The sequence below is a fragment of the Fringilla coelebs genome (genome assembly GCF_963513975.1).
Source record: "Fringilla coelebs genome assembly, chromosome: 12".
Classification (NCBI taxonomy): domain Eukaryota; kingdom Metazoa; phylum Chordata; class Aves; order Passeriformes; family Fringillidae; genus Fringilla; species Fringilla coelebs.
Genome location: NC_140038.1, coordinates 22055227 through 22170795, shown reverse-complemented (window position 1 = coordinate 22170795; position 115569 = coordinate 22055227). Strand labels below are relative to the sequence as shown.

Genomic DNA, 115569 nt, shown 5'->3' with positions numbered 1-115569 from the left:
CAGCTCCCTGGGCACCAAAGGACCTGCTGGTACTAGCCAGTGTGGAGGAGAGGGGATGGACTGGAGAGACTCCAGGGAAAGGGACTGCAGCCTTAGCTTTGGGAGAGTGTGAGGATATGTGCAGGGAGAAGGCTGGACAGCACAGCAGAGGGACTGTGTGGGCTCACCTCTGCTGGCATAGGGAGCAGAGCAGGCTGCTCTGTGCTGGATAAACCTTCTGGTGTTGATTTGGTACATCCAGAAGTTTCTGGCTGCCGTTGCTGCCTGTTACTTGGTTTTCTCTGTGTGGGCTCTGCCCTTTTCCTGCTATTGCGCGCTCACTACCTGCTTTCACCTGCAATCCTGCAGGTCCCCGAGGCTGGGGTGCCTGCAGGCAGGGGTGCAGCCCCATGCTGCTCTGTTTCCCAGGGAGCTTGGGCAGATGAGCATTTGTATTCTGCAACCTGAAAGCTAAAAATGAACCTGATTTTTCCATGAAAGTGGGTTTCTGTTGATTGTGTGTGCAGCCAAGCCACACCGCATTGTGCTCAGTGGAGTGTGGGGGACTCTGTCCCACCCCCAGTGAGCAGTTTGGCCCCTGTGGCCATAGTGAGAACCCCAGTGGATGCTGGCAGGACAAACCTCGCAGGACGGGACAGTATGACTGGCTAGCAGTAGTGCTGCCAGTTCGCTGGGCACTGCCGCATGGAGCAGCTGCTCCTGCTGCCTCCTGGGCTGCGCTGGTGCCTCTGAGCCATGATCCCCAAGCCTGAGAAGAGGGTCCATGATCCTGGCAGATATGTGGCAGTCGCTGTTTCACCCCCTGGCTGCATCGTGGCTGGGGCAGAGAGGGGTGCCCGGCAGCCCTGTGAGGCAGTGGGGCACAGCAGCTGCTCAGGTCCATGCTGGGGGGCCCTCTCTGCCCCTTCTGCAGCTAGGCCCGCGGCTGCTGGGGCAGCGGGTCTCCTCCCCGTCCGTGGCATTGTGCCACCTGCAGCCAGGTGCCTCCCGACCCCAGGCGTTTTCTTTGGCAGGGCTGTGGGGTCAGCGCGGGTCCCAGGCCCGTGGTTTGTGTAAGAGCGCGATGCTTCCTGCCTTCCTGCCCCGCAGCACCGCGATAAGCCCGTGCTGACAAGGGCCCTTTGTCAGCTCCTCTCAGCCCCGCATGTCACAGGGCTGCGCAGCAGCTCCTCACCTGCCTAGGCACGGCTGCCAGCGCCCAAAGGAGGCATCCAGAGACAAGGTTCATGGGTGGGGCAGGAGTCCCGCGTCCTATCCTCCCTCCCACCACCACTCCAGACTCCAGCTCTGGACCTGCCCCTGTCCATGCATCCTCTATATAACCCCAGGGGCACAGCTGGTTCCCTGTGCCCCCAGGGGTGGGCCTGGGCTTGCCAGCTACAGGGACGACTCCTGAGCAGGCTGCAGTGACACTGGGGTGAGTGCTGCCTGTCTGGTGGGTGCCTTCTCCCCATGGCAGGACCGTGGCGCTGAAGGTGGGCCTGGGGCACCCCAGCCCCTGCGGCTGGTGGTCTCTGGTGCAGCACTTGGGGCTGGTTGCAGGGTCGGCCCAGCCTGAATACCTGCAGCCAGGGTGCTGCCCTGCAGAACTAACCCAGTTCAGCACAGCAGCCTGCCCTGTGCTAGATTTTCTGGGCTGTTCTCAGCATCTCGGTTACCAAGGTGACTGTTTCCTGTGCGATTGCTTATGCTTCACAATCTCGATTATGGTATCTGAGTGACTTCCTTTTCTCTGTAAAGAGCACTAGGACCTGCCCCTGTCCCGGGCTGCCAGACTCATCGCAGGTGTGGAGGATTCAGGTCAGTTTGGGTTCAGGTCACTTTGGGTTCTGCTGCATTTGTGTTGCTAATGACATGGTCCCGTGCCCACTGTGGGTTGTTCTTTACAAATGACTGAAGCTGTGTTTCACTTCTCACCTTTTCTCCTTGGTGGAAGTCTCTCTCTTGAAACGGGGCTGATAGATTTTCCTTGTGTTGTTCCTTACCAGACAGTTTCTCTGCCAGGCTGCTGCACACCGACCTGGGGTGGCAGCCCCACGATATGGACCTCATGGGAAGTGCAATTCCCGCAGCCTGGTTGGGGAGCTCTCTACTCTGGGGTCTGCCAGGGCTGGAACAGGCTAATCCGGCGGCGCTCATGTCCTGCCAGACCCATGTCACAGCATAACACACCACTTGCTGCACCAGGTGGGAGACTGGGCATCTTCTGCTCTTCACTGTAGGCATCCTTACACCCCCGGTCACTGCCGCGGGCCCGTGGCGGGGGCTCACGGCTCTCACAGCGCAGATCCGGGTTTCCTGCCTGGGCTGGCATAAGGTACCCCCCGGGTGGCAAGGACAGCCCCATGCTCGGCTGCGAGAGGCCGCGCAGAGCCCTGGGCCATGCCCGGTACTGGCGACGGGGAACGGCCCCGATGCTGGCGGTGCCCCTGGCGGGCGGCGCGGAGGGGTTGCCGGGGGTCCGTGCCGGACCCGGCGATGCAGCACGGGACGGAGGGGCGGGCGGCGGTGACGGCATCCGGCGGCGCCCGGCAGAGCGGCGGCCGGGCCGGGCCGGGCCGGGCCGTGCCGAGCCGAGGGAGCTGCGCGGGGCCGGTGGCTCGGCCGTCGGGGCGGGGCCGGGCGGCGCTGACAGCTGCGCGGCGTAAACAAGCGGCCCCGCCGGCCGCCCCGGCCGCCCCTGCCTGGGCCGGGCCCGGCTCCGGGGCGGGCGCTCCGGGCGCCCCGCGGCGTGACGCGGCGCCGCCGACAGACGGGCCCGGCTGCCGACGGGACGGAGCGGAGCGGGCAGGCCGCGCGGTAAGGACGCGGGACCGGCATCGGCCTGGGGTGGCTCGACCGGGTGGCGACCGCGGTTTGACAGCTGGGGCGGCCCTGCCGGACGGGACGCGGGCGGCGGACGGGCTGGGGCCGGGGCGACCGGCGTAGCTGCAGCCGCTGGGCAGCCCCAGGCTTAGGGCGCTGCCGGCGGGGATGTGCGGGCCCGGCGGTCCCCGGGAGCGAGCGGGCGGCCGGGAGGCCGCTCTCGGAGCTGCGGCGGGGGCAGCCGGAACCGCCGCTGCGGGAAAGCGAGGGGTAGCCAGGCCGCGTCCCGCCCCGGCCGCAGCCCGGCTGCCGCCGTCCGGAGATCCGCCGCTGGAGCCGCCCCGTGCCTGCAGGCCCGGGCCCGCCGCTCAGCCCGGGGCCGCTGGGTTGCTCCTGTGCGGGGCTGGGTCCTTGGGCAGCGAGAAAGGCCCGGGCCGCGGTGCGGAGCCGGGAGCGCGGCTCCGGGCTGGGTGCGGCGGCCGGGCCGTCCCAGCACGCGGTGCTTCGCTGGCGACGGGTCCGGCGGGAAGGCGCCGCGGGATCCGGGCTCTCCCCCGGCGGCCAGACTGTCCCCACGTGCAGCGGTCACCGCCGGAGTGGGACGGCTGCTGGCGCCGGGACCAACGAGCTGGGGAAATAGCCCGGCGTGGGGGCCAGGTGTTGGCACGTACGCTGGTAGACCACGGCAGATAGTTTTCCATTGTGCCCTACTGTGCTGAGGGCCTTGACAGTCTGGCACCCGGGGCTGCCGTGCAGCCTCCGGCGGGTGCTCGGCCGCTCTGGGCGCTTTGTTGGCGCGGTCCGGCCCGGGGCTGGCCGAGGTGCGGTCGCTGATGGGGAAACCCTGCTGTGCCAGAGTGGCTGCCCTGTCTGTGCCCTAACCTCTGGCGGAGTCTCCGGCGGCTGCTCGGAGCTCTCTCCTCTGGCATTGCCGCAGGCTGCTAGCTCGCTGTAGCCACTTTTGGACGGGGGGGGGGGGATGTGGCTCCTCTGGGCACTGCCGGCTCTCACTTTTCCAGCTGTCTCTGAAGCACGATCAGATATTCCAGGGTCCCTCTGGAGCTCCGGGTATGCAGCTCACCCTGGTACAATCATGTCATGGGCTCCCTTACACTGGGTGGGTCATTCTTTGCTCTTTCCCTACAAGTTCTTGCGTTTGCCGTCCCACAAAGTGTGAGCTGTTCCTGGGCATCCCTGGGTTCGTGCTGGAGGTGACGGTGCGCCCCTTTTCCTGGTCCTGGTTCCACCGGGTTGCGGGGATGAGTCACACCGGTGTCACCATGTTGTGCTCCAGAGGAAGGGCAGAGCTGAGCTGCTGCTGGTGACAGGCAGCACAGCGCTTGCCATGGCTGCCAGGCACTGCCTGGTCAATGGCTGTGGAGATGAGAGCCTGCAGGTTTGCTAGAGACCAGGAGCTGCCTTTGACTTTTCTCCTTCCATTCTCTCATTTTGCTGGGATTCCTCGCACAGCACCTGAGGACATCTCCTTTGGTCTCCCCTTGGGACTGGAGAGGCAGGCCTTCCATCTCAGTTGCTCCCACCTCTGTACCCAGATAGTGCCATCCCAGTTGGAGCAGGGGTAGTGGCAGCAGGAGGCACAGCAGCCTCTCTTGCTTTGCCTCTCCCCTCCTTTGGTGCCCTCCTCTCCTCCTGGTAAATTCTCTCTGTTTATAAGCAAACATTGGGTAATAGGCAAGGTAAACAGCACCTCCAGGCAGGAGCAGACATGTGGGCACACGGCCAAGCCAGGCGGCTCCTCGGCTGTCAGTGTGCCATGGGGGGCCGCAGGTGCTGTGCGCCAGGCCCCCTTGCCCAGGGGCTGACCTGCGTCCCAGCGTGGTGCAGCCTGCCCTCCTGAGGTCTGAGGAAGGGTGCCCTGGGCATGACCTCTGTCCTGTCTCTGCAGATCGTGCTTCTGTCCTGGATGGTTTGTTCCTGTGCTTCTGTGGGCTTGGCCCCATGTGGGCTTGGACTGAGCTGGGACCAGTAGGGCAGAGAGGCCGGTGTGCCTCGGAGTGCTGACGCTGGGAGGCTGCTGGACCTGCTTCTGCCAGGACCCTCCTGCTCCTGGGACCCTCCTGCTCCCCAGCTCGAGGAACCCCGATACTCTGATGGATCTGAGGCCCTACTCGCTGCTGTTGCTCTGGACTCTGGTGGTTGCCCTCACTCTCCTGGACCAGGAGGTGCTGGCCCAGCATATTTACACCAACACCTGGGCTGTGCTCGTCCCTGCGGGACCCCAGGAGGCTGACAGGCTGGCCAGGAAGCATGGATTCCTCAACCTAGGCCCGGTAAGTCTCCTGCTTCCCTCTTCTCACTGAACTAGTGTTCCCTGACATGGTCTGGGCAGGTACTGAGCTTAGTCCCAGAGCTGGCTTGGGGCCTGCTCTTTTTGGCAGCAGAGCAGCAGGGCCACTGTGTTTGTGCCTGTTTATTGTGGCCTTCCAGCATCTGCTGCCTTGACTCCATGGTGGCAATTACCTGTATGGAGCCAGGGTCTCCCCCTGTCACTGGGACCGCCTGGTGACCTGGTGTGGCACGCTGCCTGCTGGATGGGGAAGGAGGAAAAGCCCATCCTAGCGTGAGGAGCTGGACTGGAGGTGCTGTGTGATGATGGGTGGGGAAGGCTTCCAGATTCCACTGTTGCTCCCCACAGCAAGCTGCCCAGTGCAGCATGGCCTTGGTTCTGTGGGGCAGCAGCAGTGCCTGTGAGCTATCCCCAGAGGGGGTGGGACAGCAGCTGTGTATTCTTACCCCTGAACTGTCCTTGGCAGAAGGTGTGTCAGCAGGTTCCCCAACTCTCAGCTTTCCCTGATGTCAGCCAGCGACCAGGCTGTGTGCGTGGCTGTGCTGGGAGTGAGCTGTTTCTCCAGGAAGGAAGTGCAGGGTGAAATCCCAGAGGAAATTGCACAACTGGTGGCTGTGGTGTCAGGACCTCGCTGTGAGCAGCTGCTGGGAGCAGTGGGAAGGTGGCTGCTGCAGGAGCCAGTGGGACCTTGTCCTGCCACCCAAAAGGAGCCCTGCATGGGCACTGGGTACTCTGGGCCCTCTGGGACTTGTGTCATAGAACTGTAGAACTGTGGGGGTTGTGGCTAGACCCCAGTGAGGCTGTCCCTGCTGGATGAGCCATGGCATTGCCTTAGGCAGCTGCTGCCAGTGTGGAAGTGGCTCAGAGGGAAAGAACTTGTCAGGCCAAGGCAGCTGCACAGGGGACTGGGAAAGTGGCATGTCCCACCAGCCTGGATCTCTGATGAGACTCCTTGGAGTTGGGATGGGAGTGAGGTACCATTAGCCTGCTCCTGTCAGTGCTCCCCATCATGCTGTGATGCCTGGCTGCGAGGGCCAAGGGGCACTGGTTCTGTGGCTTCATCTCCACAATGCAAGGCCTTGTAGTTTAGTTGAGAGCCCAGGCCTGTCATGAGTTCCATCCCTGTGAGCCACAGAGGCTCTGTGCCAGCTCTGCCCTTGTCTTCTCCCCGCACCGTGGTTCTGTGCCTGGAGGCTGGCACCTCTTCCTTCTTCCTGGCTCCCCATCTCCTCACAGCAGTGAGCCTGCCCTTGCAAGCAGAGCCCCACATGCTGCAGCAGCCCAGGCTGTAGCAGGAGCTTCTGGTCTGGGCATGTTTTCTCCCGTTCTGGAGCCTGTCCCACTGTCTGCGTTGTGGGACGAGGTTTGCTGGCCAGGGCTTTGCAAACGGGTCGTGGTGGTCCAGTGGGAAGAGCGTGGCTGGAAAGAGCCTGAGGCTCTCCCTTACAGGTTTCTGGACTGCTGCTCCTGGGGCTGTGTGCCCCTGGGACAGGATAGGCAGCCAGGCTGGGAGTGGGGGGACTGGGTGCATCTGGCAGTGCCCTAGTAAGAGGGCCCCAGTGTCCTTATCTGAGAGGATCCTGGCCTCAGCCTGGGGTCTGGACACTGTTCCCAAAGCTGTGCTGTCCTGTCATACCTGTGGCCATGCTGCTGCCTATGGAATGGGAGCTAGTAGCACCTTGGGCAGAAGACCCATGACTGGCTCTAGTGGCCTTGGGGAGGACTTGAGGAGGACACAGGGGACAGGGGGGGGTTGTGGGTCAGAGGTGGGGGCTGGATGTGGCAGTGAGGTGGGTGTGTAGGGGTTTGCACTGCTGGGATTGTGCAGAGAAGGGGGCACAGGCATTGCCCCCCACTGCTGGGATTGGGGTCACTGGGGAATGACGCTGATGGTGCCATCCCTGGGCTGTGCTGACAGGACAGTGCCATCCTGGGAGGGGGTGGTCCTGTCTCCCACACCACTGGGCTGCAGGTCCAGCATGTTGCTCCACTCCAGGGGCTGTGGTCACGCATACAGGCAGCCTTCTAGCCCTGTGGCTGGCTAGGGTAGTTGTGAGCTGTGGCCAGGGGTCAGGCAGCAGCACTGAACTGGCACCAGGGACACATGGTACTGGGGGGTGGCTTTGTCCTTGCTGAGGACAGGGACAGTGGAGATTAGGGTGGAAGTGTGTGGGCTGGCGAGCTCCTTGCTGCCACCACAGTGTCAGTGCAGACCTAATCCAGGTGGATGACCAGTCAGAGCTGCTATCTGTGTGCAGGAACACTCTGGAGGGGTGAGGGATGCTGAGGGAGGGCAACCAGCCTGCAGCTTGCATTCCCCCATCAGCCCTATGCAGAGGCTTTGTACCTTGACACCTCCTCAAGGGCTCTGAACTGACAGTCATCCTGGGGAACATGGTGTGCCAGAGGAACGATCCAGGCTTTGGGATCAAGTGTGTACCTGGGAGAGTTGACTGCTGCCCTGGGCCTGAGTGTGCTCACCGGGGTGCACCTTGCTTGGCCCAGTCTGTCCAAATTGGCAGCACATCTGCAGAGCTCTAGTAAGCTGGGGAGGTTTGTTAGCCCCAAACAGACTGTTTTGGGGCAACGTGAGATGAGATGGAGGAGGGTGAGATGTCTTCATGTTCCTACAGCCCTTGCAGACCAGCCCCTCCAGCTCTGGCACAGCCTGGGCAGCTGGATCCTGCCTGTGGCTGCTGCCTGGGCTTTGTGACTCACAGGGGGCTGTGTGCATGCTTGTCCCCTTCTCCCCAGTTAGGGCAGGCTGCTGGGCTGGGAGGCCCTGGGCGGCCGGGGTGGGGCCACTGTGTCTGTCAGCCCCAGGATGTGCGAGAGGGGACACGGAAATGACAGCACTGGAGAGGGTTTGGGGTTTAAAAATAACCATCTGGGCGGCAGAATGGCCTCCTGGCCCCACCAGCTGTCCTGGATTCCCGTCCTGCCCCAGCTGGGCTCTGCTGGAGTGTCAGTCTGGCTGTCCCCACATGGGAGTGGAGCTGGGGTGAGGACAGCACGGCTGCTTGGCAATGGGAGTTGGACCCTGCTGGGGTTGGGTGCCTGCATGCCCCCTGCTCTGCCCCACTGAAACTGGCAGTGCCTCAGGTACAGGCTGGCACTGGGTGGATGTTCCAGTGGGGCACCTGGGGAGAAGCCAGCAGCCTGTCCAGAGGTGCAGAGGCTGGTGCAGACCCTGCCCTGGCTAGGATCACCTGGAGTGTGGGGCCTGGAGCCACTAGGACCTTCTTCCAGGAGGAGCTGGGTAGCACTGGGAGAGAAACAGTGGGTTTGTCTTCTGAGTCTGGTGTCTCTACAGGCTGACTTTGAAAGGCCTGTCCCTCTCTGCCACTGCTTGCCTGGGGCCTTCCTGCTGGGACAGCAGGTTTTTTTGGACAATGTTAGACTTGCTGCCATGTGGTAACCTGCAGGAGGGTGAGGTGCACACACAGCAACAGCATTTCTGCTACTCCAGGGTCTTCCCAGCTGCCTTGTCACCAGCTGCCACAGCTTCTCACAGGCGGTCCCGCCCAGAGTACCAGACATAATACAAGGCAGTCTGGAGTGGGGGCCCAGCCTGTGCATGGCAGCCCTGGAGGTCAGGATTGCAGACATGGGATGTAGACAGTCAGGGAGACCAGGCTGTCAGGGCTGTCCCACGAGCAGCATTTCTGTGTTGCAGATCTTTGGTGACTATTACCACTTTCGGCACCGCGGCGTGGCGAAGCGTTCCCTGTCACCCCACCAGCCCTGGCACAGCCGCCTGGCCAGGGAACCCCAGGTACGAGCGAGGAGGGCCTGACTTTGGTCCCCACACTCCACAAAGGCATGTGAGCCAGTGCTGGGCACAAGACAGGGCTGAGCTGCCTTCACTATTCCTTGGCAGAGGTGGGTGGGAGCCCACCGCACGTCTAGCAAGGGCAGGGGGTTGGTGGAGCTTCAGTGGCCTGTGGGTTGTGGCAATCCCAGGGCCCAGGAGAGCCTCTGTCCCCAGGAGAGCTCTGTGTACTTTTATGCAGGACAAGGTGTGTGGGGCAATAAACAGATCCCAGAGCAGTGGTGTGTGGGGGCTGCTGTTTTCCCCACCCTCTGGCTTCAGCCCAGGCCCTGGAAGGCGTGTGGTGTGGCGTGGCAGCTCTTGGCAGCCCGTGTCTCAGCAGAGCTTGGCGCTCTGACCGTCCTGCTCCACTGGAGCACAGCCTTTGCAGGGCACAGCCAGGAGGGGGGCCTGGAGGGGCGGACTCGGGGTGGCAGTAGCTCTGACAGGTCCAATACTCTGCCGGGCCAGAGCTGACTGTGAGCTTCCTGGGGAGAGCCCCTCCAGGCAGGCTGAGGGCTGGGGTCATGAGGAGCTTGTGGCATGAGGGGTTGGCAGGGACCCCACACCTTCTCTGCCCTCAGGTGCAGTGGCTGGAGCAGCAGGTGGCAAAGCGCAGGACCAAGCGAGACGTGTTCATGGAGCCCACGGACCCCAAGTTCCCGCAGCAGTGGTACCTGGTGAGTGTCGGGTGAGAAGGGGGCCTGTGCTCATGATTGTGGCTGCGAGCTTGGGGACACAGGTATGGCAGCCTAGGAACTGCTGTCCGGCAGGAAGGAGGGGGAGGAGCAGGGGCAAAGCCTGGGGCAGCCGCCCAGTGCTGTGTTATGGGAACACCCCAGGGAGGAGGCTCTGCTCCCAGAGCTCTGGCTCCTGGCTGGAGTGCTGGGAGGGCGGGTGGGGGGCCCAGGGCTGGACTAGGAGGTACAGCCTTTTGCCCAGCCCAGGAGTGGGTCCCTGCATCTGCCTGCTTCCTGGAGCTTGGGCGCAATCCTGATCTCTGCAAAGGGTGGGACTTAAGCACATGCTGGGGCTCAGTCTTGCTTTCAGAGCAGCCCTTCTCATCTAGTTGTGCCCAACCTGTGCCCAGGTCCCTGGGGTTCCTTGTCACAACTCACAGAAGAGCAGGGTGAGAGCTGGGTGGGTTTTGGGCACATCACAGTGGCTATGGCGGGGTGCATCTCCTAGTGCCAAGGCTTCTCTTGGCAGTACAACACAAACCAGCGGGACCTGAATGTGCGTCAGGCCTGGGAACAGGGATACACGGGCAAGGGCATCGTGGTGTCCATCCTGGATGATGGCATTGAGAAGAACCACCCTGACCTGGAGGCCAACTATGTGAGTTTGGGTGATGATGTGGGGTGGACTGCCGTGGGGGCTGGTCTGGGAAGCTGTGTCCATGCAGGGCAGCCCCAGAGCTGTGAGGTACAGGGCTGGTGCCTACCATGGTGGGACATGGAGATGGGATTGGAGCCTGCCCACCCTGCTCAGCTCAGCGCTATGCCATGGAGTAAGGGCATTGGGGCTTGGTGGCTGAGGTAGACTGTCTCCAAGTGTCCAATTTGTCTTCCAGGACCCAGGGGCAAGTTTTGATGTCAATGACCAGGACCCAGACCCGCAGCCCCGCTACACGCAGATGAATGACAACAGGTGAGGCAGGAGGGAGGGGTGAAGACACAGAGCCCAAGTGTGGCAGGTACTTGGTGCAGTGCCACCCCACATGGGCGGCTGGAAGCTGTGAGGCTGGTGGCATACTTCTGCCCCATGGGGAACCCTTCACCTCCCTTAGTGACGTGAGCAGCATCCTTTTTCTGTCCAGAGCCAGTGTGGGCTGTTCAGTGCCTTGGCTCTGGAGCAGGAGCGCAGGTGGAGGAGCCTTCCTTCACTGGCTACCTGGTTCGAGGGGGCAGGAGGCAGCCTGGGCAGGGGTTGCAGCCCGCACTGACTCCTGCGCTCCTCACACCCTGTGTGAGCATGCTTCGTCCTGCTTCGGTTGCAGACATGGCACGCGTTGTGCTGGGGAAGTGGCTGCCGTGGCAAACAACGGGATCTGTGGAGTTGGTGTGGCATACAACGCCAGGATCGGAGGTGGGTCACCCTGCGCCGAGAATCCCCTGTTGGGGATTCTCAGCAGCTTTGGGGGCTCTCTGCCCTGGCCGGTCACTGCTGACCTTTGCTTCCTGGCCCTAGGAGTGCGCATGCTGGATGGGGAGGTGACCGATGCTGTGGAGGCCCATTCCCTGGGTCTCAACCCCAACCACATCCACATCTACAGTGCCAGCTGGGGCCCTGAGGACGACGGCAAGACTGTGGATGGCCCGGCCCGTCTGGCAGAGGAGGCTTTCTTCCGTGGGGTCAGCCAGGTGAGAAGGAGGGTTTGCTGGAGGAGCACGGCCTTATGCCTGCCCTCCTCCCTTCCCTTTGCCTGCCCTGGATGTTGCCCTGGCCCTCCCGGGATGAGCCATCTTCCAGCCCATGTCTAGGATCAGGCTCTGTTAGTTTTTCTTGTTCTTCCTGTGTGATGGCTCTGAGTCAGGACTCCTCCCATGTGGTGTTATCTCATGGCTGTGAGGGCTCCTGTGTGGGATGCTCTCGCCCTGCTCTCCCAAGCCCTCTCCTGGTTCTTTTGTGGTTTTCTGCCAGCTGCTCACCCTCACTTCCTCCACCTGTCGTCCCCCACTGTCCCTTTGTGCTGTCAGTGTTGCCCCCCCTGGGGAGCTGTCATGTTCTGCCCAGGATTCTTTACAGAGAGATGCATGTGGTGCCATGCTCACTCTGTCACGTCCTCTGTGAGGGTAGCTGCCACATTTGGGTGCCAAGACATGACCAGGACTGTGCTGTGGGGTCCCGCAGCTCTGCCAGGCACTGCAATCCCATGCAGACAGAGTCAGGCCAGGTGACTTCTGAGCAGAAAAAGACTTGGACTCCCGGAAGTCTCACATTGTCTGGGCCTCGGGCTGCCTGGTGTGTCACACATGGGACAGCCTGGAGTCTCTGCCAAGGTGCTGGGCACCCTCCATAGGCACAGTGGTGGTGAGGGCACCCAGGTTGGTGGGCTGTGACTGGGCTGTCATGCTGTCCCCGTGTCCCAGCTGCATTTGCTCTGTCTGTTCGACTCAGGCTGGCGCCACCCACTTGTCCCCAGCACCAGCCTGGGGTTTCCTGTGTGTGGCAGTGTTGGTGCTTGCCCTCACCCTGCCTCTGTTGCTAGGGCCGAGGCGGGCTGGGCTCCATCTTCGTCTGGGCGTCTGGGAATGGGGGCCGTGAGCATGACAGCTGCAACTGTGACGGTTACACCAACAGCATCTACACGCTGTCCATCAGCAGCACCACCCAGTACGGCAACGTGCCCTGGTACAGCGAGGCCTGCTCCTCCACCCTCGCCACCACCTACAGCAGTGGCAACCAGAATGAGAAGCAGATTGTGAGTAGGGGCTGCTGCTGTCCGCAGGCCAGGGGCTCGGGGGGTGGGATGTGCCTGCAGCATTTCCTGCCCTGGCCCTCCTCCTCGCAGGTGACGACTGACCTCAGACAGAAGTGCACCGAGCTGCACACTGGGACGTCGGCCTCAGCACCCCTGGCCGCCGGCATCATCGCCCTCGCCCTGGAAGCCAAGTAAGGGATGGCCGGGGGTGGCTGTGCCAGCTCCATGCAGCAGTGGCACCTGGATGTGGGCCTGCCTGGGGCCAGCAGGAGCTAGCACTGACCCGAGCTCCATGTCTCCCTGTAGCAAGAACCTGACGTGGAGGGACATGCAGCACCTGGTGGTGCAGACCTCGAAGCCAGCTCACCTGAATGCCAATGACTGGGTCACCAACGGCGTTGGCCGCAAAGGTACCGGGGTGCTGAGATGGGAGTAGGGTCTCCCAGTCCCACATGTACCACTGGCCTTGGGGTGCTGAGGCACAGTGCCCTGGCAGCCCTGTGGAATGAAGGAGGCAGGAGGGCCCAGTGAGCATGCAGCATGGCCAGGCAAACATCCCTCACTGGGTACCCCCAGGAGCAGTGCTGACCCCCTCTTTGTCCACAGTCAGCCACTCGTATGGCTACGGCCTACTGGATGCCGGGGCCATGGTGAGCCTGGCCAAGAACTGGACTACGGTGGGACCTCAGAGGAAGTGTGTCATTGACATCCTTGCAGAGCCCAGGTATGGGCTGGTGAGCCCAGGAGAGGATCACTCAGCTTCTGTTCTGCCCAGGAGCTTGAAGCCTCTGGGCCCAGAGCAGGGAGTGGGGAGAATCTCAGAGACTGAACTGCTGCTGAGACCCTTGGAGCATCCTCCTGCAAGAGCCTGGGAAGAGCTGGGAAAGGCACCTCCAGCCATCCAGCTCTGACGTCGCTGATGAGCCTCCCCGCTGTGGGGCTGGGCCAGTCAGTGTGGGCAGGCTGGGGCGCTGCGGTTGGGGTGCAGCCAGCACGAGTCATCCTGGACAGAGGGGCTTTTCAGGGGGCAGACAGAAGCTCCTTTGACTCCTGCTTGGCTGCTGCTGCCACAGTGCAGCATGTGCAGTCTTGCCTGTGGACAGGGCATTCCCTAGGGGCTCCTGGGTGGGGGGATCATGTTCCTGTGCGTGAAGGGAGCTAGGGCTGGGCCTGCCCTGGGGAGCCAGCCCTGTGTGGATACAGCAGGCACATCCTGTGCTGGCACCAGGGCCGGCATCGTGGGGGGAGTGGCCAGAGGCCAGCAGCAGGATGGGGACGGCTCTGCCCATCCCATCCCTGGCTGGGCCGTGCAGGGTGTAGCTGGCCTGTGGTGTGTGAATAAAGGGCCTATTCAGGGCTCGTGTGCAGCGCGCCTGGGGAGGCAGCACCCGGCAGCGCAGTTCCCGCCCCTCATGCCCAAGAGCTGGGGCACCCCTTCTCCTGCCTGCACCTGTCTGGGGATGGTACAGTGGTACAGTGGTGGTGCCACTCGACCCACTGCGGATTTGATTCCTGCTCTAGCTGTCCTGGTGCCCAGTCCCCAGGACAGCTGCAGAGCCCCACAGCAAGGAATGGGGGCTTGGGCATGTCCCCCTAGTCTGGGACTGGCCTCACACTTGCCTCTCCTCGGCAGGGACATTGGGAAGCGTCTCGAGGTCCGGCGGAAGGTGGATGCCTGCCTGGGGAAAGCCAACTACATCAGCCGGCTGGAGCACGCGCAGGCCAGGCTGACGCTGTCCTACAACCGCCGGGGGGACCTGGCCATCCACCTGGTCAGCCCCATGGGCACCCGCTCCACCCTGCTGGCTGCCAGGTACGTGCTGGGCTCTGGGGCGCCCCACACTGGCCCCTGGTGAGTCTGGCATGTGTTGACAGCCACATCTTGCCTCCGTTGCTCAGGCCCCACGACTTCTCAGCCGATGGCTTCAATGACTGGGCCTTCATGACAACGCACTCGTGGGATGAGGACCCCTCCGGGGAGTGGGTGCTGGAGATTGAGAACACCAGTGATGCCAAGAACTATGGTAGGAGAGAGCTTCCCCATCCACTGCCTCCCTCCAAGTCTGGGATGTGAGTGTGTAGTCACCGAGCTTCCCCCCATGCCCCTGCTCCTCAGCTGTGGGGCCAGTGACATCTTGGATGTTTTGGGTGATGTGGCTGGGGAGGGGCTGGACTTGGGCATGTGGGATGGTGCTGCAGCCCCTCTGGCACAGTCCAGGCAGAAGCAGACCCCATACCAGCTCACCTGACCCCCTGCCCCTTGGGAGTCCTGTGCAGGGTTACGGCCCCACAAGAGACACTCTCCCAGGTGGTGGGCACAACCCTGCTGTGCCCTGGCAGCCAGGATGGGGGACCAGTGTGAACCCCCTCCCGGTGCCTGTCATGGGCACAAGCAGTCTTGTGGGCACCTCTGTGGTCCTCACCCTGCGTTGTTGCAGGCACGCTTACCAAGTTCACACTTGTGCTGTATGGGACGGCCACCGACTCCCCCAGCCTCTCCAACCAGCTGGAGAGCAGTGGCTGCAAGACCCTGACCCCCAGCCAGACCTGTGTGGGTGAGTATGGGGACAGCAGTGAGGGAATGCGGGTTCAGGCAGCCCCCAGCCCAGCTGACCCTGCCTGTCCCACAGTCTGCGAGGAGGGGTACTACCTGCACCAGAAGAGCTGCCTGAAGCGCTGCCCTCCCGGCTTTGCACCCGGAGTCCAGAGCACACACTACAACCTGGAGAACAGCGTGGAGCCCATTGCACCCCACCTCTGCCTGCCCTGCCACCCCTCCTGTGCCACCTGTGCGGGACCTGGCCCCAACCAGTGCCTCACCTGTCCTGCGCACTCCCACTTCAGCAGCCTGGACCTCTCCTGCTCCCACCAGACACAGAGCAGTCGTGCGTCCCCTGCCCTGGCAGACGGTGAAGGACCAGCTGAGGCCCCCCCTCCGGTCAACTTACCTGTCCTCATTGCCAGCCTCAGCTGCATCCTCATTGTCATCATCTTTGTCACCATCTTCTTGGTGCTGCAAGCACGCTCAGGCTTCAGCCTGCGGGGTGTGAAGGTGTATGCCCTGGACAGCGGGATCATCTCCTACAGGGGCCTTCCCTCCGACATCTGGCAGGAGGAGGGTCCCTCTGAGTCGGACGGTGAGGATTATGAGGCCCACAGCGAGAGGACTGCCTTCATCAGAGACCAAAGTGCCCTTTGATGAGCCCTCCTGCCCCTCCCTCCTCCCTGCCCAGCACCGCAGGCCTGGGGCAGGTGAGGCTGAGGGGCCCTGGACTCTGCCCCGTCCCCTTCCTGCACTGCAGCAGCCCGGGGCTCCCACCCACCGGCACCATCCCCAGTCTGGGTGGCCAGGCATGGTCCTGCAGGCACCATCCCCAGCACAGCACCGTCCCAGTCTTGCACCATCTCTCCTGGCCCTGCGTCCATCCTGTGCCCCATGCCGGGGTGTTTGGTGGCAGTGGGGCCCGATGCTTCCTGGCCCTGCCCTGGCAGCAGTGTCTCCCATGCTGGGTGTATGGCTGCTACTTGGAGTCTGGTGAGTTCTCCAGGATGGGCAGCGTGTGAAATCCCTGGATTGCCATGGCTCAAGGTGGGCTGGCTGTGGCAGGGCTAAGCCCAGGCTGTGTCACGGCATCCCCCTGCCCCTCCCACCCTCAGCCTGTGCAGAGCTGTGTCCCAGGCTCAGTTCATTGTGTCCCAGCTCCCTGCCACCTCTCCTGGGCCTGTCTGCTTCCACTCGTGCCCTTCGACAGCAATAATGGCCAGGCCTCAGCTGCTGCTGTCCACTGCCTGCCCATCCCACCGCCGCTGCCTGCAGCGGGTAGGAGCCCTGGCACCGGGGAGCATCAGGCTGGGCACCGCCCGACCCTGTGCCCATGGCACAGCCCACAGCCTGGGCAGGGACCCCTCGCACAGTCCCTGCTTTGGGGGGCTGCCTTGGGCCCCTTGTGTTCTGCCCCTGGGGAGGGCTGTAGGTGCTGCTGGCTGGGACTGTCAGGTAGCGCCAGTGCCAGCACTGCCCCAACTCTGCCTGCGTCCTGCCTGTGCTGGGCAGTGCCCAGCATTCCTGCAGCCCTAGCCCCCCAACGTGCCTTGCCCCCACTTGGTGACAATCTGTTCTGCTCCCCGCTGGAGCCCTTCCCCTTGCTGCCCCTTCCCCGTGGGCTGGGGGCCAGTGCCACGCGCCCCTTTGCCGTCCGCCGCCGCACACCGGGGCCAGCCGTGGATGGAGCCGCTGGCCAGGGGCCACAGGACTATTTTTCTATAACAACTTTTTGGTGCACAGTAATTTTTTCTTGTAATTTAATCAGCCGGGAGCTGCCTCCTGAGCCTGTTTTTAATTTAATGGATGTGGATATAATGCTAGAGAGACTGAGTTATTAAATGTTCAGAACTATGCAAACCAGCTCCGCTGCCTGTGCTCTGTATGCCATGGGTGCCCGGCTGGGGCAGTGGCCTGGCCGTGGAGACTGTGGGCATCAGGGGCACCCAGGTCTGCTCTGCAGGTGCAGGGGGTGGGCTGGGGCCCTGCCCAGACCTTTCCCCAGGGCCAGGGACTGCCCGTCCCTGGCTGTGGGCAGTAGCCAGTGCTGGGCAGGAGCTGCAGTGGGGACAGGTAGGGGATGTTCCTCACCTGAGCGAGGGGAAACAGCTGCTTATGGGGATGTGCACCGAGGGCAGTTACTCAGAAACGGGCTGCATGGGGGCGTGTGTGTGCGTGTGAAAAGCCTGGGGACTTAGCACCCCTTTCCCACTGCACGAGGCTGCGTCCCTTCACTACAGCCTGGGGCCCGGCTGCAGCCCCTGCGACTAGCAACACCCTGGTGCAGGAATACCCTGGCTGGACCTGGGACCCACTCGTGCTGTGGCCAAGCTGCAGACACAGCCCACCCCAGCCTCACCGAGCCCCACAAAAGAGCCTGTTGTGGCTGCGCTCTATCACAGAGGCAGCTCCTCTCTGCGGCGTCCCTCGGCCTCGCTGTGCCTGGGGCCGCAGCGGCTTCCTGTGGTCAGGAGCGAGGTCCCCGCGGATGCACAGACTGCAGCGCGCTCACCCGGCTCTTCCTCTTCTCCTGAGGCGGGGCTGGGGCCGGGCGGCAATCTGCCTTCCGAAGGGAGCTGTTGCCCTTGTGGTCAGACGCAGGGCCGCCCAGCCCAGACCGCCCAGGAGCAGCCTGGCCAGGCGGGGAGGGGAGCCACGCTGCCAGGGGGATGCTGAGGGGATGGTGGTGGTGGGAGAAGCAGTACGGTGGCAGCCCTTCCTTGGAGCTGTTCCAGGATGCGGCCACCTCACATTGCTCCACTATAGGAAGGCGAGTCAGCAAAGCTCCTGACTTCCTCTAAAAGTGGAATCGGCCCGGCAGTGTCCTGCAGGTGACATTGAAACCCCTCTGGCGCCAGAGCCTCCTTGCAAGTCACAGGAGAGAGCTCAGGCCCAAACACCCAGGCGGTCACTAGGCTGAGCTGAGTGGAGCTGACCTGGGCTGTGCCACCGGGCAGTGGCAGTGGTGGAGGCAGCTGCCAGGGCTGAGCAGCACCGCAGTGGCACCAGGGAAGCCGTTTGAAGGGAAGGTGCCCAGTGTGGTCATGACTATGTGGATGCAGGCTGGCAGCAAGGGCTGGGGCATGGCATTCTGTGTGTCCATCAGTGGGTGCTCTGTCCTGCAGCCTTTCACGGTCACAAGGGCCTGGCTTGGGGATGGTGACAGGGTGGCCACAGTTCAGTGGGGCTCCACAGACTCCTCAGGACCACCCAGCTCCTGCAGTCTCTTGGAGACACAGGGACATGGAGTGGGACTGGGAGTCAGGCAGGACCAGGCACGGCTGAGGGGGCTTTGCTGGGTGGACTGGCACTGAGCAAAGGCTCCATAGGAGCAGTGCTCTACAGGAGCACCAGGTTACAGGGCTGGACCTGGTGGTGTCAGGCCCTGGTGGGAGACAGCTGGGAGGTGTGGTGGGGCTGGGAACTGCCTATCTGCAGCAGAACTGTGCTGGCTGCTGGTGCGGGGACTGGCAGGGAGGGGAGGAAGCACAGGAAATCTCGCAATGGCTGTATGGTCAGCGCTGGGTTTCCTGTTCCTCCCCAGGAGCCGGAGCTGCACCGGGTCCAGACCGCGTCAGCCCCGGCCCCAGCAGGACGCCAGCAGCAGCCTCACAACGAAGGCCCAACAACAAATGTAGGTTGGAAGGACGGTGCCCTGGGGAGGTACTAGCAGAGACAGGGGGACTCCTTTGTAGGTCTGGGGGGGGTAGGTCATAGTTAGGTCAAGGGCTGTGCCAGGAGACATGCTGTGCTGCACGGGGAGGTGGCCCAGCACTCTCCTGCCCCTGCTGCACTCTTGCTTCAGGGCAGGGCACCTGGGAACTGCCACTGGGATCAGTTTGACTCCCAATGGCCTTACTGGAGTCCTGTGTGCTGGGACATACCCAGGTTCCGCACCTTTCTCTGGGGCTCAGCACCCTCCTCAGCTTCTGCTGGCTTCCCACGAGTGTCCCGGCCCCAGGGAGCTCCCACACTGTGGGCATAGGGGTGGGAAAGGGCAGGACAGGACCCGAACTGCCTGAGAGGACGCGCTGGTGCCTGCCAGGGGTGGGGGGCACAGCCGTGCCACCCTTGGGGAGCAAGCTGTGCATGGCAGAGGTGACACTGCTGTCTATGGCTCCACACTTCCTCCTTCCCAGCACCATCTCCACAGGCCCCAGCTCTCACAGAGCTTGGAGCACTCATCCTGCTGCTTTGAATAGGCTTTGCAGGGCTGTTTGCAGTGGGTGGGGAGGGCCATCTCTGCTGCACAGACCGGATGATGGGGTAGGAGGGTGTGAAATGCAAAAGGCCCTGGCCACTGGTGCAGGCAGTGCAGAGCAGCAGCTGTGGCTCAGGCTGTCCTGGTGCCCCGCAGACCCCCTGGCTGGACAGTGGTGCCATGGGCTTTGGGCCGGAGCTGTGGTGCCCACAGGGGCACAGTGCCCTGCTGCGGCTGCAGGATGGGGAGCTGCGCCTCCTGGAGCTGATGAAGAAGTGGATATCACAGCGGGCCAAGAGCGACCGGGAGTATGCAGGGATGCTGCACCACATGTTCTCCCAGCTGGAAAAGCATGAGGGCACTTGGCAGCTCCATGGCAGCCATGGTGGTCACATCGAGAAGGTAGGGATGCCTCAGAGTAAGACTGCGCCCTGCAGAGCCTGTGAGGTGCTGGAGGATGCCATCTCCATGCCATCCCTGCTTCCCTTTCCTGCAGTCCTGGTGGGTGCTGGTGAGCCGGACAGAGACGCTGAGCCAGATGCTGCGGCGGCACGCGGAGGAGCTGGCAGCGGGGCCGCTGGCCAAGCTCAGCCTGCTCATCCGCGACAAGCAGCAGCTGCGCAAAGCCTTCAGCGAGCAGTGGCAGCAGCTCAGCCAGGAGTACAGCCGGGTATGTGGGAGCCAGCAGGGGAGCAAGGGAATGTGCTGGACCCGCTCTCTGATCATGTCCCTCTCCAGACGACGCAGCAGGAGATGGAGAAGCTGAAGGCACAGTACCGCAGCCTGGCCCGTGACAGCGCCCAGGCCAAGCGCAAGTACCAGGAGGCCAGCAAAGGTGCCAACCTGGCCCCTGTCCCCTGCGTGACCTCCCAGCTTCCCTTATGGGTCAGGGATGGCTGGAGCACCCTGTACTCTGTTGAAACTACAGTCCAGCCTGGAGCGGGTGGGGGTTCTGGGGTTGGGCAGCATAGAGGAGAACCCAGCCTGGCCCCCAGGAAGCCAGGCAGAAGCCTGGGGGCCTTGGGACACCACGCTGTGGGTCAGGAGCATCTCTGTGTCACAGTGTAACCAACCCAGGCTTGGTCTCCCCTGCCTGCCCTGGGGCCCTCTCCCAGCCCTCACCCTCTGACCCATGCCCCGGTGCTGGGGCAGGTGATGTGCTGGTGGTTGGGGTTTTCCACAGCCTCTCTTCACAGACAAGGAGCGGGACAAGGCGAAGGAGAAGTACGTGCGCAGCCTCTGGAAGCTCCATGCCCTCCACAATCAGTACGTGCTGGCTGTGCAGGCGGCCGCATTGCACCACCAGCACCACTACCAGCGGGTGCTGCCCAGCCTGCATCAGTCCCTCTACGGTCTGCAGCAGGAGATGGTCCTCATCCTGTAAGAGCCCTGCCTGCCCCACTGCCCATCCCGTGCCCTGCTGCCAGCCCTGCACCCCACTCTCTACCCCTGGGCAGGCCCGTGGCCCCCCAGAACCAGCAGTGTTCCCACAGAAAGGAGATCCTCAGCGAGTACTGCAGCATCAGCAGCCTGGTACAGGAGGATCTTTTGGCTGTGCACCAGGAGATTGCCAGTGCCATCCAGGCCATCGACCCTGCCACTGAGTACAGCAGCTTCATCCAGAGCCACCAGTATGGCTCCACGCAGCCACAGCCTCTCTGCTGGGTACGGCCCTGCTGCCGTTGGCTGGCAGCGGCCAGCAAGGGGCAAGTGGAGGCACAGCTGTCCTGGCTGCCCACAGGTACGAATCTGAGATGCCACCAACTGTGTCCTTTGATGAGAGCCTGCTGGAGGACACAGAAAACCTGGTGCCGGGGGAGCTGCAGCTGAATGAACTGACCCTTGAAAGTGTCCAGCACTGGTGAGTAGGACTAGCCATGGGCAGGGGCAAGTGAGGGGCAGGGGCTAAGCCCCCCGGCATCTCTTGCAGCCTGACATCGGTTGAGGAGGAGTTGGTGGCCGCCACAGAGGCCGTGGGAATCAAGGAGCAGCAGATGCAGGAGCTGAAGGCAGAGATCCATGATGAGGAGCAGAGCCGGAGCCCCGGGGAGAGGTGAGGTGCAGCAGGGTGGGGGCGAGGGGCCCGGGCAGCGGGTGCTGAGCACCCTGTCCCCTCCCCTCTCCAGGGTGCACTTGTTGGGCAGGCGGCAGGGGTTGCATGAGGCACGGCAGCAGCTCGAGGGCTGCCTGTGTGCCCAGGCCAAGCTGCAGGTGCAGCGGGACCTGCTGGCCAGCAAGCTGGCAGAGCTGAGCGTCAGGGACACCCTGCCTGCCCTGCCTCTGCCAGAGGATCGGCAGTCTGTCTCCTCCACGGTGAGTCAGTCTCGCCTGCCGTGCTCTGGGAGCTGCAGGGATGGGGTGCACAACTGATGCACAGCCCATGCCTCCTTCCAGGAGCAGGAGCGGAGCGGAGCCAGTGCGCTGGAGACCCTCAAGAATCACATCACGGGGATCTTCAGCCCAAAGTACTCGGTGAGACCCTGGGTGCCTCCTGCCACCCTGCTCTCTGCCCAGCTGCCTTGATGAGCCTGTCCTCTCTTTTCTGGCCACACAGCCCCCCTTGCTTCAGCACCTCCAGATTCTGCTCCCACCTGCCCTGGGCACAGCTTCCAGACACTCCCGCAGCCCCACCTCCAGCACAACTCAGGAGTGTGCATGGCTGGGCTCACCTTGTCTCCTTCCAGCTGCCACCCCCCGTGCCCCTAATCCCAGATGTGCAGAAGCCGCTGTGCCAGCAGGTCTGGTACCACGGGGCCATCCCACGTTCGGAGGTACAGGAGCTGCTGACCTGCAGTGGGGACTTCCTGGTGCGGGAGAGCCAGGGCAAGCAGGAGTACGTGCTCAGCGTGCTGTGGGACGGGCAGCCCCGGCACTTCATCATCCAGGCTGTCAGTGTGAGTGACCACGAGCAGGGGATATGGCGGGGTGGCCTTGCGTGGGCAGCCATGGGTTCCTGCCCATCACAACCTCTTGGCACCCTTCCCTGCAGAACATGTTTCGGCTGGAGGGTGACAGCTTCCCCACCATTCCGCTGCTGATCCAGCACCTCCTGCAGAGCCAGCAGCCCATCACCCGCAAGAGTGGCATTGTCCTGGCCAGGGCTGTGCCCAAGGTGATACAGGCAATGGGGAGGAGGACGGGGGCCCCCGGGCAGGGACAGCTCTGCCTGGCCTTTTCTCCTGTTGATGGCTGGGCTGAGAGCACAGGCATGCTTCTCCAGCTAGACAGGGGAACCTGGACCTGGGCTCTGCCTGAGAGGGGCCTGCATGGGTCTTTGGGCCAGGGGCAGCTCACGGGCATCTGTTTGCTGCAGGACAAATGGGTGCTTAACCACGAGGACGTGCTGCTGGGGGAACGCATTGGTCGGGTGAGATGGGGTGCTGTGGGGTCTGCAGGAGGGCAGGGCTGTCCTCACAAGGTCTGCAGGAGGACAAGGGTTGCCTCGGGCCACAGGGTGAGCTGAGCCTAGTGCACCTGTGTCTCGGAAGGGTAACTTTGGGGAAGTGTTCAGTGGACGCCTGCGTGCTGACAACTCCCCCGTTGCTGTGAAATCCTGCCGGGAAACACTTCCACCTGAGCTCAAGGCCAAGTTCCTGCAGGAAGCGAGGTCCGTGTGGCTGTTGGGCTTCTCCTGTTATATCTGTCTGCTCTTGGAGCTGTTGGACGCTGCTGGGACTACAGCACCCTCGTGCCGAGGGCTGTGTCCCCAGGCTGTCTGGGCAGAGTGCCCTGGGCATGGCAACAGGTGGCTTGTGCCCAGGGCAGCTGGGCCCCCCTACACTCACAGTGTCCCCACAGGATTCTCAAGCAGTACAGGCACCCGAACATCGTGCGTCTCATCGGCGTCTGCACGCAGAAACAGCCCATTTACATTGTCATGGAGCTGGTGCAGGGTGAGCGCCCCATGCCCGTGGCCCACACACACCCACACCTGGGTGAGCTGCCAGCGCTGCCTGGCACCCACCGCCTCTGCAATCTGGGCACAGGGGGGGACTTCCTGACCTTCCTGCGCAGCGAGGGTCCCCACCTCCGCGTGAAGGAGCTGGTCAAGATGACAGAGAATGCTGCCGCTGGCATGGAGTACCTGGAAAGCAAGCACTGCATCCACAGGTGGGCCCTGGCAGGACAGGGGAGCCCTGGGATCCTCACCACCCCATCCCGTGCCAGATGGAGCCCCAGGGACAGCTGGGCACACGGCTGACTGCCTGGGGCTGTCTCAGGGACCTGGCTGCTCGCAACTGCCTGGTGACAGAGAGGAACACCCTGAAGATCAGTGATTTTGGGATGTCACGGGAGGAGGAGGATGGCATCTACGCCTCCACAGGGGGGATGAAGCAAATCCCTGTCAAGTGGACAGCCCCTGAAGCACTCAATTATGGTAAGGGATGGAACCCCGCAGCTTATCTGGGAGCCAGGAGCCAGGAGTCTGGCGCTATCCCACTCCCACACACTGGTCCTGGGGAGGGAGGCAGAGACCTCGAGCACCTCAGCCCTTAGGAGCACAACCACAGCGGGGCAGTGGTGACATGCATTTCTCCTGCCAACAGCATTTGTCCTGCCCCATGTCCCCAGGCCGATACAGCTCAGAGAGTGATGTCTGGAGCTTTGGGATCCTGCTGTGGGAAGCCTTCAGCCTGGGTGCCGTCCCCTATGCCAACCTCAGCAACCAGCAGACACGGGAAGCAGTGGAGCATGGTAGGGGACATGGCTGGGGCTGGCTCCTGAGAGCCACCATGAGCTATGGGTGCAGCACTGTGGAGCTGTGCCTGTGGGATGGGCCAGACACATCCCACAGGGGGATGTGGGGGGTGAGGGGCCAGTGACCCTGGTCCCCATCCCTGCTGCCCAGGTTTGCGGCTGGACCCTCCTGAGCAGTGCCCTGAGGAGGTGTACCAGCTGATGCAGCGCTGCTGGGAGTATGACCCCCACAAGCGGCCCAACTTCTGCACCATCCACCAGGACCTCATTGCCATCCGCAAGAGACAACGGTGACAGGGAGCACCGGGGGCCCTGGATCCATCCCATGGCACTGCTGGGGGGCACAGCAGAGCACTGCGGGGTGGCTGTGTGGTGCTTGAGCCCCAGGGCAGGGGCTCCTGCATACCTCAGGGTGGGACATGGCACCCACAGCTCCTGCCCGGCTTTGTCCTGTACAATAAACACTCGAGCTCTGCAGCTGTGCATCTAGGAGCTGCGAGGGGACACAGACTTGTACTGCCCTGGGACATGGCACTGGGATGAGACCCCGTAATGATGCACCAGGACAGGTCACTGTGACAGGGCACGCGGGGCACCAGCATTGGGTACCAAAAAGAAGTACCAGACTGGGGCACACTTAAACAGGAGCTGGCATGGGGAGTACTGTGACAGGGCACTGGGACAGAGGGCTGGAACGGGACCCTGTGACAGGGCACTGGGACAGGGATCAAAGACAGGGTACCGGGATGGGGCACACCGGGATGGGCCACCCGGATGGGGCACACCGGGATGGGACACCCAGATGGGACAGGGTACCGTGAGGGCACCGTCATCTGGACTCGGCTGCGGGGTTGGTGGTTGCGGGGCTGCTCCCGCGGGCCGGGGCCGTGCGGGGCCCGGCCGGTTCGGTGCCGCCCCCGCGGGCCGGGGCCGTGTGGGACCCGGCCGGTTCGGTGCCGCCCCCGCGGGGCCCGGCCGGTTCGGTGCCGCCCCCGCGGGGCCCGGCCGGTTCGGTGCCGCCCCCGCGGGCCCGGCCGGTTCGGTGCCGCCCCCGCGGGGCCCGGCCGGTTCGGTGCCGCCCCCGCGGGGCCCGGCCGGTTCGGTGCCGCCCCCGCGGGCCGGGGCCGTGTGGGACCCGGCCGGTTCGGTGCCGCCCCCGCGGGGCCCGGCCGGTACCGTGCCGCCCCCGCGGGCCGGGGCCGTGCGGTGCCGCCCCCGCGGGCCCGGCTGGTTCGGTGCCGCCCCCGCGGGCCGGCCCAGCGGGCGGAGCGCGAGGCGGGGCCTGGCCTGGCCTGGCCCATCCCGGCGGCCCCGGCGGGCGATGTGAGGGCCTGGGCCGGGCTGCGGAGCCGCCCGCGGTACGGACGGGGTGGCGGCGGTGGCGCCGCTGGTGCCGGCCCGGCCTCACCCGTCCCTTCCCGGCCCGGGCCGTCGCCGCGGGGCCTCAGCGCGGTGGTCCCGGGCGCTGCCCGGCCCGGCGGGGCCGCGCGGCCTCTCCGGCCCCGGCCCCGGCACCATCGGCGGATATAAATATCCAGCATCGGATTAAGCCAAGTAGGACGCGGTGAGAGCTCTTGGAGGAGGAGGCAGGAGGCCGCGGTGAGGGGCTGCGCTGTCCGACCTGGCTCCTCCCCAGTCCCGGCGCAGGTGAGTCCCTGAATCCCTTCGGGATGAAGCTGAAGAAGCAGGTGACAGTGTGTGGAGCTGCCATCTTCTGCGTGGCCGTCTTCTCCCTCTACTTGATGCTGGACCGGGTACAGCATGACCCCACACGACACCAGAGTGGGGGCAACTTCCCCAGGGTGAGTTTGGAGGGTCTGGAGTGAGTGAGAGGGGTCCTGGGATGGCAAACAGGGACGTTGAGCCAGGGAAATTCATGGGGAGCCAGCCTTGGCCTCTGGGCATTAAGGTGCCAGGGCCAAAACTGGCTCCTCACAGCTGTGGGTGACCTCCTGCCCCTCACTGTGCCCCTCAGAGCCAGATCTCGGTGCTACAGAACCGGATCGAGCAGCTGGAGCAGCTGCTGGAGGAGAACCATGAGATCATCAGCCACATTAAGGACTCGGTGCTGGAGCTGACAGCCCATGCAGAGGGGCAGCCGGCATTGCCCCAGCACCCCCTGAATGGCTCCTGGGTGCTCCCCCCTGAGAGTCGCCCAAGTTTCCTCTCTGTGTCCCCGCAAGACTGCCAGTTTGCTCTAGGGGGCAAAGGACAGAGCCCAGACTTGCAGGTGAGGGTCTCGTGGCTCTGCTAGCATGTGAGGGGTACATTCCTGGGCATCCATGGAGTCCTGGCTCTACTCTTTCAGGGGTCTCAGCACTGTCTCCTACCTACAGATGCTGGCTGTGTACTCTCTGCTGCCGTTTGACAACCAGGATGGTGGTGTCTGGAAGCAGGGCTTCGACATCACCTACGAGCCCAACGAATGGGACACAGAGCCTCTACAGGTGTTTGTGGTGCCGCACTCCCACAATGACCCAGGTGAGAGGCAGGGGCTGGCCCAGCTTCTGCTACAGTGCAGTGCTGGCAGGGAAACCTGGGCCCCCCACAGTGACCCCCGCCTGTGCTGCCAGGCTGGATCAAGACTTTCGACAAGTACTACTACGACCAGACACAGCACATCCTCAACAGCATGGTGCTGAAGATGCAGGAGGATTCACGCCGACGCTTCATCTGGTCTGAGATCTCCTTCTTTTCCAAGTGGTGGGACAACATCAGTGCCCAGAAGCGGGCTGCTGTGCGCAGGTAGGGCTGCCCCCTGGCCCCACTGCCCACCTAGCTCCCAGGCAGGCTGAGAGCATAGGGTGTGTGAGGGAACGGCTCCAGGGACTGGAAGGCTGCCATGGGCCCTGCACTGCTCAGCAGGGAGTGCCCTCAAACTGCCAGCAGCCTCCCAGTGCCATCAGATGTCAGAGCCACTGCCTTGTGGAGAGACAGATCTTGCCCTGGGCCCCTCCCTGTGCTGATTGGGCTGGGGAACTTGTGTGCAAGGGCCAGGGCACTCATGGAAGGGTGGGAGACCTGGAGAGCAGGATTGTGTGGTGAGACAGGGCCCCCTTGTCTGCCCCTTGCCCCAAGAGCATTGGGGATGGAGGACACAGTGGAGGGGGAATGGGCTGTGGTTATCATTGGGCTGTGGAGGGATGACTCTCTACGTGGGGATGGCATGACAAGGGGGGAATGGCAGTGGTGGCTGTGGGGGCTGCACGTTGACTGTAGGTGGCTCAGGGCAGGGGGACTCTGCAATGGACCTATGGCTCATCCAGGGCTCTGGTCACATCTTGGGTGTCCCCCTGACAGGCTGGTGGGCAATGGGCAGCTGGAGATGGTGACGGGCGGCTGGGTGATGCCCGATGAGGCTAATTCCCACTACTTTGCCATGATTGACCAGCTGATTGAGGGGCACCAGTGGCTGGAGAAGAACATTGGTGAGGCAGATGGTGGCTGGGGGCCTGCCTAATGCGCTGTAGGCAGGACCCTCCTCACAGGAGGTGCTGCTGGCCCAGCATGGGGCTGACAGGTCTCTGTGCCCCCAGGTGTGACGCCGCGGTCGGGCTGGGCCGTGGACCCCTTCGGGTACAGCTCCACCATGCCCTACCTGCTGAAGCGCTCCAACCTGACGGCCATGCTCATCCAGCGTGTGCACTATGCCATCAAGAAGCACTTTGCTGCCACCCAGAACCTGGAGTTCATGTGGAGACAGACGTGGGGTGAGGGGCTGCCGGGAGGGGACTGGGGACTGCAGTGGGGGCCCTGTGGGGCAGGTGGCAGCAGAGAATGGCTACCAGCTGCTTTTCGGTGCACATGAGCCAAGCACTGGGAGGTGATGTCTCTGCTCTGTGGGACAGCCTCAGGGCAACTTTTCACCTGCCCCCAAGTCCAGCAACACACTGGGGAAGGCTGCTGTGCCCTCTGAGCTCCGAGGTCTGCTCTGTCAGACCACTGTCTTTGGGCCCCCCTGCTCAGGCGCAGACAAGGGAGAGCCATTGCTGGTGCTCACCTGTCCTTGGTCCCACAGATCCAGACACGAGCACCGACATCCTCTGCCACATGATGCCCTTCTACAGCTATGATGTGCCTCACACCTGCGGACCAGACCCCAAGATCTGCTGCCAGTTTGACTTCAAGCGCTTGCCTGGAGGCCGGATCAACTGTCCCTGGAAGGTGCCTCCCCGTGCCATCACTGATGCCAACGTGGCAGAGCGGTGAGTGCGGCAGGGGCAAGGGCAGGGGCACACCACTCCCAGCCTTGTGGGCCACCAGGGGTCAGCCTCATGCCCTGGCCCCCACACAGAGCCCAGCTGCTGCTGGACCAGTACCGCAAGAAGTCCAAGCTGTACCGCAGCAAGGTGCTGCTGGTGCCCCTGGGAGACGACTTCCGCTACGACAAGCCACAGGAGTGGGATGCCCAGTTCCTCAACTACCAGCGCATCTTTGACTTTCTCAACTCTCGGCCTGACCTCCACGTCCAGGTATGTGTGGAGGGCTCTGTGAGGCTGGGGGCAGCAGGAGGCCATGGCAAAGCACAGTTGGAAGGGTGAACAGTCCTGTGAGGGGGGATAAGAGCCCCCACTGCAGGAGCCCCGGCTCAGGGCTGCACGTGCTGTTTTGCAGGCACAGTTTGGCACACTCTCTGACTACTTTGATGCCCTGTACAAGAAAGCGGGCATTGTGCCGGGGATGAGGCCACCTGGGTTCCCAGTTCTGACTGGGGATTTCTTCTCCTATGCGGACCGGGAGGATCACTACTGGACAGGATACTACACCTCCCGGCCATTCTACAAGAGCCTGGACCGGGTGCTGGAGGCCCACCTCCGGTGAGGGACAGTGGGCTGGTCCATGGGGCACAGGAGGTGTGCGGGGGGCACAGGTGAGGGGTGGCCAGGCAGTATCGAGCTCAACAGTCCCTGGTCTGCGCCAGCTGCCAACACTCTGGGCTGGTGCACAGAACGCCAAACCCTCACCCAGTCCCAGGGCAGTGTGTGCCTTTTCTACCCCCCTCCCAGGCCAGCCCCCACAGCATTGCTGCACCAGGGTAGGGACCCTCAGTGACTCTGTCCCTGCACAGGGGGGCAGAGATCCTGTACAGCCTGGCGCTCGCCCACGCCCGCCGTGCCGGTGCTGATGGCAGGTACCCGCTCGCTGACTACGCCCTGCTGAGCAACGCCCGGCGCAACCTGGGCCTCTTCCAGCACCATGATGCCATCGCCGGCACCGCCAAGGAGGCTGTGGCCGTGGACTACGGAGTCCGGTGTGTGCACCAGGGCGCCCTCAGAGCCTATCTCAGAGTGGGGCTGGTGGGCTCAGGGCTGGGAGAACGGCTAGGTATGGGGATGCTGTGGGGAGGTCCTCCCTCTCTCAGGGAGATGTAGAGGGTGGCTCTCTCTGCCTCTGCCTAGGCTGCTCCAATCCCTCACCAACCTCAAGCGTGTCATCATCAATGCTGCGCACTACCTTGTGCTGGGGGACAAGGACACATACCGCCACGACCCGGCTGCACCATTCCTTGGCATGGTGAGCAGCGCCAGCCCCTGCCTCCCTGCACTCTGGCACACTGTCCCCATGCCCCCAGGAGCAACTCTGTGCTGCAGAGGAAGAGAGCCCCAGATTGTGCCCATGTCCTTGGGCCCAGCTGGCAGGGGCATTGGGCACACCCCAACTCTTTACTACTCCTCCCCAGGATGAGACACGCTCCAGCCAGGACTCTCTCCCAGAGAGGACAGTGGTCAAACTGGGCACCTCACCTCGGTAGGGCCTCCTGCCTTGCTCTGGGGACTTATGGGACTGGGGGGAGGCAGTGAGGGAGTACCTGTGAAGCTGTGGGTAGGTGCAGTGGATCTGTAGCTAGTGTGGGGCATGGGACATGTGGGATGCTGTGAGGCTGGGATGCCAGCCCTGTGTTGCTCCCCACAGGTTCCTGGTGGTGTTCAACCCGCTGGAGCAGGAGCGCCTGAGTGTGGTGCTAGTGCTGGTGGACTCCCCACATGTGCGTGTGCTCTCCGAGGAGGGGCAGCCCCTGCCCTCCCAGCTCAGTGCAGTGTGGAACTCTGCCACTGATGTGGTGCCCAATGTCTACCAGGTATGGGGTGCCCCACACCCACAGACCATCTGTGCCAGCCTCCCGTCCCGCACACTGCCAGGACACACCGGCAGCCGTGCTCTGTCCCTGCCCTGCAACACAAGATCCCACAGCTGCCAAACCCCCAGGTCCCCACGCATTCCCTCCTCAGCAGAGGCCCCGCAGTGCTGAGCAGGGTCTTTGCCCCACTGACCCCCAGTCATTCCCTAGAGGCGGGGACTGGCTCAGGTCCCCATGCTGCCTGCAGGTGTCTGTCCTGGCCCGCCTGCCTGCACTGGGGCTGCGTGTGCTGCAGCTGCACAAGTCCTTGGATGGCCACACCATGCCAAGGTCCTCCACACGCCTGTACCTGCACGGCCGGGACGTGCCCGTGCACAAGCCTGAGGCTATGCCCCTGCACATCTTCCCGGCTGCTGCTGATGACTTCTGCCTGGAGAACCAGCACCTGCAGGCCTGCTTCGTGGGGCGCACGGGCCTGCTGCAGGTGAGTGCAGGGCTCTGACAGGGTGTGGGGTGCAGGAGGGGAGGGGTACATCCCACTGCTTCATGTGCTTACTGCTGTGCTGGCACACACCTGCAGAGCCTGCGCCCAGCTGGGGAGGAGCAGGGGCACAGGGTCAGCAGCGAATTTCTCGTCTATGGCACCAGGACCTCCAAGGACAAAAGTGGGGCCTATCTCTTCCTGCCTGACGGCGAGGCCAAGGTACAGGGTCCACTTGTGGAAGCCAGCTGACAGCTGTGCCTGTAGCACTGTCCTCAGGCAGCGGCGTCAGCGCAGCTATCCTTCTCCCCAGCCCTATGCCCCCAAGGACCCCCCAGTGGTGCGGGTGATGGAGGGACCCCTCTTCTCAGAGGTTGCCAGCTACTACCAGCACGTCCAGACTGTGGTGCGGCTGTACAACGTGCCAGGTAAGGTCTTGAGGGTGTGCCAGGTGTTGCTGGTCCAGGGAACTGGGCCATGCTGCCCTTGGGGCTCAGCCCCTCACTGCCTTCCCACAGGGGTGGAGGGCCTGTCCCTGGATGTGTCCTGCCTGGTGGACATCCGTGACCACATCAACAAGGAGCTGGCCCTGCGCTTTAGCACTGACATTGAGAGTGATGACACCTTCTTCACGGACCTTAATGGTTTCCAGGTATGCAGCAGGCTGGGGAGGGACAGCAGCTGCCACAGGGGGACAGTGTTCTGGCACCGGGCACTGTGGGATCCACCTCTGGCCACTGATCTCTGTTCCGCGGCAGATCCAGCCCCGCAGGTACCAGCGGAAGCTGCCGCTGCAGGCCAACTTCTACCCGATGCCAGCCATGGCCTACATCCAGGACATGCAGAGCCGCCTGACACTGCTCACAGCCCAGGCCCTGGGGGTCTCCAGCCTCCACAGTGGTGAGCTGGGCTCTGTGCCTTGGGGACTGCTGTGGAGCCAGGGCTGTGTCCCCCAAGGGAAGCAGGGGAGGAGGATGCTGCAGGCTGGGCAGGGTGCCCTGGTCCTGCTGTGCTGTGGGGTGTGGCTGGCACCTGGTAAAGCCTGGGCTGCAGGGACTTGCTCTCCACAGGCCAGCTGGAGGTGATCCTGGACCGGCGCCTCATGCAGGATGACAACCGGGGCCTGGGCCAGGGGCTGAAGGACAACAAGCGTACCTGCAACCGGTTCCGGCTCCTCCTGGAGCGCCGCAGCACTGCCAACAAGGTGCTGGCTGTGAGGTGGCAGGGCTGAGAGCCCAACCTGCTTTGGGGTGGAGCAGGGTGGAGGCATTTGCAGAAAGCCACACATGATGGGATGCGGTGTCCTCTCCTGTCTTGTCCCATTGTGCTGGCACTGGGCAGGGATGGGCCTGGAGCAGGGGGCATGGGGAGAGCAGGACGTGCAGTGGGGTCTGTCCCTGTGGAACCACATTGCCCTCATAATCACAGTGTTCTTGTCCAATCCCCTCGCTGCCCTCTATGCGTGTGCTGTGCCACCCATCCAGAGCTCCGGCTTCTTTTCCAAACTGGTCTCCATGTTTAAAGCCTTGAGCTTCCCTGGCACCAGGACTGGCAGCCCTGAGGTAATGGCCAGCCTGGCCCTGCTGTCTCTCCCTGTCTTGTGCACTAGCTGCTAGCCACTAGTGTAGCCAGGCTTGTAGCAGGTCTGTAGCCTGACCATCAGCTAGCCGGGGTCCTGTTTGGTGCTGGGGCGGGGGGACCTGCCTGGGCAGGGGCAGCTCCGTGTGCACTGTGCTGGCTGGTGCCCGGTCTCAAGGCACTGCTGGAATGGAGGTTCTTTGGGCCTTGCCCAGGCTCTGCCTGCCTTCCTGGGCCCACACTTGACCCATGTGCTGCTTGGCAGGTGCAGGATGAGCGCCCCATCAGCTTCCCCTCCCTGCTGAGCCACATCACCTCTGTGCACCAGAATGCTGAGGCCTTGGTGATGCCAGTGGCATTGGAGAAGCCAGGCCTGCCAGCCCTGCGCTCCTTTGTTCCCCTTGCCACCACCCTTCCTTGCGACTTCCACATCCTCAACCTGCGGACGCTGCAGGCAGAGGTGAGCTAGGGCCCAGGGGACTCTGGTGGGGGTCTTGCCCCTGCTGTCCCCAGTGTTGTGCCTCACGCTCCAGCTCCCTGCAGGATGACTCACTACCATCAGCTGAGGCAGCACTGATCCTGCACCGCAAAGGCTTTGACTGCAGCCTGGAGGCCAAGAACCTGGGTTTCAACTGCACCACCAGCCAGGGCAAGGTAGGGCCAGGCTGCCCCCACACCTCCTCTGCTGGGCCAGAACTGGGCTGGGAGCTCAGCATGGCAGTCATGGTACATGTCAGGCTGTCCTGGGCACAGTGCTGCCCTAGGCATCACATCCTCACCTGGGCCTCCCTGCTTCTTCCTCCTCTCTCCCCAGCTAGCTCTGGGAGGCCTGTTCCAGGGCTTGGAGCTGGGCTCCCTGCAGCCCACCTCATTGACACTGATGTACCCGCTGGGCACAGCCTCCAACAGCACCAACATCCACCTGGACCCCATGGAGATCGCCACGTTCCGCATCCGCCTGGGGTAGCGTCAAGCAGGAGAGGAGTGGAGTGGCTGGACGGCACAGGAGCAGCACCAGAGCAGCAGTGGAGTGGAGCCAGCAGTACTGTGGCGGGCATGGGCAGCAGGGGCCAGCCTGGCAGAGGCTGTGCTGCTACTTTCTAATTTATTAGTTCCATGTTCTCAGACTTTGGAATGAACTGCTGTGGCAGGGCTGGAGCAGACATTGCTGGACACGGTGCTGGATAGGCCAAGCATGGCTGGGGAGGGCTGCAGGCTGGGCTCTGCTGCTGCTGGTGGGACAGACACTGCTGCCCTGTCACAGGCAGGCTGCCCAGGAGGGTGGCCACCCTGATGGCTGAGGCAGGGGCCCATGCAGGGCTCCTCCTGACTGGCGGGGCAGCAAGAGAGGCCAGGAGCACCCGTGGTGTTGGGCAGCTGCCTGAGGAAGTGCTGTGGACTTGGGACTGACCTCTCCTGGAGCTCATAGGAAACAGAAGGCTGTTTCCAAGGGCCCTGGTGTATGTGTGGTTTGTGGCTCTCAGGGGAGTGGGAATGGTGTGCTGTGGGGAGACAGGGCAGCACTCCGAGGCAGGCAGGGGCCAGCTTGAAGATCTGGCCAGGAGCCCCTGGCACCTGTGAGAGGCTGGTGGCATGGCCAGGCCCAGCTGTGCTCAGGAGCAGGCAGTGCCTGGTGCTGGGCAGGAGCCAGGGGGCTGGGAGTCAGTTACTTGTGCAGACAGCAATGGCTGGGTGAAGCATGGGAGTGCCTCCCCCAGACCCAGAGCCTTTAGCCCCATTTCACAGTGAGCCTGACGCTCTGCTGTGCTGGAGCTGCAGTGGCTGAGTTGCAGCTAATTACACCGTGTCACCAGAGCATCCTGCTGGTTGCTGTGGGAACCACAGGCCATACTTCCTGGCCTCCTGAGGCTACTTACTGCCGAAGGGTTCCAGCAGGGAAGGCATTGGGAAGGGCAGGCAGGGCTGGGTGGGGAACTGCCTCAGCTCTAGCTTGGTTGGGTTGGACTGGATGAGCTTAGAGGTCTTTTCCAACCTGAATGATTCTAATATTCCACAATTCCTGCACAACCCCCAGCACATCCACCTCCCATGGGTTTGGCCCCTGGCAGCTCAGCACCTCGGAGTGCCCTGTGCCCTGGCCTGGTCCAGTGCCCTTTCAGACACTCCCAGGATGGGCCCAGGGGCCCAACTGGGGCCCTGGAGATGGCAGCTGGTGCCTTGCATCCAGCTGGGAAAGGAGCCTGCCGTCCTAGTCCTGGCCCCAGAAGCTCATTACTGATGCTCCCGCCTCCCGCCGGGTCCCTGTGGACACAGGAGTACAGGAGGCTCTAATGGCTCTGAGCGGCTCTTGGTGGAGGCTCGATGGAGGCGGGAGCAGGAGGGGCTGTGGTTTCTGCCTCCACTGGAGCCAGAACTGCCTCTGCCCAGGTCTGGCCGGGAAGATGCTGGATGGGCCCCTGCTCCAGCTGCTCCTTACCGCGGCTCTGTTCCCCAGCATCCTTGGGACAGGTACAGCCCCATTCCTGCCCCTCCTGTTCCCTGAGCCCATCCCTGATGGGGCCTTGTCCCTTGAAGGTCGCTCCCCGACAGCCTGGAGCGGCGGTGGGGGTCTGTCCTGGGAGGCAGGGCTCTGCACTGAGAGGTGGTGGTCCGGACTGGGGATGGTGTCCCAGGCGTGGTGGTGCTGGGGTTACTCCCACTGCAGCACATCTGTGGGGTCTAAGTGCTGTCCCCACAGGGGACACAGGGTGGGGGTTCAGCACGGGGGCTGGGGGCTGACCTGATGTCCTGGGTGTTTTCCCCTCCTCTCTTGCCACCATCACTGCCCTTGCCCACGTCTGCCCTTGCCGAGGCCTCGGTGAGCACTGGAGGTCACGGCGTACACAGGGCCATGTCACCAGAAGGCAGTGCCAGGGGAGCTCTGCTCAGCCCCTGCTGCCTCGTGGGGTGTAGCCCACTCTGAGCTGGGGCCCCCTGTGCCACGTTAGCCAGGCTCCCTTGGACTGGTGAGCCCAGGCCAGCCCAGCCCTGCTCTGCTGCATCACGGCACAGACCATGGTGTGGAGCTGGCAGCCTGTCCTACAGCCCTGCACAGCTTCCGTGATCCCCGCAGCAGGGCCTTGTTCCCTGCCCTCTGCAATGCCCTGCTCCCTGCTGCAGTCTTGGTGCAGAACCTGCACCTCTGCGAGGGCTACGTGGGCCCTGATGGCCGCTCCCACCCCGGCTTCTACTGCCCGCGGCTGACCGACCCCCCCGCCCACCGCTACTGCTGCCAGCCCAGCCTGGAGGCTCTCAAGTCCTGCTGCTCTCAGCTGGCCCTGGAAGCCCTCACTGGAGTGAACCTCTCGAACCTGGCTAGCCCCGGTCTACTGCGGTGAGCAGGGCTGCAGCTGGCTGTGCTCCTGAGGATGGGGGGCCCCGGGGCTCCTGGCACGCCCCCAGGGGCTTCTCCTGGTTGCTGGGGCAGGGGCTGTGGTGTCCTTTGGAGCCCACAGGGGCCCCAGCTGGCCCTCCCCAGTACCACGGGAGGGTCACGGCTGCCCCCCTGAAGTGCCCCACCCTGCAGGAACCCGCTTGCCCTGCCTTTCGTGGGGCTCTATGGGCTCCTTGTCCTCCTGCTTATGGCCATCGACCTCTGCTACTTCTACTGGACCCGCCGGTGCCGCCTCAGCCGCCTGCTGCCCCGTGCCTGTCGTGTGCCCCGCGGGTCCCCGCGGGGGCGCCGCGCCGGCACCCGGGCTCCCCACGGTGCCCCCAGAGTGACACGGCCCGGCCAGGGCTGCTGAGGGGGGCCACGGCAGGGCAGGGGGTGCACACAGGGGGCTTGCACCCAGGGGTGCCGCGGGACGGGGGGGGGGGGGGGTCACTCACATCCCGGGGTGCAGGACGGGGGGGTGTATGCGGGGAACACTCGCACCTCAGGGTGCAGCACGGGGGGTGATACGGGCGGGGGTGGTAGTACGGGGGGGACCCTCGAACTGCGGGGCGCAGTACCGGGGCTGTACGGGAGGGACACTCGCTCTCCGGGGTTAATACGGGGGCTGTACGGGGGACACTCGCTCTCGGGACTGCGGCGGGGCGGCGGCAGGGTGTGGGGGACACGGGGACGCACCGGTCGGTGCTGGCACCGCCGGGCCGCGGGGCGGCGCTGCAGGCTCGGCCCCGCCCGCCTCCGGGCGCGCCCCGTCACGTGACAAGGGCGGTGGCGTCAGGGTTCCCCGGGCGATCCGCGGTGACGTCACGGGTGCTGCGCGATGGAGGAGCCGGTGAGCGGGGCCGGGCGGGACCGGACCGGCGGGTCCCTGTCCCGGGGGTGTCTGGATCCCTGTTCCTGGATCTCTGTCCCGGGGGGGGAGTCCCTCTCCCTGGATCCCTGTCCCGGGGGTCCCTGGATCCCTGTCCCTGGATCCCTGTCCCTGGATCCCTGTCCCGGACGTCCCGGGGTTTCCTGTCCCGGGGGTCCCTATCCCTGGATCCCTGTCCCGGGAGTCCCTGTCCCAGGGGTCCCTGGATTCCCTGTCCCGAGGGTCCCTGTCCTGGGTCCGTGCGGAGCCCAGGGCTGTGTCCCAGCCGGTGCCCCTCGGCAGGTGACGGCGGAGCAGCTTCGGGCGCGGGGTAACGCGCTGTTCCAGGCGGGGGATCACGCAGCCGCCCTCGCTGCCTACACGGAGGCTTTGAGCCTGAGCGAGGCCCCGTCGGAGCGCGCCGTGCTGCACCGCAACCGGGCCGCGTGTTACCTGAAGCTGGTGAGCGCGGGGTGGGTGCGTCCCCGCGGCCTGCAGGAACCTGCCCGGCTGGCTGGGGCTGTTCCCAAGCAGTCACGGTGTCTCTGATCTCTTGCAGGGAATCTTTGTCTGGGGCAGGGGGTGGACACGAGGAACTCTAGGGGCTCGAGTAGACCAGAAGTGCCTGAAAAGCGCCGGGGGCCGTAGGGCTCTGGCCACCCTCTGAGGGTTGTATTCTGGGAAAGGCAGGGTGTCCCACTGTGCTGGCTCACTGTCTCCACTGATGCTGTTCCCATCCTGTCCCCAGTCCCCAAAGTTAGGGGTGTAGGCTGCGTGGGGCTTGTGCCAGCAGTGCTCAGGCATTTTTCTCTCCTGTCTCCGCACAGGAGGATTACAGCAAGGCAGAGGCTGATGCCACTAAAGGTACTGTCGGTGGGGCTGGGGCCCGGCCTGTGAGCTGCCCGTGGGGCGGTGGGCAGGCGGTGGGCCCCATGAGTGACCGCTGTGCGCAGCCATCGACGCGGACGGGCGGGACGTGAAGGCGCTGTTCCGCCGCAGCCAGGCGCTGCAGCAGCTGGGCCGCCTGGAGCAGGCTGTTAGCGACCTGCAGCGCTGCCTCAGCCTCGAGCCCCGCAACAAGGCCTTCCAGGAGGCCCTGCGTGCCCTGGGCAGCAGCATGCACGAGAAGGTCAGCACGGGGGCACTGGGGGGCTGCCGGCCCACTGTGGCTGTGGCTAGAGGGAGCTGGGGAGGACTGAGCCGCTCGTTCTGCTCTGTTGCAGATGAAGACCATGTCCTGCACGGACTCGAAAGTAGAGCAGATGTTCCAGATCTTGCTGGATCTTGAAGAAAAGGATGCGGACAAGAAGCAGAAAGTCTGAGCTCAGGGAGCGGGGCGCGGTGCTGTGACTGGGAGGAGGGGAGGGGAGGATTGTTGCTCCTGGCCAGCGGTGGCTGAGTGCTGCCTGGGCAGGCTGGGCTTGCCCCCCACAGAATGTACCCCAAGACGGGGTGGAGGGTGCGTGCCTGCAGCTGCTAGCAGTTCCTTGTGCAGGGTGCTGCTGTGACCCAGACAGAACTCTCCTTCCCCAGGCTGCGCAGAACCTGATCGTGCTGGCACGAGAAGAGGCTGGAGCAGAGAAGATCTTCCAGAGCGATGGTGTGCGGCTGCTGATGCAGCTGCTGGACACGGCCAAGGCTGACCTGATGCTGGCAGCCCTGCGCACGCTGGTGGGGCTGTGCTCCGGCCACCGCTCTCGTGTAGGTGCCGCCACACCCCACGGCTGGGCCCAGGGGAAGGCCCAGGCCTGAACTTGTGAGAGGAAACCATCCTGATAAGAGGCTAGGGAAGGGCAGGGCTTCCCCAAGGCTTCTGGAAGACAGGTGTGCTTGTACCTGCAGACCACGGCCATCCTGGCGGAACTGGGGGCTCCCCGTCTCGCGGCGGTGCTGGGTGTGGAGCATGAGCAGGTGTCCCTGGCTGCCTGCAACCTGCTGCACGTGATGTTCGACTCCCTGAAGGAGGGGCTGCAGAAAGACTTCCGTGGGAAGGAGGATGCAGTGGTGCTGGGTGAGTGTGGGCTGCCCTGGCTGGCTGTGGTGTGGGGAGAGCCCCAGGTAGGGCTAAGAGGTGCCATGGGGCTATTTGCTGTTGCCCTGTCACTGCTCCCTGCAGAAAAGCCGGGCTCTGATCCAGGGTTAACAGGAGGCAGAAGCCCCTGATCATGGCAGCATCTCTGCCAGCTGTACCACAGTGGGGGTGAGGCCATGCCCGTGGTGCTGACTGCTGGGCACTGTCTTTTTTGGAAGATTCCTCCAAGGACCTGAAATTGCTGATCAAGCACCTCCTGGAGCTGCTAGTGCTGGAAGGGGCCTCAGCACATGGCCGTGACAATGCCCTCAACCTGCTCATCAAGGTGGTGCCCAGGAAGTCACCGAAGGAGACCAACAACAGCCTGAGCCTCTGGGTGATTGATCAGGGTTAGTGGAATGGCTAGCAATGTCCTGCTCGGGCATCGTGCTCCTCTGCCCCAGGTCTGCACATGCCACTGCACCACTCACTGGGCTGCCTGACCTTTTCCAGGCCTCAAGAAAATCCTGGAGGTGGGCAGCACAGTGTGCGGCAGCTCGGGCAGTCTGCCCGTGACAGAGAACAGCCGGATGAGCACCTCTGTTCTGCTGAGCAAACTGTATGAGGACCTGAAGTGTGATGCCGAGAGGGAAAACTTCCACCGTCTGTGTGAGGACTATGTGAGGTGAGCCAGGGTGTCCTGGGAGTGACAGGGCTTTTGTCATCTGCAGCCCGGCAGCACCTGTCACCCTCAGTCCTGAAGCTGACTGGGGACCTGCTGTGGGGGAGGTTCAGCAGGTGGGGCAGGGAGAAGCAGGTGTATCATCCTGACCCTTTCTGGTGGTCTTTCCCTGAAGGAGCTGGTTCGAGGGGCACGAGCTGCCGGGAAAGCTGCGGGCCATTCAGACAGTGTCGTGCCTGCTGCAGGGTCCCTCAGATGCAGGGAACAGGGTGCTGGAGCTGGAGGGGATCATGGACAGCGTGCTGTCCCTCTGTGCCTCTGTCTGCGAGGCACACCAGCTGGTGGCCGTGGAGGCGCTGATCCACGCGGCCGACAAGGCCAAGCGCGCCTCCTTCATCACGGCCAACGGCGTCAACCTGCTCAAGGAGATCTACAAGCACAGCGAGAGGGACAGCATCCGCATCCGCGCCCTCGTGGTGAGCACGTGGGACAGGCTGTGGCAGGGCTGGGCCCCGGGTGGGCTGTGGCTGCCAGTCACGGCGCTGCTCCCCACTGCTGTGGGTCCAGGACTCGCGTCAGGTCGCCTACATGCATTCCTGCTCCCACACTCTGTTCCTGGCTGCAGGGGCTCTGCAAGCTGGGATCTGCTGGAGGCACGGACTTCAGCATGAAGCAGTTTGCTGAGGGATCCACCATGAAGCTGGCCAAGCAGTGCCGCAAGTGAGCGGGGCGGGGTGTGGGGGGTGGGCAAGGCCCCCCCAGCTGGGCTCCCTGCTCTGGGCTGTGCACAGCCCCCACAGCCAGGCTCAGGGAGCGCTCTCCCAGGTGGCTCTGCAATGAGGCGATCGATGCGGGCACGCGGCGCTGGGCTGTGGAGGGCCTGGCCTACCTCACCTTCGATGCAGATGTCAAGGAGGAGTTTGTGGAGGACAAGGCAGCAATGCAGGCCATGTTCCAGCTGGCCAAGGTGCGTACCAAGAGCTGTGGGATGGGCACCCTGGCACCAGGGAAATGTGCTGGAGCAGGTGTGGGGCTCATGCTCGAGGGGGTGTGTGGGAGAAGCTGGGTGGGCTCTGGTCCTGGCTGCTCCTCTCTGGTGTGAGTGTGACAGGTGCCCACTGTCGCCACAGTCAGAGGACAGGAGTGTGCTCTATGCTGTTGCCTCCACGCTGGTGAACTGTACCAACAGCTATGACCACGAGGAGCCAGACCCACAGATGCTGGAGCTGGCTAAGTATGCCAAGCAGCACATCCCAGAGCAGCACCCCAAGGTGAGCAGGGCTGCTTAGGAGGAGGGTGGGTGGTGGGACACAGCCTGGGGTCCCAGGTGTGGACACGGTGTCCTTGAGGCCCCCAGGGTGGGGTCAGGCACCTGGGCAGGTGCTGGTGCTCCTGAGCCCAGTGTGCCCTGCCCGTGGCACAGGACAAGCCCGAGTTTGTGAAGCGGCGGGTGCGGAAGCTGCTGACGGCCGGCGTGGTGTCGGCTCTGGCCTGCATGGTGAAGAGCGAGAACCCGGCGCTCACCAACTCCTGCCGGGAGCTGATCTCCAGGTGGGACAGGAGGGAGCTGGGTTCCCAGCCCGCCGGCATCCTCTTGGTGAACTTGCGTGCTTGTGCTGAAGGCCAGCTCCTGGACACTAGGGAGGATGCCCAGGGGTCTGGTGCAGCCTGGGCCCACTGTGATAATCCAAGTGCTGCAACTAGTCCCACTTGGTCCCTAGAGTGTTCCTGGCACTGGTGGAGGAGGCAGAAGACCGGGGTGGTGTGGTTGCTCAGGGAGGAGGCAAGGTGAGAGCATGGACCCTGCTGTGCACTGCTCTGGGGGTGCCGGGGCTCTGTGGTTTAGCAGGGCTGCACTGGCTCCCTTGGACATGAGGCTGGGGAAAGCTGCCCTGGAGCTGTGGCCTTGGCTGCAGGACAAGCTGCTGTTTCTGCCCCCAGGCTCTGATCCCACTGTCCCTGGAGGGCACTGAGGTGGGGCAGACCAAGGCAGCGCAGGCCCTAGCAAAGATCACCATCACCTCCAACCCGGAGATGGCATTCCCTGGGGAGCGGGTGAGTGCTGGGGCTGGTTCTGCCAGGCAGGGGCCCAGGTGGGAGCAGCAGTGGGCATTGACTCAGTGCCGTGTGTTTTGTCTCCCCAGATCTATGAGGTGGTGCGGCCGCTGGTCAGCCTCCTGCACCTGCAGCGCACGGGCCTGGAGAACTTTGAGGGGCTGATGGCCTTGACCAACCTGGCTGGCATCAGCGAGAGGCTGCGGTAGGGATGGGCGGAGCGGGGCTGGCTGTCCCCTTGGGCCGGGCGGGCTGCCCTGGGCAGGGAGCGCTCACTGCCCGCCTGCCTCCCAGGCAGAAGATCCTGAAAGAGCGGGCTGTGCCCATGATCGAGGGCTACATGTTTGAGGAGCACGAGCTGATCCGGCTAGCCGCAACAGAGTGCATGTGCAACATGGCCATGAGCAAGGAGGTGAAGGCCGGGACAGGCTGGGGTCTGTGCTGGGCTGCTGGACCACCACACCCCCCTGATCCCTGCTCTTTCCCCTGTGCAGGTGCAGGAGATGTTCCTGGCTGAGGGCAGTGACCGGTTGAAGCTGATGGTCCTGTACAGTGGGGAGGAGGATGAGAAGCTGCGGCGGGCAGCCTCGGGGACCCTGGCCATGCTGACTAGCCTGCATCCCCCCATCTGCAAGCGGATTCCCCAGGTGGTGAGTGCACCCTAACGCAGCGCCCTGTGTCCCGTATTCCCTCCCCACGGTGGCCTGGAGCTCTGGCCCCAGAAGACAGGGCAGCCTGTCGTCACTTGGGCCCGACTCTGAGACGGGGCTGTAGGGAGGTGCTGGAACCCTTCTCCTGGGGTCCGTGATGATGTTGGCCCCCTTCTGCTGCAGACGGTGCACTGGCTGGAGATCCTGCAGGCCCTGCTGCTGAGCCCCAGTGTGGAGCTACAGCACCGAGGCGCCGTGGTGGTGATGAACATGATGGCAGCTGCTCGGGAGGTGGCCGAGCAGCTCATCGCCAGCGAGATGCTGGAGATCCTCTCTGTGCTGGCCAAGGACAAGGACAAGCCGCGGGTGGCCCAGGCGGCCCAGGAGAGCCTGGCACACGCAGTGTCTTACGGCCTCATCAAGCCCAACCCTGGCCTGGCCTGAGGCCCGCGGGCTCGCACGCACGCTGCACACACACGCTGCCGAGCCGGTGCTCACACGCTGTCTCAGGGCGGCCCTGCGGGTCCGGCTGCACGCGGAGCTGGCTCAGCACTGCCCGGGGCGGGGGCCGCGCTGCCCCCGGCGGTGCCCGCCCGGTGCCCCGGGCCGAGGGGGAGGACAGGGCTTGCCGCTGCCTTTGCCACCGTCTGCCTTAGCCGGGAGGGCCGACCCGGGGCGGGCCCGGCGCGGCGGAGCCAGGCCCACCCGGTAACACTAAAGCCACTCTTGGACCACGGCCCGGCCTCCGTCCGTCTGTCCGTCTCTCCGCCCGCCCCTCGCCGTCACGTCCGGCCCTTCCTCTCCCGGTTCCGCCCCAGCCATGGCGGCGCCCGCCTGCGTTTGGCTCGTGTTCGGGTTCAGCCCCGAGGAGGCGGCCGGGGAGCCGGGCCCGGGCCCGGGCCCGTGGAGGCTGGAGGCGGGCCCCGAGGGGATCTCCCGCGTGTGGCCCGCCTGGAGCTACGTGGTCGTGGAGACCGGTGAGCGCCCCCGGCCCGCCCGGAGCCCCGGTGCAGTCCCTCCCGCGGGGCAGCGCGGCCCTTGGCCGGTCGTGCCCGCTTCCCCTTGCCGCTCCCCGGGATGGCGGGTCCCGTCCCCACCGTGCGCTGCCGCGCCGGTCGCCTCGGTTCGTCCTGTCCGCCCCTTCCCCTGACGCCGGTTCCCCCGGGATGGGAGACCCCCAGCCCTCCCGCCGCGCCGGTTCCCCCGGGATGCTCCCCGCCGGTCCCCCGGTGACGTTCCCGTCCCGTCCCCTCAGACCCCCGGGCTGTCCCCGTCCCGTCCCCCGGGCCGTCCCCAGGGTCGGGCGCTGAGATGCCGCCGCGGCAGGCGCGGGGCTGGAGGTGCGGAGCGCGGGGCTACGGCGGCGGCTGCCGGGCTGGGCAGAGGCGCTGCCGTCCGAGACGCACCTGGTGCTTCGGGGCGCCGCGGCGGCCGGCGCCTGGCGGCGGGAGGCGGCGCTGGGGGCCGCGCTGCCCGGCGAGCCCGCCTGGAGCCGGCCGCTGCCCCCGGAGCCCCCCTGGAGCCAGCCGCTGCCGCTCCTGCCCGGCGGCTTCGCCACGCCGCGGCCGCCGTTCTTCACCGCGCTGCCGGCCGGCCTGCGGGCCCGGCGGCTGGTCCTGGGCACGGAGCACGCCGTAGCGCTGGGCGCCGCCGGGGAGGTCTTCACCTGGGGCGGTGGCAGGTGAGCAGGGGCTGTGCGGGCACAGCGGTGCGGGAGAGGCGGCGGGTGGGCCTGCAGGAACTCCAGGACAAGCGCTGTGCTGGTGGGATGCAGAGAGAATGATGATGGGGGATGCAGAAGGGATGTGGGAGATATGGTGGGAGTGTAGGTGAGAGGGTGTCAGAATGGGGGTCACCTCAGGGGCTGAGCCCCCATTAGCCTGTGCACACTGCCTGGGGCCAGGATTTGCCTCCTGACTTTCCCTGGGGGTGGACTTGGGAATGTTACCTTAGAGCTGAGAGAAGTATGGGGGTACAGCTGCAGGTGCTCAGTGCTCACCCACATGCTGATGGGATCTGTCCCTCACCACAGCCAGGTCCCCTGGCACAGGCATCCCAAATTATGGCTTCTCCTGGGGGGTGCTGGCCTCGCCATGCCCCTTTTCCCCCTGAGTCCACCCTCGCTGGCCCCATGGGCAGCCCTTTCTCCTCTCTAGCTGCTGAGTCTCTGGCTACTGACTCTGGCCTCTGCTCTGACTTTTGGCTCCCTCAGGACAGTGTCCGAGGTCCTCCTCTGTATGACCATCAAGGTCCCTGCTCTGTCCCTGCTCCTCTGTAACTTGCCACACAACACCAGCTGGCAGCAAAGCTCTTGTGTTTCTGAACAGGAGATCGATCAGTCTGTGACAGTTCAGTGCCAGGTCCCTCTGGTACAGCTGTGGAAGGGAGTGAAGCCCTTGGGAAAAGCCTCCAACCCCAGCGCCCTGTGTCACCTGCCATCAGCTGAACTCGGGTGCATTTAACACCTGGTGGCACCGCTCCGTTTATTCTCACAAAGGTGTTTCTTCTTATATTTGTTTTGGTTTAGGGTAGATTTTAGGAGGAAATTTCTGAGTAGGGTTCTTTTAGAACGTAAATTCCAGTGGCCCTTCCCCTAAATTGGTTTGGGGAAAGATTTCTTTGGAGAAAAGTGGAAAAAACCTGTTTATTTAATAAGCAAAGAATTCACATGTATAAAAAAATAATATTAAACAAAAAAAATTGCTGTTCTGAAGAGATGGCAAATTTAGAAAGATTTTTTTGTGAGGTGTAGATTGGCTTGCTTAGTCTTTTATTAGATTTTCTGGCTCTGGAATGCAGCATCCTAGGCTTTGGAGGGTTTTAGGTGTGAGCTCTTGGTGTTCTTTTGGGTTTTCAGTTTAGAGTAGGTTTGAACAATTCTAAGAAAAAGACAACTCATAGTCTAGGCAGCTTCACTGCCTCAGCTAGCTAAAAAAAACTAAAAAGCAAAGGAGAGCTTTCTCCTGTCTGTTTGTGCTGTAGACAACACAGTCTAGGAGAAGGATGTGGGGGAGTGAGTGCAATTTTTGAAAACAAATTCTCTGTTTCTCTTTTCCTCCTTTTCTCTGGGAACTAGTCTTAAAAGCGCAGAACTTAATATTCAACATAAAGGGAACAGATGACTGGGGATATAAGCATCATAAAGTCACTCTGGGACAGTTGTTCATTAAGGGGTTGTCTGTGTATTTGCTGCCCCAGTCAGGTTTTCCCAGAAGGTGCTGGAGAGCCCAAGCACAGGTTCCCCTGCCCTGGATCCCTGAGTTCTGCTGGTGCATGATGAGGCTTGGCCACAGGAGCTAGTTGTTCTCAGCTGTAGGGTGGAAGGGTTGCTCTGTTCCTCTTTGCTACTTAAGGACAACAAACCCAGCACTGCTCATTGTCACAGGGCTGGGTGCCCTGGCCCAGTGCCCTCCCTGTTCTCATCGCTCAGGAGCGTTTCACTCCCCAGTCCCTGCTCCTCGCTCGCTGGCTCTGGGCTAGCTGGTGGCAAACATGACACTCAGTTTACACCAGCACTTGTTGCTTTGCCAGCACTACATTATTTGGTCCTTCATGCCTTCCCTCCAGAGGAAAGGTATCTGCATGTGGGGATGTGTACTTGAGGATTAACTCTTTTGTAATTTGGTTATTCAGCACAGCTTAGAGTCCTCTCACGCCTGCCTGTGCCAGTGTGTCCTGCAGTGGGACAGCTGTGCTGTGCGATAGCCAGGTGCTGGCCCAGCTCACCCCTTTGTAGCCCTTCTCTTACTGCTGGCTGTGGTCACCATTTACCCTCTCATGAGGGAGTGCCAGAGCCACTTTCCTCTTGCACCATGTTCTTCCCTGCCCCTCAGCACTCAGTGTCTCTGCCTCAGTCCTCTGCAGATTCCATATGGAATGCAAACAGCCTTTCCAGTGCATCAGCACAGCTGGTGACCTCCTGAGCTGTCACATTGAAGCTCCCCAGACCAAACAGGCACCACTCTGCAGCCGAACTGCTCCTCTCACCCCTACGGCTCCTGCCAGCCTCTCCTGCTTCTGCCTTGTCTTTGACAACTAAAGCCCCTGGTGCTGTGTCCCCCTGCTGCCCACCGACCCCTGGCTGTAGCTGGTGGTCTGGTGCTGGGCATCACTCTCCCCCTGGCGCTTGGCTTTTCCCTGTTCCTGGGGTGGATTCTTCTGCTCAGCTGTGGCTGTTCCCTCAGCTGATCGGGCTCTGCCAGCCTGGAGCCGGGTTGGTGGCAGCAGGAAGGGCCTGGGCAGGAGGCACGGGAGCTGGAGGCAGTGGGCCGTGCGTGTCTGTCTGTCCCTCTCTGTCCCTGCAGGCACGGGCAGCTGGGCCACGGGCTGCTGGAGGTGGAGCTGCAGCCGCGGCTGGTGGAGGCGCTGGCCGGGGTGCCCATGCGGGCGGTGGCGGCCGGCGGGTGGCATTCAGCCAGCGTCAGCGGTGAGGGGCTGGGCTGGGCTGGGTGTGCTGCTGGCAGCACATGGCCCAGGGGGTCCTGGCTGGGCAGTATGGGCTGTCGGTGTCCCCGGAGCGCCCAGAGCTGCCAGCGAGTGCGGCCCAGGGCTGGGCTCCGCCTGATGCGTTTTCCCCCACCGCAGAGGCAGGAGACCTGTACGTGTGGGGCTGGAACGAGTCGGGGCAGCTGGGCCTGCCCTCCAAAGGGCTGGCAGAGGACCGAGCGCGGGATGAGGACACGGGCACAGGTGGGTGCTGCTGGCCAGGCTGAGGGCCGGGGGGCCGGGTTCCTGCACAGCCCCGGCAGCTCAGCCTGCGAGCAGTGCTGCTCTCACCCCTTGTGCAGGGAGCACCCAGCTGATGCCCTGCCAGGAGCAGTTGGCTGCCCAGGATGCTGCATTCATCTCCATCCAGGCGTTCCCAGCACTGTTGGATCTGCCACAGGACCTGGAGGTCAGCACGGTCAGCTGTGGCTCCCGACACACAGCCGTCGTCACACGTGAGTGTCCAGCAGGGCAGGGGGCAGTGCCCCTGGGGGCAGGGGCTCTGAGTGCGGGTGCCAGGGCTCAGCCTCGGGGCAGGGGCTCCGAGGGGTGCCAGGGCACACCAGGACCCATGGGGCAGTGCCCCAGGGGGCAGGGGCTCTGAGAGGTGCCAGGGCTCACCAGGACCCACAGGGCAGTGCCTCCGGGGCAGGGGAGCACTGTGAGGGATGGAGCTTAGCGCGTGCTGCCTGATGGTGCTGTTCCTGTTGCAGGAGGTGGGGAGCTCTACACCTGGGGCTGGGGTAAGTGGCACCTCTGCTTTGGGACTGTATAAAGCTCCCCAGGAGCAGCTTCTGGTTCCTGTTCTCTCGCCCTTGGCTCTTCTGTCACTGTATGAGTTCTGTCTACGCTGGCGGCTCTTGTGTTCCCTCCCTCCCTCCCCACAAACACCAGAAGCAATTGCCCTGTGAGGTCCCAGGGCCACGTTGTGTCACGACTGTGTGTCTGCAGGTAAATATGGACAGCTGGGACACGGGAACAACATCAGCTCTGACCAGGCACGCCGTGTTGAGCACCTGGTGGCCGAGGGGCTGCGGGTGGAGGAGGTGGTGTGTGGGCCCTGGACCACCTATGTGCGTGTGCGGGAGCCGTGAGGGCCCCGAGAGCCGTGGGTGCTGCAGATGGGTGATGAGGGCAGGCTCTGCCCTGCAGGACCAGCTCCAGGACCACTCTGTGCTCAGGGCCAGGCAGCCCCCCTGTGGCACGGGAGGGGGCTGACTTCAGCCCACAGGGGCCTGATTCACACTCTGGAGTGGGACTGCAGCTGCAGCAGGGCCAGGGACATCCTGGGACGGGCTGGATGTGTTCATTAAATTAATTTTCCATAAGAACTGCAGTGTTGGTATGTGCAAGGCATGTTCCAGCATATCGGGCTCCAGTCAAGCTGTCCCGGGGCGGGGACTGCACGGGGCTGTGCCTGGGTTTGTGCGAACCCCGTGCTGGTTCTGGGGAGTGGCAGAGAGAGCAGCGCTGGCACAGAGCTGAGGCTGGTTCTGCTCCTCTGGGGGGGTGCAGAAGATCTCGTGGGGGGCTGGACACACAGCCGGAGCAGGGGACACACACCCCGAGCAGGGGACACACAGCCGGAGCAGGGACACACAGCCGGAGCAGGGGACACAGAGCCGGAGCAGGGACACGCAGCCGGAGCAGGGACACGCAGCCGGAGCAGGGGACACGCAGCCGGAGCAGGGACACACAGCCGGAGCAGGGGACACCGCTGACCCCGCAGCTATCCCAAACCATGCGGCACGGCGCCGAGCGGATCGGCGCTTCAGCCTGTTCGGCCAATCGGGGCACAGCTGGCCGCGCTGCCTTTTTCAGCCAATCAGCATCCGGGTTGGACTGCTTCTTCAGCCAATCCGGATGAGGATTGAAAGTTCAGGGTTTTGGTTATTTTTTCAGCTAATCAGGTAATGACAGGGAACAGCGCCTTGTTTGGCCAATCACCGCATGGATTGAAGCGCCAGCTCTTTCAGCCAATCAGGCCGCGGAATTCAAGTTTTTTTTGGCCAATCAGAGCACAGACTGGGACGGCTGGATTTGGCCAAAAAAAACTTGCAGGCCGGTCTCTGATTGGCCGAGATTCCCCAGGCCACGCCCCTGGTCCGGGTTGCCCCGCCCCTTCCATCACCTCCCTCGCCCCGCGCAGGGACCCCCCAAACGCGCCCGGAGGTTGGGGCTGTACAAGGACTTTATTCACAACGTCTAGACGTTTTTTTTAAATAAAAGCACATTTCTAAATCAGCAACCGAGGGGAGCGTTATCCGGGAGCGGGCCGAGCTGGAGGCCCTGCATTGCTGCTGGGGCAGGGCTGCATCACGCGGCATTGTTGGTGGTGGAGTTGAGAACACGGGAGGAGCTTTCAAAGCTGGAAGCCTTTGAAAGTTGGCGCTGTGGAAACAAGAAGTGGAGAAACAAGAGAGTGATGAGGGAAGGGAGGGGGCTGCTGCCTCACAGCTCAGAGGGGACAGAGAGAGGCAGGCCAGGCTGCCAAAGGGAGATGGAATGCAAATTGTATTATGTAACTTATAGCCAATGAACATTAATGTCTTTCTTTACTAAAATGTATAAAGAGTAAAAAGCTTTTGGTAGTGTCACACACTGGTAAATCTGTCTCAGCCCAGCCTGATGGGAGGACAGAGGCTGTCCAGGGCCCCCAAGGTCCCCCCCTCCCTGAGAGGGAAGCAGCCCCCCTGGAGGGAGCCCCTGCTCACTCCACGCTGAGGGGCTCTGCCTTGGAGCTGTCCCTGCACAGGCCTGTCCCCAGCGCTGCTCAGGGCCCTCTGCCACCAGCTCTGCTAGAAGCTGTCATGAGGAGTCACAGGCAGGGTCAGGAGCAGCCACCACGCGAGAGGACACGGGAACACACGGGGGGACACAGGAGGGAGCAAAGGTGCTGTGCCGTGCAGCGAGGGTGGGGTTAGAAGAGGTGAATTACCGCAAACTCAGAATAGGTGCTGGCAACAGAACTAACGCTGTGGTTACGCTGGGCAGGGGCTCTGGGGGTGCACCCACCGCTCAGGGTGGTTCCGTCCAGCTGCGACACGTTCTCCTTGTTCTGCTCCCTCAGCCTGCGTCGGGGGGGCTTCGCTGCCGGGCGCGTGGGGGTCCGGGCCCGGCTGAACTGTGGGGAGAGGGGACAGTTCAGGGATGCAGGAACTGAGAACACGCAGGAGAGCTGCAGCAGCTTCAGCGCCCTCCGCTCTGAGGAGCCAGAGCAGTGTCAGGCTCCAGGAGCTCTCCAGACTCTAGGGTCCAATTCTGGCCCCTGAAACATACAGCACAGAATCACAGAATCCCGCAGTGATGTGGGTGGGAAGAGACTTAAAAGCCCCCTGCCATAGGCAGGGATGCCACTCACTAGACGAGGATGCTCAGGCCCTGTCTGGCAGCACACACACATTTTGAAGGTCCCTCAAGCAGCAGGCTCAGCACTAACGAACAGGTGTACTATAAATCTGGGCTGGAGGAAGATTTTCTGATACCGTCCTCCCCCTCCTCTCTCAGGTCCCAGAAGCACCCCAGCAGGATGACAGCAGCCTCATAGAGCAAACTGCAGACAAACAGGGCTGCTGTCCCCCATCAGCTCAGCAGGGGAGGCAATGAACCACGGGGTGACAGCAAGAGAGCGGCACCACCTCAGCTCTCCTCGTGCCCAGCCCCGGGCAGGGAGCCCCCCTCACCTTCTTCCCGGAGGGTGGCAGCCGGGAGGTGGGCGAGTGGGAGATGGCTGCCCCGAAGGCTGAGCGAACGGTGGTGTTGGACGTGGTGCTGGCGCTGGAGGTGCCGTGGAGCTGAGGAGAGCAGAGCACAGGTCACACAGGACATCTTCCCTTCCTGTGCGGCTGCAGCACCCCGAGCCCTCCCCACAGGGCTGAGGCCAGCCCAGGGCTGTGCTCCAGGCACACCCAGCCCAGCCCAGCGCTCTGCAGGGACATTTTACCTTGCTTACTTTGGCAGGTGTGTGGGGGCTGAGCATGCGCCGCTTGATGGGGGTGCGTGGGGTGCTGCCGTAGAGCATCTCCGCCTCCATCTCCCGGCTCTTCTTCAGGTGCTGTGGGACACGTCTGCACTCACACACCGAGCACCAGGGGCTGGTGGCACTGAGACACTGCCAGGCTCCCTGCTGACAGCCTGGCATGGCCACGCAGCAGGAACTTCAGCACACGTTCACACGTGTCCAGAGCCAAGTGTCACCTCTGGCACAGCTGGGGCCAGAAAGGGGCTCGGCCCATCCAGAGGTGACAGCAGCGGGCACCAGCCCCAGTGCCTGCTGCTTCCAAGCTGGGAATGAGCCGGCAGAGCCCAGGGCAGTGGCTTGGGCTCAGCAGGGACACCCCTAGGCTGGCATTCTTAGGCAGAGCCAACATGCTCAGCTCTGTACTCACCCGCTGCTGCTTCTCCTTCTCCTTCTCTAGCCGGTACTGCTGCCACTGCTCTGACACATACTCCATGAACTGCTGCCCCTTCACCAGGAAAGCTCCTTTGAACTCCTCCTCCCAGGTCTGGACCTTCCTCTCCAGCTCCTCCTGCAACTGATCAGGATATGAGGGCAGTGTAGGGGCTGCCCTGAACACAGGTGTCCCCACACCCAAGGGTCCCTTTTCCTCTGTCAGTGGGACCACAGGTCCTTCCCCAGGGCTGGACCTACCCTAGACAGCGTCTTCTGCAGCTTTGCTCGCTGCTTCTCCTCCTTCAGAAGGTTTCCTCCTCGATTGGTGAAGCGACTGGGGTCATTTGCTTTACTCTGGTAGAGAAAGGTGGTCAGGAGAGGCACAAACACACCACCCAATCCCCTCAACCTCACATGGTGAGGGCCCCAGAGGAGCCAGCCCAGCACAAACACCCCAGTGCTTGAAACACAGCACCTCATCCCTGCCCTGGCCCACCATGACTCCCCAGTGGCTCCCTGCTCCTTCCCAGAGCGCTATCCCAGGGGAGCAGAGGTACACACTGACCCATGACCTCCTGTCTGGACAATACCTCCAGCTCCAGGAAGAGCTTCCAGTTCTCCTCCCACTTCTGAACAGCCTCAAAGAGATCTTTGTGTGTTTCATAGTAGGTCTTCATCTTGCCCACCTCAGCATCATGCAGCTCGAGCAGGGCCTCTGTGTAATCCTCTGGAGGGGCACAAGAGCCAGGTCAGGGGGCTGCTGGAAGCCCAGGGATCCCTCCCCAAATCTGCCTGGCCAGCCAGCACTCACCATCATAGAAGGGGCTGAACCTTTCCCTCTGCTCCTGGCTGTAGAAGCATTTGTCCCAGTAGTCGGCCAGCTCCGCCCGGATGGCATGGATGACGGATTTCATGTTCTGCAGCTTCAGCTCCTCCAGACGCTCCACCTCCTGCTGCAGCTGCCCCGGGAGCAGAGCACAGGTCAGGGAGGTGAGGGGGAGAACAGGGCTCATCTTCTGCGTGAGCCGTCTCTAGAAGAGGCAGCTGCAGCACCAGCCTCCAGCTCCTCCCTCCACGAGGGCAGAATTTGCCCCGCTCCCCTGCCCCTGACCGAGCAGCCAGGAGCACGAGAGCCCCCCAGCTGCTGCCCCAGCCCTGCCACCATGAGCGCAGCAGGGTCTTACAGCTCTCCTGGTTCGGGCTTTGGAGCCAGCCAGGTGCACGGCCGAGGAGTCTCTGTCCTCCTGGGGGATCTGCAGCCGCTCCCAGAGCGCCAGGATCCGGGCGCGCAGCTCCGCGCACACCGCCTCGTTCAGGGCCCGCCGCGCCTCCAGCTGCACCCAGGGGAGGGGAGGGGAGGGGAGGGGAGGGGAGCGCGGGGTCAGCGCAGCCTCTGGCTCTGCTGCACCCACAGAGCCTCAGCGTGGCACACCAGAGCTCCTCGGTGCCCCTGCGAGGCTGCTCTAGCGCACAGCCTTGCCAGAACCCAGCGGCTGCTCTTACGTGGTGGGGGCAGCCCCAGCACTGGCCCAGGGCACAGCGTACCTGCTGCAGCAGGTTCTGGAGGGCCATGATGTTGTCCTCGGACAGGCAGAACGCCTCCTCGTCCTCACACACCACATCCCGCTCGAAGCTGGTGTCTGGAGTGTGGTCCAGCTCCTCCATGAGCAGAATGATCTGACGCTTGTTGCTGACAAATTCTTCCCGCCTTTGCTCCTGGGGTGAGGGCAGGGTCAGAACCAGGGGCCCCTCGTGGGCGCCCCAGCGACCCCCTCAGCCCCAGGCTCACCTTCAGGCTGTTGAGGGAGGCCACGTGGCGCCGGTAGCAGTCCAGGTCCTCCAGGCTGGGCACGCTGCCGGTGTCGATGGTGAAGAGGGCTGTGCACAGGATGTCACACAGGGCCTGGTCCTGCTCCTGCAGCGCCTTCAGCTCCTGCTTCCGGTCCCGCTTCTGCTTCTGCAGCACCTCCACGCACGTGCGCAGGTTCTTCTCCATCTGCAGGATGGTACTTTCCTCCGTCTGCAAAAGGCCACAAATCAGCTCTGTTCCACACTTCTCCCACACCTGGCTCATGCTTCAGGTTTTTATACAAAGGCTGGGGCCACCAGGCCTGGGTCTGAGTGCGCCGTTCCCCAGGAAGGTGCATGAACACCAGCAACACGCCAAACGAGGTGCTGGAGAACGCCACACAACCACCTACCCTCTGAGGAGCCACAAAGCCCTCAGCTCTAACAAGCACCCAGAAAAGCAGCGCTGAACAGATATTTGCCTTCTAAGCTCTGGGCTCTTGGCACACGCAGGCAGAGGCCAGGCAGCCAGGAGAACCCCAGGATCCCCCGCTCACCTCAAAGGGGCCCATCTGGAGCTCCCTGCAGAGGGTGTCCAGCTCCTTCCGGCACAGGGCGATGCTCTTCAGCAGACGCTCCTTCAGGCTTTCCTCCTCCGCCACCATCATGTCCAGGAGGTCCTGCAGCACGGGTGTGGTTAGAGGCAGGGCGTGGGAACCGAGAGCGGGCGGGGCAGCGGGACCGCCGCGAGTGACCCGTGGCTGGGCCGAGCGAGGTGTGGGCAGTGTGGGGAGCCCGGCAGGACGGGGCTGCGCGGTAACAGCCGGGCAGGGACCCCCGGCGCTCCCAGCAGCCCCGGCCCCGTGCTGGAGCCGCGAGAGCGGGGCTGGGTGGGCTCACTCCGAGCGGCTCGGGTCGCGGGCTGCCGCTGCAGCCGGTGCGCGGCTCAACAGAAGAACCGGTGCCCCTCACCTTGATGTGCTTCCTGACGACGTCCGTGCGCTCCAGGCGCTGCTCCTCGGGAATTCCGATCTCTTCCCAGATGTCCCGCAGCGCCGCCATGGCCCGGTTCAGGCAGGACACGGCCTCGGCCGCCAGGACCTCGCTGGGCACGGCGGGCCGTCAGCGGCACGGGCGGGCTGCGGCCCGATAGCCTCCGCAGCCACGCCCGTCCCGCCGGGATCTCCCGCCGCGGTTCGCAGCGCCTCCGCCCCACCGCGCTCCAGCCCCAGCCCCAGCCCCAGCCCCGAGTTCCTGTTCCCCCCGGTTCCCCCGGTATCCCGGTTATCCCGGCTCCCGGTCCCGCACCTTTTCCTCATCGCTCCGCGCTCCATCGCCGCCGCTCCGCCGATTCGAACTCCCCCCGCCCGCGCTGATTGGCTGTCGCGCCGCCGAGGCCTCGCCCACAACCGCCACCAGGACCACGCCCCCACCCCGCCCCAAGCCGCTCCCAGCCAATGGGGGTGCAGAGCCTTGGGCGCTTCCAGCCAATCCGGAGCGAGACCGCCGCCGCGTCCTGCGCGGGTAACGGCGCCCCCGCGCGCTCGCCCTCGGACAGCGCGCCGTGACCGCGCCCGGGCGGGGCCCGCGCGTCCCCGCCGCTCCCCGCGCGTCCCCGCCGCTCCCCGCGCGTCCCCGCCGCTCCCCGCGCGTCCCCGCCGCTCTCCGCGCGGTCGCGCTCCCACACAGACAGGCGCAGGCCGGGCCGTTGTGAGCAGAATCTTTACTGGCAGGCTGCCCTCGGCCCCCGCGGGGCTCAGGCCTTGGCCTCGATCATGGCCTCCATCATGCGGGCGCTGTTGGTGATGGCCGTGGTCAGGAAGATGAACTTGCACCCTGCAGGAAAGGCCCGTCGGTGCCCCCGCAGGGCAGCACCGGCACTGCCGGCCCCGTCCCCGCGGGCTCAAGCCGGCGCTGAGCACAGGGCACAGAGCGCAGAGCCCGCTCGGCTCCTGCCCAGGCCGCTCCTACCTCTCTCCTTCCCCAGGAAGCGCAGGGCAGCAATCTCAGAGAAGGTGCAGCCGCCCAGGAAGACGGCGAGGATGACGCGCTGGCAGTCCCAGGCGGGGTTGTCCTCCACGGCGCTGTCTGCAGAGGGAAGGGTGCTGTAGGCCATGAGGCAGCCCCCGCGAGGAGGGCCCGCCGCCCCCAGCCCCACTACCTGAGACACAGAACTCGTTGCCATTGAGCAGCCGCACGACCTCCTCCAGGCCCTGCCAGCCCCGGCGCTCCAGCACCTGAGGGACAGCCAGGGCAGGGTGGGGCTGGCTGCTGGGCTCTGCTCAGGGGGCCCGGAGCAGACGGCCACCACCAGCCCCAGCCCTGGGCGGAGGGACCCTGCTGGACTCCCCAGAAGGAGGCAGGGGCTGAGGGGATGTTCCCGGCCCTGTCCTGTGGCAGACGAGCTCACCTGCTCGATGATCTTGCAGCTCAGGGGCACATAGGCCCCGCCAAAGACATAGGCCATGTCCCGAGGCATTTTGAGGTCATACTCGCCATCCAGCCGAGGGATCTGCAGTGACAGGTGACACCAAGGGTGCACACCAGGCTGCTTGGGGCCTCGTTCCCCCTCAGAGGTGCAGGGGTGAGGAGAGACAGACACTTGGAGCATGGCTCTGTCCCCACCTCCTGCCCCACCGTGCCAGAGTCAGCATCACATGGCATGGGTGGGCTGTGCAGCAGGGTCCAGGGACAGAAATGTCCCAGAAATGTCACCCTCCCAGCACCCTAGGACCTCTGCCTCAGGATAGAGGACACAGGGCTGCATGCCCAGTGCCACTGCAGTGTCTGGAGGGGGCAAGGAGAGCCCCAGCACTCGCAGGGCCAGGGCAGAGTGGGAAGCTGGCAGTGACCCTAGCCCCGAGGAGCAGCCTGTAGGCTGCCTGGAGCAGCTGCAGCAGCTCTGGCCCTGAGCAGAGTCCCCCTGGGTGCCAAGCCTGCAGCCTGGGCATGGGCTAAGCAGAGCTCTCTGCTCTGTGGCACCGTGTCCAGCCAGCACCACTTGAGGACATACCAACCCCAGCTTCTTGCTTATGGCTCGGAAATTACTCTTCCTGGCCAAAGAATTGAATGCATCTGTGATCTTTCCTGGAAAACATGACAAGGACAAACATCTTGAGAGGCTCTGTCTGGATGCCAGAGCCAGGCTGGCAGAGGTGTGCAGAGCTATGTGCTCTGGAGAATGGCCGTGGTGGCTGCCAGCCCTGGTGCCCCCAGAGCAGAGCCCCCTGCCCTGCCTGCAGCCCCCATGTGCCTCCAGCCAGACCTGGGCGAGCAGCTCCCCCTCCCAGGCTCTGGGGACATGGGGCAGGGGGCTGCTCACCTGCAGCACGGTCTGTCACCAGCTTGCTGACTTTGCTCTCCACGGCTGTCAGGGTCTCGCCAGCTGCCTGCTCGGTCAGCAGCCCGATGCGCTTGAGGTTGTGGAAGGTCAGCAGGTGCTCGGGGCCGTAGCTCTGTGAGCGGGGAGCACAGCCAGCGTGGGCCCCTCTGTGAGCACGGGCAGCACATGGGCTGGCCCCTCTGCGCAGGGCACAGCCTGCTCAGAGCCCCAGCAGCCACAGGGCAGGGGCAGGCAGGGCCTGTCCTGCAGGGATGGCCTGGCTGTGCTGGGGCTCAGGGAGGGCTGGTGCAGGCAGGGTCTGTCCTGCAGGGATGGCCTGGCTGTGCTAGGGCTCAGGGAGGGCTGGTGCAGACAGGGTCTGTCCTGCAGGGATGGCCTGGCTGTGCTAGGGCTCATCTGGAGGCGGTGCAGGCAGGGTCTGTCCTGCAGGGATGCCCATCCTGCCCAGCCCCAGGATGCTGCTGCCCAGCGCCTCGTGGGCAGGAGCACGGGAGGGGACCTCACCCGGCAGCACAGCCCTCGCCCAGCAGCAGCTCCAGCTCTTACCTGCAGGTACTGGGTTTTCAGGGAGCGGTAGTCCTTGGGGATGAGACCTGCGGGGAGCAGCAGGTGAGCTGTGTGCCTGGGCTGGGGCTAGGTGCCCCTGCTGGCCCGGCAGAGCGGGGCACTCACCGTTTTCTGTGATGGACAGGAGGCACATGAGGCGCAGGCTCTCGACGGGAGACACCTGTGAGAGTGCAGGTAGGGGGGGACACCCGTGGCAGCGGGGTCGGGGGGGACACCCGTGGCAGCGGGGTCGGGGGGGACACCCGTGGCAGCGGGGAGGACACCCGTGGCAGCGGGGTCGGGGAGGGACACCCGTGGCAGCGGGGTCGGGGGCAGCACACCGCGCGCTCCTGCCGCAGCCCCTGCTCTCACCTGCCGGTCGATGTGCTCCTCGATGAAGCTGGTGCTCTCACGGACGTCAAAGCCCTCCAGCAGTGCTGTGGCAGGGCACGGGCAGCATCACCCCACGGCTCCTGCCAGCGCAGGGCTGGGCTCTGCTGCCCCCCAGCACCACAGGGAACGGGGCCCCAGCCCACCACACAGTCCCTCTCAGAGAGTGCAGCCTGACCCTACTTAGGAGCTTGAGACACCCCCAAAAGAAGGGGCTGGGAGGAGGGGGGCCAGACAGGGAACACCCAGGCACGAGGGTGGGCCTGGGGCAAGCGAGGCCATGGCTCAGACTGGACTGGGGAGGGGCAGGCACAGGTGGAGCAGCACTCACAGTGTTCAGCCTTGATGGTCTCTTGGAAGTCCTGCTTGGTTTTCTTCTTCATGATAGACTCACAGGCACCAATATCTACCCAGCCAAGAGACACATTGGCTTTGGAGGGCAGGGGGCTCTGCAGGCACTGTTAGCACAGGCCAGCAGCCCCTGCCCTGTCCCTGCTGGGCACATGCATGGCCCCCAGCCCCAGCAGTACAGCCCAGGGCTCCCCCGCCCCTCAGGCTCCTACGCAGGCTCAGCAGGCGATGCTCCTGCTTCAGTCCCTTCAGCTCCTGGGACACGAAGTCCTTCATCTGCTTGATGTCCATGCCCCGGCGCCGCTGCGGGAGGGAGAGCAGGGGCTGCTGGCCAGGCTGCACTGTGTGCTGGTGGCCAGGCTGCACTGTGTGCTGGTGGCCAGGCTGCACTGGGATGGTGGCCAGGCTGCACTGGGATGGTGGCCAGGCTGCACTGCGTGCTGGTGGCCAGGCTACGAGGGACAGTGCCACACACATCCCAGGGTGACACTCACGTCATACTGTGCCTGCAGGTTCCGTGACTTCTGGCTCAGGAAGCCAAACACGCTGGAGAAGTGCTCATTCCGGATCTGGCTGAACACCTGTGTGAGCAGCACAGCTGCCAGGGCCCGGCCAGCTGCAGCCCTGGGGACACAGAGCCCAGGGCAAACGCTCCCCATGCCCTGCACAGCACGCTGGCCATGTGCCACCTGGGCCCCAGAACCCTGGCTGGCAGCACAGCAGCTGTGTCAGTGTGTCCCTCTGAGCCAGGCCACACCACGGTCTGAGAAATGCTCCTCAGGGGTCAACCCTGGTGAACAGCACCTGGGTCCTCCCCAGCTCAGCAAAAACACTCTCTCTTCCTAGGAACTAGTACTGTCTAACCAGATACTGTTTTTTAATAAACAGCCTGGAAAAATTATTTTTGTAACCTGAAAAAAAGCCCAAGTGGACTGACTTCCAGGTCAAACCATGACAATGGTCAAATTCCATAGTAAAATACCAACCTTGTACCAATTGTGGCCAGGATGAAAAATTACTATGAACCTCGTGACTCAACAGGAGGGTCTTCTGTATTCCTTTCCTATCCTTTTGATTCCCCCCTCATTCCCCACCTCCACCTCCATGGAGATATTTTTGGGTTGATTTTGGTTTGGATTGATTGATGTAAATGTTTTTTTTCTTTTTATCTGTGTGCTTTAACTTTAGAACTTTGCCAATGAATTTTGTCAAGCTGCGGCTTTTATATTAAGCCTGTTTTTGTGGATACTTGTGCTGGGGATTCCCTCAGTGACCTTAAAGCCCTCCTGTGTGACACAGCCCTGCATGCAGGGACTCTGACAGGTTCAGAAGTGGAGCTGCACCAGGTTTCTCTGCTCTCTGTGCCTGAACTCATGCTCCAAGGGCCCAGCAGCCCCCGGCCACTCCTGCTCAAGCTTAGGGGACGGAATGGTCCACTCTGCCTCCTCCCACCAAGGGGACTCCCTGAGGCTTGTGAGGACTCACTTTGTCCTGGGAATTGAGCAGCACTTTAATACTCTTGTCAGAAGAGGTGACATCTGGCCCAAAATCCACACTGCCTGCAGGGAAAAGTGAAGAGCTGCTTTGTCCCAGACATAGCAACGCTCCCACGTGCAGGAGCCTTGCTGCAAGAGGCAGCAGAGACAGGGGACGCCAGCCCAGCCTCTTGGCCAAAGTGAGGACTGTCCCTGTGGATGATCTCCAGCAGCACCCCACACTGGGACTGTCCCTGTGGGAACAGCACTGTGCCTGACAATGCCAGGCACAAACCCGCACAAACCCTGCTGGCCAGGTGAGTGCAGAGCCCCGTTCTGCCCCTCGCCCTTGCCGGGGCACGTACCACACTTGATGCGGAAGGTGTCGTCCACGAGCCCCTCGTAGACCACTTGGGAGCAGAGTGCTGTCACGTAGTCGGTGTCTGCAGGGACACCAGGCTGTCCTCCGCTCCTCCTGCTGCCCCCACGGGCTGTGCCTGCCCCTCTGGGACACGAGCTGCCCAGACCGCCCCCGCCGCTGCCCCAGCCCACCTCTGTCCATGAGGAAGACGTGCCCAATCTCAGGCTTCCTGCCCTGCCCTTCACTGTCACTCTCTTCCTCCAGGTCCCGCCACAGCTCGTAGCTCATCTGTGAGGGGCAGAGGGTGCTCCCACCCGTGGCACACAGCGGGGCTGACAGCCACGGCCAGGCACCAGTGCTCCCCGCTCAGGGCATGGAGGCTCCCCCACGCCCAGCCAGCAGCAGCTGCCCCCGCGCCGCCCCCCTTGGCACACGGGACCCCCCAAACCCGCCCAGGAGGAGGCAGGGCGCGGTGACGCCTCTGTGGTGACGTGCTGTCGTGTGGCTGACGGGGCCACGGCCACGGCCCCGATGGACCCGGGGCCCGGTGCCAGCCCCACCTTGGCACAGCGGCCGATGCCATAGCTCTTCCCAAAGGGGCCATAAAGCGAGTTCAGCAGCTGCAGGGCTCTGGCAACGGGGTTGATCCAGCGGTGATCTCCCTCCTGGGGAGCAGGCAGGGAGTGTGGGCAGCTGGCTGGGAAGGGCTGCAGGGCTGGGCTGGGAGCTTCACCCCGGCACACAGCGGGAACTGAGCAGGCAGGGGCACAGGGGCCAGCTCGGGGCCGAGCCACCACTGCCCAGCAAAAGCTGCCCCTGAAGGCAGACAGGGCCTGTGGTGCACACTGAGGGCTGAGCAGGGTGCCACACAACTCCTGCTGTCCCCAGCCCCGGTGAGGCACAGGGGACAGGAGGAGCTGTCACCCCCCAGTGTCCCACTGACCAGAAAGTAGTCACGGAAGAACTCGGGCAGCTCCATGCTAATGATGTCCTCATCCAGGGGCAGCAGGTAGAAGGACCATTCATCACAGGTGACATCTGTTCAGGACAGGGGACAGTTACGCACCCTGGGCAGGAAGAGCCCCAAGAATCACAGCAGCCCCAAAACTGGGCTGTGGAGCTCCAGACAGGACGGGTGGCAGGACCCTCTCTCCTCTCCCCGGGCAGAAGAGAGGGGCAGATGCTGTGTGGGTACACATCTGCCTGCAGGCTGGCAGCCAGCCTCGAGAGAACCCGTGCTCCCTGCCCACCCTCCTGTCCCTGCCCACACAGGGATCTCAGCACGGGGATGTGACTGGGATGCTCTGGTGTCAGCTCCCCCGAGCCAGCCCTGCAGCCCTACTCACCACCAAAGACCCCCTCTTCCTCCAGCACCATCTCACAGGCATAGAACTGGAAGGGAAGGGGAGACCCTCAGGGCCAGGCCGGCTCTGGGCAGGAAAAGCTCTGCAGGGACCCAGCGCCTTCCCAGGCGTCACAACACTTGGGTTTACTTAAACATTTCTGGGTTAAAAACAAAAAATTTTTGATGCCTGTAGAAGGGGTGGAAGGTGCACAGTGTGACGGGGATTTGGGCAGCACCGCGGGTCCCACTGACCTTCTGGGGGCTGAAGATGATTTTGTACTTCCTGCTCCTCCCCGACATCTTGTCAGCGTTGATGATATCTGTGGGCACCCCGCAGAGCCCCTGCACAGCCGCCCCCCGCCCGGCCCCGCTCCCCCCGGCTGGCAGAGCCCGCTCGCCCCAGGCACCGGCGCGATCCCGGGAGCGGTGCTCGCCCCGAGCCCCTCGGGCGGGGCGCCGGCCCCGGCTGGGGGCCGGCCGCACTCACCGGCGATGAACCTCATGGTCCTGACCCGCGGCCGCACCAGGAAGCAGAACCTGCATCGAGAGGGGCCGGGGCGGCTCGCACCGGGGCGGCTCGCACCGGGACCCCCGCCCGGCCCCGCCCGGCCCGGCCCGGCACTCACTGGTCGCAGGCGCCGGGGGCCGGCCGTGTCTCCACCTTGTACAGCTTGTCCACGTCGTGCTGCTGCGGGGACAGGGCGCGGGGTGAGCGCGGGCGGCGGCGGCGGCGGCGGGCGGGCCGAGCGGCCCCGCGGTACCTTCAGGATGGACACGTTGGCGATGCGGTCCAGGGGGCTCATCAGGTCGGCCTCGATGAACAGGTCCTTCTTGCCGGGGAGCTGCGGGCAGACGGGCATGGGCCGGCACCCGGCGGCTGCCCTGAGCGGCGCCCGCCCCGGCTCCCGACCCCCTCCCAGGGCCGGCGCCGATCCCGCCGACCCCCTGCGCCCGCCCCGGTGCGGGATGCTCCCCGGACCTGCTCCAGCAGGTAGACGAGCTGGTCTCGCGCCAGCCGCTTCAGGATGCCGAAATCCGGCGGCTCGGGCGCGTCGCGCCGCCCGGCGAGGGCCATGGCGGGGGCCGCGGCGGCACCGGAACGCGCGGGCGCGGGCGCGGCGCGGCCGGAACTCGGCGGCGCGGAACCGCGCGACACATGGCAACGCAGGGACGCCGAGCTCTGCGCACGTTTATTGGCCGAGGCGGGCGCGGCCCCGGTCACGTGGGCACGGCGCGCTCCTCGAACAGGCGCTGCAGCGCCCCCTCCAGGGCCGCGCTGGTCCCGCGCAGCCCCGACACCACCTGCGCCGCCCACCGGAAGTACTCCTGCACGCGCTCCTCCGACCAGCCTGCGGGAACACGCGCCGCGTCACTTCCGGCCGCTCCCCTGCGGCGGCCCGCCCCGCCCCGCCCGGTCCCGGTCCCACCGGCACGGACACACTGCCCCGCCTCCCGCCAATGCTGCCCCGCTCCGCCGCGGGGCCCCTCTGTGCCCCGGCACGGCCAGCAGCATGAGCCGCGCTGCGGGCCGGGACGGCGGGGCCCGTGCCCGGTGCCGCCGCGCTGCCGCCGTGCTCCCCGCGCCCCCCGGCCCGGCGCTGCTCGGGGGGCTCGGCGGGCACCTTGCGGGGTGCAGCGGTTCAGGTCCCGCAGGTTGTGCAGCTTGTCCGCCAGTTTGACCAGCTTGGCGCGGCGGCTGCAGGCGGGAGCGCGCTCGATCTGCAGCCGCTTGCGCTCCATCTTGGGCAGGCTCTTGTCGTCCGTCACCTCCTCCACCACGCGCCGCACCTCCGCTCCGAACCGCTCCTCGATCTCCGAGAACGTGGTGTCCGTGTCCTCCACGGTGTCGTGCAGCAGGGCGGCCTGCGGCGAGGAGGGGACGAGGGGGCTGCAGCGCTCGGGGCGAGCCGCCGGGAGCGGGCAGGGCAGGGCAGGGCAGGCGTTACCTGCAGCACCACCATGTCCGTCACGCCGGCCTCATGCGCCAGGATCCTGGCCACGGCTGCAGCGAGAACGGAAAGGTGGGAGGAGGCAGCGGGGAACCGGCAGCTCAGGGCCCGGACACGGGGGCTGCGCCGCACGGTGGGCAGCGAGGCTTCCCCGAGGCCAGCCCGGGGCAGGGAACACCCCGCGGGCACGTCCTGCGCGGTGAATCCTCCGGCCGGGCAGGCAGGAAGGTCCCAGGGGCTGGCACTGCCCCCCAGGTGCGGGCTGTCCCCAGGCCTGGCAGGCGCGACTGCGAGACGGGGGCCCCTCAGCAGCTCCCGCGGGCCCCAGGCGCGGCAGGGCGACAGGCGGCTGGCACCTACACCCGGGCCCGGGGCTGCCGTGCTTCGGTAGCTCTGCCCCCATCGGGCCGAAGGACATGGCACGGGACAAGGGACACGGCTGTCTGCCGGGACCAGGGTGAGGGGCTCCCGGGGGTTGGTAGCGCGCCGGGGCAGGAGGGGTCCCAGGGTGAGCGGTGCGCTGGGAGAGAGGGGCCGCGGGGGTCTCCCGGGAGCGGGACGCGGTGCCGGGGGGGTTCCGCACCGATGGGGTGGTTGATGTAGGGGGTGCCCTCGGGATCCTTCCGCCGCTGCTCCTTGTGTTTCCTGGCTGCAAAGTCCACGGCCTCCAGCAGCCGCGCCACCTCGGAGCCCATCCCCGCGGCCCCGGAGCTCATCCCCGCGGCCTCGGAGCTCATCCCCGCGGCCTCGAAGCCCTCGCCCGGCGCGACGGAAGCGGCACAGGCGGAGGCGGGCCCCAAGTGCATTTATTGCGCGCCGGGCCCCGGCCCGCCCCAGCCCCGCGGCAGCCGGTACAGCAGCGTCCCGTCGGGGGCGCGCACCTCACGCCCGTCCCCCGCTCCCCGTCCCGGTGGCGGTGCCGTGGCGGCGGCGCTCAGCGCCCGCTGGTCCTGCCGCAGGCGGCGGCGCGGAGAGGGACAGCCGCGGCTCCGCAGCACCCGCCGCACCACGTCCGTGCTGACGCCGAAGCCCTGGGCCAGGCGCTCCAACGGCCACTCCTCGGGCAGCTCCCGCCGCAGGAACCTAGGGGCACGGGCACGGTCACCGGGGCGGGCGGCGGGCGCGGCGCGGCGCGGCCCGCCCGGCCCCGCGCTCACCGCAGCTGCTCCATCGCCTGCCAGGTCAGGGCGCGATCGGGGGCTCCGCGCCCCCCGCCCAGCTCCCGCCGCAGCCGCTCCATCCGCGCCGCCGCCCGCCGCCGCCGCGCCCTGCGGGAACACGCGTGAGCGCCCGGGCCCGCGCGGGCCCCGGCCGCGGCCGGCCGCTCCGCACCTTTGCGTCTCCTCCAGCGCCGGGTCCGGCGGCTCCGGGTCCCCGGGCCACGCCGCCGCCGCCCGCCGCGGTGTCCGGGCGAGAAGCGGCACGGTCCGCAGGGCGCGCTGGAGCAGCCCCGCCATGGCCCGGAACAGGCCCGGGGACGGGCGGGGCCGGCGCGGGGGAGCGGGGGAGGCGAGCTTCCGACGGGTCCTGAGCGAGGTGGCCTCCGGAGGGCTTCACCAAGGGCTATGGGTCACGGACAGCAGTGCAGCAGGCAGGGCACAAGCACCAGGCACCGGTCTCCGGCCCTGGCAGAGTTGAAGGTAGCCGGGGCAGGTGGCCGGTGCCGTGCTCGGCCCAGGCTCTGGTCAGGGGTTTCAGCAGCTGTCCTGGTTTCATCCAGCAAGTCCTGGTACTCACGCAAGCACACACGGGAGGAAGGCTGAGCCCTTGGCCACGTTACCTGTGCTTTTCAGGCTGTGAATTTGTAGGGCACTGGCGTGGGGCAAGGTGCTGGCATGGTGTGACACACCGGCACGGCAAGGCTCTGCCATGGTGTGAGGCGTGTGTGTGCTGCACCTGAGTGGCAGTGGCGATGGGAGCCTCCTGGACCACAGCACAGCTGAAGGTGCTGTCACCTGGGGCCTGCTCTGGGCTGGCTGGCGAAGCCGGGGGACAGCTGCCCCCATCGGAGGATGACAGACTACCAGCATCACCTGGAACAGCACAGATAGGTGTAGGGCTGTGCAGAGCCAGCAGCTCTGCAGGTCAACAGCCCCCACTGCCCTTCCTGGTGGGGCTTGGTCCTGCAGCCCCTCCTCTGCCCCTGCTCCCTGGGTCCTAAGGCTGCAAAGTGGATGAGACTGATGCCAGGGAGACGGGCTGGCTGAAAATGGAGGGTGGGCGCATGGGAGGGAGACCTGGGGCTATGCTGTCTCACCATGTCCCCTCTGACCCCCAGGAGCTAATGCACCCCTTTGACTTCCCTGTTTCTCACGCTCCCACATGCCTGCACATCAACCCTTGATCCTGGGAAACCACCCGTGGTTCTTCCCTGTCCCTGCAGATGGGATCTCCAAGCCTCAGAGATTCCCAGTGGTCACCAGTGCCCCAAGCAGAGCACGGCGACCCTTTTGCAGTGTCCCAGCATCCCTGAGAGCTCCATCAAGCCCACCCATTCCTCCCACCCTGGCAAGGCAGGAACATCCACGGGAAGGTGATGTGTACTTACAGCCTTCAGCCTGGCTTGCAGTGCCAGGGAAGCCCTGTTCTCTCAGCAACTGCCCCCGGGGGTGGGCGCAGGACTGGGGCAGCGCTGCCCCCACTGCCTGGCCCTGCAGCCAACCCCCGCCCTGCGCCCGGGAGCCTTTGTGCCGCGCGTGGTACGGCACGCTCTGGCCTCGAATGCAGAGGGTCTCCTTGTCTGTGGGATCTGTCATGTGCTGTGGCAGGCCCTGGGCTGTAGGGCTGGGTAGGACCCTGCGTGCCAAGGGCCGAGCCGGGAGTCCCAGGAATGAGAGAAGCATCATTAACTCGTGGCTGTTGTGCTCTGCGATGATATCCCAGGGAAACGGCAGCTGGAAGGAGGGAAGGAAAATGGCCAGGGCTTACTTCTGTAGGCTGTGGCAGGAGGTGGGAAAGAAGAGTCTCTAGTCACACCCAGGTGCACCCTTTGTCCCCAGGTATGTCCCCAGCAGCACTCCAGACTCACCATCCTGAAGGCACAGCAGCTGATGCGCCTGCAGCAGACCCCCATCCTGCCCCAGCAGAGATGCTCAGTGCCCGACCCTGCGCCAATCCACTTCTGTGTGGGGTGCCTGTGGGCAGTGCCATTACCTGCCTCGGGAGCACGTAGGATCTCTGGGTGTCAGCCGCAGGGAGCAGCCGGGAAAGCAGCTCGGTGATGCCCAGGCCTCGGATCTGCTTCTCACGCAGCAGCAGAGCATTCACTCTCCTCTTCTCTTCATGTTCCACAATGTTCTGGGGCTTCATGGAGTTGTACTGTATGCGCTGCACCTCGGCAGAGAAACACCTGAGCTATAGCAAAGCTGAAGCTGGGATAATGCACAGGTGAGACAGAGCCGTGAGCTGCTCCAACCCTGGGGACAGTTACAGTCTCAGGGGGACAGAGATCCCAGTGAGAGCCAAAGTGGAAAGGCACAACACTGGTGCTTGCAAGCAGTGCAAGTAGTGCCAAAGTGTTGACTCTGAACTTCAGGCAGGGAGTCAAACCTGGAATTTCTGCTCCACCGATGGCTCAGCGCAGCTCCCAGAGCCATATCAGTGACTTAGAGAGCCACGGACAGTGCTGACACTGACGTACCTTTCTATCCCACGACTTGGTGCTTCTGTAGGAAAGGTGGGTTGTAGAACCTGTGCTTTTATTCCTCTCTGTTTTCTTCTTCCTGATAGCGTCCAGCTTTTCATTTTTCAGGCGCATCTCCTCCAGCTGCTGCCTGCCACAGAACAGCGCAGTCACTCACTGGCTCAGAGCCACAATAGCAAAAGGCTGTGGGGCAGATTTCAACCTGAGGACATTTTCTGCAGGCCCAAGTTCTGTATGAATAACCCATAATAGAAGTGTGCCAAAAGAGGGAATGGGAACCTTGTAAAGAGACTGATGCCCTTGGATTAGGCTGTGTTTGCCAGAAGGGAGTGGGACATTTGGGAAATGGTGTCTCCAGGGTCCAAAAGTCAATGGAGTACTGCCCTTTCCTCTCTGGAGTCCATCCAAAAGGAGCCACTTTGCTGTGGTGCTACAGCACGTGCAGGCTCCTTCCCTTCCCCTCCCATTCTCCCTGCTTTCTCACACCTGCCAAGCAGCAGAGTTGCTCCCCAGGAGGGATCAGGAGCAAGTGGTCTCCATGCCACCTGTGGGAAGTGGGTATCCACAGGAGCAGCATACCTGGCATACTCTTCTCTTGCCTTGGATGCTGCTGTATCCTGGAAGAGGGACCTGCTCTGCTGGAAGAATGGCTCGTACTTCTCTGTCCCAGGTGCTGGGTATATGCGTCGGAACCCCCCCAGGTGCTCGTTCTCGTAGGTTTCTGCCTGTGCCAGCCAGGCAGCCTGGCTGCTCTCCTGCTCCCTGCGCCTGCAGCAGGAGGGAGCACAGGGGGCTGTGGAGCGAGGCTCTGGCACAGGCAGAGCGCAGGGCTGACGTGCTCAGCGTGTCCCAGGACTCCTGAGAGCCACGCCCTAGCGCCCTGTCTGCAAGGCAGTAGGCTCACTGAACACGGGCTTGTGAAAGGGCAGACAGAGGAATGGGAAACCCTCAGTCCTGTAAAGGACCCCTGCCCTGAAAAAGGGTACCCCCAGTTCCTGAGGCAGGGCTGTGGTTCCTCGTGTGAGCATCCCTGCCAGCCCAGGATGCTGGCACTGCCCATCCCCAGCAAAAGAGAGTACAAGCAGGTGCAGCTTGGGGAGAGCTCTGTCAGGGCCTAGAGCACAAGGTGTCACAGATCTGGCACCCAGAGAGCAGCCCTGGCTCCTCCTTACAGGATGCAGATGGCTTGGGAGAGCTCAGAGGCTGCACAATGCCACAGGCTCTGGGAGCTTCCAGCAGCCAGCCCTGGTGTTATTCTGCTCTGTCATGCCCTGTCTTTGCTCCCTGGGACTGCAGCACTGTGGGGGATCAGCAATACCTGGACTCCCAGGGAGTCTGGTTGGCCTGAAAGAGCCGCTCCTTTACCCGCCGCTTGTCTTCCTCCAGCACCTTCTTTCTGTCGCAGGCGTGCACATTGATCAGGTTGAAGGTGTCGCACAGAAGGGCATCCTTCACCTCATGGTCTAGCTGAGAATCTGTGTTGAAGCTGGGAGAGTGGTTCACCTGCCAAGACAAGCAGGTGACCTAACCTGGCACCCCAGGCACGCCCCAGGATGCTGTGCTCCCTGTCAGAGACAGGAAGCCACACACACAGCACTCTCTCCTGCACTGTGTTGCCCACTTGTGCCACAGGTCACTGGATCCCACCCCACAGGGCGCAGGCAGGGGGCAGCTGTCACAAATTCAGGGTGCTCCCAGGACAAGGGGTCTGAAGGCTTGGGAAACTCCCTGTTGTTAGATGGTGTGCAGGAAATGGGTTCTTTAGGATCCTGCTCACAGCAGGTTGTTTGGCTTCAGAGCCTGGTTAATTCTGTGAGCAAGGTGGCCCTTTTGAATCAAACAAGCCCTGTTCATTCCAAACCCCCTAATCACCCAGCTCTGAGCTCTCCACTCCTTCCTCACCTCCAGCAGCCATGGCTTCAGCCTTCTATCCAGCAAAATGTCAAAGCCCAGGATTTCAAAGCAGGCACAGCCAGTAGTGCGGTTGGAGAAGCAGCTCTGGTAATGGTGTTTCAGCACAGGGTGAGCTGAAATCAGTGTCTTTATAACAATGTCATCGATATCTGCCCAGAGCTTTGATGTGTCATAGTTGTGCTTTGCCATCCAGGCATTCAGGGTGGACAGTTTCCTGTGTGGGAACAGGGGGTGGTAAGGGCTCAGCTGTGTCACCCCAGGAAAGCTGAGGTAAACCAGTGTTCCCAGGCAGTGTTTCTGCAGTGCTGGGACATGCCAGTACCTCTTGCTGCCCACCATGTCGTCCTTGATGAAGTTTTCGTTGTGTTTGTTGATTGCATAATTGGTCAGGTGCATGCAGATGTCACCCTGGCAGGGAACCACAAGAGACGTTTGGTCACTCTGAACCACTGAGCAAGAACAGGAACAGCCCCACCAGATACTCCCAAGTTCTTTTCTGCCTGGAGCATGAGGAGAGTAGGAATGATGTGGAATTGAGCATTCTTATCAAGGCCAGAAGCAGAATATGCTGCCCAGAGACACCAGGAGTGGGGGGAGGCTTCACTCTGCAGGTTTTCAAAACCTGATCAGGTGAGACCCTGAGAAACCAGATATGAATTTATTGTTGACCAGGTTTTCAACATGAGGTTGGAGACCTTCCAAGGTTCCGTCCAAGCAAACAATTCCATGATTCTATGGTAATGCCAGTGAACAGCCCAAATGTGGGGCCTTGGGGTAGATGTACTATCCCTCCTGAAACACCTCCTGTGAGGAGGAGGAAGGGGTATAGAGGAAGAACAGGAAAGCATCAAGCTAGGACTCCTGCAACTCCCAATACCTGCCTTTTCAAGGCCTGGAATGCCCCCAGGAAAAGTTAAGGACTGATACATACAGATACTATATGAGTTTTTTAAAACTTCCTCTTTACCAGGTTTCTCGTGCTGTTATCGATGTACCTCATGGTGGCAAACCGGGCCAGGCCCTCCTTGTAGAGAAAGATCTTCAGTGGGTCACAGGATGTGACCAGCACGTAAATGCGCATGTCAAACTTGAAGCCATCGATGAGGAAGGGCTGAGAGGAAAGAGGCAGGAGCAGGGGTGAGCTGAGGAACTGCTCCTCTGCCTATGCTGCTCAGCAGAGGGACAAGCTTTGTCTGTGTCCCTGATGTGCCACAGCCACACCAACACCTCCAGCAGACCTGAGGAGACCTGGGGAGCATGGGGGATGCTAGGATCCTACCCTGGTGTTGCGGGACCGTCCCAGTACCTCAGAGATGTACTGCTGGCAGATCATGCGTTCCCCGTGCTTGATCTCCTCGGGGTGGTGGGTTATGAAGATCCCTCTTCCCTGGCAGCTGTTGTCGGGCTTGCAGATGAATGTTCTTGCTTTCCTCACGGATCTATAGGCATGGAATTCTCCGTAGCTGTGCAAGGGAGGGGTGACTATCACCAGCTGCAAAAAACACGCCTCTGAACTCTCTCCTAACAGCTGGGTACTGAAGCCATGTTGCTGCAGGCCAGCACACACTGAACTTCTGCAGGGGATGCATCGAACTCCCATTCCTAATCTTTAGGAGTCACAGACTGGTCCCTGTGTGACTCGACCCAGCCTCCCCATCCCTCCTTTTCCCTGCACACATCTCCACCCCTCCTGGGAGGTTTGCCAGAAGAGGTCACGGCGGTGCGTGCCAAAGCAAATGCGGGCTTGGGCTCTGGTGCCTAGAAAGAGCAGGCCAGCAGCCCCCTGCCTGTGTCCCCCCGTGCCCACGGCGCTGTCCCACGCCACTCACTCGGCTGGCAGGCACCACGTGCGGGGGAAGATGTTGTACTCCTTGGGGAAGAGCCGGAGCATGCGGTTCAGGTTGCGAGCCAGCAGGTCCTTGCGGCACAGCTCGATCATGCCTGGGAAGTGGTTGATTTTCTGAAAGTGGTGCAGAAAAACCCCGATCAGCAGAGCCCTGCGGGGATGGATTCTCCCAGCCCCGAGGAGAGCCTTTGCATGGAGAAGCAGCAGTGAGAGGGAAGCCAGGCCTGTGGCTGCCTTGAACTACTGCTGGGGGGTGAGATTTGCTACAGCTGCTTTATCTGTGCTTCACTAGTGATTTATCTGCCTATTCCATCTTAGCCCAGGAGCAGCATAAGAGCTGTTAATTTCACAGCACATCACAGGGCTGGAACGCTGCTGCTCCCACCACAGTTGCTGAATGCTGCTGATGGCACCAGCCAGGGACATGGCACAAGCAAAGGCATCTGACCCTGCGCCCTGGAGCCGAGGCACAGATGGCACACGGCACTGCTTTGGGTGCGTCTGTTTGCCTGCCACATGCTGTTCCACAGACAGCCCTGTGTCTGAGCAATGCCTGCTGGGCTGCTGTTCTGTTTACCTGGAAGCGCTTCATTTCCATGAGGCGCTCCAGAGTGACCGTGCTGTCCGTCCAGTACACCGTCCACTCCTCGTGCTCGGCCGCCTCCTTCAGCCCGCAGTGCTGCGCCGCCCGCCGCACTGTGCAAAGGCAAGCAGTGACAGGGAGCCACGGGCAGGGGCCGACAAACCCCCAGAGGAACCGGGGAGGGAGCGTGAAACACATCTCTGCCTGAGGGGCTGACAGACCCCCAGAATAACAAGGGATGGAGTATGCAGCTCTCCGGGCTGCAGTTCCCCTCTCAGAGGTACAAGGTACTGGCATGACCCCTTGGAAGGTGTCAGGAACACCAGTTTTATCTGGCCAACCCCCAAGCCTCTGGCTGCAAGTGTTCTGGGAACTCTTAACCTTCTAATCCCACCTGTCTGGAGGTGCCAGGGCCTCCCAACAGCGGGACTGAACTTCCCATGGGTCTTACACCAGGCAGATACAAGTGTTGTGAAGGTGTGAATTTAATCTCCCAAATCAAAGGTCTTTCTGCAGGAAAAGGTCTCTGCTGGGATGGTTCATGCTAGTGCCAAGTATGAATTTGGCAGGGCTGATGGGGATCCAGCACACCAAGATCCCTCAGCAAAGTAGATTAATAACAGCCCTCGAGGGCCAGGAGTTTGTTCTTTCAAGATCCAGCTTGTGGAAGGAGCGTGGGAGGGGAGAGCGGACCAGCTCCCTGGGGTCCCCAGGGATGAACAGCTCCAGGTACAGATCCTGCCCGCTTGCCACCAACTTCACCCTAAACAGCTGACAACCCTCAGGTCCTGTCTCCAAGCCCAGGTGCTCCCTTGCACTGTACCTGATGGAACCTTTCTTGCCCATTTTAGCAGACAGCTGGCAAACACAAGTGTGGGGGACACTGAGGGCTTGTGCTGCTGTTATACATTTTAAATCGGGAAAAATCTCAGTCCAAAGTGTGACAAACTCCCTGCTAACTCGAGGGCCCTGTGCCAGTGGCTGGCAGCAGTAAATAAACCAGTGGGAACTGGGTGCCAGCAGCGCTCCTGTCTGGGCAGCACCTGGGGAGCCCCCGCTCCTCGGACTTACCACTGTCGTACTTGCAGCCGCTCAGGTTGATGGAGGGGACACTGGAATAGAGACGAGATGACAGTAGCTCAGCGAGGCACCGGGCAGGGGACAGAGTGTGGACACAGCCCCCACGCCCCACACACACAGAGCACACCGGGCCGGCTGACCGAGCCTGCCCGGTTCCCTACAGCCCTAAGGAGGCGGGCAGGGTGCTCCTGGGCATGGAGCGTGCCTGGCTGTGTCACACAGGGGATCCTTGGGGCACTTCCAGGGAACGCTATTTATTTGGGGCCAGCGGGACCCCGCAACGGCTCCCGGGGGCAGGGGAGCGCCGGGCACCGTCTGGGCACTGTCCCACGGCTGGGCTGGGGCCGGGACCGAGCGCGAGTGAGGCAGCGGGAGGCGCCGCCGGGAGTGGCCGGACGGGCTCCGGCCGGACCCTGCTGGGGGCCGCCGCCCGGCACTCGCCTGCGCTTCCTCCGCGGCTCGGGTCCGGCGGGAGCAGCGGGACGGTCCGGGACGGCCGCGGCGATGGGCGCCTCCTCGCTCGGAGGGGTTTCCGGGGACGGGCCCGGGCCCACGCTGCCCCCGCCGCCGCCGCCCGCCGCCGCCATCGCACCGCTCCCGGCTCCGCCGCGTTCCCATGGCGACCGCACCATAGAGCCAGGCACCGCGGCCAGAGCGGCCTCGCGCGGTCACGTGACAGCCACTCCAGTGTCCTCCGCCGGCAGCGCCCCCTGCCGGTCCCGGTGCGCTCAGCCCTGCAGCGCCCCGGCCGCTGTCCGTGCCACCAGCGCCCCGGCCGCTGTCCGTGCCACCAGCGCTCCGGCCGCTGTCCGTGCCACTGGCTCAGCGCTCCAGCAGCCGCGCCAGCTCCCCGCCCAGGTGCAGCAGTTCGGGCTCGGGCAGCAGGTGCTGGCGGATGGCGCTCAGGGCCTGCTCCTCGGTGATGTCCCGGTAGAGCGGCTCGGCGGGCAGCGGCAGCAGCCCCGCCAGCTCGCACAACGCCACGGCGAAGGGCTCCCCCGCCTTGGGGCCGAAGAGGGGGCGGCGCGCCCACAGCAGCACCCGCAGCCCTCGGCCACCCCCGGCCCCGGGCCCCGCCGGCGGGTCGCCCCGCGTGGCCAGCACGTTGTAGGCCAGCCCGGCATCGCCCAGGTGCTCCGCCGCCCGGCACACGGCCCGCGACACCGGCTCCAGCGCCGCGGGGCCGGGGGCGAAGAAGAGGAAGGCGGGGGCCGGTCCGGCGCGGAGCAGCGCCAGGCGCGGCCCCAGCGGCTCGGCCGGCGCCTCCTCCAGCGGCAGCGGGCGGTCCAGGTAGAGCCCGTGCAGGTGCAGGTGGTTCACCGAGGCGCCGCCGCCCAGCCCGTTGAAGCCCACGCGGAAGCCGGGGTGGGCGCTGAGCAGCGCCGCCTCCAGCGCCCCGCGCAGCGCCGGGGCCGTCAGCGCCTGCGGCAGCCGCCGCGCCGGCTCCGGCAGCAGCAGCACGTGTCCCCGCTCCAGCGGGCTGGCGTTGATGGCCACCAGCAGCGGCTCCGGTGGCGGCCCCGGGCCGCCGGCGCGGCGCAGGCGGAACAGCAGCTCGGCGGGGCGCAGCCGGGTGAAGTTGAAGGCGGCGGGGTCGAAGGGGTCGCGGAGGCTGCGGACGGGCTGCGGCGGGCGGCGCTCCGCGCTGCGCTGCTCGTTCAGCTGCGCCACGAGGCGCACGGCGCCGGGCAGGACACGGGTGGGCAGCGGTCCCAGCCGGTACCGGAACAGTCCCCGCTCCATACGGTCGCTCCAGCCCGCCAGCAGCACCCGGTCGAACCGAGAGGGTGCGGAGTCCGGGTCGCCCCAGCCGGCTGCCTGCAGCACGAAGTCCTCCTCGCCATACACGAACTCCTCGGGGTTCGGTTCGCCCTGTTTCTCTCCCGCCATCGCCATCATGTCCGGGTGGCCGGCGCCGGGAGCCCGCCGCGTGTCCGGCGGGCGGGGCTGGCTGTACGTGCGCGTTCGCCCCGCCCGGGGCGGGCGGCGGCGGGCGGGGACCGTGCGCAGGGAAGCGGCGCCATGGGCGGCTCGGCCAGCCTGATCCCGCGGGACCTGCTGGGCGAGTACCAGGTACCGGCACCGGCACCGGGGCACAGAGTCGGCTGCAGGGCCCGGCTGGGGTGCCCTGGCTCAGGCCTTGGTCCCGGTGGCGGTGCTGACCCATGCTGTCCCCGCAGGAGCTGACGTTCCTGAGCAAGCAGGAGATTTTGCTGTAAGTACCGCCGTGAGTGGGGCCCCCCGAGCCGTGCCAGCCCGGTCCCGCGGGGCTTCAGCCTCTCCCACGGGGCGCGGAGGGCTTCGGCCCCGCTCCGGGGTTCCCGTTCCGCCCAGCTGAGTCGGGAGATGCCGGTGGCACTCCTTAGGAGCCGGGTGTGACGGGGCCAAGGTCGGCGGGTGCTGCTGGTGACGCCCTGACCCGCGGGGCTGGGGCTGAGGCCGGCCCGAGCCGCGGTGACCCTCCGGAAGCCGCGGAGCCGGGTGGGCAGCAGCCGACTCCGGGGAGACCGACTCCTCTTGCTGCCCCGGGAGCAGCGGGGGGGCCCGGCCCGGCAGAGCTGGCAGGAGCGGTGGGAACGGGCCCTTCCGCCCTGGGGAGCGCGGCCGGTGCCGGACGGGCTGCTGCCACCCCGCTCGCACCACACAACCGCTCTCTTTCTTGCTTCTCAAAGTGCCTACAAGAGGTTCAGTGAACTGCTGCCCAGGGAGGAGAGGGAGAACGCCTGCTCCGCGCGGGTCCCCAAGAGCCAGATCCTGACGCTGCCTGAGCTGCGGGTATGGTGCCTGGCACAGCCGGGACGCTGCTGCTCCGGGTTAGGGCCCCGTGCACCCAGCACGGCCTCGATGTGCCAATAAAGAGCTTCCTTGTCCTCACCAAGCAACTGAGGATCCCAAGGGTCCCTGCTGTGTCACAGGGGACCCTGCTTATCCCTGCTGCACGGGGCTGCACCCTGGGAGGCGCACAGGACAGGTTTGACCGTGCAGTGGGTGATGGAGCAGTGACAGAGCAGGACACCTGCTCACTTGCAGCCACAGCCAAGGTGTGCCTGATGGGGCCAGCACAGCCCAGCCCTGCCTGAGCCATTCCTGTGTCTACAGGCAAACCCCTTCAAGCATCGCATCTGCCAAGTGTTCTCAACCTCAGAGACCGGCGATGACAGCATGTCCTTTGAAGACTTCCTTGACATGCTGAGTGTCTTCAGCGATTCTGCCACCTCTGACATCAAATCCCACTATGCCTTCCGCATCTTTGGTAAGGCTGGGACAGGTGCTGTGTTCAGGGATCCCTGCACCTTGAGGAAGCAGGAGTAGGGTGATGAATTGATGTTCAGGAGGGCTGGCAGTGCCCCTGGAGCACCCATGGGGATGGTGGCTTTAGGAACTCCCTGTGGGAACAGCTGGTTTGGCATGGTGAGGTGCATGGAGTGGTGCAGTGCTGGTGCCTGTGGCTCCCTGGGGTCACTGCGGCCCTGCCAAAACCTACCTTGTCTGTCCCCACAGACTTTGATGACGATGGGATTCTGGACAGGAAGGACCTGGAGCAACTGGTGAACTGCCTGACAGGGCAAGGCGAGGAGTCCCGGCTGAGCAGCGCAGAGATGGAGCAGCTCATCGAAAATGTGAGGCCCGTTGGCCAGGGCACAGGCACTGCAGAGTCCCAGGCACAGAGCTCAGTGCTCACCTTCCCCCACAGATCCTGGAGGAGTCCGACATCGACAAGGATGGCACCATCAACCTCTCCGAGTTCCAGCACGTTGTGTCCCGCTCCCCGGACTTTGCCAGGTGCGGGGGTCCCCAGAGGCTGGCTGGGGGTTCATCACCCTCATTGCAGAGCTGTGGTGCAGGAGGGCAGGGCTGCCCTGTGCCAAGTATTCCGTACTGGCACAGGGCTCCGCATCCCCTGCTGGCTCTGCAGAGCCTCCCCCACATGGGGATTCTGGTCCCTGCAGCGCTGGGTGCTTGTAAACCCTTTGTGTCACCTAGCAAGCAGGTGCAGATCCTGTCATATCTCTTGCAGCTCCTTCAAGATTGTCCTGTGAGCCCCTGGCTGTCCAGCAGCACTCCTCCAGTACCTGCAGCTCTTTGTGGGCTCAGCCATTTCCTCTTTCAGGGAGCACAGGCCCGGCCCCTCGGTGGCCAGGCTGTGCTGCAATGCCTTGGGCAAGAACCCTCCTGCTCCCCTCTCAGGTGCCTGCTTGGCAGCAGGGGGTCCCAGGAATCTGCCTCTCCTGCGGCCCCTCTGCTGTCCTAGCACTACAATTTGAATCCCTATGCATTCCAAGGGCAGCTGTGCTCCTCCCTGGGGCCACTCTGCACCAGCACAGCCCCTCTCTGCCCTCAGGACCAATTCCTACCTTGTGCCTTCCAGCAGCAGGCAGGGAGCTGCCTCCCCTGCCAGCCTCCTCCTGCCTGTCCTGTATTTCTGGGAGCCGGCTGCTGCCACATGGATCCATTTCTCGGAGCAATACCTCAGCGTGGATCCTCTGAGCAATAACCAGAAAGTGGATCATTTTTCACAAGCAATAACCCAAAAGGGGGTGCTTTCTCTGAGCAGTTACCCAAGAGTCACTGTACAGGTGCCACCCCAGAGCAGAGCTGTCCCCCCACGGCTGTGTTCAGAGCCTGCACTCCTCCTCCTCCTCCTCCCTTTCTGTCTTTGCCCTTTTCTGGCTCCAGCACAGCAGCTGCTCTGCTGCTCTGGCCTCTTCCTCCCCCAGTCCCTGTGAGGACACAATTAAAGGGCTCTGGTTTCACCCTTGCTCTTTGCTGCCTTTGTCTGGCTGTGGGACGGGTGCCACCAGGGTGTTGGGGACATGGGCTCCTGCCAGCCCTCTCTGCCTGCGCGCCAGCCACCACTCCAGGGGATGGGTTCCATGTCCTGCTCCACGACAGCCCTTTCCAGGGCCACCTCCTTCCCTCCCTCCTCCACACTGGGATCCTTCTGGGCGGCACAGGGAGCTCAGCGCTCAGGCTGGGGCACTGAGGGCAGCCCTGGGCAGCGAGTGGCACCGTCACTGCGGGCAGCAGCAGCAGCAGGGTCCTTTGTCCTTGCTCGGGATCCTCTCTGCCCTGGCCTGCAGCCAGCAGCCCTGCCAGGACTGGTGTGGGGCCTGGGTGGCCCCGCAGAGCCCCGTGCTGGGGCAAAGCAGCTGATGGCTCTCGGGGCTCTGGCGTGGCCGTTTCTCACACGGTGGCTCCTGCTCCTGGCACTGCCAGCCCTTCCAGCTCGCTGCCCCACGGTGCTGACAGTATCTGCCCGCCGAGGCCTGTGCCCCCACAGCCCCAGGGCTGTGTCTGTTGGCAGCTCACCAGCCAACGCCTCCAGTGGCTTTTTTGATGTCCCAGAACAGGCTGTGCAGGAAGTTCAGTGCACGGGTCCAGCTGGGAGCAAGGCAGTGCAGGTCCCTCGGGGGAATCCTGCCTGGACACGCCATCTCTCTGCGGAGCTCACCACTTCCCCCAGCCCTGTGCTGGCACTGCTGGTGCTTCCCAGTTGTGTGAGGGCTCAAAACCAGCACTGGCTGCAATCCCAGGCCTCGCCCTCAACCACCACGGAGTCAGGTCCTGCTGGCAAAGTGTTCAGGGTCAGCCCACAGCAGGGTGGGATGGGGACAAGGACCTGATGCTCCCTGCACGGGCAGTGGGTCCCACATGCAGCACAACACTGTGGTCCTGGGAAGGGGGCTGTCACAGCCTCTCTCCAGCTGGGGGCTGCCCCCTTCCCAGCCCCAGGCCCCAAATTTTCTTAATCCTGGTCACCTCTGGCTTCTCCTGTTTCTCATGGTGCCAGGATGGCATCACCCCATCGCTTTGCGCTCCCCCGCCACAGGGCCTCCCTGCTCTGCCTGCCCCACACTGCCACGGCACGGGCCTCCAGGCACAGCCCCAGGACAGCCCAGGGCTGCCCGAGTCACAGCCTGCCAGTAGGTCACAGGGACACAGCCACTGTCCCTGCAGGGCCCCGCGTGCCCTGGCCCAGTGCTCAGCCAAGCACACGAGCTGACGGCCAGCACAGTCCTCTGCTCCCTCTGAAGGCATGGGCAGATCTTCCTCTGACTGCAGCGGGAGTCAGACGAGGCTGCTCTCCACAGGGCCAGCTGGGATGGTTCTGGCCCAGGAAGGCACTGAGCCCTGCCGCACACACGTGTCTGAAGGACTTTATATAAAAACAAGAGACGTTTCCGCACACGCACGTGGGGCCGTGGGGGCGTCCTTGCCCACCCAGCGCAGGGAAAGCTGCTCCCAGCTCCCCTTCCCCGACACAATTCACATTTTCCACATATTAAAAACGAACCAAGCACAGACACACAGCACATGCCGCGGGGCTGGCACTGCCCAGCCGCACGCGTGGCCCTGGGTCCCCAGCGGGACGTCACAGTGAGTTGGGGCACGAGGGGTCTGCGGCCATCCCCTCCTGCCCTCTGCATAGAGGGGGTCAGGGCCTGGCACCAGCAGCCTGAGCTAGGAACCGTGTCCATCCCTGCAGCAGGGACGCTGGGCTGGAGCCGTCCTGCTGGACCCTGGAAGGCATGAGGCACCCCTCACACCCACAAGTACCGAGGTGATGCCAGGGAGCCCGCCAGGCTCTAGGCCCCAGTGGCTAGTGGGTGCTGCCGCAGAGGGTGGGTGCCAGGCTCTGGGCATGCACACACAGACAACACGGACCTTGGCAGTGGTGCATGGTCCAGCGAGGCTCAGCAGAGCAGAGGCAGTCGTGAGTGAGGGCTCAGCTCTCATCCCCATCACACCACCGAGTCCTGGATCTCGGAGCCCAGGCGCACCCGGGGTCTTTGGCAGGCAGGAGACACCTCCACAAAGCTGTCACGGACGTGGAGAGGCCTCTTCTCTGACTCAGAGAAGGTGCGTGGGGGTCCTGGGGGCTCATGCACGGGGGTACTGACAATGTAGTTGTCCTGCAGGGCCTGGTAGCCCTTGTGCTCAGGAGCCGTGCTGGGCAGGCTGCTGCCATTCAGGGGCAGGCTCTCCACTGGCTTGCGGGGCGGCTTCTGGTGCCTGCTGGGGTCGCCAGGCTCCAGCAAGGCCTTCATGCCGTCACGGTGCCGGTGCAGCACAAAGAAGGCCAGCACGAGGACGGCAGCAGCAAAGAGCACACACATCACCAGGAACTCGGTCCAGTAGGTCTTTCCGTCCAGCCGTGCTGCAGCACTGCCCACCGCTGAGGTGCTCCGTGATGTGCTGACCGTCTCCAGGGCGTCACGGCCAGCAGCCACCTTCCTGCCAGAGTCTGCTGGCCCAAGGGCTGGCTCTTGCATGCCCACGCAGTAGCTGGCCATCAGCTTGCGGAAGCCCTCCTCCAGCGACCAGCACTCATAGGTGCCTGCACGCTCCGGGCTGCCCACCAGAATGAGGGCCCCGTCGGGCAGCACCAGGTAGGAGGCGTTGACAGGGGCCCCGTTGTGCAGCCAGCGCCGCGAGGCCAGGTTGGAGAGCAGCCGGCACGGCAGCGGCCGCACTGCATTGGGAGGGAGCTGGACCTGCTGGCACGGGGAGCCGGAGGCTGCAGACAGAACCCATGGGAACATCAGCGAGGGGACCCCAGCCATGGGCAGGGGCTGCTGATGGGAGCGTGGCGGAGCAGGGGTCTGGGATGTGGGGGAGCCCCTGCGACGCACTCACAGCAGCACCAGCGGGAGCTCACCTGGGGGTAGGAGGATGCGGGGACGGGGCTGGGAGGCGTTGGCCGGCTGGCAGAGCCGCTCCGTGTTGGCATCCTCGATGTCCTGTGCCCAGAGCCTGGGAACAGAGTGAGGGCAGGGCAGTGGGGTGCCGTGGGGTGGAGGGGGATGGCAAAGGGTGCAGCACTTACTGTGGGTGTGCCGGGGGATGTGGGGTGACCCTGCGGCAGGCACCCCGGCTCCAGGCGCAGAAGGGGTCCCGTGCCAGCACACATTCCCCACAGCTGCGGTACAGGCTGCAGTTGGCAAAGGGCACCTGGGCCACTGCTGTGTAGGTGGCTGCGTAGACAAGGCCCTGCGGGAGGGGACACGCTGGGGTCAGTGGGGTGGGCTCCTGCACACCCTTCCCTTCCCAGGTCTCTCTCCCCCAGCCCACAAACAGGACCTGCCCCAAGCAGGCTGAGCCCCCAGTGCCCCCCTCGCCCTGGCTCCTGCCTGGTCCTGGTCCAGCAGCAGCTGGAGAATGGGCTGCCCATCAGGGAAGAGGCGGATCTCCTCAATGATGTGCACGCCGTGGTTCACCCGCACAGCCTTGTGCAGCCGCCCGTCGTCTGCAATGCAAGCAGAGGGGCTGTGCTGAGCAGGGCCGGGTGCAGGGCACACAGCCTGCCCCGCCACAGCCCGCCTGCACCCACCCGTGCCCAGGAAGAGGACGTCATAGGTGCCGTGCAGGCCGGGCGCACGGTGCACGCCGATCTGCTGGTAGCGCCGGTGGCTCTGCAGCAGCAGCGGCTGGCTGCGCACCGGGCTGTCCATCAGGAAGTGGTCCTTGATAAAGTTCAGCACCCGATCTGGCATCTGCAGCGATGAATTGATCTTCAGGTGCCGTGTGTGGCTGGTGATGCACTGCAGGGAAAGGAAGGGGCTCAGAAGGGCTTGGGGAAGTGGCTGGGTACCATGCTGTGGCAGCCATTGGGACCAGTAGAGCAACAGGGCAGTGCTGCATCCTGTGCTCAGGCAGGTGCCAAGGGGCCACCTACCATGCCTGGCCGGGGCTCCGGCACGGGGCTGGTGTCCGTGTACCACTGCTGCGTTTCGCGGTTCACCTCCTTGTAGAGCCCGCCGAAGGCTCGCTGCACGCTGCGCATGGGGAAGGCGCAGACGGCCGAGCTGCCCAGTCCGCCCTTGTTCCTGGTGAGGACAGGCAGAGCCCGTGACAAGATCAGGGCCTGCCTCTGCCAAACTTCCTGTGCTGCCCTGGGTCCCCACCACTCACCACTGCGAGGTGAAGACACCATAGAAGAGCGTCTCCCTCCAGCGCAGCTCACCCGGGGTGAGCACAAAGATGTCCTGCAGCACGTTGAAGGGGAACCCATCCTCAGGGTGTGAGCAGAGCAGTTGTGCCTTCAGGAAGGTTGTCCAGCGCCGCTGCAGCACGCGCTCGCCGCCCTGGTCCCCCTGCACGACACAGCGGGTCAGGGTGCGATGCTGTGGCCACAGGGCACCCCACACACACCGAGTGAACAGAGTGGGGGTCCAGGCACCAGGGGGTGGAGATATGCAGGATGGCCCCACATCCCCCCACCCCAGTAGTGAGTCACGCCCCAGGCACAGCCCCCACATGCCCCTGCTGCCTTATGCCCACCTTGCACACACGTGCGATGCGGGAGACGATGGTGTTCTCAAAATAGTCAAACTCCTTCCCGGTCTCACTGAAGAAGAAGTAGACCTTGTCGTCGTCACCCTCAGGGTTGCCGGCAGGGAGGCTCTCCCGCAGGTAGGCTGAACCCACGAATGCTGGGTCTGGGGACACAAGCACCTTCAGCACTACTGGCCCCATCCCCTGCGTCCCACGCTGCAGGGTAGAGGGACCCTGAGCAGCTATGCCAGCCCTGGCACTCACCTTGCAGCCAGTTGAGGGAGTTCTCAGTCTTGAGGGCGATGCGGCTCTCCTGGCTGCGGGAGATGGTCGGCTCATTGCCCTGGAAGTTGCTGACAGTCCCGGCGTAGAGTTCGCCGTCTGCCAAAGACACGTTCCTGCTGGGACCCGCCACGCGCCTCCAGCACAGCCCTGCGTCCTGCTGGGGCCTGAGATAGCCTGGCCTCGGCTCGGCTTGGCCAGGCAGACGCAGGGAGGGGAGGCACGGGGAGGAGGGCAAAGGGAGGGCTGCGGGCTCTAGGGTGGCACAGGGAGGAAGGGCGAGGGTCCCAGGGTGTCGTGCCTTACCGACCATGACAGCTGTGGAGCGGTACTCAGGGTCAAAGGGGCAGCGTCCCTTCCCGTCCTCCAGCACCACCTTCCCTGATGCGTCCCGCTCCAGGCTGAAGTGCTGCACGTTCTGCAGCAGGAGGAGGCTGTGAGCCAGCAGCACTCGTCCCAGCGCCAAGGAGCCCACTGCAGGGCCCTGACAGCACGGGGAGACCTGCAGGGGCCCCTGTTCCTGTACTCACGATGTAGGCGCAGGCTGGGCTGAAGGCGCAGGTCCCACAGGTGTACAGGTGGGTGCTGTTCAGCTGCAGCAGCAGCTTGATGTAATTGTGACAGTCCCTCTGTGGGGGTCAGAGGAGCCAGCTCAGCCCTTGGCTCAGTTGTCTCACCCACACCCCCCCTTCACAGGGCACTGCCCACACCCACCACTGCCCCTGATGCCTGCTGGCAATGGGGCTCACCTGGGGGTCCTTGCCCTTGAACACACACTGCCTCTTCTTCTCGTCATCTGCACTCCACAGCAGCTGTGGGGAAGGGACAGTCACTGACTGGGAGCCCTCCCTGTCCCTGGCTGGCCAACCCACACCCTCCTTGGGCTTGTTCATAGCAACCACATCCTCCCCACCTCAATCATCCTGCTCTGGGGCACTTGCTCCTGAATGCATGATGGCTCACAGAGACCCAAATGCTGGTGGGGAGCAGATCCTCTGCAGTGCAGCTGGGTGCCCCCTCCCTCCCCAAGGGCCACCGAGCCCACCCCTGGGCTCACCCTGCGAACTGGGGAGCTGGGCTGAAAGTTGCTGGTGTTGAGTGTGAGGAGCAGCTCTCGTGCCCCCAGGTAGAGGGTCCCACCATCTGGGCTCAGCAGCAGGGCCGTGTAGTTGGACACCCCAGGTGCCTCAAAGCGTCGCACTACTCTCTCAGCTGAGTCTGTGGGGCAAGAGTGACAGGCATCAGCTGGCACCTGACCCCAGGACCCTGCACCATGGCTGCTCCTGGCCCCTCTGCCCAGCACCTTGACCATGCCACCCACCCGGAGCAGCCAGGGCCAGATCCAGCTCTGCTCACACTGCCAGACACACCGCAGTGGCAGGGGTAGATGAGTGCTCGGAGTATCCTTGTGCCCCAGCCTGCAGGGCTCAGCCTCTGCCAGACACAGGGCTCAGCCCCGTGCTGGGTGCAGGGCTGAGCCCACTGCTGCCCACACTGGCCCACGGGGCTCAGCCCATGCCGGACACGGGCCAGTGGCCATGCTGAGTCCATGCTGAGTCAGGAAGCACCCGTCCTGTCCCGTCCCATGCCGTCCTGTCCCGCGTGGGTGGCCTGGCCCCGGAAGCCCTTCCTCTCCTACTGCCGCTCTGAATCAGATGGGCCTGGCTGTGTGAGCGGGACACGTCGGGCTGACTCATGCTGCCAACTCCCTGACCCTCTGGGGACTCCTTGACCTCCTCCAACCCCCTGCCTGCTCCCAGAGCCCCACCAGGACAACCCCAGAGCTCCTGCCAGGCCCTGCCTGGTGAGAGCCAATGTGAGGGATCAAGGAGCTGTGGGGCAATGGTGCTGTGGGGTTGGACCCCATGGCTCTCACCTCCCAATGCTCCACAAACCCCAGGTGCCTCTAGATGGGGCAGCATCTCCCCCACTCCGGGGGGCTCAGCTGGCCCCAGCACGAGCCCAGCTCTCCACAGTGGTGCAGAAAGGAGGAAGCTGATGCCCCAGGGCATCCTCCTGTGAGGGGCCCTGCAACCTAGTGGCAGGGTGCTGCCACCTGAGGTAGGCATGGCAGCAGAGGGGCAACGGGGCCCCGGTGCCTTGCAGAGCTGTGCCGACACGGGGAGCTAACTGCTGGTGTGGCTGCCAGGGACCTGTTAGGACAAGACCTGCTTCTTCCAGACAAACCTGCTGCAGGCACATCCAGTGCTCCCAGGGGAGCAGCTCCCTGCTCCTCCCTCCCACCGACCGCAGCCCCACGTGGCCAGCTCCATGGGAGCCACCACTGGACACACACCGGCCGCTGGTCCATGCTCCCCGCCCAGCTCCCCCTCCTCGCAGGGGTCCAGGCCGGGATCCCCAGGCACTGCCCGTGGCTGCAGCCCCACAGCTCCCACAGGTGTGCAGAGCACGGGGCAGAACCGGTCTGTGCAGGCAGAGCCAGGCAGCGTGGCTCAACACGGCACAGCACAGCGTGGCATGATGCCGAGCTGGTTGTCTCACTGGGTCCCATGCTCCTGTCCAGCTCAGCAGGTCCCACATCTGCTGGAGCCACCACGGCCGCGGCCAGCGGTCATGGGAGCATGTGGTGGGGCCACATCTACACCAGTGAGCTGCAGCAGGCTGGGCCAGGGAGCGCTCGCAGCTGCCCAAACCACGGCACCCTCCCAGCACAGGACGGGATGGGCTTTGCTGGCCGGCAGCAGCTGGATCCAGCCACCTTCTGGCAGCACAGCCGTGGGTGGCTCCCCCGCACAGCACAGCTGCCAGGGCTGAGCCCGAGCAGCGCAGCCCACAGCTCGCCCAGCCTGTGCCAGCTGCTGAGGGGCTCTGCAGGGCAGGAGGGGGCTGCAGCCAGTCCCCCCACTTGTTACAGTTCTGCCTGGCCTGGCACCCTCCTGGATATCCTTCCTGGCCCCTGCCCAGCGCAGCCCCCAGCCCTCGGGCCAGGCAGCTGACAAGTGCCCACAGAGGGGCTCAGAGCTGTCCGGAGCTGAGCACGGCACAGAAAGGGGCTGTGGCTTGTCCCCCCACCTCAGTGACACACTGAGCAGGAAGGGAGCCCACGGGGAGAGTCCCCCGGCCGGCTCAGCCCGCCCCATCTGGTACGGAACACGGTCCCTACCGCTGCCCTGCTCGCGGGGCTCAAGTGGCCGCGGGTGCCCCCGGCACAGCCACCCCCGGTGCGGGTCTGCACGGGGACTGCGCGGCCCTACACTCCGCAGCACCCCCGGCAATCCGCCCCAGCCCCTGCTCCATGTCCCATTGACAGAGGGCTCCCCGTGTCCCGGGGAGCTGGCGGGGCTGTCACACGGCGTTTCCACGCGGTGTACAGAGCCCGGGGGGACGCGCGACGCTCCGCCGCCCCTGGGGAGACGCCAGCCGGAACCCTCGGCGGGGGCTGACTCCCTCCCCGGTGCCGGCGGACCCTCACCCACCGAAGGCCAGCGTACACTCACCGTAGGGCAGACTAACCCGCGGGACAGGCTCCGGAACCGCCGAGAGCAGCAGCGCCGCCAGGACCGGCAGCACCGGCCGCGCCGCCATCCCGGACCGAGCCGCGGGGCTCCGCCGCGGCCGCGAAGCCGCCCGGGCGCTGCAGACCTGCGGGGAGAGAAGGGGCTCAGCGGCTTGGTACGGCACGGCGCGGCCCCCGCCCCGCTCCGCCCCTCAGCACCGGGCGTACAGCCACGGGCGCGGCCCCGCCCGGCCGGACCGAACCGGCCCCGCCCGGGCCTTACTGATCTGTTCCCGAGCCGTACCCAGCCGTTCCCGGCCGCACCGATCCGCTCAGCCCCCAGCCCCGCCGGTGCCCCGGGCGGGGTGGGCCGCTCGGAAGAGGGGGCGGGCAGTTCCCCGTCGGTACCGCCCCCACGCCGCCCCGGCGGGACCCGGCCCCAGCCCCCGCCCCGCGGCCGTCACGGTCCGGAGGGAACGGGGCTTTGTCCCCGGCGCTAGCGGCAGCGAGGGATTCCCTGCGAGCTCCTCCACCCCCGCGGCAGGGAAAGCCGGTGGGGCCGGGACCCCGGGGGTGGTCCAGGAGGGGCTGGCTGGGAGCATATCTTGCTGTCCCCGGAAAAGCTGTCCCGGGAGTGTCCTACTGTCCTGGGGACAGCTCGGCCCCATGGCTGCTACCAGAGCCGCCCCCCTGCCCTTTGCAGCTGTGCCCCACGGCCACACTGCTGGGGCTGGGGGCTCTGGTCGGCACAGCCCAGCGCTCCCTGCCCTCCCTCGGGAGCCATGGGGTACCACGGGGTGCCTGAGCAAGCCCCACCCACCACGGGCAGACCTGGCCGGCACCGGTGTCCCCACAGGTAGCACTCGGCGCAGGTGACACATTCCTGCCAGCCCCTGTGCCCGTCCTAGGGGACCTGCCGAGCAGGTAGTGCTGGGCACGATCCTGTGCCTGGCCCTCGGCAGGCTCTGTCCCTGTCCCTGTCTGGGGTGTGGGGAGGGCTCACAGCCCCACAGCCTTCAGAGCATTGCCCACCCAGCCACCAGTGCCCACGCGACTGTTATTAATGACAACTCCTTACATTGTCATGGCAACGGGGACAGGGGGACAGAGGGATGGGGTCCGGGGATTCCCCAGGCAGCACACTGGGGCCAGGGGACCCAGCGCTGCCCTCTCAGTGTGGGGTGTGGGACAGAGCTTCCCATCTTCCTTCTTGGTCAGTCCCAGCCCTGGATTGCAATGGTGGGACCCACCTGGAGGCCCCTGCCCAGGGGAAATGCTCCCCACAATCCTGGGACAGCCATGTCCACACTCTGTGGATGCCTGTGCCCACACTCCCGGAACAAGTGTGCCCACACTCCCGGAACAGCCATGCCCACACTCCCACACTCTGCCCATCTGGCACTGCTGGACGGTGCCCACTCACAGGTCATACCTGATGTCCGGTGCTGGGCCTCTGGGCTGCCCCTCTGCCCCAAATCGACTTTGCTCCCTTCCTGTTCCCGCTGCTCCTGCTGTTCCTTCCCAGGCCTGGGACAGTCCCACAGCTCCACCCCAGCCTTATCAGCAGCACCCTTTGCCCGGGAAGTTGGACAGACAGACGGCACTCAACTCACCCAGCCGAGCACGTCACCCTCAACAGGGTGTGAGAAGGCACTCGCCCTGCAGCCATGGCCCCCTGCCCCACGCCACCTCACAGCATCTTGGGGGGCTCCAGGGACCTGGCAGCCACTGTGTACGGCCGTGGTAGGGTTGTGTCAGCACCCGGATGTGATGGCATGCAGCGAGGATGGGAGCCCCTGCAGGGAGGGCAGCTGCTCTGGGGTGAGCAGGGAGGGCATGTGCAGGAGGGAAGGGAAGGGGCAGGCAGAGAGGAAAAGGAGGGCAGAGGAGGCAGGGAGGGAGGGCAGGAGCCGGCAGCAGAACCAGGCCAGAGCCTGTGCCTTTAAGCGCCACTCCAGTGCTGCTGGCAGCCAGCGCTGTTTACGCCAAACTCCCATTTGTCTCCTGTCCTGCCCACGCAGCTGCCAGCGGGGCAGTGCCGGGGGCACCGCAGCACCCTGCCCCGCTCTGCACTCCAGCAGGCCCGTGCGTGCCCCACGCTCTGCTGCAGGCATTGGCACGCACCACTGCAGCGGCCGTGCCACCCTCCCTGCCCACTGCCGGCAATGGGGAAACCTCTCCGGGTGTTTGGGCAGCACCAAAACCCGTGGCCTGAGGTCAGCAGGCAGGTGGGGCAGTGGTTTCTGCACCAAATTCCCATGCCAGAGCCCGCCACCCCATTCCCACTGGCAGTGGGTGCCTGGGAAGGTGGTGATGGAACTGGGCGCTGCTGCTGCCTGCAGAGAGCAGGACGGGCTGTGTGTGCTTCACCGCTGCTGCTGCTGCCCACCAGCTCCCACCTTCCCCTGCAGCCTGCCCCAGCACGGCCCCTGCTCAGGGACCTGCGACCGGCTCGCACACTGCCCACACAGCCGGGCTCTCCCCACCTTCTGGGCTCACACAGTCGCCCCCGGCTCAGCTGGCTGCTGGGAGCTGCCAGACAGCAGCCGGCAGTCCCTGCTCCGAGCACGCACACGCACGGAGTGTGAGCACGCACGCATGCACACCTGCAGTGCGCGGCGGCGGGCCCTGCACAGCCACACAGATGCTCCAGCCCCAGCTGCTCAGGGCCGGCTGCCCGCAGACTGCAGGTCTCCCTGGAGCAGGGATACCCGGCCGCAGCTGGAGCGCTCTGCTGCGTCCTGCCAGCTCCGGGGAGAGGCTGGGGCAGCCTCTGGCCCCATAGCCTGACAGGGCTCCCCACGGGAGCATCCCCCATTCCACATGCACCGGCTGTGACACCCTGCCTGAGCCAAGGGCCTCCCACGGGGCCAAGCTGGGTTGGTCCCCACCTCTCTGGGCCACCGTGGTGAGCTCAGACCCTACTGCCAGGACTTGCTGGCTGGGGCACGGGTGGTGGCACACAGCCAGCCCCACGCTGCCCCACAGCACACACGTGTCTCATTGCTCCCATCTCTCCTGCAGGGTGGCAGAGTCAGTTCTGAGGACAACAGGGTGTCCCCACAGTCCACCTGTCCCCTGCCCACACCCTGCACTGCCTGCCTGGGGAACTGCAGAATACACAGGGGGCTGCACTGGGCCCCCACTCCCTGCTGGGCAGCCCTGGCACAGGGCAGGGAAGAGCCAGCAGGAACCCCAGCCAGTGAGCACCCTTGGGGGGCAGCAAGGTGCTGGAGTCGGAGCACCGGCATGTCAGCTCCCTGGAGTGCAGGAACGGAGGTCCAGGCTCAGGGATGGGTGCCCCCTTCCCAGCCAAGTCCTCACTCCACAGGGCCCAAACCAGCACAGGTCTCCTCAGCCCCACAGCACCCCTGGTCCTGTGGCACCCTCGCTACCCTTGCCCTGGTCTCTTTGGGGTCAGAGGGGATGCCAGCCCCCTAAGCAGCCACTGGCCCAGTTGGAGCAGGCACTAGCGCCCAAGGGATGACCCAAAAGCCCATGGGACGCTGACCCTCCCTGCATCCAAAGACCAGGGGCTGCCTGGGCACCAGCAGATCCTCAGATGCTGTGGCGACACGTCTGGGACACACAGGACACGTGCACCCCGCAGGTGTCAGGGCACATCACACCTGTGGGACACACTGCACATACGCGTGGCCGAGTCCGGAGCAGGCTCTGACATGCCTGCCCGTGAGCAGCTGTGACGCTGTCCCGAGCGCTGTGTGTGCCTCCGCACCCTCGGCCTGCTGTACGCACACCCGGCACATGTAAACACACGCAGACAGGTCACGGGGTGCTCACACCCTGGGCGGCAAACACTGGCCTGGGAACAGGCTGTGGGAACGGCCCGGTGTGCCTGCACCCCGCACACGCAGACACAGACACAGACACACACACGTGCACACTGACACATGCACACACACAGGCACACCCACCGGCTCAGTCACACCGGCACACCCAGGTGCACACACAGCGATGCACACACACAGTCACACAATCACACAACGATGCACACACACTGTCACTCACACATTGTCACACAATCACAGAGCCACACAGCAATGCACACACACGTTGTCACACACACACAGCCACACAGCGATGCACACACGCTGTCACTCACACACACAGTCACACACACAGTCACACACTCTCACGAGCACACCCGCACATTCTCACATTCACGCACTCCCAGCCCCCCCGCACCCGTCCCTCGGGGACCCTCTGTGCCCGCGCACACGCCCGAGCCCGGCCCTCGCACACGCACACCGCGGGCAGCCCGGCCCTTGCACACTCGCTCCTCTCACACGCATCCCGTGCCCGGTGCCCCCCGCTGCTCACCCGCTCGGCGGCTCCGAGGCGCGGCGGGAACCGCAGGCGGCGGGGGCGGCTCCGGGGTGTTCCCCCCGGCGGCGCGGGGCGGCGCGGAGGCGGCTCCGGGGGGCTCCGCCCGCAGCACAACAAAGGGCCGGCCCGCCCCGCCCCGCCCCGCCCCGGCCCGGCCCCAGCCCCGCGCCGGGGGCCCCGGCCGAGCGAGGGCCGGGGGCGGCTGCTCCTGCCTGGGGAGTCACCCCCACCGCTGGGGCGGGAGCTGCAGGGCCTGTCTCTGCCCCCACGGTGCTGGGATGGCACCGGCCCTAAAGGGTCTTGCCCAGAACCCAGTGTTTCAGCCCCAGCACACTGAGGGACTTCCAGCACCATGGGGCTACTGGGGAGCCTGCTTTGGGGGGCAGCACGCACTGGGGGCCCTTCCTGGGGGTCCCTGCGGCAGGGGTGCTATGGGGACACCTAATGCCTGTGCACACAGCCCCAGGCATCATTATGAGATCCTTGTGGGGGAGTTTTGGGGTAATTCAAGGGGCACCTCAAGGCGACGTGTGGCTCTGTGGGGTTCAGGGGCAGCATGGCCGTGGGTGTCACCGCAGTAGCACGCTTGGTGGCTGGCAGCTGGGTGTCAGCAGCACCCAGAGCTGCTGCGGGCAGGAGTGCCTAGGCAGGGCCACGCTGGCAGCCCCAGGAGGTCAGATGGTTGACAGGGGGGGACAGAGCCCCCACTCCAGCCTGCGGGCCAGCATCTCTGGGCGATGCTGGGGGCTGTTGCATTTGTGGGCAGCATGAGGGAACACGGCCCCGTCAGCCCCTCGGTGCCCCTCCACGGGCAGACACACTGGCCCACGCCGTGTCCTCCTCATGCTCTGGCTGGGCCCCAGACCTGGGGGACCTGTCCGCCGCTGAGGTGCCGTCCCCACAGCCCACCCTGCCGGCACTCTGTGTCCCCGGGGTGGCCGTGCAGGGACACAGGAGCGGTGCCCTTGTGTGGGGCCTTGCCTGGGCCTGTGCCACATGGCCGCCCTCGGCCCCTCCTCGCGGGGGACCGTCCCGGCGCTGGCCTGGCCCCGTCCTGCCGGCGCTGCGGTCACTGGGCGGCTCCGGCCGCGGGGCCAGGGCAAGGGCAGCCGGGGGCAGCTGGGGCGGCGGCCGGCAGCCCCTGAGCAGGGCCGGCCGGGGCCGCGGGCTGCGGCAGCCCGGGCCGGGCGCCGGGAGCACGGACACCCCGGAGCCCGGCCCGCGGCTGGCCCCCCCGGCACTGCGGGCCCGCGGCTCCTGCTCTGGTTAATGTTAAAGCCAGCAGACGTCAAGGACTGCCGCAGCTCCCCCAGCCCCTTCGCCGGGGGCTGCCAGCTACAGGGCTGTTTTTCCTCCCGGAGCAGGCTCTGCCCGTCCCATGTGGCTAAAAAAAGCCATCGGCTTGGCTGGGACAGCAGGACAACAAATTCCCAGCCCGAGCAGCCTCCTGGCAACCCTGGCACACTCCATGCACCTTCTTGGGGTGCCCCTGGTGTGCATCACCCCCATTGTCGTTGTCATCATTGTAGTTGTCCTCGCTGTCGTTGTCGTCGTGGTCCTCCTCCTCCTCCCCACGCGGGGCCAGGCGAGGTGAAGGTCCCTGGTGGAACAGTGGCAGTTGCCCTTGTCCTGCTGGATCCAGCTGCCGAGTCACGCGCCAGCCCAGCCATGAGCAGGGACGCCGGCTTCCATGTAGGGTCAGGCTGTGTCTGCATGCCCCCAGCCCCACGTACCCCCCCAGTTTCACACGGGGATTTGCAGCTGGGTTTGGTCCCAGTTCTAGCAGGGTTTTTACAGCTGGGTTTTTGATCCTGAGGGTGTCTGATGCCGGTTCCACGAGGGGTTTTGCAGATGGGTCTGGTCCTGTGGGGTGGGGCTGTTCGCAATTCCACGAGGGATTTTAAACCCGTGTCTGATCCCGAGGTTTTGTTTAATTTCAGGTCCCAGGCAAGGTTTTGCAGCTAGGTCTGGTCCCAGGGGGTTTTGTTCCCTGTTCCACGAAGGGATTTACAACTGGATCAGGTCCTGGGGGAGTTGGGTCCCTGATCCCTGTGGGGTTTGGCACCCGAGTCACATTCCACGGGGGGTGGTCCAGATCCCACGCAGGGTTTTACAGCTAGGTTTGATCCTGGGCCAAATCGGGCCTGGTCCCCATTCCACATGGCATTTTACAGACGGGTTTGATCCCGGGTGGGTTTGGTCCCCGTTTCACGAGGGGTTTGGCCTCTTATCCGTAACCCCGACGTACCCAGGGATGCAACATCCCTTGTGTGGGAGCGGGGAGCGCTGGGGACCGCGGCCACCCCGTGCTCCGGCACTGGGGCCGGACGCAGCACAGGCCCGACCCCACCGCGGGACCCCCCGCGGGCCCCTCCGGAGCCTCGCGGGGCCCCACGAGGGGAGCCGGGGCTCTGTCCCGCCCCGGGGCGGAGAGAACCGCGCCCCGGTGTCCGCCCCGTCGCGTCCGCCCACGCCATGGCCGCCCGTTACCTCCGCGCTGCCCCGGCGCTGCACCGCCTGCCCCGCTGCCCGCCGCCCGCCGCCGCCGCGGGGCAGCGCCGCCACTGTGAGTGGGGACACCCTGGGGACGCGGGGGGACACCTCGGCGTGCCGGGGCCGCCGCGGGCGGGGAGCGCTCCGGACCCACAGCGGGGCGGCTCGGATTCTTTAGGGGGGCGGTGTCTGAAATGGGATCCGGACTCGCGCGTATCGACGGTCCGCGGGCCTCTGCGGACCCACACCGGGCTTTGTAGCTAGGTCTGGTCCGGGGGGGATTGGTCCCGGTTCCACGAAGGGTTTCACAGATGACTTTGGTCCCAGGGGAATTTGGTCCCAGTTCCACGTGGCGTTTTGTCTCCAGCTCGTACCTGGTCTGAGCCTGGTGGCGGGGGCGGGGGGTCGCTGAAGGTCCCGGATCAACGTGGGATTTTGCCCCCAGGAGGGTGGCAAAATCCTGCTCCTGGTGCCACACAGAGTTTTGTTGCCTATCAATGCTCAGGTCCCACTCAGGGAGGGTCACCTCTGCTCTGGGTATTACGTGGGGTTTTACACCCTGACCCACAGACAGGTTTGGCATCCAGAGGGGTTTAGTCCTGGTCCAGGATCCACACAGGGATTTGCACCTCAGTTTATGCCTTTGTATGGTCCCAGGGAACGTCACCTGCTCCTGGTTCTGATCCCATTCTTGATCTCACTGAGGCATTGGAGCCTGGCTTGCACATGGATCCCACTCTGGGAGGAATGTGTCCCTGTCCCTGTCCCCCTCACGTGGTGGGTTTTGCACTCTGACTCCCACTCCAGCAGTGGTGACCCCAGTAATGGGCCCAGACCCCAGTGGGGCTTGCGTGTACCGGTCCCTGAGCCAGGGTGGCACCCACACCTGGCTGGATGGAGCTGTGAGGTCCCCACAGGATGCCCTGGCCCCACACAAGGGTGTGGAGCTGTGGGACCAGGGGTGTACCCCTCACACCCCCCCACTGCTCTCCAGATGCCGACAAGCGGATCAAGGTGGCAAACCCAGTGGTGGAGATGGATGGGGATGAGATGACGCGGATCATCTGGGCCTTCATTAAGGAAAAGGTGATGGGGGGGTGTGCCCCGTGGAGCTGGGGGGTTGGACGGGGAACCAGTGATCCCTGTGCTGCCCTCTGTCTGTCCGTCCCGCCTCTGTCCCTCTGTCTGCAGGAAGCAGGTTGTAAAATGGGCACAGCTACCAGAAGGACCTTTAAGTGAGGTGGTTCCAGGCAGCAGGGGCTGTCTCACACAGGGAGGCCTGTTCAAGGCAGGGGGGATCATCCTGGTCGGCAGAACCACCTGGGGCATGGGGAACCACCTGGGGCAGGCAGCCAGGCTGGGCCAGGATGGGTGCCAGCGCTGGCCATGCCGTGGTGCTGCTCCCCAGGCACCTCGCACTGTTCCCTCCATTCTGACACCCTCCTGGCCCCTCAGCTCATCCTGCCCAACGTGGATGTCCAACTAAAATACTTCGACCTGGGGCTGCCGCATCGGGACAAGACGGATGACCAGGTCACCATTGACTCAGCACTGGCCACGCAGAAGTACAGCGTGGCTGTCAAGTGTGCCACCATCACGCCCGATGAAGCCAGGGTGGAAGGTGGGCAGGGCCAAGGGGCTGAGCTCCTGTTGCAGTAGGGGGGTGCTGGCAGCTCCGTGGGGTGCTGACCCTCCTCTCTATGCCCCCTGGGGTCAGCAGTGCCTTCCCACTGCCAGCTCAGGTTTCTGGTGGCTTGGGGCTACACCATACTCAGTGCTGTGCCCCTCTCCACACCCTGGGGGCTCGTGGGTGCTGTGGGGACCGCATGGGCCTGGGGACACACTGCCCTCTGCCCTGTGCCAGCCATGATCTCATGCTGGCTGTCCTTCCCCTTGCAGCAGGGTCTGGCAGCAGCCTGTGGCACAGCAGAGCTGGGTGCTGGCAGGAGCCATGTGCTTCAGGGGGGCTGGGGGGGTAGTTCAGGGGTCCCATCTGCATGCCACACAGAGTTCAAGCTGAAGAAGATGTGGAAGAGCCCCAATGGCACCATCCGAAACATCCTGGGGGGGACGGTGTTCCGAGAGCCCATCATCTGCAAGAACATTCCCCGTCTGGTGCCTGGCTGGACCAAGCCCATCACCATTGGCCGCCATGCCCACGGTGACCAGGTGAGCCAGAGCATGGCCTGTGGCTGCCCAGCAGCTGCCTCTGCCCCTGCCTAACGCTCTGCCTGCCCCCACAGTACAAAGCCACCGACTTTGTGGTGGACAAGTCCGGGACATTCAAGATGATCTTCACGCCAAAGGACGGCAGCGGCTCCAAAGAGTGGGAGGTGTTCAACTTCCCCGGCGGCGGCGTGGGCATGGGCATGTACAACACGGATGAGGTACTGCCGGGGCTCAGGGAGCCCTCAGGGCAGCGTGCCGTGCCACCCTGGGGGGATGCCAGGTGAGGGACAGGGTCCCACGAGGCTCTGTGCTTCCCTTGCAGTCCATCTCTGGCTTTGCGCACAGCTGCTTCCAGTACGCCATCCAGAAGAAGTGGCCGCTCTACCTGAGCACTAAGAACACCATCCTCAAGGCCTATGACGGGCGCTTCAAGGACATCTTCCAGGAGATCTTTGATAAGTATGGACCTGGGAGGGGGGGAGTCTGGGCTGACCTGGGGGCGCTGGCAGTGAGACCCACGTGGGGTGAGCATGGCTGACCCTGGCCCTGGCTCCCAGGCACTACAAGACAGAGTTTGACAAGCTGAAGATCTGGTACGAGCACCGGCTCATCGACGACATGGTTGCCCAGATGCTGAAATCCTCCGGCGGCTTTGTCTGGGCCTGCAAGAACTACGACGGGGATGTGCAGTCAGACATCCTGGCCCAAGGTGGAGCAGGGTAGGGTGTGGTGGACTCTGCATCATCACCCCGGGAGCTGTCCTGACCCCTCTCCCACCACAGGGTTTGGCTCCCTGGGGTTGATGACCTCTGTCCTGGTGTGTCCGGATGGGAAGACCATTGAGGCCGAGGCTGCCCACGGCACTGTCACCCGCCACTACCGGGAGCACCAGAAGGTGGGCTGTGAGCTGCCTGTGCCAGGCTGCCCACGGCGTGGTACCCACACCAGACAGCTGACCACTCTTTCCGCACAGGGCCGACCCACCAGCACCAACCCCATTGCCAGCATCTTCGCCTGGACACGTGGCCTGGAGCACCGCGGCAAGCTGGACAGCAACCCTGAGCTCATCAAGTGAGCAGGGGGTGGGATCCCTGGGGACGGTCCCTGCCAGCAGCTGCTCTGGTCGCAGTCTTGGCAGGGCCCGTGGCACCAGCTGTGCAAACTGTGCCCCAAACCCGTGTCCAGGTTTGCGCAGACGCTGGAGAAGGTGTGTGTGGACACAGTGGAGAGCGGGACCATGACCAAGGACCTCGCTGGCTGCATCCATGGCCTTGCCAAGTATGGGGGGCTCTCAGGGCAGAAGGGGGGGCAGCCCCCTGCACTAGGGCAGCGTGGCTGCATGGGTGACCATGTGGGTGGAGTGACCCTGGAGGGTGGCCACAAGAACAGCATAGTGACCACAAGGACGGGCTGGCCCTGCAGAGCAGTCTCAAGAGTAGGAGAGTGACCAGGAGCTGGCTGTGCATGGTGGCCACAGGTAGCTGCTGGCCTCTCTGGACAGTTCCCAGGGACTCAGGATGGCTATTCACTACTGATTGGGTTGGGCAGGGGCCACATCCTGGACCCAGGGCTGTGGTGCTGTGAGAGGAGACAGGCAAGGACCCCTACCAATCCCTGTCTGTCTCCCCAGTGTGAAGCTGAATGAGCACTTTGTGAACACTACCGACTTCCTCGATGCCATCAAGAACAATCTGGACAAGGCTCTGGGCAAGAAATAGGAGACAGCCTCTCCATCTCTGGGATGGATGGGGTTGGGGGGCCCCCTGCCCCCCCAAGCTCCCCAGCACAGCTCAGGAACAGTTTAATAATTTTTCTAAAGTTTTCTTAGGAGTGTTTTTAAAGCCTTTGTAGCAGGGGAGTGTGGGGTGGGGGGGCGTGTGGGGGTGTGTCTGTCCTGCCCTGATTCATGTACCCCATAACCGTTTGGTGCCATTAAATATCTCCCCAGCCATAGCACAGCACCTGGCACAGCTCTACACTGCGGGCACGGGGGTAGCCAGAGCCCTCAGCTCAGCCTCGCCAGCCGTGGGGGCCGTGCACTCCAGCATTTTGGCACTGGCCTGAGGGCAGCATATGGGGGTCCCCAGCCCGGCCAGGCTGAGGAAGGGTTGGGGCTGTGGCCATCTCCATCCTGCCCCAAGGCTGGCAGGGCTAGCAGGGACAGTGCCTTGTGGGGGACTGAGTGGAGCCACACCCTGACCCACTCCAGGGCTTTGGGGAGGGGGCAGGTGGTGCTCAGCCACTGGCACAGTGCAGGGTGTGTGTGGGCTCAGCACAGGGGTACTCCTGGGGGGCGAGGCTGTGGGTGCAGCAGAGAGTGAAGAGCCCAAAGAGTGGTCCCAGACTCAGCACTGCCCCTGCCACATTCCTGGGCATGGAGGGGGCAAACCCCCACCTCACAGGCTGCTCCAGTGAGAGCCTTTTCCTCCAGCCCAGAGCAGCTGGGGGGCAAGGAGGGGGTGCCAGTTCCTCTGCCCAGGACCGCGCTCTGGTCCTCAGCCCCTCACAACCCCCTCTCCCCACACAGACCACACAGCTTACACAGGTTTACAAAGCACATTGGTTGAAGGGAACTGAACTCAGTGAAAAGATAAAACCAACCACGCGGCACATCTGAAAAAAATAAATTACTTTCAAAATACCATCATTTGCTGGGGCTGGGCTGGGTTTGCCTCCCCCAACTCCACCGCTGGCTGCAGCTCCAGACCCGGAGCTGTGGGCGCTGAGTGCGCCCTGAGCTTCTACGAAAATACTCTGTTCTGCATCCCAGGGCCTGACACGGGAGTGAGAACCCTGGGGTGAGTGGGAAATGCAAACCCACCTCCTCATGCGGGCAGGGGCTTCTGCCCGTCAGGGGAACCCCTGTGCAGAGAGGGGGGACCCAGGAGGTAGAATAATTAGTGATGCTCATCATCTTGCTCCAGCAGCCCCTTCCATCCTTACTCATTCAGTGATCTGCTGGGTCATGCCTTCCCTGCCTGCAGCTTCAAGTCACCAGGTGCAGGGTGCAGGCAGGGACAGGGGGGCAGCAGCAGAGCCAAGGCAGGTCCAGCAAAGTCTTCTGGACATCCCTGTGTTCCCCAAACCCAGTGGAAGCCATCCCTCCAGCTCTGGGGGGCCTGGCTGGGTGCCGCAGCCCCTCTTAACCCCACCAAGCCCCCACAGCCCCACCAGCCTGGGCTACAACATATTGTAGTAGGCCATCTCCTTCATGGCCTGCTCGGCCAGCGTGTGCTCGTCTGGGGGGTTGCCCACAGCCCCGTAGCCGTAAGAGTTCTCCTCCTCGAAGTCATCCATCTCCTGCTGGCCATCCAGCTCGGTGTGATCAGCCCCAGCCAGCTCCATCATGGCATCTACGAGTCAGCACAGGGACACGTGGTGAAGGACCTGTGGGGAGGGCTGGGGCCAGCAGCTCCCCCCTCCCTGGGCTTGGAGCCCAAACCTCCCTGGGAGCCACAGCCCTGCTGGATCTGGGCCACCTGTGGGGCAGCCCTTGGGCGAGAAGACGTGAACCTGCTGCAGCTCCCAGGGCTGCGGGGCAGTCACGGTGCCGTGCCACGGACCCACCTTGACTGTCCAGGCTGATGTCCATCACCCCGTGCTTGACCTTCATGTGCCGGCTGAGGTTGCCCTTCAGGTTGAACTTGCTGGAGCAGTAGGGGCACTTGAAGGGCTTGCTGCCGGCGTGCAGGTGCATGTGCCCCAGCAGGTTGTACATGCGGTTGAAGGACTTGCCGCAGACCTGCCGGCAGTGAGCCCCAGTCACCCGAGCTGGCCAAGGCTCTGCGGCACAGACCTGGCCCCCAGCCTACCCTGGGGCTCCCACCAAGAGTAACGGGGCTGCTGCCCTCCTGCAGGCCCTCCTGGCTCCTGCCCAGAACAATGGGGCTCCCTCCCTCCTCCCGCTCTGTGTGGGGATGCTGTGTTGATGCTGCTGGGAGCTCCAGAGCATCCAACACTGGTCAGAGAGAGGCACTGGTTGTCATTCAGCAGCAGCAATGCTCCCATCACAGCCTGGAGCACGTATTCCATGCCCAAGCGAGCAGGGGAGGCATCACAAAGCTGCTTCCATGCCCGAGGGTTCAGCCTGGCCAGATTGCTGTGGGCATGGCACAGCACAGCAAGACCTGTGCTCTCACATCCCAGCTCTGCCAGCCCCAGTCCCACCGGTACCTTGCACTTGAAGGGCTTCACTGGTGAGTGCACGATCATGTGGGTCTTGAGCGTCTGCTTCTGCACGAAGGTCTTGAAGCAGATGTGGCACTGGTAGGGCCGGACGCTGGTGTGGATCAGCATGTGCCGCTTCATGTTGGCCTGCAGGGTGAACTCCCGCCCGCACACCTCGCACTTGAACTCCTTCACGCCCTGCCGGGGGGAGAGCTTGGGCAGACCCCGGGCACCGGGGGCACACTGGGTGCCAAGAGTGGAGAAGGGACCCCACGGGCAAGGGATGGGCTCCTGAGCACAGCACGGGGTGTACCTGAGAGCCCAGCCCGGCCTAAGCCCAGCAACGTGCAGGGGCTGTGGGTGGGGGCTGGACAGACTCTGTAAATGCAGCTGAGTGCCAGCTCTGCTCTGGGGCTCAGCCCAATGGCTCCCCCTTGATGAGCCCAAGGAAAAGGGCAAGCACCCACACACAGACTGCCCAGAGGGGCTGTGAAAGCTCCTGGACAGGGCCCCCCAGGTTACCCTGCAGCAGGTCTGAAACTCCCTCCCTGAGGAAGGGAACTCCCAGAAGGGCAGGGGCTGGGTCCCAGGGACCCCCTCACTGCATGTCAGTGACCCCAGCTAATGCCAGCCACAGGTGCTACTGCCCACCTGCACCACCCACCTCCCCCCAAGACTGGGGGAACTGGGACACTCCTCTCCACCAGCACCCACACCCAGAGCTGGCACATCTCCTCTGGGCAGCACGATGAGGGCAGCACCCCAGAGGACCCTGAGCCCCTACCTTGTGTGTGAGCGAGTGCTGCTTGAGGTGGTGGATCTGGCTGAACTCCATGCCACACTCGGTGCAGACAAAGGGCCGGACGTTCTGGTGCTTCAGCATGTGGTTCTGCAGCTGGCTGCGGTAGTGGAAGGACTTGCTGCACTCCAGGCACTGGTAGAGCGTGGGGCCCTGGTGCGTGGCCAGGTGCCGCTTCAGCTGGGTGAGCGTGGAGAAGTCCAGCCCGCACTCCACGCACACGTGGCAGCGCCCGCTCTCGTGCTTCACCTCGTGCGCCTTCAGCTCGCTGGGGTAGGCGAAGCCGCGGCCGCAGAAGCGGCAGCTGTAGGGCTTGATGTCGGTGTGCAGCAGCATGTGCCGCTTCAGGTGGCTGGTCTGAGTGAAGGCTTTGCTGCACACCCCGCACTTGTGGGGCCGCGTGCCCTGGTGGGTCAGCAGGTGGGTCTGCAGGTGGCTGGGCTGCTTGAACAGCTTGTTGCAGTGCGGGCAGGAGTGGGGCTTGATGCCATTGTGGCCCAGGATGTGGGTCACCAGGTTGTACTTGGAGGTGTAGGACTTCTCGCACATGCGGCACTGCCAGCGCTTCTGGCGGTCCCCCGCCTCCACCAGGTAGGAGTCATCGATCTGCACGTTGATGTCCAGCCGGTCCAGCTGCGCCTTCCTGCTGTGCTCGCTGGTGCCGCCGGCCGCCTCCAGCTCCCCCGGCTCCTGCCAGACACAGCCCTGCTCGCTCTTCACCTGCTCGGGGGATGCCGGCGCAGGAGCCTCGGCCTCCCCGGGTGACGGGGCCCCCACCTCGAAGGCGCCCGCGGTTTGTGGGGCCCCCCCGGCGGCGCTGGCCAGGTCGCTGCCCCTGCGCCTGGGGCGCTCGCTGCCCTCCAGCTCCCGATGCCTGCGCAGGTGGCGCAGCCGTCGGGGCTTCCTGCTGAAGGTGCCCAGGTCGATCATCTTCATGGCACCGCTCTGCACCGCCGGCTCCTGGCTGGGCTCCGGGGGCTGTGGCACGTGGCCGTGCTGCCCCTCGCCCTCCTCATCCCCGGGGACCGACGCGTTGTACGGTGGCTCAGCCTCCACCTCTGCCTTCTCACTCTTGACCTTGGGCATCAGCCTCACAGGCGGCCTCTTCCTCCTCCGGGCATGCTTCTCCAGGGAGGAGTCTGCTTCCAGGGTGTCCTCGTCCTGCCCCTCCCCAGGTGCCTGCTCCTCACCCTCAGGCTCCCCCGGCTCCATGGCGGCATTGTCCAGCTGCTCCCCGGCCAGCCCCGGGAAGAATCCAGTGGGGGTGACGGTGGCCCCGAGTAGCTCATTATCGGACACCAGGCCCAGGACAGCAGCCTGTGCCAGGGACAGCACCACCACGGCGTCCGTCTGCGTCCCGCACTCGCTGAACCGATCCATCTCTCGCCGCCGGCCTACGCTGTCATGGCTGAGGAGGGGGAGACACGGCCCTGAGCCCCTGGCACCCCACCGGCACAGACACTGTGCCGCAGGGGCTCCCCAGCCCTCACTGCCCCCCTCAGGGAACCCCAGCCTCGCAGCGGTGATGCCAGCTGGGTCCCCAGCACCACACGCCCCAGCATGTGGGGACACAGCGGCCCCAGGGGTTTCCACTGTAGGGTTGGGGTGAGGAGGGAAGCTGGGATCCGTGCCCGACCTCAGCCTCCCTGATGGGCTATTAGTTTGGCTGCTTGCATGCCCTCAGGCTCCTAGAGCGACTCCAGGGAACCCAAGAGTTTGGGAACTGGTCACAGCTGAGTGTGGCTCTGAGCTCCTCAGGAGCAGCAACAGCCCAGACCCACCAGCCTGCAGTGGGGCTGGCACAGGCAGAGCTGTGCTGGCTCAGCCCTGGTGGCTGGCACACTTGCCCTGGGGCTCCCAGTGCCACCACAGCACCCTCCCCCAGCAGGGACAGCCAGGACAAGCTGGGAGCTGCCACTTCCTCCTGCTGAAGGAGTGTTCTCCTAAATACAATTATTCCTGCAGCTACAACAAAGAAATCTTGCGGGGGAGGTAAAACAGGGATAAATTCTGAGCCAGATCCTGTCATGGTCCCAGGAGAACCCCAGAGCAGGAGGAAATTGTGGGATGAACCTCCACTTTGGAGAAGGGAAACCCCACAGTGCTGGGCATCATCCCTGCAGCCAGGTCAGCTAGAGGGACACTGAGCATGGCCGGGGACATCGGCCTCTCTCTCCATGCTGCAGGCAGCGAGTGCCTGCTCCTGCCCACCCCAGAAGTGTCCCCTCATGCCACTGCCCTGCACCCCCAAACACCAGGCACAGCACATGGCAGGGATGGGGAAGGGGATGAGGAAGGTCAAAACCAGTGTGAGAAAAGACAGAGAAGGGGAGCAACACCAACCACAGGGGCTCGGCTGCCCCCAGACATCTGGGGTACCGGGTCCCTCCTCAGCTCCCTCCCATTTTCTGGGCCACCACAGGGCTGGCACTGGCCACAGCACTGGTGGCTCTCGGCCCCGGGTCAGAGGGAGCCGGTGAGGGGACGCTGCCCAGGCTAGATCTGCCGGGGGAAGGTCTCAGCCAGGCACCCCGTCTGCCCGGACACCCCTTCCCCTGCGGGCAGGGACAGCGCCGGCAGGGACAGAGCGGACGGGAGGGGCGGCGGCAGGGGGGGATGGAGAGGAAGAGGATGGGGGTGGGAAAAGGAGGAGAAGGAAGGGGATGAGGGGAGGACTAGTGCGGAGGCAGCGAAACAAAGCAAGGAGTGGGGGAGGGCGGTGGCGGGAAGAGGAGGAGGGCTGGGAGGAAGAAGAGGGATCAGTCAGGGAGGCGGCAGCTGGCGTGCACGGAGCAGCCCCGGGGCCGTACCCCACCAGCTGCGACCCCCTTCCCGCGGGGCCCCCGAGCTGCCCCTCGCAGGCAGAGGAGAGGGGACACGGGAGAGGGGGCACGGGAGAGGGGACCCGGACAGGGGACCCAGCTGCTCTCCCCGCGAGCCCAGCAGGGCAGAGGGGGCAGTGGTCCCCCAGCAAGGCGCTGGGTCTCTGCCCCCCAAAACAAACCCAACGAGACGAGAACAACGCACCCACATGTTCCCCAGACCACTACCACGGAATCTCACAGCCACCCCAAAACAGAGGCTTTTAGGGGAAAGTAAGCGTGGATTCCTGCTCTGGGCACCGGGAAAGGGGCCGAGCTCCCCTCTCGGCAGGAAAGCCGAAGCCTGTGGCGCACAAACCTCTCCGCACTTGTCTCCATCGCGCCCGGCACACGCTGCAGGAGCTTCGCCCGGAGCCGCAGCTGCACAAACAGCACCGGGGAGCAGGAACAGGGCACAGGCACTGCCGCACTTCCCGCTCTCACTTCCCTGTCCGCGCCCCGGGACTTGCCACGGCAGCTGGAAACACCATTTCCCAACGCTCCGGCAAGTGAGCTGGGGTCACGGATTCCGGCTGCCCCGGGCCGCTCCCCGCAGCGCTGCCGGCCCCGCCGCGGCGGCACACCGGGCACGGCCCCGGGCCCATACCGAGCCGCACCGTGCCCGCACCGGGCACGCCGAGCCCCGAGCGCTCACGGGCTCCTGTCCCCAGCAGGGACACCAGCACCTCCTCCAGCTCCTCCTCCTGCCCTGCCCGGACCCTGCACCGCAGCCTGTCACCCCCTCCGTGCTGCCGCTGGGAACCAAACCCTCCTCCAGCCTCAAGAGCCTGCAGCTCTCAAGGGCGGCCCTCCGGGCCAGGCTCGGCTCCCTCGGGCTCGTGTCCCCTCTCCTGCCAGCCTTGTCCCATCTGCGCGGTGACACAGGCACGCCTGCGGTGTCCCCTGTGCCAGGGCAGCGCCGAGCCCCAGCCCACTCACCCACCTCCCCTCGCCAGCCCCGCAGGACAGATGGACAGATGTACCTGGGGCAGCAGCGGTGCCTGCTGTCCCTGATCCCTGGGGTTGTGAAATTCGGGGCTCTTTCTTCATTTCTCCTCCCACTCCAAGGTTTAGTTTTGGCGCAATCTCTCCTCCCATGTTTCCCAACACATCTGGGAAGACCCAGGCTCTGCCCTGGCACATCCTGCAGACTCTGCCCTCCCTTGCCCTGGCCGCTCCCCTCAGAGCCTCCACCAGCTCCTCACTCACCACCTGGTCACTTACAGTAGGTTTTTTTCCATGACTTTCACTTCTTTGTGCTATTTTACTTTTATTTTCCTCTCTTGCTCCATGATTAGCTCCCCAGATACTCACTTCTTTCTCTCTGGGTCCCTGTGGCAGCAGCATCTGCACAACAGGTTCTCCACTCCCAGCACATTCCTTGCTGGATTCAGATTTTCCAGCCACAAGGCTAAATGCTATGTCTGTGGACACGTTTCCCTTCCCTTTGCTGTTTTGCCTCTCTCAGTTTCACCCATCTGGCCAATCCTTGTGCCACCCCACCCAGCCCCTCAGCCAGGGGGGCTGAGATAAGAGCCCAGTAAATCCTCAGCTGAGCAGCATGGAAACATTTCATCTGGTCCACAGAAGCCTCACCTTTGCACCCCCGGGTTTGCCTGTAACACCTGAGACCCGAAAGGGTCTGAGCTAAAGGAGCACCCACACCTCCAGAGCCATCCAAGCCACGGCCCCCAGGAGCAGCACTGGCAGGGAGCACGGTCCCAGCTGCCCCAACAGTCTCCAGGGAGGTGTTAGTGACCAATGAGTGACCAATTAGTGACCCTTGTTTGCCAGCTGGCTCCACTCCCAGCTCCCCTCAGCAGCCCAGAGGCAGCAGCATTCACCAACCCTCACCCACCATTCCTGCAGGGCAGGTACCCAGGTACCCAAATCCAAAGGTGTGGGGATGGATTGACTCCTGAGCCCTCCCAAGGAGCAGCAGGAGCCCACGCTGCTGCCAGGGCTCTGTCCCACCCAGCTGGCAGGGGAAGGGCAGCCCCTGGGCAGTGACAGAGCCCAGAGCCCGGAGCTGGCACCTGCAGCCGATTGTCACCTGACCCCGGGCAGGTTCCCAGGCCGCCTGACCAGCCCGGTGCCACGGCAAAGAGGACATTCAGGGCTTGCTCCTGGCTAGCCCCTGTGCAGGACCCCCACTGCAGGACCCCCCTGCAGCCCCTCTGCCCCCACTGCCTGGGAGCCTCCCTGGGGACAGAAGGCGTGGGGCAGACCTTGGGGAAAAAGCTCCCAGGACAAAGTGAGACCCTGGGCATTCGGGGTTCTCACTGGGGAAGGGGGGAGTAAACCTGTTCAAGACTTTTTACCAGAAAATGGCTGATAATGGATCTGATATTTGTGAGAAAACCTTTGATTTTATTTTCCTTTCTTTCTCAAAAGGAGCCTTCATTTAAATTTAATAAAGGGGAAAACAGGCTTTCATCTTGCCTGCAGATTTCACATAAAGCTGCTCAACCCCCCACAATTCCAAAAAGAAAAATGTTGTTTTCCTGAAAATCACAACTAAAATTATTCTTAAACCTGACCCAGCATGTCTGTCCTGCCCCAGCCCAAGGATTTGGGGGTCACCTTGGCTGCAGTGCTGGCCCTGGCTCTGTGTTGGTGGTGTGTGCCAGGGGCTGACCCACAGAGTGGCTCCACACACCGTGGCAGAACTGAAACTGGCACTTCTTGCCCCAGAACTGACCCTGATACAGAGGAACTGCCGTGAAAATGAGCCAAAGCTCTGAGAAACGGGCAGGAGCCACAGAAAACAAATACCTGTTTAAATTCAGCCACTGTCTCCACACCAGATACTGTCAAACTACATTTTCAAAGGAAAACTTTTGTTTTAAGAAAAACTTCTCCAGAAAAAAGAAACCTCCACTGTCAGTGGCTCAGAGAACAATCTCCAGCCAGTAACATCACAGTGTCACTGAAGTGCTTCTGGGTGCAGGCAGAGCAGTCTTTGGGGGCTTTGGCTTCACAAAACAAAGGACACAACCTGGGGTTTGCAGAGGGATGTTGATAATGTTTTTAGTAAATGTTCCACAGAACTGGGATATTCTCACTCTGATCACCGTGTCCGTCAATCAGAGGTAAATATTTGGCCCTTTGAAAATGTATGGTAATTGGCAAACTCTGACTGGGAGGGAAAAGGGAATGGTTTCAAATAACCAGAGGTTACCAGTGCTGCAGAACAAGAGTGTGATGAGCACAGAGCTGCCTGGTTCCTCCATTACCTGCCCAAGGATCTGGGACCCAGCCCTGGCCCCTGCAGTGAGTGGGTTGGGTTAAGGACAGCAGCAAGGGCTGCAGCTGCTCACTGCAGAGGGACAGAGCTGCCGTCCCAAACGCTCTTCCCAGCACACAGGAACCCGTGCTGAGCTGTGACATGCCACTCCTGCTTCCCGTTCTGCTGGAAATCCCCTTCTTCCTCCTTCTGACACTGGGGCTTTATCCCTCTGCTCCTCCATCCCTCTGCTCCTGCATCCCTCTGCTCCTGCATCCCTCTGCTCCTGCATCCCTCTGCTCCTGCATCCCTCGCTCCCCACCCCCAGTATCCTCTGCTCCTCCATCCCTCCAGTTGCTCCCTCATTCTTCCCGTTTCCCTGGCAACGCCCATCTCGCGCCGAGATCTGTCCCCTCTCTCCCTCTTATCTTTCTCCTCTCTCTTTCATCTCTCTCCTAATCTCCCTCTCCATTCTGAACCTCTGTCCTTTGCTTCCTTTCTCTCTCTCTCCCATTTCATCTCCTCCAATGCCTTCTCTATCTCAGGGTTACAATTATTTGAATCTCACTTTAAAGGAATGATCTGTTTAATTAACCGCGGGCCCCGGCCCCGCTCCGCCCTCCGCAGCCCCGCCGGGCACGGCGCCCCTGCCCACACCCCGAGTGCCTCTTGGCCAAGGACAGTGGGGTGACAGCGCCCTGCCACCCTCCTCCAGGGCCCGACAGCCCTGACCTGCAGCCCCTCTGCCCAGAACAGACTGGACAGGCGATCCCATTTGGGAAGGGCATTCTTCTTGGCCCCACCTGCCTTCCCAAGGAGCTCCTGCTGCTGTGCCACAGTGCTCAACACCTCCTGCCTCCATTTGCTGAGCATATTGATCATGCTTCAGGCCTGCTCTTCCAGTCCTTCTGCCCTCACAGCCCTCCTGGAGCACGGCACCAGGGCAGCAGGGCAGTGGGGACAGCCAGCCGAGCTCTGGTGGCACCTGGAGCAGAGATGGGCCCAGCCTCACCTGCCGAGCGAGGGCTTTCCTCAGAGCCACGGGACCCCCGGGCCCTGGGGAGGGGTGTGGGACCCCTCCTGTCACTCCTCTGGGGAGCCTGGCACCTTGTGAACCTCTGGTCTGAGCACAGTGACTGACCACGACCGAGGGGCGCTGCACACCTGGCACCTGCACAGCTGGCACCTGCACAGCTGGCACATCCCACGTGTCCTCACGGGCTCCCTGCGCGAGGCCCCCACTCCCCTTTGGAACAAACACTCCCTCCATTCCCCCTGCATGCAGGTATGGGCTGCAGCAGAGAGCTCCAGCACCTGCCTTTGGGGATTACGGTCACCTCATCCCTACGAATGAGGTGCTGCTCTGAGCCCAGGGGCAGGAAGAGCCTTTGAATCAGGTAACTGGTGTGGGGAGAGCTGAAGGAGAGGGGCTGCTGCTGCCTGGACCCCCTCTGGCAGCACCCCCAGGCACGGCAGCACGGAGCCCTGGTGCTCCAGGGCTTTGGGACCAGCAGTAAAAGGGGTTCTCCAGGAGCAGGGAGGGCCCCCAGCCCTGCTGCTGTCCCAGCCTGCCTTCAAAGGCTCCACACAGAACCCTCGCTTTGCCTTGGAAAACAATTTTTGCTTTTAAATGAAATAAACAGGGAAAGAAAAGACTTTCAAGTTCCTCCTTGCTGTAACGGCTTCTCCCCGGCACAGTCCCTTTCCTCTCCGAAAATAGCCGAGCCATTCAAAGGAGATGCAAGAAGAAAAAAAGGAACTGAATAGAGGAAAAGGGAAAGAAAAAAATGGAGCCCCAAGGGGGTGGAGAAAAACAGAATGAAAAGACAGCAAAAGTAAAGAAAAGGGATGAAAAATAAAGGAGGGGGAAGAGAGAGACAGACAGAGGAGCTTTGAAAAGAAAGAATGCTGCCAGCCTGAATACAGGGAGCAGGAAAAAAGGGCCCTGAAAAGAAAGAGCCGGCTGGAATGACCTCTCATTCAGGGCTGTGCCAATCACCGCCGCGATGGAAATCCTTTCTTCTTCCCTGCATTCTCTCTCTTTCCAGCGGGGGCAGAGGGAAGAGGAAGAAAGGGGAGCTAATTCTCAGCATAGCAGAAAATAAATCTGCTCTTTGCGGAGACCCTGAAAGGCGCCGAGGCGCTGACAAACCCGTTCCCAGCACTCACACACGCAGATGGGGACAGAAAGGAAAAGGGACCCAGCAACGGGACTACCTTCACCACCTCACTGCTCCTCTGGGAAACGAAGGAGCAAACACCCCAAGCAAACCAACCTGCAGGAACAAGTGTGAATTCAGGTCAGCCCCCAAAACCTTGCAGGGAAAGATCAGGGATGGTTGTGGCAGAGGCAAACCCAGGGGCCCGATGCTGTGCTGGGTCCTGCCAGGAGCAGAGGGCAAAGCGTGGGTGCAGCCCCTTCTGCCCTGCAAGTCCCAAACCTGCCAGCACCCAGCCTTGCCTGGAAAGACCCAACAGGGCCCAACCCGGGTCTGTGAGTCCCAGCACTGCCCCTGTTCCTTTGGCATCTTCAGCAGTGGCAGGGGTTAACAGGGCTTAACACATCTCCTCGTGTGTGGAGATGGACCAAAGTGCCCAAACAGCCCAAAAGGAACCAAGGTGCAGGGGGAGAGCAGTGCTGGGATGTGGGACAAAGGGAGGTGACACCCCAGGGAGATGGAGCCCTCCAGGACAGCAGGTCCTCTGGGACAGAGGCAACAGGCACCCTGGTGTCCTGTAGAGACCCAGGTGTGATGCCATCTGACCCCAAAGCAGCCCGGGGCTGAGGGTGAGAGGGTCGTCCTGAGCCCATGTGGCATCACTCCTGCTGGACACAGCTCCTGCTCAGCATCCCCAGGCCTGGGGTTCATCATAAACTGCTGGGACTTCAGGCCAGAGCCACTGCAGGGCTGGGCAATGAGTTAGTCATAGCTGAGGGGCGCTAATTTGAGCATGATAATTAATACTCAAGCGGGTAATCTTCCACGCGTGCGTCTGCCGGAGGGCTGCGCTGGGGAAGGCGAGGGGCGGCAGGGCAGGGGACACTTCATGCTGTGTCTGTGCCCCCGCTCCACATTCTGAGCCTGTTCTGCCTTGGAGAAACTGCCCCTGTGTGCCACAGCCCGCGGGACACGCCTGAGCACAGCACCAGCACTGTGGTGTGCCTCGGTGGTGGGGAAGGTCCCCGTGAGAGAGGCACAGCTTAACCCGCACGGGGGACACCGACCTCCGGCTCTGCGGCTCAGGAACCACCTCTGGCACAGGGCACCAGCTGTGGGGCTCAGCCCACACAGCCCAGTCCCAAACACGGTGAGTGCCACCTCCCACGGAGCCCAGGTGAACGCAGGGGAGGGAACCAGAGCTTCCCACCATGGCAGGAGCAGGGACGGGCAGGAACTGGGGAGCACTGAGCCCCCTTCCACCCACACCAGGCTCTGGACTGGCCACCTGGGAGTGCCCCACTCCCAGTTTTCCAACAACAAGGCTCTCTGACGTGTCCCACCATTACAGGAACAAACCCAGCTGCACAGCTGCCAATACCACTTCTACTTTCAGATCCCCAAGGTGGGAAACGTTTCCGATCCTTTTCTGCACAGCTGAGCAGGTCAGGGATGAGTTTGGGAGGCTGGGTTGGACAGATGGAGCAGGAGGCACCGGACAAAGCTCCCTGCTGGTGGCAGGTCATGAATGCCCAGCCCAGGGCTGACCCAAGCCAGGTGTGCAGGACACATATCCCCTTATGGCCCAAAGCCAGCTGCCCCCACAGCACGGCCTGTCTGTATGGCCAGCACCTTGGAGATCCACAGCAGCACAGGACTCGGCTGCTGGTCACAGGCCCAGGCTGAAATGCAATTCCCACTTACTGCCCGTGTGCTTTTGTGTGTCAGCATGCTGTGAAAGCTCCTGCAGTGCTCCTGACTCCGGGCACAGGCCGGGATTTTACACAAAAATACACATATTTATCTTTTGCAAAGGAGCTGGAAGAACGGGGTCTGGCACTGCTGTCCAGAGCGTCAGTGGCTGGGCAGGGGACACGGACAGAACCTGACACCCCTGGGAGCACTGCCCAGGGCCCCACAGCTCGGGGCTGTCCCGTTCCTGAAAACAGAGCCAGTGCTGGATGAGCCTGGCCTGGGAGCTGCTGGGGCACTGGGGGATGGGTCACCTGCCTGGCACGCAGGGCTCGGACAGGGCTGGCTGCGTGATGCAGGGAGATGCAGTGGGCAAACCCTGCTCCTGAGCGGGAGGGTGGGGGTATCTGCACCATTTACTCATCACAATTAATATCTCCCAAGGTCTCAGTGAGGCTAGGCTGTCTCTGCCTTGCTTCTGGCAGCTCTGGCTTGCCCTGGGGTCTGTACCACCTGCCCTCCCCATTCTCATCCCAATCTACACAGCCCTTCCTTCCCACGGCCAGAAAGTCCCATAAACACACACAATACCCAGCTGTTGAAATAATTTCCTTCTGTGTGTCCCTGGTTGATAATCACAAAGCCAAAGCCGACCACTGGAGCCCCCACAGACCTGGGCCAGCTCTCAGCAGGGGATGCCCAGGGGGGCTCTGCTGGGGCCTGCAGGGTGGCCAGGGCAGGCAGGGGTGGATGGAAGGGACCCAGCAGAGACTCAGAGCTCTGATGGGGGCACTCGTCCAGCTCTGCCCACGGTTCTGCCTCTGGGAAAGCAGAGGGCACTCCTGGCCCCAGCTCAGAGCTCCTCTGAGGGCCATGAGCTCCCAGTGAGCTGGTGCCCCCTCAGCCACAGGCACATGTGAGCCCAGGGCTGAAAAACCCTCTGAGAGCAGAGTCCAGCCGCTCCCCAGCACTGCCAAGGCCACCACTAAAACATGTCCCCAGGTGCCACATCCACAGAGCCTTTGAACACTTGCAGGGCTGGTGGCTTTGTGCACAGCAAGCACAGAATGGCCACAGCAAGGACAGACTGATGGCTCTGCAGCAAAGCCCAGGGCAGAGCCAGCAGGGCAGGGCAGTCTGTGCCGGGCAAGGGCGACGCTCAATGAACTCACAAAGAATTGACTGCCATGCAGCAGGGAGGTGTTTGGGTTGGGAGTTTCAGATGCCTACATTTCGGGTGGCAGAGGGGTCAGGAGTCAGAGCAGACAGTCCTTTGTGAGGAAGGAGACCCTCACAATCCCTGGACTGACTGGGAAGGGAAGCAGCTCCCTGGAACATCCATCCTCACCACAAAAACAATTCTTCCCAACAGCAGCCACCAGCCAGGCTGGTCCCGGGCATCCCTGATCCACCCAGCCAGTCCAGGGTGTCCCTGATCTGCCTGGTCATGCGCAGCATCTCTTGGGGAGGTTGGGATGAGCAAGCCAGGCTGCCCTGAGGCTTCTGTGATCTCAAAGGTCCTGTCAAACCAAAATGGTTCCATGGTTCCAAGGAGAAGCTCTCCCTTCAGAGCAGCCCATCATGGGTTGGACAAAGGCAAACCTCCCACCTGTTCTCCAGCTTGCAGTCCTGAGCCCAGAGGAACTGGCAACCACCCAGTCCCCAGTTTAACCCCCAGGGCAGGGGCTGGTGCTGCGGGACATGGGGAGGGCCCTGGGAGGGTGGGTGTGGGAACAGACCAGAGCGGAGGTGAGAAGAGAGGAAAGCAGCCAGGAGCACACCAGGATTAAAACTTGAAAGCAAAAGAAGGGGAGAGACAGAGCTGGTTAAACTGGGATAACACGGTGAGGGACAGGGTGCCAGGAGAGAGGCAGAGAGGGAAGAATGGCCTGACACCACAGGGAATGGGCATGAGGCAATGCTGCTGCTGAGAAACAGGAAAGATAAATTTAGAGGCAGTGGTGAGCACTCTTCCTCTGGAAGCTCTGCCCGTCCTTCCTGCCCTGTCCTTGTCCAGGTGGCCCCAGCACGGGCAGGATGCACGCTCCAGCCTGGTGTGGCTCTGAGGGCCAGGGGCCGGTCCCAGCCGTGCCCAGGGAGGGGGCTGAGGGACAGCAAGGGCTCCGTGGAGCAGCCCCTCACCACCCCTCACCGTCCCAGCCTGGTCCCAGCCTGGCTGCTGGCGGCTCCCACCTGCAGAGCCCAGGAAATTCCCGTTCCGCAGCTCCAGGCACAGCTCGTCGGGCTGTGCACTGCCGGGCACAAGGCAGCTCCCAGGGAGGAGAAGGGGAAGTAAAACAATGAGCAGGGCTGCGTGCTGCTGCCTCCTGCCCCCGCCCGCTCTGCCCCGCACGGCCTGCCTGCGCCAGGGTCTGCAGAGGAGACGCCTGCAGGATGACCCCAGGGCTCCTTCAGCGCCTAAAGGGGCTCCAAGAGAGCTGCAGAGGGACGGGGACAAGGACCTGGAATGCCGGGAAGGATGGCATCAGACTGACAGAGGGCAGGGAATTGTCACTGGTTGCTCAGAGGAGCTGTGGCTGCCCCATCCCTGTTGGCCCGGTCGGATGGGGCTTGGAGCAATCTGGTGATGGATCTCCAGGGCCACAAGACGTACCCTGTCCTACCAGCCCTCCCTGCCCTCACACCAGGGGCTCCCCAGCACCCCATCGTCCCTGGTTATCCCTGGAGTCAGTCTGCAGCAGATTCACGTGAACTTTCTGCAAGTTTGTCTTTGCACAACAGAGCTCGCAGACACTGGTCACTTTAACTAAAAACTGCGACACTTTGCAGGGAACATTGTCCAAACACTCTGAGGACCAGGAGGTGACAGCACAGGACACTGCAGAGCCGCCCACAGGTGCTGACATATTGTTCCTGTTAATTTGCACTAGAAATACTCGACTGTCACTCAAACAACAGATGGACGGCTGCAAGGAAAGGCCAGGAAAAGTCAAAACGTGTTTCTACCCTTTCATTTAAAGTTTGGGAAAGAAAGTTCATCATTGCTTGCTCCCTTCGGGGGGAGAGCCCTCTGTTGAAGTTGCAGCCAGGCGAGCAGAGCAGCCTCCCTGTGTCCAAACACAGACAAACACAGGCCTTCCTCCACAGCTCAGCAGGAGCACCTCCTTCCCCTCTGACATGCACATTTCACTGTGCCTTGGGCAGAAACCGGGACTGAGGGAAAGCCATGCTGAGCACGGGCTGAGCCAGGTCTTCCACACCAACCCCACCGTGACCTGCAGCCAGGGTGAGGGAGAAGGAGAGGAGGGTGTGCAGAGGGCTGAGGAGAAATGTGGGACAGAGGAACAAAGGGAGAACACTGATCACTGTTCCCTAGGCCAAGCCCTTTGGGAAGGGCACGACTCCCCCTGAGGACTCCAGCCACAGCAGCACACGGGATGGGCCTGGGCACCGCTGGGCACTGCTGGGCACTGCTGGGCACTGCTGGGCACCGCTGGGCACTGCTGGGCACCGCTGGGCACTGCTGGCACATCCCATCCCAGCCATCCTGCAGCATTCCTCCAGCCCCACCGTGGCACACCTGAACAGGTACCTGGGGCATTCCAGGAGATGGCACCTGAGCCCAGGCAGGTGCACTCTGTGAGTCAGGGACGTGATGGGGCTTGGGAAAACAAATCTGGGAGCGGGGGCAGAGGGCAACAAACGCAGCAGGAAGCCCCCTTGACACAAGGCTACCCCTCGTCCCCACACTGGCTCTGGCCTGGCAGCCCCCAGGGACATGCCCAGAGACTGGGCTGAGCTGGAGCTGAGGTCTCCACCAGGAATAACTGGGAAATAAAGGAGTGCAGGCAGCCTCTCTCTCATGGGCTGTGATGCTGGCATGTTCCTGGCAGTACAAACACACTGCCTTGGAGATTCCTCAGTACTCCCAGCCGGAGAGCAGAGCCAGACAGGGCCTGTGCTCCTCCCTCTCCACACCGTGATTCCCAAACAAGCTGATAAATTAAAATGGCCCAGTAAAACTGCCCAAAACAAACACTTTCTCAGGGATTAAACCAAGCCCAAAATGCCAACATGATGAGCCGTGACCCACACCACCTGAGATGCTCCACTGCTGCTGCTGCAGGGACCCCAGTCTGACCCTGCGAGTCACCCCCGGGTTTGGGGGTGTCCTGGGGTGCAGCAGAGCTGCAGCTCCTGTTTCCCCTTTTGGAGGGACACAGTGTGACCCACAGAGAGGGCACTGCTGCAGGGCTGCTCGCAGGAGAGGAGCTGGGCCCGGGCGAGGGGACGTGCCTGTTCCAGGCAGCTCCTACAGGGAGGACATTGTCACCCAGGGTGGCAGCAGGGCACGGCCACACCGGCCAGGCTGCCCCAGTGCTGCTCCCCACGGCCAGCCAGGGCCTGGCCCCCCTGGGACCTCTTGGGGTCCCGTGAGAGCCACGCCTGGAGCCTGCCTCCAGCCCAGGATGTGTTTGTCTAACCCCTGGCCAGCCTGAGCACCACAGCAGCCCGCTGTGCCCTGGGGGAACGCTTGGATCCACGGCTGGGGCACCAGCTCAGACCTGGGCTGGAGGAGTGCCCGAGCCTGGAGCAGGGTGTGGGGAACAGCGAGGGGCACGGGACACAGGACCGTGCTGTGGGGCAGGAGCAGGGTGTGGGATGGGAGGGAGGCGGATGGAGCGGCAGGCTTTGGACCCGGGGTGGGGTCAGGCTCCGGGACGCCCCTGTTCGCCCTGGTCACCCTTCTCTTCCTACACAGCTGTTCGCAAGAAAAATCCAAGTGCCTGACTAATTAATTCATTATAACTAATTTATCCATTACACCCTGTTATGACCAGAGCTCCAGAGGGCTTCCACATGGCTCCACTTGGTCCCTTGCTGGGGCGCAGAACTCAAAGGCCCCCCAGTCCCCACGGAGCCCCCCCGGAGCACCGGGAGGTCCCACATGGGGACATCCCGGGGTGTTCCGGGGCTGAAGGCGGAGCGGGACCCGCCTGGAGCGGGACCGGCCCGCAGAGTCTCCCCCACTCCCCGGAGCACTTTGCCGCCGCGAACGGGGCGGGCCCACCCGGGACCCCTCCCGGTGGCCGCTCGCAAACACCGGGAAACTGCGGGCACTTGGGGCAGGCCCGGGGAGCGGAGCGGCGGTGCGGCGGCCCGAGCCCGGCCCCGAGCATCCCTCCCCGCCGCGGGTCCCTCCCTGTGCTCCCCCCGCCCGCAACAGGTCACGGCCCCCGCCCCGCGCCCTCCCGCAACTTTCCCGGCCGAGAAAGTTTGAGCGCGGCCGCGGGGAAAGTTCCGGGGGGGTTCCCGGGGAGGGGCGGCCCCGGGCGCGGACCGGGACCCCCCGTCCGCCCCGCTCCTCCCGGTCCCTCCCGCCGCCATCGCTCCCGTCTCGGTGGCGCGGGGCAGGAAGGCGGCGACATCGCGGTGTCCCCGCTGCCGTACCCCCCCGGGAAGCGGGGGGGTGCGGGTGGGCTTTAGGGGCGCGGGGGGGTCCGGTGAGGACTCACCGGCGGCTCCACGGGGCGGCGGCGGCGGCTCCGGGCCCGGCGCTGGGTGCGCAGGAAGGAAGAAGGAGGGAATGAGGCAGGGCTGACGTGAAGGGATGCAAAGCAGCTCCTCCTAACTCGCCCGCCCTTCATCTTCCTCCCCCTCCTCAACTTGCCCGACCACCGCGAACCGCCCCCCCGCTGCAGCGGCACCTTCCACCGGAGCCGGGGCCGCCCTCGGTACCGGTTTGGGGGCGTCAGGCGGGGGGGGCCCGGGGGTGGGAGTGGTCCCTGTGCCCACGCTGACCCTGCATTATGTCTCCTCCAGCAGCACATTCTCTACCTCACCGCTCGCTTTGGGGGGCTGTGACCCCACGGAATGATGCCGAGGAGGGGATGACCTTCTCGGGAGACCCAGATCCAGCTGGTCCTCCGCCACAGGGGTGGGAAAGGTCATGTGCACCCCAAAAACCTTGTAGGGATTGATGGCAAGGACTCCTCTCTCCCCAAAAATGGGATGAGAGGCATTAGGGATGTTACAGGAATCGGAGGGTTTGGGGGGATGCTGTTCACCCGACACAAAGAGGCGGAGGGAAAGGCCACGGGGGTGGCAGGAGGTGGCCAGAGGAGGGAGCGAGATGGGATGTGCTGTGGGAAGGGGAGCAGGGGACCCAGAAGTTGGAGGGTTTGGGAAAGGGGTGCTCTTGGTTCTCCCAGGAAGGCAGAGGGAGAGGTTGAGCTGCGTAGCTGCGGAGATGGGGTGGCAGGAGGTCCCCAAAGGGAGGGATGGGGGTGAGATGTGGCAGGGGAAGGAGAGCGGGTGGCCACAGCCAAGGATCGGCGGGCTGCAGGCTTTGCTCCCATCGTGAGGAGGAGGAGGAGGAGAAGGATGAGGAGGAAGAGGAGGAGGGTCTCCTCCCCACGGCAGAAGGAGCGTGCGGGGGCAGCCGTGATGCGGCTGATGTGCCGGGAGATTCTCATCTCCATGGAAGCAGGTGGCGCCGGCCGGACTAATCGCAGCAGAGTTGGTCTCCGCACGCAGCCCTTTGTCTGGGCTCACTTCTGCTTTTCTGGTTTGTTTTTTGTGTGTGTTCGTGGTGAAAACTGAGCTCCCCGCTCTGTCCCCGTTGCCACTGCCGGTGCTCACCCCCCCCGCCTGCCTGGAGCCGCCCAGCATCCCGTCACGTCCCGCTGCCTCCCGCCGGCCCGGCGCGGAGCCGCCCGGCGACACCGGGCCCCGAACGCCGCTTCCCGCCCCGCACGGGGCCCGCAGACGGCTCTGCCCGCACGAGGGTTTGCGAGAGGGACGAGGGGCAGGAGGCTCGCTGCGCTGCATCCCGGGGCGCACCGGCCAGGGGCCGTGCCGGGAGCTGCCCCCGGCGGGGCACGGAGCGCGGCACCGGGCAGGACTCGGGTGGGACGCGGGGCAGGGAACAAAGCGGGACGCAGAGCGGGTACCGAGCGGGGAGCAGGGCGGGACGCAGAGCGGGGCACAGGGCGGGGTGCACCGTGTGACCGGAGCGGGACCGGAGCGGGCCCGGAGCGGGACCGGAGCGGGCCCGGAGCGGGACCGGGCCAGCCCCGGCGCCGCCGGCTGTCAGGGAGCCGCTGCCCGTCCGCTCCAGCCAATCAGGACGCGGATTCAGAAGGAGTCGTCCACCTCAGCCAACCAGAACGCGTATTCAAGAGGATGCGGCCATTGCAGCCAATCAGAACGCGGATTCATGCGGCTGCCGCCTCGGCCAATCAGAAGGCGCGGTGTGCCGCCGCCGGTCCCGGCGTTCCTCCCGTTTCCCTCTCCGTTCCTCCCCGCCCTCGCGGCGCGCACTGACCCTTCTCTCCCTGCCCTCCATGTCCCCCGCCGCGCCCGCCGGTCCCGAGGAGCCGTGTCCGTGCCCTCCGGGGAAGGGCCCGTGGCTAGCGCCCGGTGCCCCGCGGGATTGCCCCGCCCTGTTCTCACCCTTCCCAGCGCAGGGCGCTATTGCGGGCCCTGGCCGGTGTGTGCCCGCCCTGGGGGAAGCGGGACCGGGCAGAGGCCGGTGAGCTCTGCCCCCGCCGGCGCCCTTCGGCGCAGAGTCCCTGGCCCTTTAAAAGAGGGCGTGGCCCATCACATAGTCCTGCCCC

At 63.9% G+C, this 115569-nt stretch overlaps 14 protein-coding genes across 22 annotated transcripts; 7 read left to right on the top strand and 7 right to left on the bottom strand.

Annotated features, from left to right (window-relative positions):
- Window positions 1–2566: 2566 nt before the first annotated feature.
- On the top strand, window positions 2567–16753 carry FURIN (furin, paired basic amino acid cleaving enzyme). The gene is made up of 16 exons (XM_084213871.1): window positions 2567–2799; window positions 4712–5096; window positions 8790–8888; window positions 9509–9604; window positions 10134–10262; window positions 10498–10574; window positions 10924–11012; window positions 11115–11287; window positions 12136–12348; window positions 12439–12539; window positions 12655–12758; window positions 12955–13072; window positions 13982–14161; window positions 14248–14372; window positions 14787–14903; window positions 14979–16753. Exons 2-16 carry the CDS (start codon window positions 4917–4919, stop codon window positions 15545–15547), a joined length of 2370 nt encoding a protein of 789 aa, XP_084069997.1. The 5' UTR covers window positions 2567–2799; window positions 4712–4916; the 3' UTR covers window positions 15548–16753.
- A 1702-nt stretch (window positions 16754–18455) lies between these two features.
- On the top strand, window positions 18456–24251 carry FES (FES proto-oncogene, tyrosine kinase). 4 transcript variants are annotated; one of them, XM_084213658.1, is made up of 19 exons: window positions 18456–18524; window positions 19248–19493; window positions 19588–19761; window positions 19830–19926; window positions 20288–20471; window positions 20585–20722; window positions 20833–20952; window positions 21022–21144; window positions 21218–21404; window positions 21486–21563; window positions 21830–21985; window positions 22081–22203; window positions 22405–22458; window positions 22580–22698; window positions 22890–22984; window positions 23078–23201; window positions 23312–23469; window positions 23664–23786; window positions 23941–24251. In XM_084213658.1, exons 2-19 carry the CDS (start codon window positions 19272–19274, stop codon window positions 24081–24083), a joined length of 2418 nt encoding a protein of 805 aa, XP_084069784.1. In that variant the 5' UTR covers window positions 18456–18524; window positions 19248–19271; the 3' UTR covers window positions 24084–24251. The 4 variants fall into 4 exon arrangements, with proteins under 4 accessions (XP_084069784.1, XP_084069783.1, XP_084069785.1 ...); XM_084213657.1 differs by having other exon boundaries at window positions 21776–21985; XM_084213659.1 differs by having other exon boundaries at window positions 21776–21985; window positions 23988–24030.
- Window positions 24252–25096: 845 nt separating this feature from the next.
- On the top strand, window positions 25097–33344 carry MAN2A2 (mannosidase alpha class 2A member 2). 4 transcript variants are annotated; one of them, XM_084213963.1, is made up of 23 exons: window positions 25097–25591; window positions 25765–26019; window positions 26126–26270; window positions 26363–26534; window positions 27090–27217; window positions 27326–27499; window positions 27808–27994; window positions 28084–28261; window positions 28404–28606; window positions 28858–29040; window positions 29189–29303; window positions 29470–29537; window positions 29703–29868; window positions 30116–30352; window positions 30449–30571; window positions 30663–30777; window positions 30868–31001; window positions 31108–31249; window positions 31420–31553; window positions 31834–31911; window positions 32193–32387; window positions 32471–32581; window positions 32746–33344. In XM_084213963.1, the coding sequence occupies exons 1-23, from the start codon at window positions 25460–25462 to the stop codon at window positions 32800–32802; spliced, it is 3432 nt and encodes a 1143-aa protein (XP_084070089.1). In that variant the 5' UTR covers window positions 25097–25459; the 3' UTR covers window positions 32803–33344. The 4 variants fall into 4 exon arrangements, with proteins under 4 accessions (XP_084070089.1, XP_084070086.1, XP_084070088.1 ...); XM_084213960.1 differs by having other exon boundaries at window positions 32742–33344; XM_084213962.1 differs by lacking the exon at window positions 31834–31911 and having other exon boundaries at window positions 32199–32387; window positions 32742–33344.
- A 2755-nt stretch (window positions 33345–36099) lies between these two features.
- UNC45A (unc-45 myosin chaperone A) lies at window positions 36100–42295 on the top strand. Its single transcript, XM_084213734.1, has 20 exons — window positions 36100–36153; window positions 36475–36633; window positions 36999–37035; window positions 37125–37300; window positions 37395–37487; window positions 37705–37872; window positions 38014–38182; window positions 38422–38592; window positions 38696–38867; window positions 39040–39340; window positions 39490–39584; window positions 39690–39831; window positions 39995–40135; window positions 40288–40415; window positions 40586–40652; window positions 40806–40919; window positions 41009–41124; window positions 41214–41331; window positions 41414–41569; window positions 41753–42295. Exons 1-20 carry the CDS (start codon window positions 36142–36144, stop codon window positions 42011–42013), a joined length of 2796 nt encoding a protein of 931 aa, XP_084069860.1. The 5' UTR covers window positions 36100–36141; the 3' UTR covers window positions 42014–42295.
- Window positions 42296–42384: 89 nt separating this feature from the next.
- Window positions 42385–47379, top strand: RCCD1 (RCC1 domain containing 1). The gene is made up of 7 exons (XM_084213503.1): window positions 42385–42546; window positions 42896–43250; window positions 45874–45995; window positions 46154–46258; window positions 46357–46509; window positions 46768–46797; window positions 47006–47379. Exons 1-7 carry the CDS (start codon window positions 42390–42392, stop codon window positions 47146–47148), a joined length of 1065 nt encoding a protein of 354 aa, XP_084069629.1. The 5' UTR covers window positions 42385–42389; the 3' UTR covers window positions 47149–47379.
- Window positions 47380–48370: 991 nt separating this feature from the next.
- Window positions 48371–53569, bottom strand: PRC1 (protein regulator of cytokinesis 1; the record flags this gene model as incomplete). The annotated part of the gene is made up of 14 exons (XM_084213744.1): window positions 48371–48445; window positions 48993–49178; window positions 49738–49848; window positions 49998–50108; window positions 50443–50589; window positions 50706–50801; window positions 51038–51174; window positions 51259–51406; window positions 51632–51781; window positions 51993–52163; window positions 52237–52467; window positions 52793–52915; window positions 53208–53340; window positions 53544–53569. 14 exons carry the CDS (start codon window positions 53567–53569, stop codon window positions 48371–48373), a joined length of 1845 nt encoding a protein of 614 aa, XP_084069870.1.
- Window positions 53570–53939: 370 nt separating this feature from the next.
- On the bottom strand, window positions 53940–61239 carry VPS33B (VPS33B late endosome and lysosome associated). 2 transcript variants are annotated; one of them, XM_084213922.1, is made up of 23 exons: window positions 61026–61239; window positions 60808–60888; window positions 60673–60731; window positions 60534–60583; window positions 60299–60366; window positions 60048–60093; window positions 59645–59739; window positions 59262–59366; window positions 58893–58989; window positions 58706–58783; window positions 58351–58424; window positions 57360–57446; window positions 57078–57168; window positions 56846–56920; window positions 56497–56561; window positions 56251–56305; window positions 56125–56171; window positions 55558–55690; window positions 55249–55322; window positions 54646–54747; window positions 54397–54472; window positions 54207–54323; window positions 53940–54071 (listed from the first exon to the last, which is right to left on the bottom strand). In XM_084213922.1, exons 1-23 carry the CDS (start codon window positions 61119–61121, stop codon window positions 53992–53994), a joined length of 1851 nt encoding a protein of 616 aa, XP_084070048.1. In that variant the 5' UTR covers window positions 61122–61239; the 3' UTR covers window positions 53940–53991. The 2 variants fall into 2 exon arrangements, with proteins under 2 accessions (XP_084070048.1, XP_084070049.1); XM_084213923.1 differs by having other exon boundaries at window positions 60673–60734; window positions 61026–61161.
- A 19-nt stretch (window positions 61240–61258) lies between these two features.
- Window positions 61259–62801, bottom strand: HDDC3 (HD domain containing 3; the record flags this gene model as incomplete). Its single annotated transcript, XM_084213924.1, has 4 exons — window positions 61259–61395; window positions 61669–61909; window positions 61993–62048; window positions 62579–62801. The coding sequence occupies 4 exons, from the start codon at window positions 62799–62801 to the stop codon at window positions 61265–61267; spliced, it is 651 nt and encodes a 216-aa protein (XP_084070050.1). The 3' UTR covers window positions 61259–61264.
- NGRN (neugrin, neurite outgrowth associated) lies at window positions 62768–63577 on the bottom strand. The gene is made up of 3 exons (XM_084213925.1): window positions 63328–63577; window positions 63153–63263; window positions 62768–63078 (listed from the first exon to the last, which is right to left on the bottom strand). The coding sequence occupies exons 1-3, from the start codon at window positions 63450–63452 to the stop codon at window positions 62802–62804; spliced, it is 513 nt and encodes a 170-aa protein (XP_084070051.1). The 5' UTR covers window positions 63453–63577; the 3' UTR covers window positions 62768–62801.
- Window positions 63578–63744: 167 nt separating this feature from the next.
- Window positions 63745–71107, bottom strand: TTLL13 (tubulin tyrosine ligase like 13; the record flags this gene model as incomplete). Its single annotated transcript, XM_084213825.1, has 13 exons — window positions 63745–64028; window positions 64544–64889; window positions 65149–65328; window positions 65636–65768; window positions 66218–66406; window positions 66957–67141; window positions 67541–67766; window positions 67875–67960; window positions 68520–68663; window positions 68859–69015; window positions 69382–69512; window positions 69976–70094; window positions 71053–71107. Coding segments are annotated over 13 exons (2208 nt in total), but the record flags the coding sequence as incomplete, so codon positions are not given.
- CIB1 (calcium and integrin binding 1) lies at window positions 70271–75215 on the top strand. The gene is made up of 7 exons (XM_084213920.1): window positions 70271–73134; window positions 73242–73276; window positions 73734–73836; window positions 74161–74314; window positions 74563–74681; window positions 74756–74844; window positions 75080–75215. The coding sequence occupies exons 1-7, from the start codon at window positions 71110–71112 to the stop codon at window positions 75099–75101; spliced, it is 2547 nt and encodes an 848-aa protein (XP_084070046.1). The 5' UTR covers window positions 70271–71109; the 3' UTR covers window positions 75102–75215.
- Window positions 75216–75419: 204 nt separating this feature from the next.
- Window positions 75420–88529, bottom strand: SEMA4B (semaphorin 4B). Of its 2 annotated transcripts, XR_014616460.1 has the most exons (17): window positions 88418–88529; window positions 84078–84222; window positions 81677–81837; window positions 81369–81431; window positions 81150–81248; window positions 80926–81037; window positions 80602–80718; window positions 80344–80501; window positions 79975–80156; window positions 79739–79889; window positions 79394–79604; window positions 79194–79309; window positions 78890–79053; window positions 78722–78816; window positions 77728–78580; window positions 76372–76626; window positions 75420–75545 (listed from the first exon to the last, which is right to left on the bottom strand). XR_014616460.1 is itself a non-coding variant. In XM_084213921.1 (15 exons), the coding sequence occupies exons 2-15, from the start codon at window positions 84163–84165 to the stop codon at window positions 77805–77807; spliced, it is 2493 nt and encodes an 830-aa protein (XP_084070047.1). In that variant the 5' UTR covers window positions 84166–84222; window positions 88418–88529; the 3' UTR covers window positions 77208–77804. The 2 variants fall into 2 exon arrangements, 1 of the variants encoding a protein (XP_084070047.1); XM_084213921.1 differs by lacking the exons at window positions 75420–75545; window positions 76372–76626 and having other exon boundaries at window positions 77208–78580.
- A 2303-nt stretch (window positions 88530–90832) lies between these two features.
- Window positions 90833–94908, top strand: IDH2 (isocitrate dehydrogenase (NADP(+)) 2). The gene is made up of 11 exons (XM_084213450.1): window positions 90833–90989; window positions 91911–92002; window positions 92372–92537; window positions 92925–93085; window positions 93160–93303; window positions 93408–93544; window positions 93643–93794; window positions 93868–93980; window positions 94059–94156; window positions 94271–94363; window positions 94716–94908. The coding sequence occupies exons 1-11, from the start codon at window positions 90899–90901 to the stop codon at window positions 94801–94803; spliced, it is 1335 nt and encodes a 444-aa protein (XP_084069576.1). The 5' UTR covers window positions 90833–90898; the 3' UTR covers window positions 94804–94908.
- A 129-nt stretch (window positions 94909–95037) lies between these two features.
- ZNF710 (zinc finger protein 710) lies at window positions 95038–113513 on the bottom strand. The gene is made up of 5 exons (XM_084213449.1): window positions 113467–113513; window positions 98037–99459; window positions 97259–97450; window positions 96653–96827; window positions 95038–96438 (listed from the first exon to the last, which is right to left on the bottom strand). The coding sequence occupies exons 2-5, from the start codon at window positions 99429–99431 to the stop codon at window positions 96266–96268; spliced, it is 1935 nt and encodes a 644-aa protein (XP_084069575.1). The 5' UTR covers window positions 99432–99459; window positions 113467–113513; the 3' UTR covers window positions 95038–96265.
- Between the last annotated feature and the right edge of the window lie 2056 nt (window positions 113514–115569).

Excerpts from the sequence above, each read along its gene's own strand:
- UNC45A (XM_084213734.1), top strand. Across the intron at positions 36,634-36,998 it reads CCGCGTGTTACCTGAAGCTG|GAGGATTACAGCAAGGCAGA; the intron begins GTGAGCGCGGGG and ends GTCTCCGCACAG. Across the intron at positions 39,832-39,994 it reads CCATGTTCCAGCTGGCCAAG|TCAGAGGACAGGAGTGTGCT; the intron begins GTGCGTACCAAG and ends CTGTCGCCACAG.
- NGRN (XM_084213925.1), bottom strand. The coding sequence starts at position 63,452 with ATGGCGGGGCTGCTCCAGCGCGCCCTGCGGACCGTGCCGCTTCTCGCC. Across the intron at positions 63,264-63,327 it reads GCGCTGGAGGAGACGCAAAG|GGCGCGGCGGCGGCGGGCGG; the intron begins GTGCGGAGCGGC and ends GTGTTCCCGCAG. Across the intron at positions 63,079-63,152 it reads CAGGCGATGGAGCAGCTGCG|GTTCCTGCGGCGGGAGCTGC; the intron begins GTGAGCGCGGGG and ends CCGTGCCCCTAG.
- SEMA4B (XM_084213921.1), bottom strand. The coding sequence starts at position 84,165 with ATGGCGGCGCGGCCGGTGCTGCCGGTCCTGGCGGCGCTGCTGCTCTCG. Across the intron at positions 81,038-81,149 it reads GCCCAGCCTGCGCCTACATC|AACGTGCAGCACTTCAGCCT; the intron begins GTGAGTACAGGA and ends CTCCTGCTGCAG. Across the intron at positions 80,719-80,925 it reads CTCCACAGCTGTCATGGTCG|ACGGCGAACTCTACGCCGGG; the intron begins GTAAGGCACGAC and ends TGTCTTTGGCAG.
- ZNF710 (XM_084213449.1), bottom strand. The coding sequence starts at position 99,431 with ATGGATCGGTTCAGCGAGTGCGGGACGCAGACGGACGCCGTGGTGGTG. Across the intron at positions 97,451-98,036 it reads AGCACTCGCTCACACACAAG|GGCGTGAAGGAGTTCAAGTG; the intron begins GTAGGGGCTCAG and ends TCCCCCCGGCAG. Across the intron at positions 96,828-97,258 it reads TGAAGCCCTTCAAGTGCAAG|GTCTGCGGCAAGTCCTTCAA; the intron begins GTACCGGTGGGA and ends CACTGCCGGCAG.
- FES (XM_084213656.1), top strand. The coding sequence starts at position 19,272 with ATGGGCTTTGGGCCGGAGCTGTGGTGCCCACAGGGGCACAGTGCCCTG. Across the intron at positions 20,723-20,832 it reads AGCTTCATCCAGAGCCACCA|GTACGAATCTGAGATGCCAC; the intron begins GTATGGCTCCAC and ends GGCTGCCCACAG. Across the intron at positions 22,459-22,579 it reads TGGGGGAACGCATTGGTCGG|GGTAACTTTGGGGAAGTGTT; the intron begins GTGAGATGGGGT and ends GTGTCTCGGAAG.
- IDH2 (XM_084213450.1), top strand. The coding sequence starts at position 90,899 with ATGGCCGCCCGTTACCTCCGCGCTGCCCCGGCGCTGCACCGCCTGCCC. Across the intron at positions 90,990-91,910 it reads CGCGGGGCAGCGCCGCCACT|ATGCCGACAAGCGGATCAAG; the intron begins GTGAGTGGGGAC and ends ACTGCTCTCCAG. Across the intron at positions 94,157-94,270 it reads AGCAACCCTGAGCTCATCAA|GTTTGCGCAGACGCTGGAGA; the intron begins GTGAGCAGGGGG and ends ACCCGTGTCCAG.
- RCCD1 (XM_084213503.1), top strand. The coding sequence starts at position 42,390 with ATGGCGGCGCCCGCCTGCGTTTGGCTCGTGTTCGGGTTCAGCCCCGAG. Across the intron at positions 42,547-42,895 it reads CTACGTGGTCGTGGAGACCG|GCGCGGGGCTGGAGGTGCGG; the intron begins GTGAGCGCCCCC and ends CCGCCGCGGCAG. Across the intron at positions 43,251-45,873 it reads TTCACCTGGGGCGGTGGCAG|GCACGGGCAGCTGGGCCACG; the intron begins GTGAGCAGGGGC and ends CTGTCCCTGCAG.
- MAN2A2 (XM_084213960.1), top strand. The coding sequence starts at position 25,460 with ATGAAGCTGAAGAAGCAGGTGACAGTGTGTGGAGCTGCCATCTTCTGC. Across the intron at positions 26,020-26,125 it reads GACAGAGCCCAGACTTGCAG|ATGCTGGCTGTGTACTCTCT; the intron begins GTGAGGGTCTCG and ends TCCTACCTACAG. Across the intron at positions 30,572-30,662 it reads TGCCTGACGGCGAGGCCAAG|CCCTATGCCCCCAAGGACCC; the intron begins GTACAGGGTCCA and ends CCTTCTCCCCAG.
- CIB1 (XM_084213920.1), top strand. The coding sequence starts at position 71,110 with ATGACAGTAGCTCAGCGAGGCACCGGGCAGGGGACAGAGTGTGGACAC. Across the intron at positions 73,277-73,733 it reads AGCAAGCAGGAGATTTTGCT|TGCCTACAAGAGGTTCAGTG; the intron begins GTAAGTACCGCC and ends TGCTTCTCAAAG. Across the intron at positions 74,682-74,755 it reads TGGAGCAGCTCATCGAAAAT|ATCCTGGAGGAGTCCGACAT; the intron begins GTGAGGCCCGTT and ends CTTCCCCCACAG.
- VPS33B (XM_084213923.1), bottom strand. The coding sequence starts at position 61,121 with ATGGCCCTCGCCGGGCGGCGCGACGCGCCCGAGCCGCCGGATTTCGGC. Across the intron at positions 55,691-56,124 it reads TGAAAACCCAGTACCTGCAG|AGCTACGGCCCCGAGCACCT; the intron begins GTAAGAGCTGGA and ends CCCCGCTCACAG. Across the intron at positions 54,324-54,396 it reads CAACGAGTTCTGTGTCTCAG|ACAGCGCCGTGGAGGACAAC; the intron begins GTAGTGGGGCTG and ends TTCCCTCTGCAG.
- FURIN (XM_084213871.1), top strand. The coding sequence starts at position 4,917 with ATGGATCTGAGGCCCTACTCGCTGCTGTTGCTCTGGACTCTGGTGGTT. Across the intron at positions 8,889-9,508 it reads GCCTGGCCAGGGAACCCCAG|GTGCAGTGGCTGGAGCAGCA; the intron begins GTACGAGCGAGG and ends CTCTGCCCTCAG. Across the intron at positions 11,013-11,114 it reads ATACAACGCCAGGATCGGAG|GAGTGCGCATGCTGGATGGG; the intron begins GTGGGTCACCCT and ends TCCTGGCCCTAG.